The sequence below is a fragment of the Haemorhous mexicanus genome, chromosome 1 (genome assembly GCF_027477595.1).
Source record: "Haemorhous mexicanus isolate bHaeMex1 chromosome 1, bHaeMex1.pri, whole genome shotgun sequence".
Lineage (NCBI taxonomy): Eukaryota > Metazoa > Chordata > Aves > Passeriformes > Fringillidae > Haemorhous > Haemorhous mexicanus.
Window position 1 is genome coordinate 32,821,415 of NC_082341.1, and position 144,179 is coordinate 32,965,593.

At 40.8% G+C, this 144,179-nt stretch overlaps 3 protein-coding genes across 4 annotated transcripts; all 3 read right to left on the bottom strand.

The window, feature by feature from the left end:
• Nucleotides 1-691: 691 nt before the first annotated feature.
• Nucleotides 692-2,343, bottom strand: LOC132326645 (cytochrome c). Of its 2 annotated transcripts, none has more exons than XM_059845159.1 (3): nucleotides 2,189-2,343; nucleotides 1,234-1,410; nucleotides 692-1,080 (listed from the first exon to the last, which is right to left on the bottom strand). In XM_059845159.1, exons 2-3 carry the CDS (start codon nucleotides 1,400-1,402, stop codon nucleotides 932-934), a joined length of 318 nt encoding a protein of 105 aa, XP_059701142.1. In that variant the 5' UTR covers nucleotides 1,403-1,410; nucleotides 2,189-2,343; the 3' UTR covers nucleotides 692-931. The 2 variants fall into 2 exon arrangements, with proteins under 2 accessions (XP_059701142.1, XP_059701133.1); XM_059845150.1 differs by having other exon boundaries at nucleotides 2,185-2,324.
• Nucleotides 2,344-11,951: 9,608 nt separating this feature from the next.
• SPMIP4 (sperm microtubule inner protein 4) lies at nucleotides 11,952-30,227 on the bottom strand. The gene is given in 13 exon segments (XM_059838267.1): nucleotides 11,952-12,029; nucleotides 12,391-12,441; nucleotides 12,444-12,867; nucleotides 13,065-13,175; nucleotides 15,477-15,558; nucleotides 15,561-15,636; nucleotides 17,879-17,943; nucleotides 18,159-18,343; nucleotides 24,501-24,581; nucleotides 27,725-27,786; nucleotides 27,789-27,903; nucleotides 28,135-28,187; nucleotides 30,081-30,227. Coding segments are annotated over 13 exon segments (1,530 nt in total).
• Nucleotides 30,228-42,483: 12,256 nt separating this feature from the next.
• NPVF (neuropeptide VF precursor) lies at nucleotides 42,484-46,068 on the bottom strand. The gene is made up of 3 exons (XM_059850442.1): nucleotides 45,892-46,068; nucleotides 43,701-44,073; nucleotides 42,484-42,845 (listed from the first exon to the last, which is right to left on the bottom strand). Exons 1-3 carry the CDS (start codon nucleotides 46,030-46,032, stop codon nucleotides 42,838-42,840), a joined length of 522 nt encoding a protein of 173 aa, XP_059706425.1. The 5' UTR covers nucleotides 46,033-46,068; the 3' UTR covers nucleotides 42,484-42,837.
• Nucleotides 46,069-144,179: the final 98,111 nt, after the last annotated feature.

A 144,179-nucleotide genomic window follows, 5' to 3' on the forward strand; every position in this document is an offset into this window, starting at 1 on the left:
CCTTCAGAGTAATGATGGTGGCTACAGCCAGGCACAGAGGAAGATTGCTTGATTTTGTCTTTTAGTCTACCAGCACATTCATTCCTGCATCCCTTCATCTGAAACTTCCTGTAACAATGGATTCTAGGTGAATGTTTCTGCTGAATTAAGAAGATTAAGTAACTCTCAGCTTGGCCACTAGCACTCGTATTCCCAGAATAGGATGCTTTCTCTTACACTAAGAATGGCTGTTATCAGTAGATTTACTGAGCAAAGGGCACCAGTAACATGTCAGAACTGGAGATGTTTCTGAAGGGGAGTTATACTCTAGAGGTGCATGCAGCTGTCAAAGTCTCGATGAATTAGGTATCATGCTTCCCCTAGATAAAAGACAAGTGGCTGGGCACAACTGGCAGTTCACAAATGGTACTTAAATCAGATGAAATGTGTTTTTATCACAAGCTTTAGACAGATTAATACATATTGCAACACCTAGCACAGAATAAATTTAGAAAAATATTATACTAGGATTGGGGCTTTTTTAAGTAGCCTTTGTTTTGTTGTTAATGTAACAGAAGATGTATGGCAGAAGATGCCAAAAAGGACCCTGCTTTTTGATGTTAAAGAGCTGAGCTGTCAAAGCTATTATGCTGCTGATGATTACTCATTTATTTATTTACATATTTTTTCTAAACAATGAAGAGGCAGGAAATGTTTATTTATTTTTTTTAATTTTGATGATCAAGGATGACTGAACCCAATTACACCGTCTTTGTTAAGTTAATGGCTGCCAAACAAGCGTGTGCTCCAGTGACCCACCGTGAGCAAAGTTATCTGATGGGTGACTAAGGTTAGACACAGTACATGTAAAAATAGAAAGTTTAAAAACCAATCTCATCAGACATTTCCATTGCCATCTCCTTTGTAAAATAAATAAGGCAGCAGATAACTTTTACTTTGCAGTGGCAACTTTGAGGTATGCTATTAAGTCTGCTCTCTCGCCCTTCTTCTTAATACCCGCAAAAATCATTTTTGTTCCAGGAATATACTTCTTTGGATTTTCCAAATACTCCATCAGAGTATCCTCACCCCAGGTGATACCTAAAAGAAGGTAAAAGAAAAAAAACCCAACAGTTAACAAATTCAAAACAGCAAATACTTATACTCTTGTCCTCTGCTCAATTTTTGGCAGATTTTTAAAATTATCACCAAGAACTGAGTATTTTTGTCCCCAAAGGGCATCTTTAAGTTTACCTTTGTTCTTATTGGCATCCGTGTAAGAGAAACCTTCGGCCTGCCCAGTCTTGCGTCCGAACAGGCCATTCAAGTTGGGTCCAGTCTTATGCTTGCCTCCCTTTTCAACTGTGTGGCACTGGGAGCATTTCTGGACAAAGATCTTCTTGCCTTTCTCGACGTCTCCCATTGTCAGTACTAGACCAAGAACACACACAGAGGTCAGTATTGCAACCTCAAGGTCACTAACGGAGCTCAAACTTTAAAAAGCGTCCTGCGGGTTTACAAAACCACCATATGCAGCAGGTGAGTCTGGCAATGCTCCAGCACACTGTCTATCCTCAAGCCACAGCTCCTGGGCTTGAAGATTAGTATGGAACCACGAGACTACCTAGAAGATATCAAGGTGATAAACACGCTTGAAGGGCAGGAAAAACCTTGCCTCGGAGAGACTAACTACCCCACAGCATTTAATAGGTATTGCGACAATTTCTGAAGAACAAACTGAACATAACTTGTACAGCTGTAACAGGAGTTTCCTACTCCCAGTGAATGACCTCGTGTAAAACCACAGGACTTGGCAGGCTTTTGCTCTGGAATTGAAAAAGCGCACCAGCCACGCGCCCGGGGAGGCCCGGAGGGCACCCGGCGGTCACCGTGACCCGGGATGACCCCAGGGGTCCCGCCGGCAGCCACGCGTGAGGAAGCGGGAAGGCCCAAGGGCACCCGCACCGCCCGGCTCCGGCTCTACCCGCGCCCAGCCTGGCCCTGAGCTTCTCCTCAGGCCCCTGTCCGCGGCGCGGCCGCCGGGCCCCATGGTGACCTTCCGCCGCACCCCGGCCGCCGCCTCAGGCCGCGGCCCCGGCAGGCGGGAACGGCCCTCAGGGCGGCCGAGAGGAACGTCCACCCGCCCGCCCTACGTTCCTGCCAGCCGTCACCACCCCGCGGGGGCCGGCCGCAGCCCAACTGCACCTGCCTGCCCGGCTGGCCCGCTGCGCCCTCAGACCCGGCGACCGTGCTCCGGCACTTCTCTCTCCGTCTGCGCCCAAGGACACGCTGTACTCCACCCTATGTAACCCGGCACCAGCGCAACCAACCCCTGCCCGCGCCCGCCGCCCGCCTCCCCGCCGTGACAACCAATCAAGCGCCAGCCTCTGGAGTGCTGATTGGTTAGAATCAGTGACATCATGCCGCCGGCGGCTAGTGGGGTAGGTTGCGACCGGCGGGCCCCCGGACTTCCTTCCTTCCTGCCCCTCTTCCCTCCAATCGCGGCGGAGTGACGTCAGACGTCCCTCTGCTGCGGAGGGGGCAGCGCAGCAGCGGGGCGCGGGTGCTGCAGGCGCATGCGTACAGGGCAAGTGGAAGCAAGGGTCGCGCGGCGGTGGGCGCGGCCTGGGCAGTGACGCAGCGGGAGTCTCTGGTGGTGGGGGCGGTCGGCGGCGGTCGGGCCGTGAGGGCGGGAGTGGAGGGCAGAGTGACGCAATTGCAGCTTCCGTGAGGGCGGGAAACGCCTCTGTCGCTGAGTCAGTTCTATGGCATGGACACCACCGGTTCACTTACACCAGCGCACTAAGTGCCGTGTCCAGTCTTAAACACCTCCAAGGACAGCGAGTCCACACCCTCCCTCTGCTGCTCATTCCAATGTCTAATCACCCTTTCTGGGAAGTTCTTCCTGATGTCCAACCTGACCCTCCCGGTGCAGTTTTGAGACTGTATCCTCTCCAGTCGCTGGTTGCCAGGGAGAAGAGGCCGACCCTCGTGGCTACAGCCTCCTTTCTGGCATTTGTGCAGAGGATAAAGTGTCACTTGAGCCTCCTTTTTCCAGGGTAAACACCCACAGCTCCTTTAGCTTTTCCTCACAGGGCATGTGCTCCAGGCCCTGCACCAGCTTGTCCATGAGTTTTAAAAGCTTCTCCAGGGGAGCCAGGGGAGCAATGAAGTGTTGCAGTAGGCAAAGTGAGGCGAAATTGCCCTGGAGAGCCCGGCCAGGGCCGCCTGCCAGCATGGCCCCATGACGGGCTGGAGGGCAGTGGGCGTGCGGCTGCATCCTCCATCTGTGGGGGACACCAGAGCCACGCTGCTCTGACAAAGATGAGAGAGTCATGGAAGGAACTGCCACGTGAAAGGATGGAAGTGTCCCAGGCACCAGCCCAGCAGTGTGGCAGTGCTCAAAGAGGACATGTCAACATTCACGCATTGTGGCCTTCCAAGCAGAATTTGAATAGTGTACAAAGTGCTTATTATATGGCTCTACGCAGATATTTAGTATATGTATTTTGTTGTATTGATTAGTGGTGCTTTATTAACATTTTAATAATATGATAAATGTAGTCTTGTAGTTAAAAGGTAACTTTTTTACTTAAAATAACTATGTAAGTGGGATTTTTTTTTTTTAAGAAAGGAATGAGGTACTCGCACCGGATAGCAGCCACAAGACACCTCAATCTTCAGAGAAAAGGAATTTATTTTTCTCTTATCAGAAGAAACTGAATTCTTCCTGCCTAGCTAAAGATCGAAGGTGTCTTAGGATTAGGAGGAAGAAGCTGGCAATGATCAGACCGAATCCTTTGTTGGAATGGAATTTATGCATCATGTATGAGATGTATGAATAGTCAACAGGTTATTGCTTTTAAGGGTTAATCCTTTGTTAATGGGGGTCCTTTTTCGGGCTTGTGCTGCCCAGAAAAATCCAGTTACGGACATCCGTCACTCTTTGTTTCTGTTGTCTCATATTGTCCTAATTCAAATTGTGCAAATTATTATAACTCAAATTGTATCACTATTTTTATAACCATTTTATTACTATTAAACTTTTAAAATTTTAAAAAACAAGTGATTGGCGTTTTTCACAAATACTGAATTCCAAACATGACTGCCATCTCACTCTGCTTGGCAAGGAGGAGGAAGAGCTGTTGGAAGAGCCTAGTTTAATAATGTCCAGTATTCAAAAGAGTTGAATTGTTTGCTTTAACTATGGACATTAAAACTGTCAGAATTTTCCACTGCCTGACATTGGGAAAACATTTATTTTCTGTGGGTGCTTTTATGTTGTCCTGGAACTGGTATGGGTGTGCCCCTGTAACTGCCCATGGGGCAGGGCTCATGTGAAGTGTCAACGGGAAGCAGAAAGGAGTGAGGACTCCTTTTTGTAAAAATATAGAATTATTCCTTTATGTAGAAATACATCAAGGGTTCCTCTGATGGCAGAATTTTGTAGATAATTCACAAGACCATTCAGAAATCATCACTCCCTAGTTCAGACAATGCATTGCCTTCCAAAGCTCATGGTGTCTAGAGCACAAAACACAGGTTTTGTGCATATTTTAACACTTCATCTCAAGGTATATACAAAATATGCATTCTTATTAACAATTTATGCTCTAATCTTATTGACAGTTCACTGGCCACAGTAAAACTGTTTTGCTTATGATATACAGATAAATTCATGAAGAGTGAGGAAATGTGGGCAGTGAACCCACTTTAAATCAGAATCTTGAATTCTGCTGTTGTTGCCCAACTCAAATCTCAAATCATGTCAGACTCCCATAATTATGAGGTTGACTGGAAAAATATTATTTTAAAAACTAAAGGCATCTTCTGTTTGTTTTATTTGCTGTTTGGTTTTGAACCTTCATGGTGCTTTTCACTCTTGTGTTTAGACTTTTTATCATAATTGTAAGGACTGAGATTCATTTAGTAAGGCTTCTGTGTCTTAGATGATTCCAAGGGCCAGATGTAACTTAATATCACAAGACTTGTGATAAAACCATGTCTCTTCTATCTCTAAAGAAGGAGGGAGCTGAAAGCACCTTTTAAGCTGCTCTAAGAAATTGCACCAGTGTAAATTCTTAAGCCTCTTTAAGCACTTCTTGTGGACTGATCCATGCTGACATCTATTCAGAGGTTCTCCCTTTCTTCACAGAGCACAAACTTCCGGCATCTGTAGCTCTCTTAATTTCTGTTGCATTTTGCCTTTTAAATATGTATGCTCCATTCTGAGAATTGCACGTTGTGTTTCACAGTTAACCCTTCTGATGTGGAGGCACAATGTAGCAATATTTTTTTCAGTTTTTTTTCAAGAAGCTGCTCTTGAAAACTGAAGCTTAATTCAAGATAACTGGATGCACTCATGATGTAATACTCTTTCCTGAAGGTGTAAATGACACAAACAGAGTATTAGTGGGTTCCCATACTGTATTATTACTGGAAGCAGAGGTTCTGATATAACAAGTTAGTAGGTTAGGGAATGTGTTTTCACCAGTAAAAAGAGGTATCTCAATTAGGAGGATTTCTCATATCTGTTTGAGCCCATTTGGGCATTACTAAGGGTGGATCTGGAGGAACACTGTGGTAAGAACTGACCTGTAAGTAAAGTAGAAGGTGCAGGAAAGGGTGTTGTTTAAGGTGCCCAGTGTTTGCTTTTTGAAATGTTCTGTGATAGGACAGACTAAGAGTGAAATTTTTGCCTTCTCTGCTGAATGTGGCATCTGCAACATACACTGCAGATATGTGTGAAATATATGTGAAATCCTGCGTCTGACTTCCTGTGTAGGGCAGAGTATGCTGTGGGACTTCCAGAGGAAGCATTGAAGACAAAGGCAGGACTTTTCTGGCTTTGTGGGTTTGAATTGCTGGAGTAAACGAAAATGACTCGGGATGCAATTTCAGTACTCTATACTTTACACACATTAACATTCATTAGACTATTTGCCTTGGTGTGGTTTGCCTAGAAGGCTCATATTTTAGTCTCTCAGTTATTCGCTGTGGTTACACCGGGAATATTTCTTCCTAGTTCAGGCCATTACACACTGGAACTACAGTTGTTTTGCAATCAGAATTCTGTGTGTAACTCTATGTAATTCTGACCCAAAGGAAGGAAAAATAAACAAAATGTGTCAAGTCCAATAACAAACAAAACATGTCAAAAGAGGCATCCAGATCTCCTTAAGAGGGACACTGCAAATGAAAGAAAAAAGGTAGCCCTGCGTTATGGACCTAGACTGGAACTCAGGAGAATATGTGATTTTTTTTCTCAACTCTGTGCTAAACTTCTGGTTTGGTCTTTGACAAATAATTTAGAACCCGTTTCTTACGGAAATAATCACCTCACCCCTGAGCAGCTTGAGTACCTTGGCCTGTTTTCATCCCCTTACCATATGAAGTGGGTACAACCCTGAGCTGTTGCTGGTTATCAGCAAGCTGTGCCAGCACTGGGGAGAGTGTGATTTGTGCTGGAGTCATCGTGGTGTGAGCTGGTTTTAAGAGTTGGAGTTATGACCTGAGTTGTAATTCTTACCCCATCACAAAGCAGTAATGACTGATTTGCACTGTTATGATTTCTTATTGTACTGAAGCAGTTCAGAAAACCTGTGGGGTTTTTTGTTTCTTTTTTCTGATTTTATCTTTGCCTTTGGAATTGTTTGGGGAAAGGTATGTTTCTTCTTGGGTTTTTCAAAGCCCAGTTTTTAAAGATGAAAGAGTTATTCTGGGCTGGGCTTGAAAAGTTATTTATGCTAGCATCCTTCACAAAGGAATATTCCACAGTGGGTTTAGGTTACTTTCCAACACTTTCACGGTACAAGTCCTGTCACTTGGAATATACTGCTGGCCTAATGTTTATTATGTCTTTTACAGGCTATTCTGGGGGAAGACAGGAACCTGTTCACCCAAACAGGTAGGGAACAAAGTTGAAAAGCATTAGAGAATCAAAAGGAAATAAAAATGCCTGATGAATGGTGTGCTCTAATCTCTACTGCCTATTGTGTTTTATACAGTCTAAGACTGTAGAAAATACCAATTTTGCTACTGCTTTAAACTGTTTCAAGGGCAGTCTCTGAGGTGCTGCAGTTCCTAAAGGTGACTGTATTCCCTCTTAAGACAAAGCTTAATATTGGCCTAGCATCTACTTTTGTGTAATATTTTACCAAACAATTCTTGGTTCTATTTTAAGGACTGCTTTTAATATTTTCTTGTGGCAGTGTATTTGTTCTTTATGCAGTCATCTCTGGCACTATTGTGGTATTTTTTTTTTTTTAATGACAAGTGTTACATTGACTTGAGTATCTGGATTGCATTCAGTGCTTAATTGCCATTATTGAAAAGGAAAAAACTATTCCCACATTTAAAAGAACTGCTGATGTATTATCCCATTCCTATGTTATAAAGACCAGTTATTTGGGAGTGGGACATTAAAATATTTTCCACAGCCAATGTATAGAGTAGCAGTTGAAAGAATTGATCTTGACAGAGGAAGGCAGAACTTGGAATTCTTTCTGCTGTTCCTGTGTTTTTGAAGAATGAGTTTTGTGAAACTGTGAAAGCAACTACTTGGCACTTGGGGCATAAGAATGTCTCTTAAGTGCCCAGTAATGAGAATTGGCTGGCCAGGATGATGTTCCACTTAGGCACTGGGTGAGACAATGCTGCTCAGCATCACAGTGAGCTGTAAAAAAAATTACAGGAGGCACAGGGAGAGACAGCAACCAATCCAGCCAGAGTAGAAAGCAGAGTGGGAAGCTGGGAGATTGCCAATCTTTCCTAGCTGAATCAATTGCACAACCATTATAATGCCATGGCTTACTGAGTGATAAATTTACTGATGAGTTTAACAGGTGTGAAAATAGCAAAGTACTTTGACCACTCTATGATGCTGTGGTTCTAAGCCTCAGGCATGAAGATTTATTCAGCAGCCATTTATTGCATGATAAAGCGTCCCCAGGACTGGGGTAGGTGGAAGTCTCTGTCATTCATCTGGCCTGTGGGGAGCTGGGTAGATAAGGAGATCCAGGGTTCAGAGTCACTCTTTGTCAACTTAAAACAAACACAGCCCTCAAACTGAGAACATCGACTCAATACCTGCCTTCACTGTATGGAGATATGGGGTTACCCTTCTGAAGCACTTGTCCCAGTAGCTACCTGCAGACTGATAGATGCCTTCTTATCTGTGGGCTCACAGAAAAATAACCTTTGGCCTTAAAATAAGATGTGTGGGATACAACTTCTTTGTAATAAGATGATGGTTTGATTCAAGTGACACAACAGAGGTATCTTGTTTGAATGAGTACAGAGGAGTAGTGAGTATAAAACATAAGTGCATGAAGTTGGGGTATTTTGAAGCATGGAATAGCAAGGAAGAACTGAATGCAAGACTTGTCCTAGGATGGGATTGTATCAACTTCTGGTTTACTATCAGAAAAATCATTCTGAATTGTTATAATCCAGTTCCCATAGTGAAAGTAAGTTAAAAAGAGTGGTGATTCAGGGTAGTAATTTAGGGGAAAAAAAAAAAAAAAACAAACCCCAAAACCCAAAAACTCTTTTAGTTCAAGGACAAAATTAATTAAGTTAACCAAGAAGGACATTCACATTTGAAAGATTCAGGACCTAGCAATTTTCCAGAAGTTCAGCTTTTCTTAAAGACATAACTGTTTCTTTTGGAAAAGAACTTCAGAATTAACTTTAGGGCTTCAAGAACTGAAAGGCAAATGAAAGGATATTCCATTATGTTTTTAACTTTAATCTCATGCTATTGTGGAGCCTGCCACAGTTTACTGGAAAGCTTAAAACAGAGGCATAATAAATATCCTTGAACATTGTCTGATTGCATCTGACAAAAAACATGCTACAATAACAGTAATTTTTACTGGCCCCAATTTGAACTTTTGGATGGCAAGTAGTTGGTCAAAACTACCCCATTTTGCATATTTTTTTTTCTTTGTAATGAATCAAACAGGGAAAAAAATTTCTGGAATATCCTATTTGGAGGGGATGACAATTAGTTACACTGATAAAACACTTGCTTTGTGTATCTGTGGGAGCCAAGGATTACTGTCCTCTCACTTACATGATCATTTGGGATGTAGTCTTCTGAATAATCCAAGCTGTAGAGTGAGAAGTACCTCTGCAACAGCTTAAATTCAGCTATTCTGAGATTAGTCACCTGAGCATCAACTTAGCCCCAAGAAAAGCTTAAAATTAAGAGTCCTTTTGTAAGGAGATTTGTATGGTTTGGTTTGTTATGTAATGATGATGTGCTAATTTAATGTAACCTGCTAAAGCCTATGCAGTTCTTGTGTCTAAGGTATAGGCCAGACAGGAGAACCTTGCTTGAAATATGAGCATTAGTGTGGTCCCAAGAGTCACTTGGGAATCTGAAAAAGAAAAGCTTTTCTTACCTTAGAATTTTCAAAGGAGAAATCTTTTATAACATAAATAGAGATAAGGCCATAAACTGGTGAATTTCTCTCCACTCTCTGACAGAAATGGAGCTGGTGTGCTTTGGCAGGCTTAATTCTTGTAAGTGTAAACCCAGTTCTCTGCAGAGCTATGAGGCCTCGGTCTACAGCAGCAGGAGGAGCTGTTGAGTGTCAAGCCTGACCAAGTCCCAAGACAACACATTAATAGATTGTCTTCTTCCTAGAGAGGAAGTCACTCCTGCAGGTAGTGGAACACGTGGGGTGTTTCTGTCAGTGGAGAGGTGGATTTCCTCCCTGTAAGGGTCTTATGCTTGTTTTGCTGCCTGTTGTGTCAAGTTTTCATGAGTTTGGTCCCCAAGTAAACGCCTGGCTGGTAGTTTTAGAATCAGATTTTAATAGCCCAGCTTCATTGCTTCTTTTTACATCAGACTTCAGGTATGTGTCAAGTGTTCTATCAGACCAGATTAGGGGTTTAGTGCTGTTTCTGACAGTGATGAATGCTGGATGTTTTGCAGACACAAAAACTACCCAGGATGAATTTATAATCCTAAGGCATGGAGTTTCAGAGCTCTGAGAACACTTAATCCAAACTGCTAGTGTGGATGATATTTTTCTTATGCTGTTAGGACATGTCTCTAAGGCTTATAAAAAATTATGTCAATCTTTTTGCCTTCATCATATTCCCAGACTTTTTTTGCTTTTTTCTTACTTAGGAAGTGCGCTGAACAAAACTAAATGCAAGATATACAAATAATGCAATATTCTGTCTGTTCTGCTGTCCTGAATTGTACTAGAGGCAGAGCAAAAGGCAGGGGTCTGCATTTATTTTAAAAAAATTGCTCCAAGAGGTAACAATCATCTAAAAACCCATTTATGGCTGACTTGTCTTCAGCAGTTCTTTGCAGTAAGTTTCTTCATACTTCACTTTTAAATTTCAGCTGTTATTATGCTGCTTGGTTATTTTTATACTAAGTCCTCTAGATGCTCTCCTGTACTCTCCTTGTGTCCTAATAAATGCATAAATCATCTCTGTTTTAACAACTAAAAGCCTCATTGTTTCTGAAATGTGTGGAGGTGGGATAGAAAGTGAGTATCCTCTCCTAACAGACAGTAAGATCTCTAACTCCTGTCATGTCATTTTAGTTGTATCCTTTTGGTAGCCTTGGAGCCCTTTGTACTCTGAATACTTGCCCAGAAAATAGTGCACTGCTGGGGCACTGTGTCCTGGCTAACCTTCTGAAGACCTCACACATGAATAAAGTCATAAGTGATTTGTGCCATGATTCTTTGCTAGTATCTCTTTTTTGTAAGGGAAAGTTTAGTGGATAAGGACTGCTGGAAGCAAGGTTCTGTTTGAGCCTTGTATTCAGGGTATGATCCTGCCAGTCTCCTGAACTCTGGTGATTTGCTTGAAGGGAGAAGGAAATATATCTGATTCCTTGATGGGACAGCTTAGAAGAATGCATTGAAAAAATTCTCAATGAAAAGCACAGTGGTATTTTGCTCCCTCTTCAGGTTCTCTCTAGGAAACAACTGAATAATTCCTCATTTATTTAAGAGTTTAAAAACCCCCTAATGAATGTCTGTGTGCTGTTTCTGCTTCTCTAATCCCCACTTGGCTGTAGCTTCTTAAGATATGCATTGAACCAATATGAGCTGTTCCTGAAAAAGCTGCTCCAATATTATGTTCCTGAAATCTGTGTAGCAGCATCATAAATCTGTCAGCACACAGAAAATAGCAATTTAAGTGTATTCTTTTCATTCTGTTATGAGATAGCTTTCCACAAAAGTTTCCTTTGCAGCTTCCTTATTTTCAAAAATCTTTACAAAAAATGCTCAAGATATTTAAATATATTGTATTTGGGGACTGTTTTGTTTAGTTGATTTTTGTTCACACTCCTCAGGAATCTAGAACAGCTCTGTGACCACAACATGGCAGCAGGGCTGTTCTTTCCTTATCTCTTGGTATTAATTTTTTTTATAACCCCCAAGTTAATGCTCCTTATTAATCTCTGGCTACTATATTTATCACTTTCAGCCATTTAGGCCTGACTCCTAACAACAGATTACATGTTTTTGGTAGCTTTCCTGCTTCATCCTAAAGGTTCTTCAAATCCCTGGAGGGACAATTAAATCTCATTCTCCCCTACCAGACTTCCCTTCAGTTTAAATACAGTCTCTGTGGCCTTTCTAGTTCTCTGAAATATTCCTGTCTCACACAATGAGTGAAAAAGGAGAGAGAGAAGAGTCTGAAACAGAAGCCACAATAGTCTGACATAGGAATGTGTGTTTGGAGAGGCCAGTCAGCCTTAGAGCCTGGAGACTTTGGCAATGTGCTGTGCACAGAGACACCATGGCCCATAAGAATCATGTTTGTCCCCATGTGTGTGCAGCAGTGTTGTCTTTGTTGGCATTTGACCCCCTGCAGAGTAGCAGAGGATCCTTTTAACATGGGAGTTTGGTTTTTGGGAGGGCCTGCAAAGAGCCTTATTGGGGCAGTAACACTGGTCCCCAGCTGTTGTTGGCACTGTGTCATGGCTCCTTTCATAAATGGAAGCAGCCTCTATTCTGATCCTCTTCTTTCAGCCTCTTCTGATCCTCAGCTATTCCTGAAGCTCCTTGCTGTGAACATTAAAAATTGTCTTGTCATGCCCACCCTAAGTTTATTCCCAGTCAGACTGTAATGCTCATTTACTACTCCATTTGACCTTTAATGAACCAACTCTTTCCAAACCAGTATTTATCCCACTACTGTGTTTCTCTAGAATAGTCATGTTTTCACAGCCTCTAGCTCAAGCTCTTCTAGTGTTCTCAAATAGTCTGCACGTGTCCAGGGCTACTCGAATGGAACTTCTCTTTACTGTTTGAATTTATTATGGTTCCCTGGGAAAGGCCAGACAATTTGTGTTGGAGTTCTTTTTATTTGTTACTCCATTTTTTAAAAAATGTGTCAGTTAAAAAAATTTAAAAAAAATATTGAAACAATAGTTCTTGTGTCTCTTTCAGTAGTGTTATCTGTGAGGATTTTTTCCTCCCTCCTTTTACAGAATCATGTACATGTTTTTGTGCTGCTGTCATAGAGAAGGAATGTTGAAGCTCCATCTGCCCTGTCTGGAGCTGAGGAACTTCACCGCTGGCGATCCATTCAGGCAGTGTTATCTCTCTTGGCCCATCCTCTGGTCTCCATGCAGGCAGACATGTTTCTTGATGGCAAAGTCTGTGCAACAAAATTCCACTTTCTTCATGGTTTACATCCAGCGGTAAGCTTGGCTTACTTAGGCTGACTGGGTTTTTCAATGTTGTGTGTTGATCCAAATAGCTGGACTTGAAGTCTTTATAGGAAAGTGAACATGCAGATTTTGGAAGGGGTTCAAATTTGGGCCTTCCTGAAAGCTGCCACCTCTACAATGCTTCTTTTTTCAACACGTCAGTGATTTTCAGAAGGTTGTTTATTGTGGGGCTTGAATCAAGATAAGGAACTTTCTGGTAGCATGTCTGAGACAGAGTGTCCTGCTCTTGGCTGACATTCCATTTCTGGTCCGTGCTTTCTGTCACTTTGCACTGCTGACCTAGGCTGGCTGCTCTTTTTATCTCACTCAGCATTGTGCCTTAGTAACTGGTGACAGCAGTGGGAAGGCTGAGTACAGGGGAAGGCACCTGAAGGAGTACTGTTTTTGCAGAATTGATTCATGGGGATGGTCACCTTGAAGTAAGCATGCAGTGCACCCTTTAGGAGGTGTCACTTGTGACAGAGCAGCAGAAATGTTTCTGTATGAAGAAAGTAGCAGGATTTATGCTGCCATCTATGTCTCTTAGCAGGGACTGCTTATTTTAGCAGACCATTGACCCTGACTCCCTGAAAAGGCACAGTTAGAGGTCACTCAGTTAAGAGAAACAGCCCAGGCTTTCACTACTGTCCCATCATATAAGGAGCTCAGACTCACTCTTTATGCTTTGGAGAATTAAATATTCTGTTCCATTCTGGTGCATAAGATATAAATGGGTATAGATGTCTTGTGCTTTTTTCTTTCATGTATAAGCATCTGTCTTCTCATAAGAGTGATAGTGTAAATGGTGACTTGAATTAGTGTGTTTTTAACTTCTTTTAGGAACAGTTGCAGGTGGTTTTTAGGATGCTCACTTGCATGTGTCTTTTTAGCTTTCTCAACCACAGTTTGATCCACTGCTCACATACTGTTAACCTTTATCCATCTTTTACATTGTTGAGGCTTTAGATGCTGGTGCAGAGCCAAAGGAGCTGTTCAAACATAAAGTACATTTGAGTCCCATAGCCAAAGAATGAACTTCAGCAGTTACTGTGCTGAACAATCTCAGTGTTTGATAGTCAACATATGTATGCTTTAAGTGGACGAGTGTTGTTCAGATGAATCACCATGGCCCAGGATGAATCACCACTGGCCTCTGTCAATAACACTTTGGAAGCCAGAGGGCAATAAAACTGCTCAGTTTTTAATTAGGTAAGGCGCTGGTCTAGATTTTCATTTCCAGAGACAAACTGTTGAAAGTGTTCTTTGAAGTGTTCATTATCATAAAGCAAACAATTTTTTTTTCTTCATTACACAGTAGACAGCTTTTCCATTTCAGATACAGAGACTGAATTATCAGAAATTTGTAAATATATCAGAAAATGTAAAATGTAAATGAGAAGGGATTTCCTTACTTGGATTTGTTTTAATCCAATAGAAGAAAAGCAGGACAGTTTGGTGACTTCTTATCCAGGGCCATTTGGGACTACAACTAAGAAAATGACAGCCTCTTACTTAATTGCCCTGCTTCATGTAAGTCCATGCAGTTTGAATCTGGAAATGTGTTCTGGTTTAGTCACCCTAGGACAACGTGCTATAAAGCCAGCAGAGCAGGAATGTGTTCCTTCTGTTTCACCTGCAGAATTGCTTAGTCAGTTACAATTGCTTGGAGTTGCCATCAATCAGAGCTGTGTATATAAAGCCATCACAAGTAATGATGCATTAGCAAAACACAACTCTCAACTTGATTTGCTCTGCTTATATACCACATTATGCTCTGCTTGCATGAGTAGCATTTAATGCAGATAATACCTTTTCACTTTTATACAGGTCACAGAGAATATAAAAAGTGTTGAAGACAACAAACACAGAGTTTTTCAATATAGTTTTATACATCCTTAAGAGTAAATCTTGGCATTAAAACAGAATTTGCTAGAGTTATTGATGCACCCTGGAGGAAGAAAGGCAAATCACTCATGCAGATGGAGGAGTATAAGTCATAGAAACTGTGCCAAACTTAAACTGGTGTGGTTAGTAAGGAAGCAGTAGTCTGCAATGGTAATAAGTCACTTATCAAACCCATAGTGCAATAAGGACAGTAAATTGGTGAGTTCAGTCAGACTGTCTTGGTTGTCCCCATTCAGATGACATCTGCCAACTCATTTTATGGACACTGTTACACATACTGCTCAAGGCTAAAGGTCTTTTGAATTTCTGTTGTGTGTTGGTGCCACTTAAAATGGTAAGATAAAAAGTAAGCAGATAATCACAGTAACTTCCCCTTCTGCAAACCCCAAAGAAGCCATTAATCCATTCTGTCAACCTGCTGTGTCAGGACTGATTTAGTATTCTGAGCTTTTGCCTCTGCTTTAGAGTGAGCTTTGCCCTGTGCTTAAGTATTGTCAAAGAGAAGGCTTAATTCTGCCAGCTGATTCTGATAATACTCTTGGCAGTATTACTTGTGGTGGAAGCTTGAGATTCTTAGTAAATCCAGTATTTATTAGTTCTGTGTCTCCACCTAGTTGTCCAGTCAATCTGCAAACTGCTTTTATGTAAGGCAATACATTGGAACTCTTCCTAAATAGAGACATGTTTTATTGTCACACATTTTTATGGGTTAGGAAAATCAGGACTAATCTACAATCCCCCCTGAAAAGCCTCAGATGATTTACAGTTTATGTGTCCTTTGTTACTAAATGACAAAAAATCAGTGTCTTTGAGTAATTTAGGGGCTAACAATCTGTGGTCTCACATTGCTATCCCAACTAAATTAATTTAATAAAAATTGCTTACCTGTGAAGACCTGACTGTTGCGATCTCTAGAGCCCTTTCAGTGTTTTGTAGCATATTGGTTATTCTTGGAGAAAAGTTATATTTGAGCTCTTTAAAATAGGGTTGGGTGCCACTGTCTTTGGTGGATTTGAAAAATACATATGACCATTTTCTTCAACAAACTTGGAAAGCTTGTTGGATAAGAAAGGATAAGAAACAGGTAAGGTATAAAACAAATATGTGTGCTGAATGGGGAAGACTATTTTAAAGACTTGAAATAACATGTGGTTACCCTCCTCTCCCTCAGTTATCTGTTCAGCAAATACTAATAAAATTAAAATCTGGTGGGAAAATATATTTGCTGCTGTATTAGTACTCAAGTGGAAGTTTCAACAGGTATGTAGTTATGCTGAACTTGGGTCAAATAACTTTGATCAAGGTAGTCACATATGGTGGGCAGGGAAAGCTTTGCAAGCTTTCTTTTGTAGTAGTCACGCTTATAAACTGCCTTAAAATAAACTGCCTGTTATTGTTTCCATTGCCACATCTGTAGGCAGTGTGTGCATGGATCAGAATGACAGATGGATCTGCATTTTTTGCTGTAGATGAATGCTCACTATCAAGACAGCTGTGATGGTGGGAGAGGTGCTTTCTGTGAGCTGTTGCTACTGTCTCTTTTGCCTTTGGAGACTGGTCTGATGGATATGCAAACAGAACTTATCTTCACTCTTTTGGTACAAAATCAGCAGGATTAAACCAGATCAGCTATTTTATCAGCATCAGTTAACCCAGTGATGTCTGATGAAGTCTTAGTGGAGGTACTCTGCGTGGTCATCTGCACCAGTAGATCTGAAAATCTAACTGTCTCAGGCAAAGAGGTGGTGACAAGCAGCTGAGAGCTCGATCTTATACCAGAAAAAAGCTGCCTTTGCAGAAGGCTGTCTTCCCATTGCCAATTGCAGGAGCTCTGGGTTGATTCACACACCAGCAGGGAAGGTTCTTATTTCATTTTCTGTGCCCAGTTTTTGCAAACAGGAACAGCAGACTCTAAAGCTTAATGAATTGTGAAGCTCGTTCTGAACCCCTAATGTCACCATCAGGAATAACTAAGTTTTTCTAGATGTCTTTAAAAATGAAACTGCAGTGGAATTAGTTCCAACCCTGTTTCTGTCACCACTTTTTCTCTCTCCTGTCTTTCTGCCTCTTTTTCCTTATTTACCTTACAGTGATGCTGCCAGCATTAATTACATAATAGATATTATGATTTTTGTAAAGGAGAGATGTGGAAAAGACACAAAGCTTTTAAGAACAACTTTCTGTTGGTAAAAGTCACCGGGCTGTTGTCTGGATTATCTGTATTTAACCATGGATTTCTCCTTCAGCCATGAGAACTGGAGTGTCCCAGTCTCTGAGAAAGTCAAAACATATGGAGGAAACAGCAAATGAAATTAAAGTATTTCCTAAGGGCCCATGGTAACTGTCCTCTTAGCTGATAATTCTGAACCTGTTAAACGTTGCTGGAAATAGATTTTGGTCTCTGATGATCCTCCTGTTGTGCAAAAATAGGCTTTGTAAATCCACCTCCACACATGATTAGTGTTTCTTAAATTGACCAGTGATCAGTGAAAACTGACTAAAAATGACTACTCCTAGCATTACATATTCTGTGGAAGGTTTTTGGTTTTGGATGCACAAATACTTCACTAAAAATCACTCATGTATCTAATTATATAAATAACAGTACAGCATTGTACTGATGACTGGGAATGGCAGCTAATTAATGCAAATTGACCTCCCACTTAACATTATCAGCTTTTACTTTCCTGAAAAGCTTCTTATCCACACCATCATGTGCTTTTTCTGTTTCAAACAGTTACTGCCAAACCCTTCCTGACAAGGACTGCCATGGCACACAGAGGTGCTGGCTTTTTCCTGTCCCAAATTACCCTAACCCTGTGCAGTCAGGAGCTGCCAAGTGCTCCTCATCAGTTCACAAAAGTGACCTTTGAAGTCTTCTGGAACAAAGTGCCTGTCAGTAAAGAACAATATTTTCATGCACTTTTCCTCCAATATTTCATGTAAAACACTCTCAGGGTAAGATGCTGCTGGGGTTAAAAAGAAGCACCTCATGATGGCTTACAGAGGTGTTCTGCAAATAGTGAATGTCTAGGGTTTCAACTTAGGCTTCATAAGGGATAGGAAGAATTGTTTTTTGTCTCTTGATCTTGTTCTACTATTTGTGTAGTGATAAAATGGTTTAAATCATTCAGCTCTTATTCCATGGGTGTTTCTCCTGACCCCAATGCAGGTGGCAGGCACGACTGGCTCAAAAAATGCTACTTTTGGGTCCCACTGATTTTTTTTGTTTTCATTTTTCCTTCCCTATTTTGAACTGTGGAGGATTAGTTGTCTGGCAGAAGATATCAGACCCACTGAGTAATCCATCAAGCTTTTGTGGGGAATGGCAGCTGTGCTAATAGCTCTGTTGGCTTCTGAGGCTACAAGGGGGCCACAAATTGCTTTTATTCTCAGTGCTGAGACATCCTGCATGAGACTGCAACTATCAGCACATAGAGCTTTATTTCAAGCAATGGTGCTTACCTTGACCACTGATGTAGTCAGATTCTGTTAAACTTCAGCAGAAGAGTCTCAGCTGCCATCCTGGTTTTTTAGTTTCAAGAATAAAGGGTAAACCAGTGGAATTCTCTCTTACCTCTGGTTTTCCTCAGAACAACCATGTCAAAAGTCTTGCTAGAGATACTGGGATGGAAAGGTTGATGACTGCTTGAATTGATCCCAGTGTCTCAACCCTCAAGTGAGCTGAAGTTTGGGAACATGGTATACCTAGAAATGTGTGTAGGGTAGGGGCAAGAGGGGGAAAATGGCAGGCACAATGATCTTGGGTTGGTTTGAGTTGTCAGGAAGAAGGACAGAAAGAAAGAAAATTTCCTTATTTCACATGTCACTGAGCTTTGGATTAAATATAATGCTTTGCAAGAACGGGGAGAGATGTGAGAATCAAAAAGGTGGTATCTTAGTTTTTTAATCCCCTTTTTCTTGCACCCTGCAAGCAAGAATTCCCAATGATGCTGCCCTTGCAGCTTTTTTACATGATCAATCGTACTGATTCTCATTTACTTTTATGTGGCTTAAGGGAATTTAAGATTCTTGCACAGCTCCAATTAATAGTAACTGAGTTTCTGCTTGTGTAATCAAAATTTGTCTCTAAGATGACATTTATTTCTGTGAGAAAGGAAGATAAAGCTAAACTGGAGATTTTATGGGATACTGAGAGCTGGCATTTCATGGAGTGCCCGTGTTCCAGTGGCTGTTCCTTTCAGCTATAAATTTTTAATGATAGAGTAATTTAAGACTTAATAAAATCAGGAGTATCATGAAATCTGAGGAAAACTAACATGGCAGTTTATTCCAGTAAGAAAGACTAGCCTGTTAAATGAATTCCTGTTTGGATTCATTTAACTTTAGCACCACTGCATACAGCAATTTGTTGAGAGCAAACACTTCCCCCCAGCTGCTGTGTAAAGCAAAGTCATGGTCTTGTACAGGAGCCAGATTAATTTGGTTCCTGGAGCTGTGTGTCATGACATAACAAGGTCTTACCAAGCTGGACTTTTCTGAGGCTTCTCTCTTATAAATCTGCTTTATGAGAGAGAAGTTGTGCTTTATAGTTGCTCTCAGACACTTTAATTCACATTAGGTAAAGAGGCCATCAACAGCATAGCCAAGAAAACCCAATTAGCCCATAGGCAAGTCAGCAAGATTATTATTTGTTAGAAGAGTGTGTGTGCTAAGTAAACACTGCTAATCTTCTAAACCTAATCTTTGCATGCTTTGTTCAATAGAGAGGTTTTTGTGCCTCATAGTGTTGCTGCTGCCTATTACCAAGGAACCTGCACTGTGCAATTATGACTGTGAGAAGAACAACTTGCCCTTTTATTTCATTAAGGGAAGGTAAGATACAGGTGAAATGTACCTAGGCCTTGTGTGTGGTGGTTTGGGAAGCCTGTGTTAGGGAAGAAATGTAATAGCTTAGCTGAAGTGACCCACTCTCATTTGCATCTCCCACCCTTTATCTGAATCAGTGCAGTCAATATACATTAGGGACAAATCAATGTGTAAGCAGTGCAGGCAGTGTTCTTACTGTTACCACTCATTACATGAGGAATGTCTTGTGTTGCCAGGTGCCAAAGAATGAAAAGACATCAGGAACATGTGATGTGTGGAATGTCTTTTTAAAACAGAGTGAAGGAAAAGAAAATCTATCTCCTTAGACTTTTGTGTAATAAGCTCTATATTAGTTAACAATGGTATGTGCTATTAGTACAAAAAATAAATTTTTAAAAATTCCTTTTATCAGTAATGCAAAACAAAAAACATACCCTGTTTCTGCTTGCAGAGAAATTACCTCTTCATACCATGCTAAAACATTATTTATATTTTACCTTGGAGACTTATTTATTTCAAGGCAAGTAAAATAAAACACTGACTTTAAAGGGCAAGAATTTAATCACTAAGTCTAGCTAAGAGTCTCCTGGCAATTTTACCAAGTCAGAAAAATATCTAAGGTTGAAAAAGTAATTATTTGCTTAATGGTCCTTTTTGGTATAATAAAAAATAAAACAAATGCCTGAAGTATTACTGGGCTAATCTAAGTAGTTCACCTAGAGCTCCAAAATTTTGTGTTTGTCATAAGAAAGGCTTATCTACCAGGCCTTGCTTCAAAGGGTCTTTATTGTAAATGGGTAGGAGATGTTGTCAGATGAGAGCCCTTTTTTAAGCTTTATTATTTGTACATTGTTACACAATGTTTCTTCAAAAGCTGTATACCAGAATCTGCATACTGCTAAAACCCTTTGTTTTCCTCAATGAGAAGAGTGATGTCCCAGATTCATTTCCAAGCAGGAGATGATGGTAACTTCAGGGCTCCTCCCCTTCCTCAACTTGAGGTCATAGAACACTTGGGAATCCCTGCAGGGATTCCATCATTTCAGCCTTAGCAGTTCCTGCAGAAGCTCTATTCCTCCCATGGCTGGGGTTTGTTCAGTAGCCTGGTTAATGACATAGCTGTGGCTTGTTCAGTAGCCTGGTTAATGACATAGCTGTGGCATGGGAGCTGCACCCAAGCTCTTTCCAAGTCATCTGTGACTCAAGGTGCAGCTGGGCCACTCCATCATTGAATTGGTCTCTATAAAGACAGGTGTTGCAGAGTTACAAAGAGGAAATAAGTCCCTTCACAAAAAAGAGTTTAACTACAGTCATGTGCTTATTTCTTTCCATACTAACATGGTGTTTTAAAGATAAACTTCAACTGCCAGATCAATTTTATTCACACATTCTGATATGAGATACAGAAGTCATGCACTTCATTGTGAAATCTGTGCTGTGATGCTATGGGACTCACTGCAATCAACATGAGGTGTGATATCTCACAAATTGCTGTGCCAGCATAACTCATGCTTCAGCTGAGCTGAACAAAAGATCTACTTTTAATGTGTGATGCTACAGAGATAACAGGACTTAAAGTGTTGAATTCTGGCAACCATTTGTATAGTGTTGCATTTATAATAAACTGGGACTCTGATTCAAAGTTCACATCTGTCTTCATCATCTGTCTTCAAAACCTTTAGAAATGCCATACTTTATAGAAATGCCATGCAGACCAACAATCTCTGAAAGTTTATTCCATAGATAATTCTAGTTGATTTTCCATTTATTTCCCCCATTAGAACTGGTGTATATCTATCAGTGCTGTAGATATGTAGAATACTTCTTAGTATTTCTGTTCAATTCACATTCTGTTACAGCTGCATTATTGTAACAGAATGTGAATTGAAAAGAAATACTAAGAAGTGTTTTCAATTTCCGTTTTGTTTTGTTACAGTGTGACTTGCTACATTTTTCACTGCAGTAATTGGACATACTGCTGATACACATACACATAAATAAGGACAGACAATCTGCTTTGAGCTCTGGCATGGCAGAACTACTTAACTACCATTGTATATCACTTTTCATTTTAACATCTAAACTTAAGACAAAAATAAAATAAGGATGAATGTGCATTTGCATGACTGCCATGATTTAGAGAAGGTTTCTGAGCTCAGGTTGTAACAGCCAGCAAAGTTTTGCAATTTTAAGAGTAGATGGTTTATAGAATATTTGTTATATTTTTAAAACTCATACTGTTTAATCAAGCCTGAAGCCACTCAGAAAAGAAGGCAGAAGAGAAAGAAGAAAGTTGAGCTTTTTCTGGAAAGGAAGTAAGATATTAGCAATTTTTAAAAATTTGGCACTGTTTTCACTGGAGTTCTATTAGACTTTTGCTGGAGTCTGCCAGTATCACACAAGAAACAGTTGGTCAGTATTATATCATCTGCCCCTTTATGATCAGACCATAGAACATATGGAGTTTGTCTACTAAAAAGAAGTCAAGGCTCATGGTGGCAGGATTTATGTTTCCAGTTTGGAAAGGTCCAGAAAAAATCCAGGGAGTTGTGCAGATGAACGCCCATTTCCCTAGCAATGAGTGCACTTGGGCACTCTTCAAATACTTTTTGATAAAATAGGCATAAATCAAGTTTCACATGAGAGAGAATGTCCTTATGCACACTCTGGCTTCTGTGCAGTAGTTTTGCAGCTTCCCTCATGATGGCATAGCATCAAGTGGAGAGATACACTTGTTCAGTGATAGTAACAAGAGATGCATTGAAACCTGTGTGACCTTCATGAGGGTCTCCCACTTAGTGCCACTTTCCTACTCTCTGACACATGCTAGGGGCCTCTAAAGATCTGTTTCTTTTCTCAAGTGTGGTTTTGGCCTGGAAGGGATGCAGCATGGGCAGCCTCATGACCTTCACTTTCTTTTCTAGATCAGGCCAGAGAACATTTTGCTTCTCTTTCCTGTTACTTTCCCATGAATTCTGTAAATTATTAAGAGAATCAGATGTATCACTCCTGCCAATTTTAACAGAAAGGAAATTACAATTAGAGAATAAATTGTTTCAAATGTATAAATTTACTTTCTCTACAGCCTTTTGTTCTTGCAAAGGGAGGCAATCACTTATCTTGCCTAACCTTAAATCCTGCTTGGTCAGGAATCTGCAGGTCTGGGAACCAGAATGGGTCAAGGAGCTGGGAGACAGCCAGAGTAATATAAGTACTTTGTGGCATGATAAACAGCACAACCGTATTAAAATCCACAAGGCAAAAAAAAAAAACCAAAAAAACCCCACAAAAACCGAATCAAAAACCCACCAAAAAAACCACCAACCCCAAAAAACTTAATGAAACTATTTTCATTCATTGTATGCTGTCACTAAACTTACTGTAAACCTTGTTGGTGTGGCTTGTCCGTAGGAGGACAGGTGCCAATGCTCTAGCCTGATGTGTGTGTGTATAACTAAGGTTCTTGGCAGTGGCTGAAAGGTGTTTTTCAACACCTTTCCCAATTTTTGTGGCCTTGTGTGATGTGAACTTGAGGACCCATTACACCTATCGAAGTGAGGAGGCAACTACTTTTCTCCAGTACCTTTGACTGGGAGGGCATATGTGTGTGACCCACTGCCAGTGCACTCAGCAAAACACATCTGCAGCCAGTGCAGATTCCAGTGTGCAGAACTGCTCAAGGATAGATAGTGTTCATCTTTAAGGCAAGGGCATTGTTGGTCCATGAAAGTGTAAAGAGTTATTGCAAATACCTTGTAATTAATTTCCCGCAAAAGACAGTAATGGCTCAAAGGAGCCCTCACAGGTTATAAGGTAAATAAACTGAGTGTTGATAGCTCCCAGGTAGGTCTGCTTAGCACCACTCAGAGTACATTTTTCAGGAAAGGTTCCATGTGGCTGTCACCATTTAATAGTTCCCGATGTCAGGAAGAATATTTGCTCTGAAAGACCTTGGACTATGAACATTGAAGACTTTTTGTGTGTGTGTGTTTCACTTTTTGTTTAAAAGGATATATTCTTTCCTTCAATTTAAAGGTCTTTTGAAGACCAAGAAAATAGAATATTATAGGGAAATAAAATGCTTAAAATAGGACAAATGAAAAAATTTTTAGAGACCCAGCATATTTCAAGTTAAGATGTAAGTGCATAATAACAGAGAAAGCATTTTAATGATCTGCTGATCAAATATTCAGAGTCCAAGGTTATGTACTTTTCAGTGTGTACGGGGGCAGAATTTGACCTACTCCTGTAAAATCTCCTTCCTCCTTATATAGCTGACACAAGGGCACAGAGTCACAGCCGTCCCTGGCTGCTTCCTGTTAAGGAAGAAAATCTCTAGAAAGGTGCTGTGATCTCTTCCTCAGCCTGTGTACCTGGATGACCCATTCTGGTGAGCACTTGTCATGAGGAATGCACCTCACAGCCCTGTACAGTTAACTGTGAAATCATCACAGAATTATTCTCAGCTTTCTAATATACTTATCAATGCGGATATAAGAAGTTGTTTATTTTCTCTTTTTGAAGAATTTACATCTATGCTTCAAACTGCCTTAATCTAAAAATCCCCGTAGTTTGATCAAGTGTTTTGCTGGTGCCATCAAGTGGCAAAATGTTGGATTGCAAAAGTCCTCCAGCACCCAAATTGACACAAGTAGCTCTTGAACAGCACCAACGAGGAAAATAATCCCTGACAAGTCTCCTCCAAAAATACATATGTATAAATATGTATGATAAAAACGGACTGAAATACACATGGTGTCATGATTACTTCAGTGACTTCAGTTTGATCTGGCTTCTAACAAGTAGAAAGGCTAATATTTTTGAGTATTACTAGTTGATAAATATAGGCAACCTATAAAGCAAACTCAGAGATCTTTGTTGAAGAGCTACTTGAACTGAAGTGGCACAATGCTGTATTCTGAATTTCTGTGTTTGCTGTCCTCTGTTACTAGCTAATTCCTTTTTACAGAACATGGCCCTTTGAGTTCATATCATAGCTGCACTTCATATCATCAGAGTAGAATGAATACTCAGTTTGCTGCTGTATTCTCTAACTTCACAATCTGGTTAACTGAGAATTTAAACTTAAAGTTCATCATTCATACACACATTACTTTTTTTTTTTTTGGCCAGCTCAGTGACATCATAGTATTGTTCAGCAGGGAAGCCTCTGTGCAAAGGAAACACATAACTTTATAAAGCTTATGCTCTATTTCCTTGTAAAAATCCAAATAAATTGGTATGTTTTTGTCTTGATTTCTCAGGGGACTGCTAATATCAAAACTCATAGATGCTGCCAGTGTGAAAATTATCCTGTGTTTCAAAATGTACATCTTGCAGGGCTGGATTTTGAGAAGTGCTGAGCACCCATGCCTGACTTTAAAGTTCCTGAGAATGCCGAGAATTTCCCCCTGTGAAAACCTGGCTCTTATAGCTCCTTACCACACACACCTAACACTCAACAGGAGCTGTGGGAATGTCTCAAATAGGTACAGGCTCAAACTTTTTACCCTAAAATGAGTTATTTCTACACTCTGGGGATCACTTTCATCTCCTGCCAAGGGGCTCACAGAATCCAGCCAAAATGCATGGTGCTTTTCACTGACAAGAGTCTGAAAACAGCTCCACACCAAAAAACAAAACCAACAGCAGAGAGGAAATGAGAGTGTGAAAATGATGGAAATGCAGGTGGAAAGATCAGCCATAAAAATCAGTAAGATTTTCCTAGCATTAAAAAAAGCCTTACATTTTAATTAATTCTCACTGTGGATACTTCCTGAAGTTTTATTTACAAATTCTATTATAAGCATAAGTATATTTAGGCTTCTTATACTTTCTCCACTGAAATTTGTGCCAGTACTATCAGAGGCACAAACACTAAAATATTCCATTTGAATCTTGCCCGCTTCAGCTTTTTTACTCTGTAATTATTTGCACTAGATTAAGCTTTTAATTAGTATCTAGGCTGTATGTCTGGTATGTTTTGAGATCAGTGAAACTGATGCTATTGGGGTTATTGTAGCTTTGTTGCTTGCCAGTTTTCCATGTTTTACAGAAACATAATATGGAGGAAAGGCTACACTCGGCCCCTGAGTAGCACCTTCAGGATTTTGGGTACCTGTGTATGCTTTGAGCAACTCTCCTGCAGTAACATTTTACTGTGAGAGTTGTCCAGAAAACAGCAAATGAATGTCATTAACAGAGGTTTATGAAGCAGCTTGCTAAACTCTTCTCCCTTTCTGACTGCCACATTGGTTTTCTGAGATGGGACATGTAGCTGCTATGATTCATCAGGTGCTATGCCTGAGTTGGCCAAAATCTGTCCTGGCTTGCAGTGTGAGTGTAGGAATGTAGAGGCATAGACTACATGCAACTTAGGCAATTTCCACCTTGTGGAGTAGGAATGGTTTGTTTCTGGACCTCTTTTTTTCTCCAGAGTGGAATTCACTTGTGTTGGTTGGGGGCTCTACACTAGTGTGCCTGCACAACAAATAATCCAAGGGATTGCATATTCAGAGAAGACAAACACAAGAGCAATGAAAATTCTTGTTTCAAGCTCATTAGGCATCCTTGCACCTGTCCTATCACTGTGGCATCACAGCACCTTGCCATGGTTCTGGGATGGAAGTCCCATCAGCATCATTTAACAAATGCAAATGCTGGACTCTCCTTGGGATGGGGTAACCCTGGTTATTTGTACAGATTGGGTGATGAGAGGCTGGAGAGCAGCCCTGGGGAAAGAGATCTGGTGTTTGGGGTGATGGCAAGCTGAAGATGAGTCAACAGTGTTCCCTGGCAGCCAAAAGGGCCAGCTATACCCTGGGGGGCATCCAGCAGAGTGCAGTGAGCCAAGTGAGGGAAGTGACTGGGAAGTGACTGTCCTGCTCTGCTCTGCACTGGTGCAGCCTCACCTCGAGCACTCTGAGCTGGTTTGGGTGCCTTAGTGGAAGAAGCACATCAAACTGTTAGGCTGTGTCCAGAGGAGGGGACCAAGATGATGAAAGGTCTCAAGGGCAAGATGTACAAGGAGCGGCTGAGGTCACTTGGTTTGTTCAGCTGGGAGAAGAGAAGGCTGAGGGGTGGCCTCCACAAAGTCTACACCTTCCTCAAGGGAGGCAGTGGAGGGAGAGATGCTGATCTCCTCTCTCTGGTGACCAGAAATTATAGGATGTGAGAGAATGGCATGAAGGTCAATCAGGGAAAGTTCAGGATGGATATTTGGAGAAGGTTCTCCACTGTGTGGGTGACCAGTCACTGGAACAGACAGCCCAGGGGAGTGAGCATGGCACCAAGTCTGTCAGAGTTCAAGGAGCATCTGGACAGTGCTCTTGGTCATGGTTTAGTGTTAGATAGTTGTGTGAGGAGCAGGAAGTTGGTCTTGGTGATCCATATGGGTCCCTTCCAAACTGAGATATTCTATGGTCATTTTACGTAAAGGTTAGCTCATGATAAGAAAGAGGAGAACAGGGACAGGAAGGCAGGTTTCCAGACTGTGAGTCATGTTTTAACTCTTTGACATTCTAGTCTGCATCTTCCATTCCTGTTGTTCAGGAAAGGCTACAGGACTAAAGGCTATCCTTGGACTTAGTTCTGAGTCAGCCTTAAGCAGTGTGCTCTGCTTTCAAAGCTTTCCTCTAAGCCATAGTGGTGATCTGAATCCTACATGAGTGTCTGAACAACACAGATTTGGCACTATCATTTATCTATCTTTCCGTTAGTCAGACTTTTTTTTTTTTTATGCTGTCATGAAGAAAAAGTCTTGGAACTGATTTCAGTGGAAGTGGCACCAACCTCAGTATATTTTAAAGAACAAATTGGCTGTGGTTAGAGTCTAGGAAAAGGAGCCCTAATTCCAGAAGCATTTCCCAACAGCTCCTCAGCAGTTGTTCCTAGACATATCTCTTCTTTTACCATAGCTTTCTGAAAAAGCTGAGCACTGACTTTTCGTGTTTATGCCTATGGTACTTGGGGATGCTGTAAATTAGGCCAAAAGTGAAATCTTTAAATTCAGGAAGGGTGTTTGGGACAACAGCCAACAGTAAATAGTTATCAAATGATGGGCAAAAAATAAATACGGAAATTTGGAACTTCAAGTGTTTCAGCAAAATATTGCATAGAGATTTATGAGTACCAATATATTTTGAGATTAACATTTAGGGCATTGTGAAAAAAAAAAAAGCTTAAAGTGCCCATGCAGATATTTGTTCATCTCAGTCTAAATTGCTGTTCAAGCAGTTTAGCTGCCTGGTGCTTCTCTTGGTGAAAGCACTTCACTTAAATATTTAGACTGTGAGAAGTATATGTCTAGTCTACATTGGCTGAGGGTCTTTTCCACTACTATAAGGTGTACATCCATTAACAAATGTACATGGAGATCCTTTTCCCTTGCTCAGTTGTCTTCTGGCAGTACACATAGAGCAAGTCATCTGTGCTTCCTTTCTGCTCATCAGGGAAGCTTGCAGCAATGAAGGAATTTCCTGAACTCTTTATATCTGGGGAAAAAAAAAAAAAAAATGAAACCAAAATGTCTTTTGATAGCAGCACAGTGATGGTTACCTGAAGTCTTTTAAACAATGACAGCTTGGCTCTGTATTCATGACTGACTTAGCTTATTCTGGCTAATGGCAGCAGATCTTGGAAGGAGAGTTTCTTTTCATACTGGCATCTTAATTCATGACTCTACTTTTGACATGAATCTCCCACTTGTCTCTGTTTTGCAGTACCTTGGTCTTGGAGTACATGGACTGGGTTCCTTATGGATGTAATTATCTGAAAGCTGTGTTTCAGAAATGTAGAAGGGTACCACAGCCACAAACAGACCCTTAATCCAAAGTAAAGAGCATCTGAAATGTATTTTTTGGGCATCTCAGATCCTCAGCACCCACTGTTTCACTCCACATCTCCTCTAGTCCACAATACATGCCAAGTGACATAGTCACTGAGCAACATAGAGATATGGAATTAATTGAATTTTTTTTAGCGTGGGATGGTCTGGATTTGTTTTTATTAACTGCTTCCCAATAAACCTATAAATAACTATACACATAATCTTAGGATATCAACCCTGAATCTGACTATCTGGTGATAGGGTAAAATAACAGGATATGTTCTTTGTATGTATATATAACCTAGCATTATTCAAATATATGTGCATGCTTCTGGTTATTCAGGGGCACAGTCTAGCTATGCAAATATTGGTAGCAAATGCTCCAGTCTAAGAAAAATAATGTAATAAAATCAATGGATGAATTATTTTTAAATGCAGAGAACAACTGTTTTATTTACTTATTTATTTATTTATTTGTATTTATGTGACTAGGAAAAAATGTAACATTTTAAAACATATGATATTGTAAAACATGCAGCCATCTTCTTTTCAGGTGTGCATTGGTGAGTTCATGTGGTGTGTTCACAGTAGCAGAAAAATGTAGCTTATGACCTGTGTTACAATAGAGATTTTTGTGGTCACAGAGAAAAGAATGTTGCAACCTTGCTATGTGTATTTAATGTTTGTGTTTCAAAATTGGGTCTAACATAGTTGTCATCTGAAAGGTGCTTTGCTGTTGCATGGCTTAATTTTTTCCTTTTTCTTAGTGTCCTGTTTAGCTAACATGATTCTTTCCTGGGTATTCATTAAAATTTAAATCAGGTCTATAATTCAGTAAACTTCCAAGCCTATTAATAGTTAAAAGAGTGCAGATGGAAATTCACTGAATTCCTGCAATGCAAGGAATACCACAAAAACTTGCTTCAGGGCAGATATGTAAGTGGGAAGCATCAAGACACAGTTTGACAAGTGTTAGAATTCAATAATATCAAAGTATTCTGACTGAAATTCAGATGTTGGATAGGTGACATTACAAATAATGAAAGAATTTATCAATTGTAGTAAACCAGAAGCCTGCCAGAAAGATGGAATCTAGGACCTGATTTTGCTAACAGTAGAGATAAAATCACATGTGAAAGAACATTGGAGGACTTGGAGCTCGCTCTAGAATCCATTATGTATGGAAAAAATACAAATTTAGATGAAAAAAAAATGTCATGAGTGCCAAGCAGCATGGAAGTTCAGCTTTCCAGACCTTTAAAAATTGCAAGAATTCTGCCATATCCTGCCCTCCAGCTCTTAGTAGAATTGAGCCTGTAAAAGGCAGTCAAAACAAACTGATTCCTGAAACTTCCTGATTACATACTGATGATTACGAAAGCTAAATGCAAGCTTCCTTTAATTTCAAATTTTAATTTAAAAGTTTATTTCAGTAATTCTAGGTCAAACTGTAATCTAGGAAAAAAAGGTTTAAAACAGGAATAGATACAGTGATAAATGTTGGTGATTGATTTGTCAAATATGCTCATTTTTTTCAAATTAGAAATAAATGCAGTATATGTGTTCAGTTTATTATTTATGAAAATTATTTCAGGAGATTTTGAATGCTAAAACCACAGTATGATTTATTCTAGCAGTCCTCTTTTCAGCTGTAATGAACATATTTCCTGGGGGACTGACAGACTATTGCACAAAGTAGAAGATACTCTAGTTCATTAAAGCAAAAAGAAAAAAAATTGTCTTGCCAGAAAAACATAACCACGAGAAAATGCTTTCAGTAACAGTAAATTGGTATCAAATGCTTCTAATGGAATAGTTTTCCTTTACAAGTTCTGCTCTTACCTGTCTTTTGAGACAGCCAGACAAGCAGGGAATTTGAAATGGAGTTAGTGCTACATGCAAATTGAATGTTCTTGATAGGACTTCAGGTCCCTCATTTTCTTGATAGTGTTGGGGCAGGTTGTGCAGTAGCAGGTTATCATGTTTCATATTTGAACTTTTAGGGGAAGATGCAGGATGAAATACCAAATACCAGAGAAATTGTTACTGCATCTGAATACTAAGGAAAAAACAGATGAGTTCTGCCTAATTCTGGCAAGTGTCTACAGGAAACAATGGTTGCTTTTACTACTGCCACTGGTTATTTGTACCAGGTTACAGGATAAAACAAACATAAAAACAAAATGAAAAGAAGCAGCTTAAAGAAGTGTGATACTTTTGCTTTGTGTTACTGATGAACAGAAGCTGGAAATAAGCTTTTGGGTAAGAGCAGAAAGTTTGGACTCGCACCAAGTGCACAGAAAGTGTCACTTGGTGAATTCAGTTTCACTGTGAAGCTCCAGCCCCACTCTGAAAAGGACTTTAAATCCATGATACTTTTAATAGGAAATACCTTTTTCTTTAACTGCCATGGTTTCTGTCTCTACATCTGTGCTTAGGGGAAATGCTTCAGTCCTCCTTTCACTTGAACAAATTTGTATTTCAACACTGGTTGATCAGCTCTGGTTGTATTTCAACCTGTTTTTGAAGAGAGGAGCTGTTCTAGGTCAGTGTAAACCCCTGAGCTCTCCAGAACTTCATGCAGGCATTTACATTTAAACAAGGTGCCTCTGCTTTGAGCTGCTCTCTTGTGCAAGACAAAAGCACCAGGACTTTTACTTTCGATCAGATTAACCTTTTTTTCACAGTGACAAAGAGCCTTCTCAAAAAGCCACCATCAGCTTCTTAGACAAAGTTGACAAAGAAGCACTACTGCTTCCTTTCCCATCCACCAAGAGCCAGCAGAGCACTCTCTTGTATCTGTGCCTGCTTCTTCTGGGACAATCCTGGGGAAGCCCTCAGGAACCTGTTTGCTCCATGACAAGCACAGTGTGTGATAATGGCTAGGTAAGTTCACAAAGGGAAGCACTGAATTCACTCTTGCTTTCCACACACTGTGACAAGATTCTTTTTGAAAAAAAACAATGGCTCATCATGTGAAAAAGGCTGAGAGGCCTTTGTTTTACATCCTCACATTTTGAGTTGTACTTTTAAGACTTCTGTGTTGCTTTGCACTTAATGATCTGCTAGCTTTTGGATATGGACCTTATAATGGGAAGAAGAGTCTAAGAAGAGTCTCAAGGAGAAAGGAGCAATTTTATATTCATCTGTCTGGTAGGTTTGCTATCCTGACTTTGGCAAAGCTTTGACAGAAAGGATATTTTAAACAAGTCTTCTTCTTCTCTGGCATATGTTAGTGAAATGCAAAAGATTTTGCTTTTCCTTATTAAAATAGGGAACTAATTTGAAAATATTTGAAATATGTTATTCGTCCAGGATGAATGGGAGTTTCAGCCATATGTTTTTGAAGAAAATTAGTTGATATAGCATATTCAAGTGAAAAAACCTGAACTAATTCTATCATGCTGGCAGTTTATAGAGTATTGAGTAGGTCTGCTACGGTAGCTATATGAACACTCTGGGAATCTTACAATGATGACTCACATTCAAGTACAACTGGCTTGCAATGAGAAAAATGTTCTGAGTTGTTGACCCATAATCTGCAAGTGGGCAAGGAACAGAAATCAGACTTTCCTTCTAGCAGAACTGCTGTGGTTCTGCTAGAACTTGCAATGCTATGCACTTCTGAGTTCACATTGTTCTGACCCCAGTGGAATTTCCTTTCTCTCCAGCTTTATTAGCCTGTCTCAGAAGTTTATTTCTGGCTGCCAGAATTACAGATGGAGCCTGTGACTAGCAGATTTTTTGCCCCTGCCTGTTGCACATATAGGGAGATCCCACATTTCATGGGTTCTCTTTGCAACTCCATGACAGCAGCTGCCCACTGAGGCAGGGATCTATGCCATCAATTTTATTTCATCAGTCTCCTAGCATTCAGCCATCATCTGTAGCACCAGATCATGACTGACTGCACTCTACTTCAAATCCATGTTATGCATACAGACTTAAACCTATCTGCAGTCTCACCCAGCACACCAGCACCAGGACCACTGATCCACCACAGTCCACCCTACCATATCAAAAGGGTTCTGAACATATATGTCCTATGTCCCTGCAGCTGCACTTGTCCATAACCACCATTCAAATGCTAAAACTTGCCTTCAGCTCCAGAAAATTAGTTCCTTGCACAGCACTTCCATGTGGCTGGCTCGGGGACCTCAAGCTTGCAGTCACTGACACCTCCCTTTTAGGAGCAGGACCCAGACCAAGGGTCAGGACATCCCTAAGAACAGTGCTGTCTGGACACAGTCCAATGCATGCAGAGGAGCCCACACTGTCTGTCCAGCTCTGTTCCCTGGCAAACTGGCCCAATTCCTTGGCAGAAGAATCCAAGAGGATTTTAGCTCAGTGACCAAAGGCACAAGTACTTATTGATCTGGGGAAATCACCCACAAAGGAAATCAGAAGTTTCCAGGATGATATCTCTCCAAAGCAAGAGTCACCATCATACACATTTCAGCCCCAGAGCTTTCAGAAATCCATGATCAAGAGAACGAATTGTCTCACTGGGAGGCTTTGCTGAGAAAAAGCTCCCAATGGGAGGAAGAAGAAGGTATAGGAAAATGATACATTATTATTTTGAGAAAGGATACCTAAGTGAAAATTGATTTCTAAATGTAATAAATATTGTGCTTATAGAACCCTAAAGAAATATTATTCCAACACAGGAGACAATATTTGGAGATCAGCCCCTCTCTTCCAAAACATTATTGTCTGTCTCTTTGGAAGAAAAACATTTATAGGAAACTGTAGGGCTGAACTCTGAACTAAGCTTACCTTCTTATTCAGTGCACTGTGACTATGCTTTGGTCTGTATTCTGGTAGTATTTGACATCACAACAAGAGGGTCTTGGGGAGCAGCACCTAGGATGAGGCAGCTGGTGATGCCAGCAGGGGTTTCACTGTTGAATGGGATGGAAGGATGTTAGAGCACACCTGGGAGCTGGGATCCAGGACACATGTAGGTCATGTGCAGTTTTACCTCTCCTGAATAAAGCAATGAATACAGCCACAACCAAGACAGTTTGTTACAGAAAATTTGATTGGAAAGAATTTAATGAAGTCATGTGGAGGTTGGTTCAATTCTTGACAAACTGGCTGAGCCTAGTGGATTTCAAGTAAGGCAGGCAGCACAGCAGCAAGACTTCTATGAAGTGACAATTTTCTTTTATTCCTATTCTTGGAGATACCAATATTCTTTGTTAAGATCTTGTGTGGCATGTTCACACCATCCTTCAAAACAGTTGGAGCTGACCACCACTGGTGGGGTTTGGATTCTGGTTAAGTTTGCTTGCTGGATGTTTTTGCCTTCCTGTGTTTGACAGACCTGGTGATAGATTTTGATTTGTTTTACTTTCTTCTTCTGACCTTTTCTTTTCTCTCAATATGTCTTTTTGTTTGGCTTGAATTGGCAGCAAAATAAATGGATGTATTTGAAAAGAGAGGTTTTTTTCTGTTGGTTTTTTTCACCAGTGAGAGCAAAACTAGCTGGAGGTCCTACTTTTCTTGGAAAAGCAGTGTGAAAAAAGCTGGAAGCATGTCTTTTGGCAAGTGATAGTACATAAATAGCTTTTCTGAATACCTATTAAATGCACTATTGTGTTATTAATAACCAGTTGAGCCAGTAATTGGTTTATTATGACTTTGAACCACTGATTTTTTTCAATGTGGGTGGCTTGGCCATCATATTAAAGTGAACTAAGCTTTAATGCACGTGCCATGTGCAAGTGATACAGCTGTATCTGTGATTTCCAAAGTTCACAAGTATAATATATTCTAAAAAGAAAAAAAAATATTTCAGTTTGTCTTTTTCATGCTCTGTGTTACTCTAGAGCTGAATGTTTGGAAAGGCTCAGCAGAATATTTTCCTTCATTTCATTAATTACTCAGCTGTTGAAAAATGTCTGTTATTTCCTTCAAAAAATATACTATGGAAGAATTAGAATTGTGGTTTTAGGATACAATTGGAATGAGCTCCCTCAGCTGTTATTATAGAGGGTGTGCTGACTGGAGTAAAAAGGCTTAGGACATCAGCTCTACATTCTGATCTTCACACAAAAAGGTCATCCCCCACATGTAAATCTATCAGTACCTTAGTTGGGTCTTTTGCTGCCACCTGTATCTGCACATTACTGAATTTCTTTGGGAAAAAACTAATTGGGAGAATGAAGATCCTTGATACACCTCTGTGTAGCTCCCTTACCAGACTGCAGTGGATGTCCTGTGCTGATGGAGCAAGAGTGTCAGGGAAAGATGGATATTACAAAATCACAGAATGCTTGAGGTGGGAGGGGACTTCTGATGGTCACCTGGTGCAACCCCTGAGGCAAGGCCATCTAAATCAGGCTGCCTATGACCATGATTCCAAGGAGGTGTCACGCCTTCTCCGGGCTCAGTCACCCTCATAGGCTTAGTGCTTCCTTATGTTCAGATGGACCATCCCGAGTTGGTGCCCATCACCTCTGGTCCTCTCACTGGGCACAAATGAAAAGAACCTGGCTCCATCTTCTTCTGCAACCTCCCTGCAGGTGTTTGTACACATTGATGAGATCCTCCCTGAGCTTTTCTTCTCCAGGCTGCACAGTTCCTGCTCAGCCTTCCATCATATGAGAAATGTTCTAGACCCTTGGGTAGCTTAGTGGCCTTTCAGTGGACTTGCTCCAGTAGCTCCAGCTCCTTTGTTCTGGGAAGTTCTGAACTGCACACAGTACTCCAGATGTGGTCCCACCAGTGCTGAGTAGAGTGGAAGGACCACTTCCCTCAAACTGCTGCCCACTCCTCTTCATGCAATCCCAGAGACCATTTGTCTTCCTTCTAGTAAAGGCAGTTTGCTGGCTCCTGTCCAGCTTGGTGTCCACCAGACCTCCAGTCCTTCCTGCAAAGCTGCTTTCCAGCTGGTCAGCTGCAGCACGTGCTGGTCCTCCTCCCAGCATGGGGCTGTTCCTCCCTACATGACAGACTTTCCATTTTGTTGAACAGCATGAGTTGTTGAATTGCATGTCAGTCCATTTCTCCAGCCTGTTCAGATCCTTTTGGCTGGCATCATGACTCTCACAATTTTCTATCATCAGCTAACTTGCTGAGGATACACCCTGCCCCATCACCCAGACAATCCTGACAACATTGAGCAGGTCTGTCCCTGGTGTTTTTCCTGGGGTACATTGCTCATTACTGGCTTCCAATTAGACTTTGTAGCAACAATCATCACCCTCTGGGCCCATCAATTCAGCCAGTTTTCATTCTCATTCAGGCCATAATTCATCATCTCCTCTGTGTGTGGGTCTTATGGGGAGCAGTGTCAAAAGCATGACTTAAGTCAAGGTAGACAATGTCCATTGTCCTGACCATGTCTGTCCTTTCATCATGGAATACCATCAGGTTGATCAACCATTACTTTCCCTTGGTGAGTTCATGCTCCTGGTCATCTTCCATGTGCCTGGAACTGGTTTCCAGGATGAGTGGCTCTGTATCTTCCTAGGACTGGAAATTCCAGGCTCCTTCTTCCTCCCTTTTCAAAGATACAAATGGCACTTGCTTTCTTCCAGTCCTCAGACATGACTCCCAATTGCTGTGAGTGTTCATGGTTTAGAGTGCCTCAGGATATCAGCCAGCTCCTTCAGCACTCACCCCAGTGGGGTGAATTCAAGAATTCTTCCTAGGCTATTCAGGAAACCTAAGAAAAAGTAACTTCAACCCAGTCCTGAAAATTACAATTACAAGCCTGACAATTTTACTACTCCAGCTATCTACCTAAGCATTTTAAAAATGTCCTGCAATGAGTTCTTCTTGTAGTGCTTCCTTTTCTACCTCTCTGTGTTTTCCTTGAGAACTTGCCCACTGCTTTCCTCTCTTACACCACTGCCCTGCTGATTGCTGGCTCCTATAATCCCACACTCAAGGTCTGTCCAAGGTTGTTCCCATGCTCTTGCAGTTATGTGGAAAGTGGGATAAAGAAAGCTATCCCTTTTCCTGGGGCAAAGAGAGGGAGGAGCATTACAACAAGGAACTGAAAGCATAATCCACCTTCTTAAGCAAAATATTCTGCTCCCAGGGACTAAAAATCACTTTATGGCTCTCACAGACAGGTAAAATACTAACTTGTGTTTAGCTGTGGTACATATATGATCTCAGGGCAGGGATCTTAAAACTTTCCCCTTGACTAATAGAGAAAAGATGAAGACTTGCTGAGGTAACTTAATAGCCCCTCCATGCTGAAACTCAATATGCTTCAGATGGTGAAATGGGACAGAGCCAGTGAAAACCAATAATTTAAACAAAATTTCTAAGTGAAGAAATTACTACCCCCACAGTAGTGGGTCAAGAAAAGGTGAGGCCAGTTCAGCTAAATAGGGAGAAAAGTAATTTATCTAATTATTTTTGTTTCCCCCATAATTTTGGTGGAAAAAAATAGAGGCATGTGAGCATTTCAGTGAATAAGATAGAGACATCATTCTCTGGAGTTGTCACTGCTTTTGATAGCCACAATATTGTGAGGGCTAGAGATGCATTTGGATCCAAAAAGAGCCAAAGCAAGCTGTTTATTGAAGCGAGAAATTATAGATATTTTTGTCCTTAAGCTAAGTTAAAAGGCAAAAGTTAAAAAGCATTGATAGGCAGATTAATACACACTGCAACAAATCCTCTTTTCAGGCTTTTTGTCAAATGTTAGTGTAATTTTTTTTTTTTTAATTTATTTTTTCTAGGAATGGTTATTAAAAGTCAGAAAGTTGAGATAACCAGACTTGTTAAGGTTTAAAGTTCGTGAGATAGATCTTGTAAAGCTAATGCTGCAGTTTCCTGTTTTCTAACTCCTCCAGGAGTTTGCCGTGCTAATTTGCATCCCAGGTTCTGTAAGGGAAGACGCGATTCTCTTCCCAAAACCAAGCTTTACAAGGAATGTTATTTCTGCCCTCTCGTGGCCATTTTGCAGTTTTGCATGGACGAGAATTCCAGACTTGAATCTCATTTTGATAATTGCAAATTGGTTTTACTTTAGAGAACAAGACATATGTTTTGTATCTCCGAGTCAGTTTTCCTGTATAAAATGTATTTATGTATGTCTTTCATTTGAATATAATAGTTGGTTATTTAGATTATCAAACTAATTACGTCAAATTCTTCTAGTTTATGTCATAACCCAGAATATGAAGCTGTGACTTGCATATTACAAGAAACAGTCTGAACAAGAAATTTTGTAGCACGCAGGTAAGAGCATATAATGCAATAGTGATTTAAGAGAAAAGTATCATAAAAAGCAAGAATCGATTATTCACTGTCAAATAATACTAACAAATGAGAATATTTTTCTGTTACATGCTGGAAAATGGGGGAAAAAACCTCAGGACTTTATACATTACCTGCAAACTTTTTTCCTATGTGCTCCTTTTCAGTCAGCCCAAGTTACTGCATCCTCATCTTGGTGATTTCTGGGTTAACTAAGAAAATCACTGCTGCACATGTTGTGTCCGTGCAAAACTGTGCACCATCTGCACTTAGCAGCAGAGGGAAATAAGAACCAGAAAGAATTTATCACTAATTACACATTTGAGATGGGGGTGGGCTCTGAAATTCTCCAGCCCCCCCCCCCCCCCCGGATTCATAAAATCATGTGCAGTATAAATATGTGCAAGAACATATCTGGTGGGAAATGTCTTGAAATACAGAACTTCCAGAAACATGCAGTGAGGCTGAGCAGACACAGGAAGAACCTTCTGAAAACTGTCTGCCCTTTTCCCCTTCCCTGCTCTTTCTTCAGACTGACACATCAAGAGCAATTCAGAATTACCTGGGTTCACACTTCTTTCAAGAGTCCATAAGCCATAGGTGATCCCAGTATAACTGCACTATAGGATGCTCTGCAGTACCTCCACTGGTATTTGATTTCTTCACAGGAATCTAAATTAAACTTCTGACTTTTCTTTCATAGCTGCCAGAAGAAGTCAGCTGCAGAATTGGGCTGTACATTTTAGTTTGAAAAGTGTTATGAGCAACAGGCAAACCTGCACCTCTCAGAATTGATGAGGTCTCTAAAGGCAAGTAGGTACTTAGTCAAAATGGTAACTACACTCAAAGACAAGCTCAGCACCAAACATGTGCTTTTATGCTTTTTTTGAGCCACTCTCTTCAAAAGCAGAGTTCAAAGAAAGTTTGTCTCCATTCTTTTACAAATAAATTTCTCCATATTGGCCATAGAATAAATTCCAAACACTTTTATTGCCCCAAGATGTGGATGTATTTTGAATACCTGCGGAGTTAAGCAGCTAAGAGAAGCAGATGATTTTTAAAAGTCCCCCTCTGTTCTCCTTCACTAATTCATCCAAATGGGAAGTGCTCCAGGTTTTGGAGCAGAGATCCCCCTGTATCCTGCAGGTGAGGGGGGCTGTCCCCCTACACCCCATGGAGGACCCCATGCCAGAGCAGGAGGATGCCAGAAAGAGGCTGTGACCCACGTGGGAAGCCTGCACTGGAGCAGGTTTGCTGGCAGGACTTGTGACCCTGCAGGGACCCACACTGGACAGTCTGTTCCTGAAGGACAGCACCTCATGGCAGGGATTTACTGTGGCATTTGTGAAGATGTGCAGCCCATCAAAGGACTCATACTGGAGAAGCCCATGGAGGACTGTCTCCAGGAAGAGGGACTCCACATTGGAACAGAGGAACAATGTGAGGAGTCCTCCCCCTGAGAGGGAAGGAATGGCAGAAACATCGCTTGATTAACTGACTCCAGTCCCCAATCCCCATTCCTTGCACTACAGGGGTGGAGGAGGTGGAGACAGAGAATTTGGGAGTGATCTTCCTTGTCTTCACCCATGAGACTTTTGTTATATTTTTTCTTAACTGTCCAGCTGAAGATGAAAGTGATATGATGATTTTGGTATGCTCCTTTTCTCCACCCTGGATCAGCCCACCACAAGCATCTCCACAAATTGTAAATCTGTTTTCAACTGATAACTTTGATATAAAGCTTCTCAGAGATTTATGACGTACTCAGTGCTGCAAACTGATTTAATGTTTTCTTTCATGTAGGTGGGATGGCTTTAAGAACTAAGGGTCAAAACCCAAGCAAAGTTTTGGGTTACACTATTCCTAATAGTTGCTTTTCATCTATTACTTGTTACCTGTATATGCCCAAATTTGCAAAGACAGCTCCATGGCTCTGTGTGCCCTACAACACCCATATTGCATTGCTGCATGTCTGTGCATTTGTGCTACAGTATGCAGCATGTGAAGTTTAGCTCCAGTTTCTATTATTTAAACGTTTCTTTCCGTGTGGCTGAGGTATCAAATACATGTGAGGAGAAAGGAGATCACGGGGTCCAGCCTCCTGTTGAAAGCATGGCCAACCTCCTGTTGAAAGCATGGCCTTAAAAGAAGCAATTATCTGCTGAGGTATTGCTGTGTGAGACAAAGCAGTAGTTGGGTGCCTCTGAAAATGTGGGATGTAGCAAAATGAATTGTCCTGTGCAGGGTTTTTCTGACCTATGTCAGTCTTAATCACCTGACTCCTTTTTAAGACCTGCAAACAGTGGAAATACCCTTCTGGTTTTCATTTCACTTTACGCACTATCAGCATGTTGGAGGATGGTAATAAAAGGATGGAATGAACTTGAATAGCATTTAATAAGTTCTGGGTTTACAAATCTGTCATAACCATATACTTTTTTTTCAGTATTTCAAGTACAATGGTAGCCTGCAGAGGTGTCTGAGTTTTCTGAAAATCAATCTAGAATATTTCTTCTGCCAGTTAACTCTAGGGATCTAAGTGGATAATTTGTATGACAACAAAGATACTGTAAGCCTCTCTTTTCTTTTCTAGTAGCACAAATTTTTCTCATCCAGACTCTGGGCTACAAAAGATCTGAGTGGCACTAGCTGAGGCCCTTCTACAAAATGTCATCAGGAGAGTAGCACAAATGCAAATCAGACATCTGACATTGCTGTCAATGTATCTGTGCCAGATGTACTTTTGTGGGTGACACTAATGAAAGCATTTCCAATTCCTGCTAACAGGTGATCTTAAACTTGGGGAAAATTTTTAAAATGTCTTGCTTAAAGTTTGGAAATTTCTAGTGGTCTGTCATTACTAAGGATAGCCCAGTTTTCATATTTTAATGGAAATGTCAAAGGCAGTTGCAAAAGCAATTGGAAGGAATCTAAGACTGACAGATTTCAAACACGATTCCCAAGTCTGGCTCCTTCTGAGGGTAAACCAAAAGTGTCACTTTACACTCCACTAAATCTGTCTAAATAATATATTGAAATCAACCCCATGATGACCCTTTGGACTTATAAATTAATCAGTACATTGTCAGCTGTCTTCTCTATAAGCTTAAGTCAGAACCTTAAATAAGCCTGGTGTTTTTTGCATGGAGACTTTAATAACAGACATAAATATTATTTGTATGGCAAGGAAGGCTGGGAGCTCCTGAACCCTACAGGAATTCATGCCAGGAAGTCCCAATAGTCTGTCAATGGATTTACTTGTGTCCTTTCCTTGCTTTTTCCCAATTCATGAATAATATCTGTGTGTGGATAATAAATAATCCAGTGAGTGATAGCTAGAGCAATGTATGTTGCCTGTGGTGCCCCTTCTCCTCCTGTTGCACTATCCAGTGATTGTTTTCTTGGCTCATGTGCTCTCAAGCCAAAAAGAAATTTAGCACAGCATATCATAATTCCTGCTCTATGTACTCTTCAGCTAGCTGTTCCTCTGCTAAAGGAAAATAAATCAATAGCCACCTCCTGTATCCATGCTATGAAGCTTGTCATAAGAGAACAACTTAATTGTACCTGCTGCTGGGCCAGTGTTTGGGCTTTTGCCTTCCTCCCACAGCAGCTATCATTAATGCCAATAGATGTGTAGCCTTTCCCTGTTGCTAGGTGATATGTGCCTGAAAAAGGCAGCTTCTATTGCTGCTCAGGGATTCTCACAAATCTTGTTTCCTTTTGGTTCACATGATGTGCAGTGAGGTTTGCAGGACCAGAAGCACAACTCAAAGCTCAGAGCATTTCCTTCTGCTGTCCATTTGACTGTAAATCACTTAAAGATCCTGGTTCTCCTGACTGAGGAATAAATGGCACTTATTCTGGTGGTAGGCAATGGCAAGACTTCTACTTCATAGCCTGGATCTTTGACTTTCCTCACACACAATTTGTTGACCAGTGTCCTCCAGCATGGACTTGGCTGCTGTACCAAAGTGTTATACTGCAAAATAGGTCTTTCAACAGCACTTGTTAGGTACAGTGTTTTCTGAGGCTCAGAGAAAAACCCAAAGATTGGTTTGGGACTCTTACATTTAGAAAGTGTAACCTCACTGGTTTTTATCTGTTTAGAATTTCCTATTTCTTTGTTATTTCAGCTATGAGTGAGTAGAGAGAATGGATATTCTCAGGACTATAGTCTGATTCCTTTGGATTGAATTAGATTCACCAGGCACAGGTTGAATAGTGTTGTGTTTCCTGTAACCTCATTAACTTTGTGGAGGAATGGCAACTCAGCCTCTGTCCCATCTATGAGCTGATCTGATCAATTTGATAGGGTTCTTTTCCAGGTTCTTGTAAAGATACGTGGAATGTAAGGACACCTGGTTGCTGGTTTTTCAGCATAAAGACTAAGACAAGGACAGGAGAAGTAATAAATTCTGAGAGTCCCAAACCTTGAGGAAGAGGAGGCAACAGGACAATAGCAAAAAGCAGAATTCCCACAGCACTTCTTGATGAGACCTGAACAGAACCACTCAATGCCTTGAGGAGGTTCAGCCAGACTGAATGGGCACTGTGCATGGGCACTGTGAACATGGGTGGGTGTGATGTGATAGCACATCTCAAGCCAGGCTAGCTGGACAGCAGAGTGAGTGGTCTGATTGCCAGCAACTGAGGAGCCAATGGATCTGCAGGTCTGAGGGCTAGGAGCTGGAGAGAGACAGACTGTCTGGTTCCAAGCTATTGAACAGACTGAGCATCAAAGGGCTGCTGCTGAAGGCACCCATTTGTGTGTGTGATTCTAATGTCAGTTTAAAGCTGGACTAGCTGGTGAGCTGAAGAAGAGGTGTAGAAGCCAGCTGCCAGAGAGACAAGTTGTCTTTCAGGTTTATATCCAAGATGACCCAAAAAAAGCAGGAAAAATGTTTTCTCAACACTTGATTTTCTTTAGCTGCTCATGATACAAAGACTATCAGCAGTTTTGATCCTGCTTCTCATTGTTATTATTCACATCCTAGGCTTCTTTTTATTTGAACCATGCACCTTTATTATTTTTATGCTTTTTTAATTCTGCTTTAAATGCTGTAAATTACACAGCCATTGTTTTGAAATTCGGTTTTACAACCAATAGGACATAAGTAGCAGAGAAATAAATAGAATTTATACTAGACCACCACTGAAGCAAACTACCACAACAATCACTACAATTATCATTGCCTTATATGTCAAGGGTTTGTACAGAAAAAAAGACATTATGCATACATGAAGGCAGGTTTGCATTTCAATTCACACATTTCCTTTTGATGACCTTTAGTTTTGAAAACATATTGCAGCTTTTCGAAGTCTTTCAAATTCTGTCTTCATCATTTCATTCCAGTATTAACGTAACTGTTAGAATTCATATCCCTAAAAATACCAGACAAATAAAACAAAAGCTGTTATAATTAGGTGAGACAATGAGAAAGGAATGAAAGGAATCAAATTAAATGAGAGAGAACCTTGGCTTCTAATGTATCTGTTATCTTTTCTGGCCTGAACTTCTACTTTATTTGTGTGTCAGATGGAGGTCAGGGGTAGCCAGCTGAAATGGGCAGTTCCAGTAAGGCAGCAGTTATGATAAGAAGGACTGTTGTTGAAGAGCTGGTTTAAATTATCCTTACTAATAGCAGGAAATAGTTTTTCTGTGCTGAAAATAATTCTGAGATGTCATAAAAATTTTTCCATGATAACGTGGAATGAAAAATAAAAGTCTCAAACATTGTCTCAGTAAGAAAATATGAAAAAAATAGGATTGGATGAGAAAAAATATTTTTCAGAATGCTGTGGTTCGGCTTGGAATTTTGTCTTTTTTAACTCTAATTTGCATAAATTTAGAAAATGGAGGAGTAATTTGTAGGTAAGTTTGTAATTTTATAGTGCTGAAATGGGATATTTTAATGATTCTGAACCTTCTTCACAAAAGCTATGACTTTTCAAAATGAAACCTGATCTAAAAAGCATCAAATCTACTCCTGTCATATGAACATTTTCAGATTTGGCTATTTGGCACCTTCTCATTAAAAAAGATTATATAAAAAGGTTCTCTACTACTTTTGATGAGGCATTTTGATTTAATGAACTGCAATCTTTCTTTTGGCAAATTGAACTCGTATTGAAATGCTTAGGAATATTCCTAGAGGAATTCTAGCTGTATTTAATCATTGCTAACCTATGATTTAATATGCATTTTAATATTTGGCTTGAACACTTGTGTAGCATTACCTGGTACGAATTCCTGAACGTCTCGAGGCAGATTGACAGCCAGTGACTTCCCAAATCTCTGTGGCAAATTTAGAAGTGATTGACTGGAACCTTTAACAAGTGGAGATCTCTCAAGCCTGTGTGATACCTTCGGAGCATGATTAGGTATGTTCTCTTCAAAAGCTCTTCCAAATCTCAGGGGCAAATTAGAAAATGGTTTAATGCTTCTTTCTTCTGGATAATTTCTTCCAAATCTAAGAGGTAAATTAGCAACTGAATTTGGCATCTTGCTGGCTGTAAAAGGGTTCATTTTGATGATATCTTTTGATCCCCAGTCTTCCATTTCTTCAAAATTGAGACTCCTCTGCTTTTCTTCCAAAATATTATCTTTAATCTAAAGAAAAATATTTTTAAAAAGGATATGATAATTTTATAGGGCATTACTCCAACTACCAATGATACAAAGTATTCAATTTCATACCTCCTTAGAAAGCTGCTGGGCAATGCTCTTATTTTTTTGAATATGTAATGTTTTTTCAATCCATTTGCTAAACTCCATTGAATGGTGAGCTCCTTCGTATGGATTGCTTCATATGCTGACATTGTCCTGCTTACCTTTTCAGAGCTCTGACCACAAGTGCTTATTTCCATATCAGTGTCAGCAAATGGTCCAGCTCAAATGGTGTCAGCTGGAAATATTTTTGGACACAGGTGTCAGTGCCTGTGCAGTCAGTGAAGATGGGACTGAAGCTGCTGTCAGGTCCACATTTGCTAGTATCACCACCTGAAGTTCTCTGGAGTGGAAGAGGCTGAACATATTTTGTGACTTCACACAGACCCAGACTCGTACTCATCTGGTCTGGATGAACAGGAGAACGGACCAAGCTACCTGAAGGTATAGCTTATTTCTTCCTCAGCATTGGGTGGGTGCTTTGGACTCAATATCCATCCAGGCTATCAGGCAGGGAAGTGAATGAAAGCTTTTGGGTCAAGTTCTCATCATACCAGTTCTGGCCTTGCAGCATAGAAGTTGCCCTGAGCTTTAAAGGGCTTTGGTCCTTCACCAGCCCACAAGATACATTTGGAGCCCTGGGCTCCTAATATTTTGTGCAAACACAAAACACACTTGCTTTATCTTTGCTGTCATACAGTGAAGAACTGAGCCTAGTATATTACCTGTCTCATGATGCTGAGGGCAGCTGTTGCCTGAAAAAGAGCTTTATCAGTTTGGCCCTTCTTATAAAGCAGTATTCTTCCCTTGGCATACTGAAAATAACTTACTTTTGTGACAAAAATAAGTTTCCAGGACTTAACAGCAAATATGGATTTAAAGTATGGATTTAAATTTCAGTTAAAGACACAAATGCTACTAATTATAATTTCCTTCCTTATCCCTATTTGTCTTTCCTGTGAGCTTCTCCAGTTACTGGCAGAGAACAGGAATGAGCCATTCTAGTTCACACTTCTTCATGATTAAAAGTTTAAATAAACTGTCCCTCTGATTGCACCTACACACTGCTCCTGGAAGTACATAAAAGATAGTGAGCTAAAGTCCAGAGGGTTTGACTAGCATAATTGAATTTGTATTTTGTTTTGAAGGATGTTTATTATACCAATGATGATAAGTCAAAAGGAGAGGCTGGCTCCCATTTCTTAAGGAGTATTTGCAGGGAAGACATGAAAAATAATACAGATGAAGTGTGCAAATTTCATTTGGCACCTATTGAGACATAATAAATGTGCAACCCTGCAAAGAAATTTTTATAGGCAATTTCCAGAGTAAAATTTTAAGACCATTAAGTATATTAGATTTTAAATGTTCTCTGTTTATCATTATTCTTTGAGTATTACAAGCATGCCTTTATTAATTTTGGATTAACAATCTATCTGTTATATTACATGTATAAAACACCTGACAGGAATGTTAATTGAGGATTCACTGTGCAAGTAAGAAGCTTTTCAGAAAAAGTTGCAGCCTAATCACAAAGCTGTACTGCCAGAAAATTGGAGCATGAGTTGATTTACACAATCATCTCCTGTTTGAGCAAAGGAATTTCTCGAAAATTCTTTTGACAAGCTTTTTTCATACTGCTAGTACTGCAATGCTGAATGCTGTGCAATGAGTTTAGGACAGCCTGTGCCAAAACATCCAGTGTGCTCAGGATCTCACCCACAGTTCCCCCAAACCATGTCACAATAATACAGACCTTACCTCATAATATTTATCATCACTCTCTTCTCTGCTCTCCAGCCTGGACTTCATTGGTTCATTTAGGCACATGCTGTTTGATGTGAGAAAGACCTCTGTAGCTAAAGCAAAGAGAATAAACTCCTTGGTTGAAAAGGCTTTCATTTTTCTCAAGTTAAGCTTACTTAGAGAGCTCCGAATCGGTACAGAAAATAAAACTGCCATCTTTTTATATAATCAGAAAACAACACAAAATTTTTTCACTATGACATCAGTCTCTAAATCTCTAATTCCCAGTATTAATTAGGGAAGTAATTTGAATATCTTGGAAGAATGCTGGGAATTTCTTTTGTGAAGCTTCTTAGACAACATAACTCCTTGTTAGGGACACGCTGACTTTACAAATATTTTGTTCTGGTGAAGTATGTCTTAATTAGCTAATTTTGAGAGCCTCAACAGTAGAAATGTACAATAGCCACAATGCTCCATAGACAAAATCACCTTGTTTCTTTCTTTTGTATCGGTGTCCTCAGAAGAACTATGAAAGGAAGCTTTCCCCATGGAAGCATTCTTCTGCCTAAACAGTCCTTTTGGACCACAGAATGCTTGTTTATACTTATCTACACCTAGGAATGTTTGTCCCATTAAAATCAAGTGCTGTGTATTGGAGTTGTTGATCAGATCCTAAGAGATGTTTTGCATCAACATGACCTATTGACGTACATAATGCCTATGCTCTAAATTTGACATATTAATTTGCATTCAGAATGGGTGAGGTACATGCTTTAAAAACCCTGCCCATAAGGTAATTTTTTAGAAATTCCAAAGGTTATCTTGCATCCATATTTTTCAGGCCAAATTTCCAGCAGTGGTTTTTAATCTGCCCCTTAGCTGAACACAGTGAAAGCACTGGACTGCCCATGCATGTTCTGTCCCAGAAGGAGATTCAGAATGTAGACTAAACCTACCCTTAAAGCACACATTGAATTGGTTGTTAGATAGGCTGGTGAGTCAGGCTAATATTAGAAAAAAACCCCATATTGTGTTGTTCTTCCATTTGTTATTCCTAAATTCTTGAACTGATTTAAATTAGTACTTAAAATCAGCCCCATATGGAGGAAATTTGATTGCTCGCATTAAGTGCTCGCACTGCAAATTGGACTCCAGGCATGTTATTTTGCAATTCAACACCAGAGTTGTAAAATGTCCATTCCATCACAGCACTAGCAATGTTGTCCCAAGAGAACATGTTTTATGCTGTGGGCAGCATGGATTATACGGACTGTTTATCTGTTGACAGTATGCTACTGTCTTTGCTGCACAGTGAAGCTGAAGGATTTGCAGCTAACCTCATTTTTTAAGTTGGCTGTTTCAACAGGTGCATGCCCATAGTCATTTCTACCTTAGATTCTCTGAAACTGAGATCCTGAAAGTCATAAGCAGCCTTCAGAAGGAAATCCTACTGACAGAGCTGGAAGTGAAAAGGGGTAGTTTCTCTTAGAAGAGCTTCCCCTGGTGGAGAGGGTGTCAAAGATTCTGTTAATTTTTTATGTGGCAGAGATTGCTAAAATAGATGAGAATGGTATCAGTGAGATAATTAGGAGCTCCTGTGAGAAAAGAGTGTATTTTAATAATTTACTGGCTTTTGTATGTCACTTTCCTTTGCTGTTATACAGTTACATTTACACTTACATTTTTGTACTCCTTTTTTCTTTGCAGTGTGCAATCCTTCTGGCCCTGTCTGATAGCAGAAAAGGCTGGGTTCAAAGACCATAGAATCATAGATGATTTTGAGTTGGAAGGGACCTTAAAGATCATCTAGTTCCAACCCCCCATGCCATAGTTGGGGGTGCTTTCCCCTAGATCAGGTTGCTTTGAACCCCTTCCAAGCTGGCTATCCACTTCCAGGGATGGGACATCCACAGCTTTTCTTGGCAACCTGTTCCAGTGTCTCTCCACCCTCACAGTGAAGAATTTCTTCCCCATATCTAATCCAAATCCACTCTCTTTAAGTCTAAAGCTATTTCCCCTTGTCCTTTCACTACAGGCCCTTGTAAAAAGTCTCTCTCCAGCTTTCTTGAGGCTCCCTTTAGTACTGAAAGGTGGTTAAGGTCTCCCTGGAGCCTTCCCTTCTCCAGGATAAACAACCCCAACTCTCTCAGCCTGTCTTCATAGAGAAAGGGTCTCCAGCCTTCTGATCATCTTCATTGCTCTCCTCTGGACTCCCTCCAACAGACCCATGTCCTTATCATGTCAGTGGCCCAGAGCTGGATGCCATAATTCAGGTGGAATCTCATGAGAGTGGAGTAGAGGGGCTGAGTCACCACCCTCACCTTCTGGCCCCACTTCTTTTGGTTGAAGCCAACCAGGTTATGGTTGGCTTTCTGGGCTGCAAGATCCCTGTTCTGGCTCATGTGATGGGAGTAAGCACAGTTCTGTGTAGTCTCAAGGGGCAGTGGTTCCCCTTGCATTCTCTGAGACTGTTTTACAAGGTGCTTTAGAGTGGGATGTGGTAGATAGGGAGGGAAAAAATACCAGTAGTGATTCATGAACAGGCCTTGTATGAGCACACATAAACCGCGCATGCCAGAAGTAAGAATGCATGATGACGCATTTGTCCTCAAAGTGCCTTGGTGTGAGCCCTCTTCTCAGAGTAGGTGACTTGTCTTCTGTTTTTAAATAATATTCATGGCAGGGAAATGGAATTCTGGGTATACCAAAATTTTGGTATTTGCAAATCTGAGCCAAGTTCTTTGGAAAACAGAAGGAATAAAACGTCAGTGGAGAAGACACCTAGAAGGAGCCTATGTTCTCTTAGTGCTCTGGCAGGTCAGGGGCAGCAATTGCCTCTTTTCACCAAGGGCTGAATGTGGATTCCTGACTCTCTGGAGCCTCATGTCAGGGGCCTTCAATCTGTGGGAGAAGACAGATTTTCCAAGTTCTTTTACTTTGTGGTAAAGGCAATAAAGACATACAATAACAATAAAGAATGCAATTCATACTCTAATATCTATCTAATGTGGTCATTTACCACCAGGCCTTCCTTTTATCTAGCTGCTGCTTTATGAATCTCTCTTGATCAATGATCTTGCAATTAACTCTGTGAAAATATTTGCCTTCTAAATTAAATAGTATTTGCAAGATCCAAAAATTCTCTCTTACATTGTTTGGCATGAATATAAATTGTGCTTTCTCTGGACAGAAAAAGAAAATAAATTGCTGTTGTCCGTGCCAAATCAGGCTTTCTTGACATTCAGGTTGTCTCCTATGTATGTTGATTTTCTAATCAACATAAAGTGAAGTTTTCAGGAGTTTTGTAGGCCAGGCAGTCAGGGAGTTGGGTGTCTTTGTACTTTCTAATGAATTAATTTGCCTTTGATGGCTCTTCAGCAGGAACTCCTTGGAAATTTCAAGTCAAGAAATTACAGTGATTGTTCATTACCTTCCTGAGGAAGGACTTGTCAGACCCTACTGCTCAAGTACCAGAATGGATAACATGAGTGCTCTTCATCAATGTGATCATGACTTCAGCAGCAGCATTAGCTGGCCCAGTTGACTTCCAGCTGAGGCAGCTGAGGCATCCTGTCATGATCAATTAAAATTATTTATTGGCAGAGGGAAGACACATTTGTTGGTGACACATTGTGTTGTAGAGGTGGGCTGTTTATTCTTTAATTGCTTCTTCTTGATCCACAAAGGGATAAAGGCACATGGAGGGGAAACAGCTTTGGGTATTGTTAATAATAATTTTTGAGTTCTTAGCCTCTAGTCCTATGCTTGTTTTTTCTTGCCATCTTACATCCCTCGTCAGCCAAGCTATTCAGAGGACTTTAACATAACTGGACTTCTGTTTTTAAAATTCCCCAGTTCAATGGAATGAGCTGTGCCATCTACATGTGAAACAAACCTCACAGGCAGTGACAATTTAAGAGTTTTCCCACTGGTGCATACTAGAGACTAGGGCAAGGTAGTGTTTTCTTCTGGTTTTCCCTTCATTTAATGTAGGTAGGAACATTTTGGCACTTAGGTAGGAGCATTTTGGCTTAGTGGAATAAGAGTAACGTGGATCTGATCTGTGACAATTTGATGGATATACTTTAAAAATTTGACATTAATATATAATTAGTAGTAATGGCAAAAGTAGCTCAATTTCATAAGCAACTCCATGCACAGTGATTTGATTCCAGTGAAAGAACAAGTTTTAATATTGCTCTTTTTTCATATGAGAATATACTGATAAATTCTTATCCATTATTAACAACATATTGTGTGAAAATTGCATGTTATATGACTCATGACACCAATAAGCATCTGTGCATTTCCATAATGATAAATCATTCATAATATATTCATTTTACCATTATATATTATATGACCTATCCTATGGCTCATTTTGAAGTAAGAAGATTTAAAAATTTGCAACTCTTATCATTGGCAAGCAGTTCTATTAATTTCTCACCCGTTCCTATGGCATGCAGGGCATTGTGTTTGCTTTGCTGTGTTGTGCTTCAGCTCTGGTGCACAATGCAAGGAGTATTTGCCTGGAATATGTATGACCCCAAGCAGATAGAGATACCTCCACTTTACTCAGTACCCTGACTCTGTATGCAGATGGAGGCCTGGTGTCCCTCTCATACTGACAATAAATATTTCAGTGATCAGGGGAACCAGTGAAGCTTGCTTTCCCATAACTTATTGATTGAATATTAAATGACAGTGGGTAATCTCTGAGGACCAGGAAGGATTAACCTTACAGTAGGATGTCCCTGTGAACAGTGTCTCTATCCTCTCTTGCTATGCCTGTTATTTCAGAGAGGTTTTTCCCTGCCAAATTTGACTGAACTGGACTGCTAGACTTGAAAGTTATCAAGGGTGACTGACAGACACACACTTATGCACAGAGAAACAGACTTGCCACATTTCATTAGAAAACCAAAACCAAATCAGGAATGGCTCTGCTGAAATACCACAGGTATAAAGCCTCAACATCTGTAAATTTACAATGGACACAGTGGTAATTTTGATCTTTATTAATGAGGCATTAGCTCAGCTTCTGGCATTTTGCAGAACAGGATAACCTACTCTACTGTGAAAGAATAGAACTTACTCCACTGTGAAAGCCCCATTCTTTGTGTACTGTAGCTTGGTATGGAAAAATAACATTTATGAAACAGCCCTCTCTGATTTGCAGAATCAGACCTTTAGTTTTAAACCACATTTTCCCCTACCTGAACTTTCCTGTTAGTTGGGTGGTAGGAAACACAGGACAAATGCATACAAATATCAAGGTACAAGTAATCTCATTTTTAGGCTAACTCCTATGAATTACTCACCACTGTTAGAAGATATTTACCCCCTTGATTCCCTGAATACAGACTATAGATGTGTCATTTTACATTTTAATTTTTTTTTGCCTTGAGCTTTTGGAGCAGTAGGGCAGCATGAGAGACAATGAGAGGCTTGAGCTGTTATGGTAACAAGCTGAAAATGACTTTGTCTTCTTGGTAAATAAGGTGTGAACAATAATTCCAGATTAGACAGGTTCTTCAATTATGCATTTGGGTTAGTAATAAAATAAACATGTTTTCAATAACACTTGAGATATAAATATCTTCCTTTTTACTAACTATTCTGCAGAGTGTAATACCATACTTACCAATCTACTATAGCTTGTAGCACTCTTGCCTATTCTTGTCTATTAAAAATTTAACCCTTTTACCATACATTATTAAAAGTGCTTTGGTTGGCTGCAAATCAAGAAGGACTTCATAAAGTCTTACAAGAACAAGAAATCTGATTAAATATAGAGTCCACAGGCAGCAATGAAAGGTGCATGAGAAAAAATACAGCATTAAATTATGCCTTAAAATCTCCTTCAGGACTTTAAAAAATCATTAGTAGATTTTATTCAAGTTAGCAATTAACCAAGGGACTCCGAATAGATTCATTATTCCATGTTTTCCCTTCATTTTTTCAGTTTGGAACTTGTGCTAGTTATAGATACAAATACCTTCATTCCTTGTTCTCCCTTTTTTTAGATTTTTTTTTTTTCTCAGAAATATGATGCTCTTTTAATAGTTCCCCTGTGTCTTGTATATAAACATAGGAGTTTAAAGATTAAATTATATATTAGCTGAATTGAGGGTTGCAGGGACTGATTTTCACTCTAGGGAAAAATGTAAACAATTTAGGAGAGGAAAAATATTAAGAGAGAACACCTGTGTTTTGTGGGTAAGAAAAGGACTACAAGCACTTTACTGACAAAGCTGGAGAAGCAGGTCCAGCTTATTTGAGCAAGCCTCCTGCCAGGACCACCTCCCAGGAAGAGGGTCAGGGGCTTCTCAGCTGGTTGAAATAGAGCTGGGGAAGGGAGGTACCAACTTGATGGAAAAGAGGCAAGATTAACAGTGCTGACAGTGGCCCCATTATTGCCAATTTTGTGCAGCTTTCTTTGACATTTGTACAGGATATTGTTGGACAGTTTGGCTGCTTTAGCTCTGAGGTTCTTATGGTCTTGTGGGAAAAAAAAAAAGTCACTTTTCTCCCCTACTTTCTCTCTTAATTTTTTTTAAATGGAATTTTGATTCCCTCTTCATCTGAAATACAGAGGACAGATTCTTGTGAAGATCTGATCCCTATGGTGTGACTATGGGATCAGAAAGTTTCTAATGGGAAGGCTGGGAATGGTTAGGTGTACTGGTTGTTCTACCACTCATCTGTGATATCTCAGGGCAGTTGAATGAGGAAAGCCCTTGAAGAAATAAATAAGGTGGGAAAAAAGCACTGAGGACAAATCTAGAACCTGAATACAGGATGGGCCATGCCATTTTCAAATAAAAGGATTTTGAGGAAAACACCAGGATTACTCAGGTTTAATTGCTGTGCCAGTTTGGGGCTCATGTGTACTGAAACAGCTGTGTCCAAAGTCACTCTGTTTTGAAGGAGAACACTTTAAAACTGTTACACAGGGGTCCCTAATTTATTATATAATAATTTGTTATATAATCTGATGAATTAGAAGGGACCCATCAAGATCACTGAGTCCAACTCCTTGTCCTGTGGAGGACACACTAAGAGTAACACCATGTCCCTGAGAGCATTGTCTAAACCTTCATGAGTAAAAAAACATTTATTGGTCCTTCTAGGAGTTGTCAGTGGTGTTCAGCATTTCTGGGATGGGCTGACAATGGCCTGGAATTGTCACTCTTAAATTTTTGACATATCAGCTTGGGCATCAGGAACTTTTAACAGAATACTGTTCCTCAAAATGCCTCTCAAATGCCAAGTCAGTTCATTTGCTACTCAGTTCCCTGAACCTTGCGCTGACTTTCTAAAAAGACAAAACCAAGGAATTTTAGTCCTGAAAGCAAAGGAGTTCTGGTGGTGGCTGCTGCATTGTAAGGGAAGTGCTAGGAGCAATGAGAGCTGTGTGTGGTGCCAGGGCAGCAAAAGAATCAGAGGCATAAAGCATGGGAGGAGAAGAGCAAATCTGGACAGTCTGTGCAGGATGTCAACCCAAAGCTTAGTTCCTGGCTCTTGAGTATAAGAACTAAGTAAATTTTGAGTTATAGGGCTATAATTCCATTGCTGCATTGTGGTGACTGTATAAGGCCACTTGAGCTCTGCTCTTATAGTTTATGATTTCACCACAATCCCCTGGTGGAATTACAGCCCTGTAATTTTTTACAGTAGTGAGCTGCTTATTTTCCTGTTTATGACAGTACATCACTGGAGAAGTTGGTAATGGTCACCTAGTCCTACCATATAGTCCCTTATACTCTTGCATTTGTTTTTGAAGCAAAAATTAAAATTGTTCTTTAGGAGCAGGCTGACAGGCTAGGCACGGAGGAAGGAAAATAATTTTCTACCTCTTTATCTCTTTAAAGATTGTTTAATTTAACAACTATTTGCCTAGATTTTGCAGGAGAGCAAAATGACTACAAATTTCACATCTCTGTGTGACAAACAGCTGTAAGACTCCCACTTCCACATATTTTCCTTTCTCTTTCTTGCCCTCCTGCTGTATATTAATTTCTCAATTAAAGCTCATCCCACCAGCCCCTTGCACAGGATGTCACCATAATGGAGGGCTGAGGGGAGGTCAGTGTGGATCACCACAGGTGGATGCCAGGACTGAGGAAGAAACAGTTCTTGGGCTTGATCCCACCCTAGCACCATGCCATGGATTTTGGTCCAGAGCAGATGGACCTAACTGTTAATTTGATTAGCTGTGAGTGTGGAAGGGAGGCAGTCACAGCAAAAGGGGATGGGCACAGTAGGCAGGTAATTGAAGTGTCATATGCTTGTCTGCTGTAGCATCACAGCCATATTCTGCTCCACAGGTAATGGGGCCAATTACTTAGTGCACATAAATGAATAGAAGCATTTAACAATCAGCACAGTTGGCCAATCTAGCCATTGTACCCTGAGTACTGAGAGAGAAGGCATCACAAACTTGGCAACAGTTCTGGGGGGCTGCTTAGGAGAGTTAAGTGTTTGAATCAAGAGGTGGGGGATACCCAGCAGCTTTTGATTTTGATGGAAGTACTGACCTTGGCATTTAGAAAAACTCGGTGTCTCTATTAACATCTTTCAGTACAACTTTCAGTGATTCTCTGGTAGGTCAAAAAGCATGTCTGTGGCCAAAAGGAACCAGACCTGTCTCCACATGCAGACTAAGGGGTGTATAATAGACATGAATGCAGGACTGTAATTTCAGATGAAAACAAATTATTGAAAAGGTGTTTCATTACAAATACTGAATTACCACTAATTGTAATCCAGAAAATCAGCATTGTAGTGCCATAGGACCAGTTACATGTGGAGACTTCTTTGTTTCTTTTAATTGTAAACAACAAAGTGCTGGATGTGACACACAATAATCATTCTTTTTCTTGAGTCTGGGATGTGAAGAAGTATACTAAAAAATCTACTTTGATATCTGCTTTGACAAGATTCCTAAGATTGGACATTTGCTTTGAGAAAAAGCTCACACATCCACCTCCTTGACAATGAATCTACTGATTTAGAACATAAGCTGGTATTTTCAGGACATATTTTAATTAAACTATGGATTAAAAAAACCCTAAGATACCTAGACATTAAGAAGTGGGCTGTAGCTGGTGCCCTCCAAGCACTGGTCAATGCAATACCTGCTGTAATTTCAGGTGAGGCATTTTTAGTATGCTTTTAATGCAGTCTATCATAGGTTAGTCTATGGTAGTTCCTAAAACAGCTCAGTATTTTCTACATTTTGTTTATTTGTAGACGTTTGTTATCGGTATAATATCTAAATTAGGCTCTTACACAGTTTGGCCACCTTCTTCCATTGGGCACCCACTGCTGTGTGCAAATAATGGGAAAGAGAAAAGCCACGCCGAAGGATTTATTCAGTAGTGTTTCCATTTAACCACATGGGGGCATGAGATATTTATTTAAGAGAGCTTTTTAGGCATGTAATTGAGAAATATGAGGAAAGGAAGCCTTCCTGGTAAAGTGGAATCAAAATTGTCACTTGCTTTTTCAGATATTTTCTTGCAATCAAAATACTTGGTAAACTGTTATTGCAAATGACATTAACCTAAAATATAGTAGCAAACAAAAATATAGCATGGACAGGAAAGAATATCAAAACAGATTTTTTAAATATTCCCATTAGTCAAGCTGGCCTCTAAATATATTTTTAGGATGCTATTTTGGGGCCTCTGTGAGTAAAATCTGATCTCTTCCACGTAACACTGCATGTCTGACTTAAATAGCCTCAATATTTATATTAAATGAGAAGGAAGCTGCTCTGAAATATAGCCACCTACATCTGGAGTAAATCCATTTCATTAATTGCCTAGAGGACATTAATTTTTGCCATTCACTTGCAAGATGAGTACTATGCTCTATACATCACGGCCCAGATCCAGCAAAGCACATGAAATCATAGCTCATGATGTTGAGTGCTTGGATAGCTCTCCTTGAGCACATGCCTTAAGCTGAGTATGTATTGAAGTGCATTCCAGCACAGGAAAAGTAGCACAATCAAACCTTTAATTAGTTTTAAAATGGAATTCAAAATGCAATGCAATTCTTTGCACTTTACATTGAAAAAAAAATGCATGCTTTGAGACTCTCTTGGGACAGACATGACTAAACCTATTTATCCACTTTGGTTTCTGAAGGCAATGAATGCTTATTGTTTTCTGCTGCTTTTCTCCCCTAAATTTATAAATTTATTTTGCTCAGTCAACTGGTTTGTTTACAACAGAATATTTATATGACTAATTCCAAGACTGTGCTTAAATGGATTTTTTTATTTATAAGATAATTCACACATTTTATTGGTATTTAAAAGGCTGGAATATTTTTGCTTCTGCTCTTGTAGTTTTAAATCAAAGCAAAAATGAGCAGCAGTAACACTGTATAAGCAAGTGCTCACAGTATCTGAAAGCTTGTTTCTTTTCAAAACAAGTAGAAAATCAGGATTTTGTTCTGCACATTTTTGATGCAGATATTTAATTCTCACACAGGTCAAAGGAGCCATAAATCTAGGTCTTGTATTTTTGAGCCATTTTGTGCTTTCCATTCTGCAGTATTCAGCATGTGCCTTTGACATATTGATGTCTGTCTGAACAAGATTGCTGCACACAGGTGAATTCCAAGTCTGAGAGGGAATGCTGTCCTCCTGTTCCTCTCAGAGAGAAGAAACTGAGAAAAGGACCCCAAATTCAATTCATACTTCACCAAAACTTGGAGTACTTCTTTTCCTTAGCTTTGTAAAAACCCATCTTTGTGGTAAATATATTTCTACAGAAAATCTAAATTTGTCCAGAGTCAGAAGACAGAGGCAAAACTATTTCTGATGATAATGTGGGTTGTACAGCACAGCAGAATTTATTCTAGCAGACTACAGCTGTTGGGTACCTTTTCCTAAGCTATAAAACCTTCTTATGTCAATGCCTGGGCTTGGATCCATTCAGTTTGCTCCAGCAGTTTAATCTTGACATCTTGCATTTTTAAGTGCTCTGTAGAAGCTTGCCTGAAAATCCTTCCCAGAAAACGCTGAAATTACTTGAGCCTGCTGATCCACTTGTATATCAAAAGAGCTCACATGTCTCTCGGCTGTGTTCTCAGAGTTAAAACACAAGCATATGAGAGGAATTGTGACAAGCAGAGGATGAGTCCACATTGCACCCCTACCCTGGCAAAATGTGACACTGACTGACACTAACTGTGCACTTTCTGTCCCCAGAACAGTCCATAGTAGGTTTGACTGCATTGTTTTTATGTTCACTAAAATGTCTGCTCCTTGCTAGCAAGGCAGCACTTGTGTGTATCAATCTCTAAAGCTATCAGCTCATCTCTGCTCTCTCTAAAATGAATGAGGCAATGAACATGGTGTCAGATGCTGTTTTCCAGTAAGCTTTTCTGCTCCACTAATGCATCAAATATATTTGAATTTACTAGTCACATAACTTTTTATGGAACACTATTAAGCCAATTTGGTTGATAACCACTGTAACCCTTTTAGTAAGTTACAGCACAGTGAGGTCACTGTTCCTGGATGTGGTTTGCTGTATCATGCACTATGTGCTGATGCCATGATATCCATGCCATGTATGAAGCAGGAGAGCACAGTTAGTTGGTTTGGTTTGTGGGGTTTTTTTAAAATATTGCTTGTTTTTTTGTTTTTGCTTTTTTTTTAAATCAAGAACCGAATAGAGAGAATGATTTAATACTGCTTTTCCTCAAAAGCAACATCGTCTTGAGAAAGGATCAAACAGTCCCTCTAAGCTGGTTACCATTTTTCTGACTTCATGTTGTTTTTAAATGAAACATCTGACACATTTTCCAGCTGGGATGTTATTTTGTTCTTCTTGACAAAGCAATTCAAAATTCACTGAAAAACAAGCTGAATGGAAGAGGGATTTTTTTTCTTTTTTTCCCATAGACATCTGTAGCTTTCTTTCAAAGCTGATGTGATCTTTCATCTGGACAAGAAAGGCTTTGATCCAAACTCTAAGATCCCCGTATCTCCCAGTTAATTGGTGTTAGTGAGGTAGGTTTGACAGACTTTAACACAGTCTGTGGAATCCTTTACTGTGTTAAGACCTGTCTATTGTGGCTCAGTCAGCTCAAAGACGTCGGCTTTCTCTTGTTTGACTTCTGTCCCACTGGGGTTGGTTACAGGTTTTATGTGCTTTCATTATTTTCTCTTGTAAAAACCACTGAATGCCAACAAAGCAAGACACTTGTGAAACTGAACAAAAACAATGTCTTACAGACATTCCTCTAACCTTTGGTTTTCACACAAACTCACAGATAAGAGAAGAGGAGAGGGGGATCACATTAAAAATTGAGCTCTTCATTTCTAATAACCTGCTGGCTTTTGAGGGTCACCATGTCTGCAATATATTTGTTATTTTAACATCCTATAATATATTTATTGATTGAAACAGTAGAAGTAAGCATCATAGCTCCTACCATGTGTATATGAGTTAAGCACTGTGCATAATAAAGTATTATTCTCTAAAGAAAGATGCTCATTTTAAAATCCACATTTTAGTGTGATTAATTTAAACAAAATCTGTGCCCTTCCTTCACATTAGGACACAGCAGAATAAAGAAAATTTTATCTTCTCCATTGTGCAGCATTTGGCATTGAGGGTAATAACTTGGCAAAGAGCTCTTACTGTATGGGGCTTTTTTTCACAAGTGTTAATGTGGACTTCACACAGTCAATGGACACAGCCTCACAGCCACACTGTTAGTGGAATTAGAGAGGAGACAGGAAAGAAATGCTTAAAATTAATTTCCTTTTCTGGTTCAGGGGCATTACAAAAACCCCTGTCACTTCTCCCTCAGGGCACGCTGCAACTCCATGTTCCTATACTGAGACTTCAAGAAATATTACAACTAAAAAGAAGAGCAACACTAATGATTACAATAACAGACCATTAATATTATACCTAGAAAGCATTTAAAATCTCCTGGGTAGATAGTCCAGCTTTCTACAGTTGAAAAACTTTATGCTTCGTAATCCATCGTTTTTCCAATGGAGCTTTTCCTCTCAGACAGTCTAACAATTACAATTATCCAGTTAAACTTCATATTTGAAAAAATATATACCCAAAAATGTGTCGATTTTTTTCCCTACCACAACTATTAATCTCATAAATTATATTATGCTTTTGCTTCGACCCTACTCACTTCTTTACCTTTGCAACTATAACAAAGCTACAACTTCACCAGAAAATGCAGCTTTCTTCCCTTGTCTGTGAGATGGTGGGAGTGAACATCCCCTCATGAAAAATCACAGATGAAAAGTATTCTTAAGTAGGTGACTCAAAAAAATGCTATCAGAACATGCAGCTCTCATATTCCTCTGGGCAGTGACAATTTGCCAGCTATTCTCTAAGGTACAGCAAACAATGTAATAGAGAACAATTCCCATTTAAGTATCATGCTGAGCTGTTGCAGCATTGTTTTGGGTGCTGGCAGACAAACCAAAAGCTATTGACCACAGCAGTGCTGAAAAGTCTCTGACTCCAAATTACCTCAGCATTCCAGAAGTGCATTTTGGAAAGAGTGGAGGATCTTTGTGGAGTGTTTATTGTCTGCTAAACTAGGGGGTAAGCTTATTCAGGTCCTGATACCTGATCATGAGAGCATAATATGAATTTCAATATTGAAAATATTAAAGATGAAAGTAGAGATTCCTCATCCACCAGTCATAAAAAGCACAAAGCAAAAATCATTATTAGCTGATATGTTTGAGAAACTATGCAACAGCTATGACCTTGCAGCTGTTATTGATCTTGGCAGTTAGAGGTTTAATATTGATTAGAAACTGATATACCACTGACATGCACATATCCATTTCTTTCTGAATATATGTCTCATCTTTTTTCTTCAGGTTCATCTCTAGAGCAAAGATCTCAGAGTTCAATGAACTACTCAATAGTAGCTTCTGCATCCCGCAGTTATTTTTTTTTAGTGTGGACTATTTCTAAAAGTTGATAGGAGAGCAGTGCCTTTGAACTACAGTGAAGGTGGATATCTGCAGAGGATAAGGCTTGATCTTAAGTAGGAAGCTCAGGTTTGCAGGAAAAAATGGAAGAAAAAATAAATGAGGCTGTAAAAAAAGATTTTTACATTGATGAAAAAAATCCAACTCACCATTGTAAATAGGAAGAGAAGGTAGCATATAAATGGAGACACAGACTTTTGATTGGTTTTTCTAATCAGGGCCAAGGCAGAAAAGTGTTAAAAGAGCTAGTCCTGTGCTCAGTGAAGAAGAGATATTTCAGGATAAAAACTCTTCTCACGAGTAATGCTGACATGCCCACACTGTAACTATCTGTGACAGATGTGTCAGTGGTCAATGAGATTGTTCAGATGTGGGTGACTTGCAGGTTTTGAGGAGAAGGAGAGAGACAAATAGATCTGGTGGGTGGCTCCTTAGGTGAGCAGGTCACTTGGTCCATGCTGGGATCCATGACCCTGTGTGTGCTGTACCTCAAAGAGCTTGGCCTGCCATAGGCTGAGCTGTTGTCCACACCAGCAGCTCCTGCCTCCTGTGGGATGGAGCACCTGGTCTCTGTATGTGAGATTTGCAGCCCTCAAACAGCCATGCCCATGCTGCCCCAAGGGCTTCCTGGTTTTTTGAAACAGCCACAAGCTGCCATTTTTAGAAGTCATGGCTACAAATGAAGGACATGAGAATGATTGCTCCAGTCTTGAAGCTGTGAGAGGCTGCTCTAAAGTCTGAAGAAGAAAACATACATAACCAAGTGCATTAAGCAGCCACTGTAGGGGTTGCCACTCATTTTGGACTGGGGATTTTTGTTTGCTTGATTGTGTTTAAGGGGTGCAGTAATTTAGTTTTAGCACAGTAATGTGTAACTTTTCCATTGGATGACTTCTTTAGGAAAGTGTAACAAATGTAGTGATTATTCTCTGGCGTCCTGAGACAAGTGCCTGGCTGTTTCCATATCACTACTGAAATCTGAAACCAATGAGAGATTGGGGCCAGTTGTTAAGTTACATACATGAAATCTCCTACATGAGCTTAGGGTTTTTCACATGTTTAAGCGCCTAGGGTTGATTCAAAGGGACTGATGGAATAACCAGGCTTTATGCATTAGACATGAAAGGCATTTGAATAAATTCCAGTTCGGCATTCACGTCTGGCATTTTCAAGATTTACTCTTATCTCACTTCCTTTCAAGAAAATTGGGATTGTGTTTTACCCAGCTTTTCAAGCATTTCCAGATAAATACCTTCAGAGAAAAGAAATCTGGCTGAAGAATGTACTTGCTTTCTTTACTTATGCACAATTTCAGCAACAAACCCAGGCAGAATTTTATTTTTAACCTCTTCAGGGCTGAATGTGTCAGAAAGTTCAGTCACAGCCCAAGGAGTTCCACTTACTTCTTGTTAACATTTTGGATTGGCATAGATGTAATCTCATTAGGGTATCCTTGGAGAATGACACACGGAGGGAAGTAGCTTCTACTGTTTACTTGTACTATATGTTGGGATAATCTGTGAAGCCCTAGCGGAGCTGTAACTCTGAACATGCTGATCAGAAGCATTAAGGAAATTAACATAAAGCTCTATTAATGGCTTAAGGGAATCTGACTAAACAAACAAGGCCACACTGAGCAATAAATGTGAGTCTCAGACTGCATGACTTTCCTCGTAACTGCTCTAATTAATTGCTACAAAAGATTAATTTTATAATACAGCATGCATATCAAAGGGAATGGCTTTGTGATTTAAGTGTTACGTGTCTCCCTGGGAGATTCAGGTTCAGTTCTTCAAGCAGCTGTTGTCAGCCTTCCAAAATGTAATAGCTAAAATGAATTTCTTGGATTTTACTGCTGGAGTTTCTATGGAATGAAAACCTCAGACCTTCTTCCGCTCGAGTCAGTGGCAGGTTGCTATTAATTTCAGTGGAAGCAGAAGCAGGTACACAAATATTAAAACCAAATTCTGCTTTGAAACTGTGTTTGCACTTTTTCGTAAATTTAAAACCATGTTATCACACACAAAATATCCTTGCCAAAACCCTGCTTCCCAGTAGTGGTTCAGCTAAACGTGGTGACGTGAGCTCTGTACACCTCCTTCACAAGCTGGATGCATAATTAGCTGAAATTGATTGCATTGGTTTCTGGATCACAATGTGGCAGAATTGTGATTTAGAGTGTTTGGAAATGCAGCAGAGCTGGGCTATAAAATTTCTTGTGAAATATGTTAGAGGAGATGACTGTAATAGACTGCCTTTGCATGACCTCTTCTTCGGTCAGTAGTTAAATTCTGCCTTGTCCAGAAAAAAGCGAGGTGGAGTTCCTTGGAAGAGGTTGAACCCAGTATGTGCTTTCTTTTTGGTCTGAAGCAAAGGACATCCATGACACTTTTTTATATGCTGCTCTAATGCTGTATATTAACCTGTGTATAGAAGTCCGAACTGGAAATTTCAGGTTAGAAGACAGAGCAGTTGTCTAAGAGCTCAAGCACATAGGACACAACTCATACCAGATAAAACTATTTTCTTCCAGTCTAGTTATCTTTCTGAGGTGGTTGCCTTTATGATCCAGAGAGAAAAAGATGCACTTCTCAAGTGCAATTCCTCTGACTTCAAGACTTGCATTTTAAAAGGTGGATGGCACCCAGACTCTCTGACTAACTCTAATTTTGGCTCTATGAATCCCAGCTGCAACCAATCTGTTGCTTGAAATAGCTGCCGGTGTTGTCTTTCAGTGCCATGACAGAGCTTGTGGTGTCTATATGAATGGTTTAAGTGACAGCAAATGTAAGACAACATGGCTTTGATTAGCCCCAGTGAAGAGGGTGAAGCCAAGTCACAGAATTTTATATTTGCATGGCCATGCACACAGGATGTGTGCTGATAGCTCAGCTGATGTGTGATACCCCAACTGTACATCTGAGCTCAAAGGGTCATCAGCCAGGCTTGTTAATCACCTCAGTGTAGAGCTGTCAAGCAGAACAATGGCCCTCTACTTGTAGATCTTGGCTGAAGCTGTTATTTGATGGTTGGCCTGATCTTTCCTCTCCAAAAACTTGTGAATGGAATCCAATAATTATTCTTGGTTTATTTTGACAAGTGTTTCCACTGCTTCCCCCTCACTTAATATTTATCTGCATGAGCCAAGTTGGAGGCTTATGTTTTAAAGAAAATGAATGGTGAAATAAGACTCTGCATTCAGAATAAGCAGCCTAACTAGATGACCTGATTTTCAAAAATGCCAATTGCCCAGAAAAGACTTCCAGCCCTAGAGACCATTAAAAAAATCTTAGCTTTGTAACTGTTATTACAATTATTATTTATGGTATGTATTGCAGTAGTACTCTGGCAGCACACACAAAGACCCATTGTGTGAGGCACTGTACGACCACAGAGACCAAAGTTACACAGATTAAAATTCCAACTGCCTGTTCCATGGTGGAAACAAACTCAGAATGTGCACACCTCTCTCAGCCACCCCCTCCTTGGAAAATGTCTGTCAGCTATTCAAATGCTCTACTTTTTAATAGAATCAGTCAGCCAGAAGCCCTTGCAGGGCAGAAGAGGAGCCAGGAAGCTTTGTCCTGTGCACCCCATAATTTCTGAGACACCTCTGGACACTGCTTAAGGGTTCTCTCTGCTGCTCTCCGTCCCTGGGCATGTCACAGTCACTCAGTACGAGCCCAGCCAGTTTTCTCCATGCAGCACTAATGGCTTTGGCAAAATTGACAGGTCGCCTTATTTGTGGCTGTTTCTGTGCCTTTCACGCCCAATCAAAAATGTTTACAAAGGTGCAGTCAGGGAATGAAGGAGAGGGGAGCAGAAGAAAAGAAATCCAATTTTGTTTGGAAACACTTTCAGAGCTTAATTAGTAAAGAGGGGGGTGGGAAGGGGGGCTGAACAGGTGGTGTATTATTCTGCCAGGGATCTTCAAAAGCGAGGGAGTGCATATTGTTAGTTTTCTGCAGAATGAAAAATGAGAAGGTCGACAGTACCTGGGTACCTAAGAGCAGGTGAGCTGACGAAGTAAGGTCAGAGTTATGCACACATAGGCACTCAAAAATCTGCATAGAAAAAAAATTCTTTTTTACCCACGAGGGGACAGATCCCAGCTCTGCATCGGAGATTTACATGGATTCATATTCATTACATTAGCAGTAGCCACATTTAGCAGTGATTCCCAAAGGAGCAGGAAAATGATGGCCTCGAAGAAAGCTGCCACATTTCAAACTCTCCAGCTGTGCCTTGCCACCATTGCTGCATTCCACTGCCAAATGCAGTAATTTATGAATTTGTCTTTTTTATCTGAAAAAAATGTTAATTTACAGAATGAAGAGAAGAATGGGAAAGCACTAACATGCCTGGAAAAGAAATGTCTGTATTTTCCTTTAACTGCTTTATAACTATTTCTCTGACGCTGTAAATGTTATTTGTGTTCATAAGGTCATTATTATTTTGCATTAGATGCTTGAAAGAAAGCAGGGGTGCCAGCAGATAGAGCATTCCAGCTTACAAAAGAGTCATTCTGAAGACATGGTAGCCCAGCAAGACTACCACAGAGTTTGAAAACATAGAGAATGAATTATGAACAGTAATTATTTTTTGCTTTGTTTATTTAAGTACTGAGCATGGGCCATAAAAGTATAATAGATATTACAGTTGTTTCAAAAAAGCTATTTTATGTTGCATTGGATGGAACTACGTATATGTACATCTGTTCTGTGGGGCAGACCAGGACTTATACTTTTTTATTATTGAATTATTAGTAGAGTAAAGCAAAGTCTTTGTCATTTTTCTAACACCAAAAGGAAAAGAAGATGATTCCTAATTAAATATATGTCCCTCCCTTAGCACTGTTGCTGAAAGCATCAAGCAGAGCTATCTACAGGACCACTGAAAGAGTTTGCAGCCTGAAAAATATCTGCATAATAGTCTTAGTTGTGGGTTGATTCTATTTTGCAGTGTTTCAGTTTTCAGTCTAAGGGAATTAAATTGCACTGCATAAATTTTTTTGATTTTGTGGAGTATCCTAAGGCAGGAGGTCTAAAGTATGGTTTTCTGTAAAAGTTTTTGTACCTGGAGAGGCACCTTGGTAGGGGCGGAGCTTGGTAAGAGTCCAAGAGCAGCTCAGCTAAGGCTTTCTTATACTGCAGTTTAATAAGTTCAGCACTGTCACTGAGACCCAGGATAGAACCTTTGTAATTCAAAAAGTTTTGCTACTGTGGTGTTGAAAGGAATGAAGATCCTGTTCAAGTGACAGTAGTTCACATCCAGGGATATCTGCCAGCAGATCAGCAGGTAGGGCTGTATTAAAACCTTTATGTGCTCCTTTGTGAAACCAGGCATTTATAATGTTGACTAATTATGGTGTCTTCCCCCTGGTGCTCAATTATTCCCAGTTTTATGGGCTACTTAATGAAGCAAAATTCTCCATTAGTTTTTGAAATGTCTATACCATCTAATGCTAGGGGCTGCCTTCTCAAAATGATGTCTGCCTGGACCAAAGTCTCTCGCTCTGTTGATAAAATTGAGGCAAGGCACTGACAGAAGGAAATAATCAGCTCAAGACTCCAGGAAGGAAAGGTACATTTTTTTACCTGGCTGATGAAAAATAAACTGAATGGAGTAAAAAAAACCCCTCTTAATGACGACTCAGCCCATCTTGCTCTGCACCAATGAAATGCAAGATTAACAGTCCAAGAGAAGACAGGACCCCTCCAGTGGTCTCTATCCTGACACCGTGTAGGTGAGAAGAGCCAGCATGCTGTGCCTGCTGTGTGCTGCCTGTGGCACAGCAACCAGGTGGCAGCTATGAGCAAGGTCCTCAAGTGCCCCTGAGAGCAGGCAGGAGATGTTCTGCTGTGAGTCAAGAGGAAGGCTGGCACTGTGGCCCATCTCATGGGCTTAGTCAACACTGAATTCTCTAAATATCTCCAGATATCTCCTAGGTTCCCTGGCCAGTGAAGAAAGGAACAAAACAGAAGTGGTTTTGTCTCCTGCCTCAAAAAGTCATTCTAATACATCATCGATCTTTCTCATTGAAGGCGGTTCCCTTTATTTCACTTCAGGGTTTCACCTGTTCACTTTGTGCTATTCCTTTTCCTTGCTCCCATACTGAAAATAACAATCTCCTGGGCTTTCAAGTTTGTTTGCTGCTAGTGTTTAGGAGCTGTGAATCAAAGTCCTCTTTCACTTATAAGCCTTTCATAATGCCTCTGATTTTGGTCATGGTATGTAGGATTTACACCCGTGTAAATGAAATCAGTACATGACCCATGACAGGGGCTCCTTAGCAGTCTTTTTTTTAGGCTGTATAAATTAATTTTTCTTGAGTTTCCTCTCAGGATAGCATAAATTATGAGACAAAAACCTATAATTCACTGCTAAGCAAGTGGCAGTTACTCCCCCTTTACCACTTTCCTGCCAAAATTATGGGAGAATAGCTGGTGATCTCAGCTCATATTTGCATGGCATGAACAAGAGAGAAAAGAACTAGACAGAAAAATGCTTGCTCAGGTGTCAGGAAGACATGTACCCATTGTTGCCATTGCCTTGCTTCCAATGTGAGAAATTCATTGGAGAGCAGAGGCAACTGTCTTTGCCCTCTTGCTTCCTGGTTCCCCTTAATATGCAAAGGAGAGGATATTATTGTCCTATAGAATTTGTATTGATGAATGTACAAAATATTTTACTGGATGTTCCTGCTTGCTGAAATTGCATCATGAAGGTTTCTTTTTTTCTTTCCTCTTCTTTGATTCAAGAGCTCACTGTGTAAATATTAACTATAGCTATCAGGAGGCAGAGGAGAGTTTCAAGAGACCTGGCAATTTGATGTCAGCCCTTTAAATTATGATAATATTTCTTCTTGCACTGCGTCCTAAAGGTTATGCCCTGCACTTGGCCCACACAGAGACTGCAGCCTGATGGAAGCCCTAAGAAATGCAAGGCTCATCCTTTTGCTCTGAGGGCTACATCAGCAGATATTGAGGCTGGCTGTGACTGCCTCTGACTGCTCACCAGCTATGCATCAGCCACCCCTCAGGAGAGCTGGAGGGGCTCAGGTGTCAAAGGGCAGAGTATGAGAGACAAGAAATCCTGCAAGACCCCCATTTCACAGAAGCAATGTCCCTGCATAGGCTGCTGAATCAGGTGGTGAAGGTGAAGAAGCAGATGACTGTGTTGGCTGGCACACTGCCTGTTGTACTGAAGTCAGACAAACCTAGCTCGCTGGAGATGCTCCTGGCTTCTAGCACAAATCCAGTAATTCCTTACATTATGCAGGTGGGGATTACAGCAGTTTGGATTTTTCAGTGGTGTTGGTGATTGCTCAGCTTCATTTCTATTTGCTAATGTATCATCATGCTTCTGAAATAAGCTTAACCTTCTTTATTGACTTCCCAATGTAAAAGTATTATTATATGCCCACTCATATTTAGCAACAACTGAAGTTTTTCATCTTGAGATTCATCCCTTACTCTCTGCTGAACTGTGAGAGTGAGTTACTACCTTGTAAGTGACTCACAGGTATTTATTATTCTGTGTATAAAGGTCAGGTTTTAATGTTCTGAGTGATATATGGACATGGCTCAAGATCAGGCAGTCTTGAATGATAGGTCTTAAATTATGATCCTGTGGAAGAGGAAAGAAAAAAGAAATCACAACTTTTGTTAAACAAGCCTGAAAAAACACTTGCACATATTTGAGCTGGTGGTGGAAACCTGCCAATTTCAGAGGCTGGTTTGCTAAGCCATAGTATTGTGGCTCATGGAGCCCAGCTCAGAGAACTGAGAGGAAATTTTTAAAGGCCAGATTCATGTCTATCTATGCTTGCTTTCTGCTGTCTCTCAAAGTGGAAATATTCAGAATTAATAGATAACAGAGCTGATGGCAGACTGTAGAAGGATAATCCCCAAATGCCTTTCTGAGTGTGTCTTGACACTCTCACATCTGCTGGGGACCTCTAGGTGACCTTGCCTACACTTGTGCAACAGAGCTATCCTCAAGCACCTTGCTTCCCTATGCATGTGCATGGCCTTGAGGCATTCTTCTGTTGAGTGGATCAAAAACCAAGGTACCTTTGTGGGTCCTGCTGCAAATGCACATACCCTGTGATACAATTTTCAAGAATTCAGATCTTGGGCTCCAGTTCAGAAGAGCGTGTAGGTCACAGAAGGGCAGCAGTGTCACTTCTCTGCTTTCTGCCTTCTTGCAGGGAGGCAGAGCAGTGGTTACAAGAGGTGCATTAGAAGTTGCAAACTGGTTCAAAGATGCCTTCTTATCTCTCTTCATGAGCTCTTCTAAGACATGGTTTCTTGTAGTGGAAGATTTAGCCACGAGCCTTATATTTTTAAAATGTTTTACACATATAGCTGTTGTGGGTTTGGCTATCTGAAGGAAAATATGGAATTAAAGGAGAATGTAAGCCATGAACTCTTTTAACCTGCAGGTCTCTGTATCTTCATGCCTTTTACTACCTGAGAACAGGAGTTTTATGTAGTTATTTATACCAAGGCTGTGATAAACGAAGTGCAGAAATGCATAATGAAACTAAGATTGGTCAAAATCCTATTGAATTTGGGAGCTGGGACTTAAATGGAAAACTGAGTGACAATGATTTTAGTGACTTCCAACTCTTTATGTAGATTTCTGCTACTGCACTTTCTCTGTCCTGTCAGTAGCAATGGGGTTATTCTGGGTTCACACAGCCATGAGGGAGAATAGAATTTCAAGCAACTCTGACTACTTTTGGGAAAGTATGCTCCTTAGAAAAATAATAATAGTATAATTAAATGTGGGATCACAGTTTGACTAGAATAGTCCAGGACCTGTTATTCTTATTAATAGAAAAAAATTCTACTTACTCTGTCATGCATATGGAAATATGACTTCCTTTTAAAGGGGGTAAGGAAATTACTGTAATGAGTTTGGTTATTTAGACAAGGAAATGTTAGCTGCTAGTAGAAAACGGGGGCTGCCTGCCCCTTTCATTTTGGATTTGTTCTACAGATGTGGCCCTTGTTGTTTCTAGTCTCAAGTATAATTATTTAGGTTTGATTTACGGTTATGATACTTCTGAGATGGTAAAGAAATCAGAAGTGAAAATTCTTAAAAAGTAATTTTTTACTAGTTCTTAAGCAAAAGAAAAAAATTTTTATGAAAAACCCGGTAATTAGGTACACCATAGGAATTATTTTTTTCAGTTTTGCCTAAGTTTTCTTTCTATATCTATGACTGCTGTATTCATGAGTTCCAAATCAGTGTCTTAATCTAAATAGTAATTTCTTATATCTCATCACTATCTAGCTGACTTAGGTTATATTCTTCATTTCAACTAAGTGAATAATTTATTTTGTTGTGCACCCAGTTTACAAAAACTGCTATTTTCCCCAAATCAGTCTGAGAATTCAAAATAAGAAAGTATTTAAAATAGCCACCAAGTATCAAAATCAGACCATATTTGATGAAAACAAAACTATGAGCACTCCTGTGTCCCAACATTTTGATTTTGCCATTAAATCAGATTGCATCTGTTTTTTTTCTTTCTGTTTCTTTTGCATGGCATCCTGCAAATCTTACTCAGCTTTTCATCAGGGCCGTGGTGTAGAGTTCTGTGAGTGAGGTCAGACCTGTCATTACATACTGGGGGCACATGAATCCTTTGATGCCCATCAGAAGGTAGAAGGGTTACCCAGGAAAAACAATTCAGCAAAGGTAACCAGCCTTCACAGAGGAGAAAGAACATGGAAAACTCAAATGAGAACTCTGATCTAGCACTGTAGCAATCATCTGAGCCCTCATTAATCTCACAGAATCATAGAATGGTCTGGGTTGGAAGGCACCTTAAAAATCACCTCATTCCAGCCTCCCTGCCGTAGGCAGAGACACCTTCCACTAGACCAGGTTGCTCAGGCCTCCATCCAACTTGTCCTGGAACACCTCCAGGGATGGGACATTCACACTTTCTCTGTGAACCTGGCAACCTGTGCCAGACCCTCACCACCCTCGCAGTAAGGAATTTTTTCCCAATACTTAAGTCTAAACCTACTGTCTTTCAGCTTGAATCCATTCCTCCTTGTCCTGTCACTATGTGCTATTGTAAATAGTCTCTGTCCATTTTTCTTGTAGGCACCCTTCAGATACTGGAAGGCCACAATTAGGGCACCCTGAAGCCTTCTCTTTTAAACTGATCCAAAATATTTTCTTTTGATTTGAAAAAACCCCCAAACCTGACATCATTCCATGCAAACTGCCTTTGCCAAACTATGCACGTTGCTTGCATTTTTTTCTATCAAAATGTTGTTGAAATACTAAAATACGTTTGGGCATAATTGTTATGTTTCTTCTCCCAGATTTCTCATGAACAGATAAAACTCTAATTAACTTCTAATAAAAATGTTATGGCTCTGATCTGAAGATCCTGGTTTAAAAAAAAATTGTAATCCTTTTATCTACACTGGCAGCTGTATTTAATGCACAAAACTTAGTGAACATGTGCACTCTGCCTGGATTTGTTGGAGGTCAGATAGGCCTGAGTAGCTGAGATTTCTGTGCTTGTGAGTGGTGTCATGCTGCAGCAGACTTTGCCAGGGCTGGCCTGGCTGGTGGCTCCACGGTCTTGGGCCAACTTTGCACTTCACCCAACCTGAGCAGATCTCACACCAGAGAAGGTCTTCACAGGCACAGGGCACCGAGGGCTGGGAAATGTCCTTCTGCCTCCCCTGGCAGCCCTAGCCCAGTTGCAGAACCTGACTCATTGTTTATTCATTGGCATCAAGACTGGTCTCTGCAGTGTGACATGCATAATGGAGACAGCCTTGAAAGTAAATAGCTTTCTGCACTTGCTGGTATACCTAGGCAACATCATTAGGTCATGTTTATAGAATTTATTCATTGCAATCTACTATGCAAAACACAGAAATGTTTGGGTCAAATGGATATAAAGGGGTTTGTAATCATCAGAAACATATTCTCTCATCAGCACTATTTACAGAAACAGATAATTATTTAAAAATCCCAAGATCCCGCTTTCAAAATAAATTCCAATTTTTTTTTCTATATTACCAAGCTTCCAAAAGCCTTTTTTTAGTTCCATAGATCTCAGGTTTTAAGGACTTTGGAAATAAAATCTCAAACTTCAGCTGTGCTCTCATTTTATTAGAGTGATATAGTGATAATCTCACAAGGATCCTAATAAGTACACGAGAAAAAAAGAATCAGCTAAATGGGAGATGTGAAAGTGTTCTAACCCAGTGCTATTACATAGGTCTTATGCTTTTTTTTCTGCCTGCTCCATAATAGGATATTTGCAAATTCTTCTCTCAGCAGGTTTTGAACATGAACTTGCATTATTGTTCTTACGAAATAATAAACAGCTCTGGGCTATAAAATCTCTCAAATTGTTTTCCACAGAAGGGATTTGCATGCTGACTCATTCCTACTATATTTATCACCTATCGCCAAACCACTGCAACTGCAGGATTTCTAATAAAGCTATGGAAATTACATGCATTGCAATGGGACCTGAATACATTTACATTTGTAGTATTTTACCATTTCAAAATTTATGGCAGATTACCTTGTTTGTGCATGTCTGGACTTTAATGGTTATTTTTTATAGCAGAAAATAGTAGTTTATGGTGGTATTCCCACTAGAAGGTTTTTATGAATCTACCATATGGAGTATTACATAAAACTAAACTTGTATCAGCAGTGATTTTATGTAGAGTAAGACACTGAAGATTATCAAGAATTAGAAATTACAGAAAATGTCTGAAAACTTGAAATGTTATGAATGTGGGGTTGTTTGGTTTTTGGTTGTTTAGATTTTTTCTTTTTTTTTTTTTTTAATATATTTTAACTTCTATTAATAGCAGTCCAAATCCCTGCTTCTTCATGCAGAAGAAATATTAATTGTCTGCAGCAAATCCTGGGCAACTCAAAGCAACCAATATTTACTGTTGCTGACCATATTTCCCTGCTCCCTCCCTTTAAGGTGCCCTTCATGGAGTTTGGCTCATGAGGGATGTGGTGATTTATGTAGAAGAAGACTACAGAAATCTGTAAAGTCTTCCCATTTTTCCAAACACCTCTGTCAGTTCATATATTTCAACCACAGCTACTTTCTTCAGCGTTGATGGTAGAAAATAGGTTTTTTCGTGTGACTTCCTAAAGGAAGGAAAAACTCCAGGAAGAAAAAACTTCTGCTAGCAAAAGCTGCATCCAGGAAAAGTATCACAATTCCATAGGAGAACATAGAGATTAGCAGGGCTATTCTCATGGAAATATGTGTTTGCATAAGTATTGACATCAGGAGATGCTACACAGCTTTGTCAAAGAGGACCTCGTGGATTTGGGAGCCATTTGGCCAGGAAAAAGAAATGTACCATGAAAAGTAGACAACCAGTCACACCGAGAGAGCAGCAGATGGCGCATCCGTGAGGCAATTGTCACTGCCAAGAGCCTGGCATGCTCTGCAGGCTGGAATGTATCTGCCTCATTAATGGAGCAAGCACTTGGGCAGGGAATGTCTATGGTAATCCATATATGGTTGCAAGTACAAGCTGTGAGGTTTGTATCTGAGATGTAAAGAAAGAGAATGGGAAGGGGAGACAGCTGTAGGTATCCAATCCTGCTTCTTTTACTGGTCCCAGTCCTGGCAGAAACTCCTGGGCAGCACACAGCAGGTTTTGATTCCAAGGCACAGTGCATTAGGGATGGTGACCCAGGTAACTACTGCTTTTCTACACTTTCCCAACCCCTGTATGGCAACTTCCTCACTACATCAAATTTGTTTAGGAATGAGAGCGTAAGGCCAGCTTTGCTCATTGTGGGAACATAAAGGCAACTGTGCATTTTCTAGCAGCAAAAAAGGGCTAAACCTTAAAGGATGGTCCAGCCCTTAGGACTTGATAACCATATCTGTAGAATAGCACCATATGGGTCTGCTGTATAGCTTTGGGGTAATCTGTGTAATCTGTGCACAATTTTCTATTCTTCGTCATTTTCATGCAGAAATCCTTCTTGCTTGAGACCGTCTTGAAATCAGAGAGGCTGATGCATATCTATCAACATATCCTGGGTAGCTGTCCAGGGTACATCTGAAACATTTCAAGGTCACATAGGTCCATTTTATAACCTTTTTAAAGCCTGGTGCCTTTGTGGCTCAGAAATCTTGCTGTTTATGCCCATGGAAAGGATGTGGCACAAAAGAGTTCACTCAGCCCTTTCTTTACTCTGGGAGAAATCCTCAACTGGGTTATAGGCTCAGGGACCCAGGAGAGTGTGCTACTATCCCTGCTCCCAGCAGCTAGGAAGCTGCCTCTTGGCCTCTCTACTGATTTGAATCACACCCTCTCTGCTTTTTCATTAGCTGATGTATCATGGTCTTACAGCTGTCTTCTCTCGATCTAAATTGCACACTAATACTGTACATTATTGATTAAATGAGTCCACAAATGCCTTTTTAATACTGTATGGGTTGATCAGTCTTCTCAGCTAATGTGCAGCACCTCCAGTGGGCTTTAAAACCTGGTGAAGCAGCTTTTAACCAGATCTTACTGGGAAAGAAAAAACTGCCTGGGATGCTGTGCTCACACGCAGGCTGAAGGATGTGTTTTGGCAGTGGGGAATTAGTAATGATTTCACTTGCTATGCTAAAAAGCTCCCTGTGTTCACAGAGTCTTATTTTGATAATCACAACTGCTGATCTTAGTCTTTGCAACTAAAACAATTCACAGGAGACTGTTATTATACACACCAGTGGCACGGCTGCACTGTAACAGTTGAGATAGTTTAGCAACTTATTCGACTTTTTGTGTGACATTTTTGAAGGAAAGGTTTCAAATTTTTTTTAGCCTTTTTTCAGCCTTTCAAAAATTTTATATACACAGGACTGTAATAACTACATTGCCCATGTTTGACATTTGATAGTAAAAATAGTAGTATTCTGTCTGTTTCAAGTGATTGCATTACATAAGCAGAATTCAGGAATGATTCTATTTCCTATCTCCACTAGTTTAATATTGTAATTTTCCTTTTCCTTTTCCTTTCATTTCTTGAATTTAAATTCCTCTTTATCACCCTTCACAATCCAATCTACAGGCAAGTATTGCTCCTTTTATTACATAGTAGGAGAAGCATGTTTGTGGTTTTTTGTAGGTGTCATGTATATCTGGTTTCATAATATTATAGAAAATTGGGCTGGAAGAGCCTGGAGAGATCACCTAAATCCACACCATTCTATTTTAAACAGGGAGACAAAAATGAGGTTTTCTGTGCACTTATTTGCTGAAATACTAACTTTACCTGTGCTCTTAATGGAGGAGGTCTTGTGGGGGTATTTGTCCTTTCTGTGTATACTTCTCATGAGGGGCTTTCCCATATGGATGCAGTCAAAATCAACCCAAAATCAACCCAATCAACCCTCCTCTGTCATTATTAAGATGGACATCTGCATTACTACCAAAAAACCCCCAAACCTCTATGCAAATTGGTCAGTGTGGGTGCATTTAGTCTGTACAAGGTTTTTGAAAGGCAGATAAGTGGTTTCAATTCTTAAATGGTAACTGTGCTGGGAAGTGGCAGCTGTCCAGTGAATGGGGGCTGAGCCTCTTGGCATCCTTCTTTGGGATGCTGGACACAGCTTTGTGGTGTTCAGAAAAACAATGGAGAAGTAAACAGTGAGAAAAAGAATCCTCAAGACAGAGCAGCAGATCCAGATTAAATGCAGCTAGATAGCATAGGTATTAAAGATAGCAGCTAGACTGAAGAGACTGGGGAATGCCCAGCAGCAGGAATAATACTGAGAAGGTGGCTGGTTCCTGCCCTGACTCCTGGGTGATGGGAATCTCCAGAATCCATGCAAGTCTTAAAAGATGGAAAATTTTACTTACACCTCAGTAAAGTAGCTTCTCCCAGGGAATCAAACATTTAGCTCCTTGTCAGTTCCTTTGAGCCATACATTAGCAATGAAAGAGTGATATTGCCACTATCGCCCTGATGATTCAGCAAGGAGCAAAACATGATAGCCTTTCTAACAAGGCTGTTATTCAGATATATCACTCAGCCTCCCCACTCCAACTGCTTAGTGGTTCAGAGTGTTAATGCTCTGCATATTGTGCTTAATAGAATTTTAAATTATTTTGATTAAAGTGTCAAGGGATGAGGATTTAAGATTGATCAGAGCTACTTGCTTGTGCTGTGGCAGTTGTTAAGCAGCCACTTTCAGAACATTATTGCACGGGCTTGAGTGATGTAACATTCAGACATGAGAAATATGAGGAAGTACTTCTCCTAAGTTCATACTGGGGAACAAGAGGGCAAGGAGTATATATATTTCAGAAACACTGACTGACTTGGGGTCCCAGTCCTTCATTAATGGAAGATGATAGGACCTTTACCACTGCCTTCAATTTAATGTAATTCAACCATGGGTTCACGATAGCAAAAATCCAGTATGGAAAGCCTTCACTTCTTTGAGCAGACATTGTAAGCTTTAAAATGTGATTTGATAATGAAGAAAATAAACAATGGAGGCTTGTCTGGCTCTGAGGTCAGGTTTCTGGAAGTAGAGTCAGTCAGAAAAAAGTTCTTGCTTTGAAGCTCACCTAGTTGGGGGCAGAGGTCTTAAGTGATGGTTGCTTAGTTATGACAACAAAGAAAGATTAGGATATTCCCATCACATACAGATTTCAGCTAAAACAAAGTACTACAGCATGTGTATAACCACTAGTATGCAAATAAATCCACTGAAGCTAATGTAAGGAGAACATCTTGCAATTCTTAAATGTGTACATGTGCCTGGGACATCCTCTGAGTGGAGCCTTAGAGTACATGGTTCCCAAATCATTGTCTCAGCTTGTGTGTTTGTAAATATTTTGACCTGAATCAGAGTGCAGTGGCCTAGCTGTGCCATGAAACCATCATCTATTGCAGTCCTCTTCAAGGTGATGCAGCGTTCTTCTCTGCTTATAAAATAAAGAATAACACGCTATCCAGCTCTTGCTTAGCATTTCACTAAAACATAATTGCTTAAAAATCTCAGTGGACTTTGCATCCACATCTGTAAATGACCATATGGTGCTTTATGGAAGAGTATCCTGAGCCAGATGGGTTGGTATTGCCCCTGTCCCTTCAATAATGCAAAGCAGTCATAAACCCACCGTAAGTGGCTGCTTAAGTCAGGTTTACAGCCACTGAGTGACTGTGCTGCTGAAGCCACCTCTTGCACTACATGTAGGTTCTTCAGACAAGCACTTTATTGAAATGACAAGCTTGATGTGAAATATGTTGTCTTCTACCTGGTGAAATCTAAAGAATAATAATACGTGAAGCTGCTGCTGATTAGAATTATTCTGATAGAAGCAAATGTTTTGATTTCTGTCCTGTTCAGCAGTTAAGTGTGAACTATAATAACAGTCACAACCATTTACCTAAAATGGTTTAGTGGTGGAGTCAGCAGCACTAGGCTAAAGGTGGGACTTGATCTTAAAGGTCTCTTCCTATGTAAATATTTCTATGATTTTAGATTCTGTGGAAATTGGATTAATTTAGCTCAAAGATAAGCAGACTATTTGCTGTTTGCAAAATTTCAGAGTAAATCTCAAAGTAAAATGAGAGAAATACCTGATGCCATGAAAATAGTTTAATAGTTTAAGCTAAAAAAATGTAGAAGATCCCGAAGCTGAAAATAAAAACGTATGGTAAAAGTCCATCTTGACAGCCCTTGATTTGTATGAGCGGGCACATCTGTGCTCTGTTGCACAATACAGAGAGACCAGGAAAAGAGCATTCAAAGTACAGTTGTGTTTTCCTATAGTCCCTTTCATAGCAGTTGCTCAAAGCATTCTTTCAGAGAAGCAACAGATGCAAGTATTTTGTATCTATCCACAAAAAAATACCTACCTATTGTTGCATAGTGCAAAATCTCTGCTTATGCACCCCCCTCTCCAGCCATTAAACAGAGTCTGGTGGGCTGAAGGCATCTGATGAATGAGTTTCATCCTGTTTCCAGTGGGGACGTCCAGAACTGCAGCCATTTAACAGACAAATGAATATACAGAGCCATTAAAACATATTAAATACTCCTGCATGTGTTTAACTGCAAGTATATGACTAATCTTTTTGACTCCAGAGGCAGCAAGGCATACATCTTAAGCAGGTACTTAAGAATTTTGTAGAATGGAGCTCACAGAACATTAGTTCCTATGCTGGAGTGTTTGCTGGTGTAATTGCCAAGGATTATGCTGCAGGGGGCAGGAGAGCAGGGCTGCAGTCACAGGGTCCCTCCTTGTGCACCAAACCGCATTCACCACCTAGCAGTGCGTCCTCCAAGGACTGTTTGGACCACGCACAGGCACCTGTAGGACAGACCCTAGAGAAAATATAGGATGACTCCTGTCACTTGTCAAAATTGACCTTACACTGGCAATGAGAAGAGCTGGACAAAATGGAAATCAGGGAGAAAAAAATGAGAATTCAGATTTGGGGGACTCTGGAGGTAGAAGTGACACTGAAGTTATTGTTAAGGAGCAACTTCCACTCCTGGGCAAAAGTCAGGGTGCAGCGAGCACCAGGTCAGGGCTAAGCTGGCACTGTTGCTACTGCCAGATCAATACACACCTCGTGGCTGCTTCTATTGATTGGATTCAAACACCTTGTAGAACAAGGCAGATCTGCAAGAATCGGGTTGAGTCAGTGAAGGCATTGCCCATCATTCATGGACCTTGCCTAACTATCCTGGCCTAACCAGGGAGCTAATGATGAAAAGGCAGAGCAAAGTTAGTTTTCTGGAGAAAAGTTACGCCCTAATTTACAGAGTAACCTTTACTTAGTGAGAAAAAGGAATTTTTCATACAAAAGGCAAGGACTTGGATCTCATTGGGAAACTTTCCATTCCTTTTACCTCTGTCTCCATTTAAATGAAATAGGGAGGCCCATTTGCAGCCAACAAAATTAGCTAAAAGCTGCTCACATAAAGACAGAGATTACATTGAAATCAAATCCATATATTATCTCACAGGAACAGTTGTCCAGAGTTAATTTCCAGGTTAATAGGCTATTATTGCCATTTTCACATAAAGCAATTAAAAGTAATATTCTTATATTACTGATAAGGAGGTTCACACTGCATTGGATTGTCAGCTTATTTTGTTCAATGTTCTTCATCAAAAAGTATCTAGTAGAAATTACTCTAGGCCAAAGTGGAGCAAGACTGCCTAGAGGAAAAAAAAAAACCGCTCAGAAGTAAAAGGTAGATTTTTTAAAATTAAATTTTGAAGCAATGAACTCAATTCCTTAACTTGTGAGATGTGTAGAAAATATTTTCTGCCTAAATGTTATTTTATCAGTTTTTCTGAACTGAAAAGCAGAGGTAAAACAAGACTATAATTATATATCAGATATGTTTTCATGTGGATGTTGAATGCTTTCCATGGAGCATGTGTAATATGTTAAACCATAATCTCTTCCAAAAAAGCATTTTGTGGAAACTCCCAGAATATTCCCAGTTTTTTTTCTGCAGGAAGATCTGTACCATATAGGCAAAAATCTGCTCAAGGAGAAGAAATATAATTTCTCATGAGGAATTATCATACATGTGAATGAGAAAACATTACTTTCCCCTTCTAAAATGGCATGACTGTAAGGTATGACCTGGTCCAATTAGAAACTGTCTTTTTTGGATTATCATCATGTCAGCCTGCACTTGTGAAACCAATTTTGATGGATCTGGGGCATATTTAGAATCAAAGGAGAGAGCTAACCTTAGAATTTAAAAGGAGAAATTAATTTTTCACAGAGGGCATTTTTTGTCTGTTTGAAGAAGACAAAGTGCTAAGCAAAGCCCCCGTATTCATGCTGCTTTGGTGGATAAATGCCTGGGTGTTTTGCAATGGTAAAACAACCCCATCCAGCTACTTTGAGGGTTTTACAGGACTAGAGCAATGCAAAGTTTCTGCCTCGACATTCCTTCTGTCTGCTGAAGCCTCCAAGTTTGCTGTCTCTCTAGGATGACTGGTCTAGCATAAGAGCTTATAGTTGTCACTGTCCTGGGAAAGTTTTACTGAACAGGGTGAGTTGATTTCAACTGCAGTTGGTCATCAGTCATGGGCAGGGAATCCTGACCTGGGAATGCACCTCGTAGTGATGAGAACCTGATGTTTCTGTGTCTTCATGGATCTACAGCGCAGATTTGGAGTACAGCAAGAGGGAGTCAGTTCCTGACATTCCTCTTCACAGGCCTCCAGACAGCCTTTGGATTTATGGGACATATTGCTTCAACATCCCCCATGTCAGTAAACCTTTTCATCCCTGAGAAAACACCTGTGGTTTATGTTTAATCCTTAAGACCTGTGAAAGTTTTGACACGTGCCTAAATAATGCTTCACTTTGAAAGGCTTAAAAAATGACCTTGCAGTGCAGCCTTCCCAGTCACTGGCATGTATTCACCAAGTGGGGCAACATAAATAAGAAAGTGGCAAAGGTCTCTGTTGATTTCAGTCATTCTAGGATATGAAATTCTTGATAAAATGAATCCTCTGGGATCTGATTCAAAGACTCAGATGTGAAATGCACCTGTCTTTTGAGAATTCTGAGTCCAGCCCATGCCAAACAAAATTAATTGGAAAGCCAGACTAAGCGCTGCTGATTTAAAGCACATGCTGTGTTGCTCAGTGGTTTGGGGGATGGACATAAGAGAGGAAACTTCCTAGTCCCAGGGAAGTTGTGTTTGAAGGGCACAGGATACTTTGGGTTTGTACTGTTCACAAGTAGTGACATTCCTTTGTCCCCAAAGGCCAGCTCAAGGCCTGTGCTCTCCTCAGCTCTCACATCAGATTTGCTTTCACAGTGGAAATTGTAGGTTTGCCTACAATTTATAATACAGGGCTTTCCCAGAGGGACAGGATGGTGCTGGGAAGGATGCAAGCTGTCTTCTGCTCCACACAGAGCTTCAAGAGCACGTGAGAAACACAAAGTAATGCTTCTCACTGTCAGCAAATGACACTTTGCCTTTCAGATTGAAGTTTTTAATTAAAATGGGAATTTCTGGACTGAATATTGGCAGCCACAGGGCTGCTGAAATGTGACATCATTTATGACTCCAGCAGTGAGGAGTTCACTGTCCATGATCATAAAGCAGATTCCAGTCTTGATTTGATATCGATTTAACAGTCAGCATAAGTTTGCCCTTTAATATTAAACAAAATATGTCAGATCAAAGCATTAACAATATTCTTCCTCAGGGTTTCTCCATGGATATTACCTCCATCTCTTCCAAGCAGAGATGTCTGGCAGAGAGCAAGCTTCAGACCTCTGTCCTGTAACACCACTTTTCTGGAGCAGTAGTTCCTGCTATCCTGCACTGCCCCTGCACAGTGTCAGTCCCTCACCACTCTTTTTCTCCCCAACACAGACTAAGGCCATTTCTGCTACAAATCTTCTGTAACAGTAATTGCCAAAGACTGGCAAATCCAGTCTTCATTTCTTTCTGCAAACACTCTGCAGCTCTGTGCTCAGCCCTTCCTTCCCAGCCATCCCTGTTCTAATGGCTTCAGTCCATTCTTGCAAGTCTCATTTATTTTCTGGCTTCTTTTTGACACGAGTGATACAATATGTGACCTCTGTCATGTGTCCTGATTTGTCTGTCTCCTGCCCCCGTGTTTCTGATATTCATTAAGGTGATATTCACTTTTCCAGCTCTGCTTTGCCCCTTAGTGAGGTACACTCAGAGACTCACATCAATGTCGTTTTAAATGGAATTTTCTTCTTGCCATATCTGAATTTAATCTCCAGTATATTCCTTCTTGGCTTTAGCTGTAATTCTTCTACCATCTTTTTTCCCTTTGTTTAAAAAAGTAACCAAAATAATGCAGTAATTTTTGAGTTCTGAGATATCAGGAGGAACCTGGTCTATTTGGAAAAAAAAGTCAGTCCCATGAGAACTCCAGAATTACAATTCAAACAGCTGTCCTGACATCAAGTGACATCAGTTTTGACAACTTACTGCCATTGTGAGCTAAAATATCCTGATAGCAGTATGTAAGTTTTTCTCTCAATACACCCTCCAAGCTGAAATCCTTATTTAGCTTTAAAGATAGAGGCAACACTGATCTGAGCTTGAAGAGCCCCTTCCTGTACTGTTCTCTGAGAGACTGTTTGGGGAGAGCTGAGGAGTAAAGGGTCATTTCTTTTCATTGTAAAGATGTGGCAGTTGGGAAAATTTGTATTCATCCTGTATTGTGCAGCTGTTGGGCTGGGGAGACTCATGGGGTATGTGATATACTTTGAATGTTTTTTATGTTAGTTTTTCATTAAATCTCAGGGCTGCTGAAAATACAAGATAATATTATGGTAGATCTATAATATAAATGGAAGTAAACAGATGCATTAGCAACCTGCTTGTGTACTTAAACATATCTTGCCCTTGCATATGTCTGTCCTTGCTACCATTTCCTTCTGTGTACCACAGTGAACTGGGATTAATTTAATCTGAAATTTTAAATCTGGGCTTGGTCAGTAATGCTGGATTTCTGAACACAAAAAGTAGTTTTCTCTGTATCAGCATGCAGAAGCTTATGGATGATAGATGTGTAAACTCTGTTTTGGTCCTCTGCTTATTCTCCTTATGAAGTCATAGGTGGAAGCAGCTGTTTTGTGATATTTTCCTGCCACTTATATAGCAGATATTGAAAGTGAAGCTGAGGTTAAATAATAACTCTGTGAAAATTTGATTGATTTTCACTGCTCATAGAGGAAATCGTGGAAGTGGAAAAGACACAATATGACCAGAGACAGACAGGAACTACTAATGTGTAAAATTATTTCTACATTAATTCTGCTGCTGTTAAGACTACAGAAAAATCCTTTGGTGATTGTACTACAGGGATTTCAACCCTTGAAGCCAGAGTGTTTGCTGCCTGTGGCTTAAGACCTTTGCCTCCTCACCATTTTGGTGGCATTTCCTCATGCACTTGTTCATGTCACTTGCTCATGTCCAGTCCACAGTCACTGCTGTCGAGCCTGGATGCCAAAAAAGGCAAATTCATTCACACATTTCCACCCAGACAAAGTTTAAATCCAGTTAGATGAACCAGGCTTCTCATTTTAGACCCTGATGCTCTGAAGTGATACCTAACCCACACTCACTGCAAGAAAATCAGGCACCATTTGATTGTTCCACATCAACTATGTATTCCCCAACTGGTGAAGAAGTTTAATTTTACCCTTTGATTACCCAAAAGTAATCTGCCCAAAAGCACTGATATTTCCATCGTCATGGACTGATGACAGCCTGTGATTTACATCCAGCAATGTGGTTCTGAATGGTCTCAGAACCATCTGAATATAAAGGTTTAATGACTGGATTATATATTCTGTCTCCATGATAGAAAATAAGACAACTGACTTGGCTTTCAGGCAGATTACATAAGCCCAAGTTAAGTGGTAGAATAAAAATGACTGATATTCCTTCTTGACTTAAATACAGCACTAAGCAGTATGCCCTTGAATTCTGCATAAAGCAATTTCCTCCTCCTTGGTAACAGCTAGGGGGCATTCCAAATGCAAATAGAGTCAGCTTTGCATTTTTAATATTTCTTATATACATAATTCACTGCCTCAGTTTAGAAACGTTATTGCTACCTCTTCTGTGCATTTCAATTATTTTGCACCTCTGAACTTTCATATTAACTTTAATGTCAGCTCTTAAAGTGTATTTTGTACAGGCGAGCTTGTGCTCATGTCTCTTGAAATTCACAGATTGCACAAATGCTCATCCAGGCACAAACACACTGCACAGTTTAACCTGTGTCATTTCACTGGGGTGTGTGGGGGTTCACTGACTGCACACAGGGTTTTACCAGAGCCCTGAAAATCAATAGGTAGAAATGGGAGCAAAGCAAGAGCAATCAGCATTAGAATATCACATTTGCATACATAACCCACAGGGATAATGAGGATTCCAGCTGATCAATAGGAAACATTTTTTTAAGGTAGCTTTCAAAATAATAGAAATTCTGGATGGAAGATTATGACCACAATGGAAGGAAATTCTTCCCCTTGCTTATGTGAAATTAATAATGCATTCCATAAAACCAGAGACTGTGAGACGATTCTGAGCAAGATTTACTTCATTTCATTTTTCAGAAGAGAGAGGCAGTTGTGGCCATCTCCTGTGACCATGAACCTTTCCGAGGATATTTTCACTTGGAGGAATGGAGGTGAAGATTCACAGCATCTTGTTTGACTCTTCAAACTCCTTCAGTCACTGGCTGACATTGTCAACTGCTTGCAACCACAGATCTCAGGGAGGTGACTGGTTGATGGCTTTGTTCATCTCTGCTGATAACGTCTGTGGGGCTAGATCTGTCTCTTACTCACTCCATCCAGGAAATGGTGCCAGAAACATCCTTTCTATTGGTCCCACTCCTCTTGCAGCCCATCAGAGCAGGAAGGCAGGGATCCAGCTGTGCTCCTTCCTTTGAAGAAATACCTTTCCTTTATGACAGTCTGAGAAGGAAAGTGAATGGGGTCATCTCATCTAGTGCTCCACCCCATCCTACCAGACCAATGTGGTTGCACAGCAGAATACATGGCAATGTGTATCAAGTGTTTCCCTGGGAGCCTCTCTTAAGGGTGACAAAACTGAAGCTGGACTGAATCAATTACAGTGTTTTGAGTGCTGACACCTGCACAGTCAGCATGGATCATAAACTGTGCTTCCTATCTAAAAAAGACTATAAACAAAAGATATGGCCAAAATCTCTCTTTGTTTGACTCTACTGACTATTTCTCAAAATAACTGAAAATCAAGCCTGCTGCCTCCTGCATTGCAATTGAAATAGATGCCCTGCCTCTAATTTCCCATCAATTTACAACCATGTAAGCCCAATGGTATGGTGGAAAATCCACCCCCAGTGTGCACAGATTTTGTGTACTTTACAAGGCTGCTGTAGCTCTGCAAAGCCAATGCAGAGGCTATGCCAGGGCTGTCAGTCACAGGCATGCTGGCAAAAGCCTGAAAGTGTTTCCTGGCTGCAGATGAGTGCCATGTTCCAAAGATGATGACTGCTCTTACTGAAAAGGAGATTGCCTCTGGGCTGAATGTGCCCTGGCAGTCATCAGCTTAGATCCCACTCCTGGAACTTCTTCCACTAAATAGGTGGTGGGGTCGGTCTTCCATTTGATTTCTCTCCTCTCGTTTGAAATAGTTACTGATGAAGAAATAGTGGGAAACAAAATGAGTTCAGGGTTTATGCTAATGTTGCTGTGGCACTGTGAGTGAGGAAAAACTGACTTGCAGACTGGACGGCCGTGAGGAATCAAATGATGAAAGATGATGATGAAATCAATGCTCTGGGAAGCTGATCTAGCAGACAGCAGAAGTTGGGACATAAATGAAAATGCATTGTGTGTCATCAGTGCACATGGCTCCAGGCAGTGCTCACTGCAGCTAATGGGGAACTGCAGCTGGAGAATGCAAACAGCTCAGGGTGCAGGTGGGGATCCACCTGAGAAGCAGCCAAGGTTGTCCATATTCCCATCCTTCCACAGTGAATTACTGCCCTTGAAGTGGGCTGTTGTCACTGGCCCTGAACCACCCTGGGTCCATCTCCAGGTAAGTGAAACACGTTCATTTTGATCACTCCAAGGACCCCTGTCATCTGAGTGTGCCTGCAGCTATCCACCCTGTTTGATGCAATAGGCAGGGCAGCTAGCTTGGTAATTGCAGCAGCTACTTCTAACAAATACCTGACTTGAGCCTAATGTTTTGGTTTGCTGGACAAACCAAATGAAGAATTCAATTTGGATTGAATCAGTGGTCACTGTTATTACTTTAAATGGCAAAATAAATATCCTACTTCAACCTCTGCCCTAATATAATAGATTCATTTAATACAAAATGGACAACCTTAGATGCAAAAAGAACAACTTAACAAAATTGAAGTCATTTGTTTTGTGGCCCTTGTAAGAGGAAGACTTGGGCTCTATTCATGCTGACTACCCAGCATCCTAGTGATTAGAACATATCTAAAATGGGGAATTTGGATTCAGATCTGCTTCTCTCCCTGAAGGCAGTCCCAGTACTGTGCTCAAGGAAAGCTTCACCACCTGCAGAGCTAAGGCATGGAGATGAAAGTCTGTCTGCACCTGGGGGTACAGGGAGTTTGTGATGGGTGTCTTTAGCTGATGCTGCTCTCTTTGAATAAATTGTTGAAAACAGAATCCTTGTCTTTCACCTTTAGGTGAATATGTTACCTGTAAACCCAGGGAGTTGTTTGCTAATATATTTGAAGGGGCATCTTTCAATATATGCACTCTATAAGAAAAAAATTTCTCAGCTAAAGATTAATGTAAAGATTAACATGGACAAATTTCTCATCTTCCTTATTGGAATTGGTTAAAATACTTCATTTCTCTTTGCAAGACTTTTGAGGTTAAGTACTCAGTGTAAACTTTGGTGAGAGTACCAGTGCAATTTTACTATTTAGTGAGTTCTTTGGTAAAGTGGCTTGTAACACAGCATGTGTCTTACTGTACCGGTGGCCACTGCACTGAGCCACAGAAAAGTCTGTATTTGGGCAGCTTTTAAGCTGTGAATTTGGGCACCTCTTCCCATATTTCCTCATTTTCCTTTGCTCTAGGAAAAGTTGGGATTCTTCAAAAAAGTGACCTCCTCAGGCGCCACCTCTCCTCTTATTTATTTCTTGATTCAGCTGTCATTCATTACATTAAAGGTTATTTTTTAATGAAACACTGTGGGTACGGAGAATTAACTTTTACCTTCTGTTCTAATTGATGAATGATGTGTTAACTAATCAGAAAGCTTTTCTATAGGCACCATTAAAGCAACAGATGTATGTGGCTCAGGAGAGATTTGTTGAACAGCTTCAACCTCTAAGTGCAGAGGATAAATGAGTGGTGACATCATTATACCTTGACAAATAGAAATTATATCATTCTCTTTTTTTCATTACTGATGCTTGATTTATTTCTATGGTTTTCATTTTGATGAGATCCATTCATTGTCTCTACGGTTAAAACCTTTGAAAATTGCAATATGCAACTAAAGTGGTTATAATAATTTGCACATGATCTTCAGCATGTTAACTTTTGAGGTTTTCTCAAAAGTTACTTCTAATAGAACAATAGTATGATGTGGAATATGATAGGACAAAAAAGAAACATTTAAAATTGATCCTTGGGTTCGTTTTTGAGCTAGCCACAGAAACAGCACATAGGGAGTCAGAGCACATTTGATGTGGTTATAAAGCACCTACATTGGTTGCTGGAGGATTTTATTTTTGCAGTGAACTCGAAGCCTTAGAAGATAGACAGTTGTTCTGCACAGCAATTCTGTGCCATAATAAACAAGCAAATGTTCCCCTCTCACTCACCTCTCCCCAGTATATTTGGAGCTCTTACCTTGTTTGATTGCATTTCTCATACAGTCACTGAGATGGATCAGAATCTCTCTGAAAATTTTGGTTATTACTGAAGATTGCATTTTTTCCACTTTTACTGCAGCTTACAAATCAGAAACTAAAAATAAAGTGTGCATCTGTTTGGATAATCTATTTCTCCAGAACAGATTAAAATGACAGAATAAATCTTGGATGTACTTGGAAGAGCTTTGAATGAATTACAACAAGAGATTAAAACAAGGTGAGTTTTGCTTGGCTAGAACCTCAATGAAGGAATTAAACTGATGCTGTGTCAGGGCAAAGTTTGCAAGATAAAATAGGGGTCCTTAGTGTCTACTACAGAAGTATAAACAGCAGATTAAACCTGACATTTCTGCCAGAAGACCTTTATGTACACTGGGGGAAAAAGAGATCAAGGTTAGTTAGAAAAGAAAGTCAGGAAGACAAAATTCATATATGGAAGCTCTCATGGGTGTGAGTGGGGTTTCCCTGTCCATGGCCACAGCTTGGAAAGCAAGGACTGAATAAGTGCCTGTTCCTGTACCCTGGAGTAGGGATAGGCAGCACAAGGATAAGATGTGCTGGTAAGTTCTCTGCTTCTTCAGATTCCAGGCAGGAGTTCTGAGGCTGAAACTTTCCTGTATGAGAAAACCTAAAAAAATACAATAAAATAAAAAAGAAAGAAAGAAAAAAAAGAGACTCTGAATGTGTTGGTTGATCCTCAGAAAAGCTGATGAGCTAATCCCAGCATGCAATCCATTTTGAGGGGATTCATGGTCCAGAGCATGGAAAGAGCTCGTGGCTGCCTCTGCTAATGATGCTACTGGCATCACTGCTGTTCTGACCAGGAGTGGTAACAGGAAAGTAACAGTGCAGTGCTCCTGTTCTGGGCTTGCTTTACCGAAATTTAATGTAAAAAAGTGTCTATTTATGGTTTTAGGAGTCAAATCTTAGTGTTCTGCTTGCTGTCAGCCAGTTGCCTTTAAAATGGTAAATTATCCTAAGAGCGAGAAAGGAATGAAGATGCAATTTAATGTAAATATAGAAAGTTTAAGTTTTGTCACTAAACTACAGCTAAATCCATTTTGGAAAAAGCTGTGCTTAGCTTCACAGGAAGGAATGTATTTGCTTCAGTAACAGCAATGAAAAAAATAGTGTTTTTACAAGAGAAATGGGAACAGATGATCTTTCAAGTCCCTTCTGGCCTTAAATCTGTGAATCTAGGAAATGATGCCTCATTTCACACTCTAAGTCATTAAAAATGCACTTTAATTATTGAAGCAATCACATTTCTTGGCATTGTGGCTACTACCTGCTAAGATGATATACCAAATGATCAGTGTTTTACTGAAATTATTGAAAAGAACTGTGTTCTTTACCAGAAGTCTTCTTTTTTATTGTTTTCACAAGCTCACAGGAACTCTAAAATATAGAAAACCATTCAGTGTTATATATTATTAAAAGATAAACTTTGCAAAGTAGGTCTGTGTGACTCCCCTTCCCCATAAGAACTAGGAATGTATGAAGCTGTCACAAACAGGGAGAGATAACTCATGAGAATAAGTCATACACAAAGAATGTTGGGGGCTGGGACAGGGGCAAAAGAGGTGTTTAGCATTAGCTTGTACTTTTAAATAATCTTAGACACATTTCAAAGTACTTCTCAATTGTTTTTTCAGTACTGGAATCATTCCCATCATACAACTTTCTAATTGGAGTTCACATCCTTGCCCTCCACCCAATGAGGAGACCTTGGGGCACAGCTGGATTTTAAACAAGGCTGTTTCCTAACCTTAAGGCACTCTACTGGGTCAGCTCTTTTCTATTACATCCTTTTATGGTTTTCTGGGGAACACAGAAAGATGCTCTAAAAACCTCAGTAACATCTTACAAAGTTACTGCTCAATCCCTATGTGCCATAAATGTGTCTTTGCAACAGAAAACACAGGCAGATACTGTCTTCAGGTTCGTTTCTTTCACTACCAATCCAAGGGAGAGGGACCAATTTAACTTGAATTTCTTGGTGGTGCTGTAAAACATGACCAATTAAACACATCCAGTGAGCCTCCCTGTGAGCTCCAGTGCTGGTACTGCAAACTAGCATTTACCTTCCTTTTCTTGGGGGCTGTACTGGCACAAAGCTCCATTTCACATGGGCATTTCTAGGTAAATAATAAGCTCAACCAGAGAGGATGAATAAAGGAAGAAAGCAATTTTTCATACTGAATGAGTACAAGGTAGGACTGAAGTAAATGAAACAATTTGCTTGAGAAAGTGAGTGCAGTAAAAACTTCTGGTTTTGATGAACTGTCTCTCCAAAGAACTGGATATACTTTAACAGTATCATTTCTGATTTATCTGCTGTTGCCAGATAAATTTTCTTCTGGGGGAAGAGCAGAATTCTCTTTATTTAATGTACCATGTCTGGAATGTGGACTAGATTCAGCTACATGTCGCTTATAATTATTTATGTAACTTATTAATCACTGGGCTGTCACTCAGCTGTTTATAAAACACAAAAGAACACTTGGAGCCTGAAAAATTACATTTTTCCTCCCCTCCACCTCCCCAAAGGCCTCTTTGCACTTCTGAGAAGACCTCCATTTAAATAAAAATCTCTTGTCCAGTCTAAGAAGGATCTCTGTAATGGCAATTTAAAGAACAGGCTTCTACTTTATGCTTGGGAACTGAAAGATTCACTTTAAAGTGCTGTAAAACTTTCTTTTCAACTTTTCTGACCAATGTCCTTGGGTCTTTGTTTAGTTTATTTTCTCAAACAAGTCATGGAAAGGCTCCCCTTCTTGCTTGCTCAACAACCTGTTTTCCTTATACTCAGCATTTGGAAAAGAGCAGCATCTCTCAGACTGCTGTGTCTGTATCATGCCTGCCTGAAACTGGGCAACGCATAGAAAAGCTGAGGTGCTCAAACACAGCCATGCTCACACCTACTCCCAGCCCTGTTTCACACATCTCATTTCACTCTGTGAAGAGTGAGTCTGTGTGGCTCTGTGCAGCTCCCTTCTGAGCTCCTGTGCAGGGAAGCTCACAGCCTGTCTTTCAGGGGAAGGTACCGTGCCAGTTCAGAGACCAGCATCCGGCCTCGTAAATGATGCACAGAAGAGCAATGATTCCATTCAGCTGAATTACATTTAAAATTTGATTATGAATGGCATCTTTGAGGCAGGCTATTCATCATTCCATGTCCTATGTGGGTCTCAATGTCTTGAAGCTTCATAAAGGCAATTCATTAAATAGCTTTTGCCAGACCAAGAGGTGACTCAGCGGGCTGGTGAAAAACAGTGGCTGACCCACCACTGCTGGCCATGGCATTCCTGCATTATTTTCCAGGGCTGCAGTATGTTGGCAGGGTGCTTGTCCTTTTGGTGCCTCAGTTCACCCAGTGGTGTAATAGCCACACCAGGATTTACCTGCCTTCTCACCCATTTGCTGGGCTGACTAGCAACATGTTTTCAATTTTTGCATGAAAGGCTCCACATTAATCCATGCCACAATTTGCTTTGTTTGCTTTCACCACTAAAATTACTTGTTTCCCCCAAAGATCTGCCATCTGTCACTATTCACCTTTTACATTTTTATGCTCCACAGTTGAGCAAACACCAACGCCTGAATAACTCTATTTCCCATTATCAGTCCTTGGAAGTGCCCCGAGGTCAAGGCAGTTGTGATGTCTTGCCCCTGGCTGGATTCCCTGAGACCTCAGGGCTCACCCTGTAGCCTTGCCATCTCTGCAGCCACTAAAAATACTCCATGTCTTTTTCTTAGCAGGGGTTTCCCAGTCTTTTAAAACCAAAAAGAAATCAGTCCTCTCTGGACTAATGGTAGTCCTGCCATAATCTGTCAGAGGTAACATAGAATTGTAGGAGGGAGAGGCAGAGAGATGAGACATTGTCTGGGTGGATGTGGGCAGCTGATGGGGAACTGCTCTCTGCTCTCTACATGGGTAATGATATCGTGATATCGTTGGGTATCTTTGCCTGCACTTGACAAAGGAAAGGGGCAGACCCTGGGTGACAGCTGGGAAGTGCAGCTGTGAGCCACAAGCCAGTGTCTGAGTAGCCAGTTGCAAAAGATTTTTGTGTTTTCATAATCCTTATGAGTAATATCCTGTCAAAGTCTTCATCAAAAGTTATTAGTCCCTCCATAAACTGGTACTTCAATATGTAAACTTGCCTTGTAATTAATTTTATGAGCTATGCCCCTGGCACCATAGAGCTCTTATTTCATTTTAGGAGCATAATTGATTAGGCTTCCTGTTGCTGTGATGTAGACCAAGGATGTTGCCACCAAGAGGGGAGTAATTTGTGACAGCTCATTTATGAGGAGATATCTACTGTTTGCCAGCACTGAGCATACACGCAAGGCAAAGCAAAATATTTTGTATTGCTACTGCTGTGCACTGCTCGAAGTTAAAAAAGCAAAAGGAAAAACAAAGAGACTAATTATGCAGCCAAATTAATATGGGTAATTATTATATATTAGTACAGCATCTTTTATTCTTCACTGCAAAGGTTTTTGTTCTCTGCTGTATTCCTTTGAAGATATTTGTCTCAATAGATGACAATCCTGTCTGGGCAACTAGATTTTGCATTGCTAAAATTTCCTTTTGTTTCAATTGTATCAGATACTTTTCTCTACTTCCAACAACTGTTATGGCAAAATAAAGTCTCTCACTCTGATACAACTTTTAACAATTTCAGAGTCAATCTTGATGCCAATGGTTTGCATTTTCCTTTCTTTTCTCTCCCTGTTTAATATTTGAGTGAATGTTATCTGAGAGAAATATGTTGGACACGCAGGCTGTGTTAGCCTAATTTATGGCTAGCATAAAAGAAGCAATATTTCCCGTGGGTAAGGTCAAAAGGGCTTTGTTTTCTATTAATTAAAAATAGGCTCATAGAAGACAATGCATGTAAGTAATAAAGACATAATGCTTATTTGTGTGGCCATAAAGGAGTAGGTTACTCATGACCACCAGTCATAGCTGCTGTCTCTCCCTGACCCTGACAACTGACCAAAAAAAGGAAAATATATCATTTTATCCTTTCCATGCCTTGCTTATACGAGCTAGAGAAGTGAGCTGAATGTCTGAGAGGCAAGTCCTAGGTTGCTGCAGCCCCTTAAAGTGTGTAAGCACAAGGTTGAAACTAAAAGTGTTTGGTGCTTGCTGCATCTCCCAGGGAAATTATGTGTGACTAAATTCAACCGGAGCTCTGTCTGAAATAAAAAAAAAAAGACACAAAATCTCAGAAACCGGATGTTTAAAAAATGAAACTAAGAGAATTTCAGAGAGAGAGTCAGAAGAAATGAGAAATGCTACCCTCCAGAACTGAAACAGAATGATAAATTACTTTTGCCTTTCTGAAGCCAAGCTAGAAAACCTCTGCTCACCTCTATTATCTACTTCTGGTCTCTGAAGATGCATTACCATATTAATTCATTGCGTTATACAATTTGAGCGACTAAATGAGTTTACCTCATGCCCTCTTAATAGAATTTTCTTCTAATGCTAACTTTAAGTGATACATTTTAAGGGATACTTGAATTAGAATGCATCACAGAAATTTATTTAGACTCAATTTTGTTTACAAATTATGACTTAACCCTTCTTGATAAACCAAGTGCAGAAAATCCCCAGCCTCTCTGTGGACAAAATATCTCTCAGCATTGGAAGTCCTACCATCTCCTAAGTAATGTGAGGTTTTACTCAGCCTCAGGAGAGGCAGAAGGACTGTTTGTGCAAAAAGACTACCACCACATCACAAAGAAAATGGCATGGATGGTGAACTGGGATAGGTACACATGCAGGCCATCAGAATGGGCGGAGAGGTGCTGTGACCTACGTGTGGTCAATTGGCTGCTTCATGAGGGGGCTCACCAGCCTGCAGTGCAAAACATCAGGAACTGTTTTCCAAGCATTGAGAGTGTGGAAAAGAGGCTCAAAAATGGGCCAACTCAATTTTGACAACATGGTTCCTGTCAGGACAGGAATTTTATGTCCTGTGGCCGTGGTACAACAGGAATCCTCCATCCAGACACAGGCTACATTTTTTTTCTACATGCAAATGTATTTCTGTGTACACATAAATGCACACAAAAAATGTGATCTGTGGCCTCGTTACTTTCTTTGTTCCTTTCCATTACCCAAGAGACCAAGGAACTCGTATTTCATGGAATTGCCCCAGGATTTATGACAAGCCTACCAACTGCAAACATGTCCCTACATCACACACACAAAGGTTTCAAGGAGTAGGAAGCCTCATTGGATGCTCTTCATACAGCTGGAACCCAGTTCTGCTTGCTCTCATTCCTGGGGTTCCTGTTGGTCAGTGCCTTCAGCTGCTCAGGAACATTTCTGTGCATATTGAAAGATTCTTGTATATTCCAGTTTTAGCAGAGGTGAATGTTTTTCAAAATTACCATTGTGCAGCTCCCCTCTATTCACTGGGGTTTCATTCAGCAATGCCTTTAGTAGCTGAAGTATATACACACTTTTCTATTTTCCTGAAACACAGAGAATGGATGTAATTCCATGGAGTAAGTTACCATTTCAGTCATCCATGGGAAGAACACAGACAGTACTGAACAATTTAGGTATCTAAATTTTAAACACAAATATTTTGCAAATAACCTGAAAATCACTCATTCAGTGTAATGACTATCAAGAAACTCTGACTATTAGAAATAAAAAACCAGTTTCACTTTGTGGGCACAAGAGAACTACAAGTTTAAATTCAGCAGAACTACTCTCAAGTGTAAAGTTTTTAGGCCTGATGAATACATCTGGAATTATGCTTTTTTCCATGAACTATGGAAATTCCAATATTATGGACAGAATTATCACCTTGTTTCAAAAACACAGTAAAAGATGCTGCTAATTAAATTGTTGTGCTTCAGATTCTTAAACTAGAACAGCAAGATCAACCTAGAATCTTTGGTTGGCTTTCGTGGTTGTTTACCCCTCTTGGAGCTTTGGTTTTCTTAATTTTAAAAATCAAGTATTAGCTATTTGCAGTGACTGATTGAAATAACATGAACTTAGTGCCAACTGGAAATCAATTCCTAGTTGACCTTCTGATATGTATTAACCACCTTTACACTTTAAGAGAATTTCATCCCACCTTTGTAGCATTGACATAAATTAGTAAATAGAAAGTGTCTTCATTTGATATTTTCCACTGTAAGTATATGATCAACAGTCTTATGTTCAGTGTTTTTAATTTAATGGGTTTATCCCTGTGCTAGATATGGTTTTCATTAAACTGACCTTGCTTTATTTGAATTATTGCTCAGATTTGCACAAGTACAAATGACCTAATCTTCCCAAATACATTTTCTGATCAACATAAGCAAACAGTCTGAAGAAGCAATTATGTAAAAGAAATGCTTTTAGGCAACAAATGGGTCTATAAATAAACAAGTACTTCCTAATCACAAGCTAAACTTCTGTCATTTTTCCATTTTTAATAAAAAAATAGTTGAACTCAATGAATTTTAATGTTCCTGGAAGTCAGGGACCAAGATTTTTTTCTCAAAAATGAGTACTGCAAAATTAAAACCTGCACCACCTTTTTACTAAAGTTCAGCCAGCATAGCTGCATCTGACCACTACCACCTTTGACTTCCCAGGTCAACTCAGCAGGAAATCATATGGAAAAAAAAATCCATTTTTATATTTGCAGTGTGTAGGAGGACATGGGATGTTTTTACAAGTCAGACTTTTTTTCCCCCCCAAAGTGAAAGGCAGGGCAAAAATACACCACCCTACACAACTTTGTGTCTTTTCTATGTTTTTCCATTGCCAGTGCCCTGGGATCTCACTACTTATTTGGATCTATGCAGCCTAAATAAAGGAAGCATATTGGGAAATATTTGTTGAAAAAAGTTTCTGAAGGGGAACTTTCATCTAGTCTCGATATTTGGGAAAAAAGTGATAATGGTTGGAAAGGTATTATTAGGACATGTACTATAGTTGTGTCAATGAGCATGAGAAGAAAAGTGATAGCTGAAGCTTAGTGCTGGAGGGATCAGTGTAGACAAATGATTTTCTCACAGTGAATAAATGAAGAGTTCTCAACTGAAGATGATGGATAGTTACACAGATATACATTGGTACAAGCAGAGGCTCAAGTCTAGGAAAAATAAGGTGGATGAAAAGGCAGAAGTCACTTGACATAAGGAGAAATTATACTGCCAAAGCAAGAGAGGAAGAGCAGCACAATAGATATGAAAGCTGGTTAGAGATATCTATCTGTGGAAAGAAGACAAAGAGAGGAATTATGGGGACTGTGTGATGTCAGACAGATGACAGGGAAAGAAAAAATCTTTTAAAAACCCCAAAGAAATTCAGGAAGACCGAAACTCAGAAATGCTAAAGCTGAGCATGAACCCAAACTCCACATACCAACACCATCCAAAGCCTGTGCCTGCTTTTCTCTAGCTTATCTGCAGAAACATGGGTTAGGCTGCATCTCAGGCAGGCAAGGGGCCCCCAGCTGTGAGGGAAAAGCACTTGAAACCTGTGGAAAAACAGTTTTGCTAGGGTAGAGAGGTGTCTGTGTGTCCATGTGTGAGGTTTAAGATAAGTTCTTGTAGTCCCAAGGAGAAATAATAAATGGCTAAAAAAAAAAGAAAGAAATCAGATATTGTCCCTGTGCTGCTCAGAAGAAGGGTGCAGGAGTGAAACAAGTTCATATTCACTTTTTAGTGTTAAGGTCACTTCTTTGGCTGAAGAGAAATCAAAACTAAAAAGGTGAAGTTCTGCAAAAATCAGTCTTGCTCTCCATGGTACTGGTGAATACCAGGAGCTGCTCCACTGAAGGAAAGTGACTCTCACCAAAATAAACCAACTAGAATAGAAAATCTCAAGTTTGGATCTGAAGTCATCCAGGTAAGATGTTGTTTTTGATGCACAGCATATACACACACCTCTGCTGTTTCCATAGGGAAGAATAGGCAAAGGCATTTGAGCTGACGACCCCTTAGGTCTCAAATCACCCTTTTCTTTTAATTTTCATTTTAAAGCTGGTTTCCAGCTTTCTGTTTATACCTGTGCTCCCTTGGCAGCTCAGACCTTACACCTCCATCGCCTTCTGGAGCAGTACTATAGGTAGAAATGCAAATGCTGTTTGCAGTCAGCCTGCTGGTTTGCTGCTCAGTGTCCTGAGCTGCACTGTCTCTTTTACCAGGGAACCCAAATTCTTCCAAATTAAATGTTGAAGATGTCTCTTACATGCACATTTTGTGAAGGTCATGATCCTTGGGTGTGATGTTGAGTTCCTGTACATGGCACATAGGCTAGCTGGTAAATAACAAGCTGCCTTGTCTAGGCATACTCATAAATGTAAATGTTTTCTTTCCTCGTTTCCTTTGTCTCAGGAGGTAGTATGGATTATAAGGAGGATACATCTTCCCAAGTTGTAGCTGTTTAGAGTCCTAGAAACAAGAATGTCTTTTCACATGCACCTTGAAGTTCTTCCAGTGACTGCAGGTTGCCACAACCCTTATCATAAAAGACTCCAGGAGGATAGATTATTTTCACCTTAATTTTGCAGCAGTTGCTATAGGGGAGTTATGAAAGGAAGTATCCAGTCCTACGTAAGTCATATATTGTGCAAATGAAAGGCACATCTCTGTGGGACTCAGGGGGCCAGCATGGTGCCACCTCAGCAGGCATCTGTCCCCGAGCAGGCACGGTGGTCAGACTCTTGTCACTGGCACCAGAGTCCCCCAGGAAAGAGGAGACATGTTTTTCACATCTCCAGCTGACTGCCTACACACTGTGGGCAGAAGACAAGTTTTTTTGATGTAAATACACCATTTATGTTGCTCGTGGCAGTGTCTTTCTAACTTTGATGCATAATATGAGAAGAAGAAATGCAGTGTCCCTGGAGAAACAAGTGCTTTTTAGATTTACAAAAAAGGAGTTATTTACACATCCCTCTCTGGCAAGGAAGAGGGAGAAACATGGCACAGTAGGGGCAGGGTGTTAAGAAAATGTTTAAGCTTCATATCCAAGATACATACTGCTCTCTTCTAAAATGCGTGTGCTTGTACCTTAGAGAGAAAAACAAAAAATTAGCAAAGTGAAAAGAGACACTACAAAAAGTTTTAGGTTAGATACTTGCTCATTTCCTCAGATTTCTGAGTTCCTCAAATACCTCTCCTTTGCATAGTTTGGACCATGGAAGATGTTTCCATGGTGACAAATAGATGTTATGTTTATTTACTGGGCAGCAGGGAATGACAATGTCAGCGAAAGACATTTCTATTCCTTTTTTATTTTTCCAAGGGAGATGTGTTTTAGCTAATGAAACTAGCAGCAGCAGCAGCCACAGTTTTTCAGATACTGTTCCCAGCCCCATTGTGAATTTGTGTGTGAGACAAAAGTAGGCAGCAGTTACTGTGGCTGCATCACTCTCTGATCAAACCTTTGAAGCCTTTTGCTCTGTTTGGAATGCACATAGTTTCTTGTGAACAGCATTGCCTGAGAGGCATCAGGGAGATTTCAGGCTTTACTCATGGGAAAGAACCTAAATATTTCTTGCATTAGATGCCTGGCCTTTTCTGCAATCCTCCCACACACACACCTGTTCTTGTTGACAGCTCTACTACATTGTCCATAAAAAATAATCTGATAACTAAACCTCAGCTTTGTGCTCTGGTAAAAATAAATAAATAAATAAATAATCTTAATATTTGCAGCAGGCTGTGTAAAGTAGGAAAGAGATTTTCAGGACTCTTCTGAGATAAGAGACCGGGGTCTGAAAAATAAACAGTTTTTGCAGGTTGATTAGTTCAGAGGTTTTATACCTGTTCAAATAGTTTTCAACCTGAAACCTTCTGTAGCCCCAAAGGATTTCCCATCAGGTCTGCTGGGGGATGTACAGCTCAGTGGGAAAGTGGAAGGTGGTAGGTCCATTAATTGTACCTTCTTGTATGTGTCTCTGTAGAAAAATACAGTAGTGTGAGACTTTCCTCTCCTAGCCCTGGAAAGGGACAGTGCTGGTACCTGGCTTCGCCTTGAAACCCTCTTCCTTTGGTGGGCAGTGAAGCACAGGGATTCAGGAGGGTTGTAAAATTACTGCTAGGAGTGTAAGTCTTTTGTGTTTGGTCCTTTCCTCCCTCCTACCTTATGTGCTTGAACCAGAGCTGGCTGGTATCTGTCAAGCAGCAAGACAAGCAGCTTCATGCAATATTAACAAGCTGGAGGTAGGAGCTGATGATAATAGTGCCAGACTGGAAAAAAGTTTAAACAGTTGACTTAAACTTTCAAGAGCAGTGGTCAGGTAAACTCCCACTGTTTTGTTCTTCTCACACATAACATTTCCTCAGTTTTCTATTACTGGATGACTACAGACTCATGAGGATCAAGGGGAAGAGTTTCACAAAAGCAAAACGAATGTATGGCTGAAGGAAAAATCTCAGTAAAAAACAGTTATGCCCCTCCAAAAAAATAAAAAATCCAACCCAAACAAACAAACTCTATTCACTCAGGAGCCATGGTGTGCTGGTTTTGGATGGGATACAGGTAATTTTCTGCGCAGTAGCTTGTCTGGCACTATGATTTATGTTTATAATTTTAAAAAAAGTGTTGACAACACTGGGGTGTTTTACAGAATCACACAATCACCAAATAAGGTGAGTTGGAAGGGACCCACAAGGATCATTAAGTCCAGCTCCTGGCCCCACACAGCACCGTTCCCAAGAGTCACACCATGTGCCTGAGAGCATTGTTCAAACATTTCTTGAACTCTGTCAGGCTTAGTGCTGAGACCACTTCCATGTGGGAGCCCATTCCTCTGGGTGAAGAACTTTTTCCTGATATCCAACCTAAACCTCTCCTGACACAACTTTAGGCCATTCCCTCGAGTCCTGTCACGGGTCATCACAGAGAAGAGATCAGCGCTGCCCCTCCTCTTCCCATCACAAGGAAGTCCTAGACTGCAAAGAGATCTTCCCTCAGTCTCCTCCAGGCTGAACAGACAGAGTGATCTCAGCTGCTCCTCATACAGCTTCCCATTGAGGCCCTTCATCATCTTCAGAGCTGTCCTTTGGATGCTCTCCAATAGTTTTCTTATATTGTGGTACCACAAACTGGACCCAGTATTCAAGGTGAGCCCAGCCCAGTGCAGAGCAGAGCGGGACAAGCTCTACCCTTGCCTGGCTGGCCATGCTGCCTGACTCTCCCCAGGACAGGGTTGGCCCTCCTGGCTGCCAGGGCACTGCTGAGTCATCTTCAGTTTGCCATCAACCAGGACCCTCAGGTCCCTTTCCACAGCACTGCTCTCCATCTTCCCCTTTCCAGCATCCAGGACTGCCCCATCCCAGGTGCAGAATCTAGCACTTCCCTTGTTGCACTTCATGTTGTTGGTGATTGCCCAGGCCTCTCATTTGTTGAGGTGGCTCTGACTTGGAGGGAGTGAACAGCTCCTCCCTGTTTTGTATCCTCTGTGAACTTGCTGAGTATCCCTTTTTGTCCTGTGTCCAAGTCACTTAGCTGCTGCTGCTGAGCAGTGCATGCACAGCATCAAGACCCTTGCTGCTTCTCACAGCACCCCACCAGAGTGGGCTGGGGGCACAAGGAGCTGGGAGGGGACACAGCTGGGACAACAGACCCAAGTAACCAAAGGGATATTCTGTACCCTATGATGTTGTGCTTGGCAAAAGAATCTTGGAGAAAGGGATCTAACAAAGACATGCTGAAATGGTACCCATGTGTTTCACAGCAGTGGAATCCAGTCTCTAGTTGAAAGATGCACAGTCTGCCCAAGGTGAAACAGAATCAACACTTTCCTACAGCTTCTTATAGTCTGACATCTATATATGTGTGTGTATATATACATATATAAACACAATTGCAGAGAGAGGCAGAAATTGGTCTCTCTATAGCTGATTACAAAATCAGTACTTCTTCTGAGCTTGGAGGTGGTTGTTCTTGTGACTTCTTTATAATTCCCCCCCAATATTCTGTGTTATGGACCTCTCTTCACATTTCTTCATCCATCCATCTTCCTGCTTGATCTTTGGATCTTGAACCCTGGACCAGGACTTGCTGTTTCCTCTCAAATTTGAGGGAGCCTAACTGAGAAAATGTTAAATATAAACAGAGTTTGTTCATAGGCCATAGGAGGCACACAAGAGAATACATTCTCTCCTTTAAGACACGGTAGCCCTGTTTATGCCCTGTTTCCAACTGTCAGTTAATTTAATTATGGAGATTTGATCCTTACCTCTTGAAAATAAATTAGATGCACTTTTTTTCCCCTCTTTTTGACTGTTAGGTCAGGCCCACCTAAAGCTGGCACATCTCTACAGTCCCAGGAATGTAAAACAAAACTCTCACTAATGCATGAGATTAAAATCTGTGAAGTTCTATTCACATCAGCTCCTCTAAAACCATGTTTGTGTGCTTTAGCAAGCAAGTCTTCTGACTAATGTCAGACAGATCCCTGGGATGGCTATTACATTCCTTCTGTCAGGAATCAGAAGAGTCTGTGTTGTTGCCTTTGGCCTTGAGACAAAGAACTTTGTGGCATGGTATCAAAGAAAGGAGGAGAGAATAACAAGGAGAACGAAGAAATTACTTGGCCAAGCCAGAAAATGTGAAGTTAGAGCTAAGCCAAAGCCAGCCTTGAGACACAGTTTCAACTGTGAAAAGCCCTGGGGCACTTGGCCTGTTTTTTGTTGTGGGTCAGCAGGTGTGCAGCAGTGCTGGACCAGGGAAGCTTGCACCCTCCTCTGGATCAGGGCAGGGATGCCAGACATCAGTCCCAAACCAGACTAGAAACCAAAATGGGAAGAGAAAACCATGCAGAATTTATGGAGTTTTTGGACTGAACTTGAATGATTCTGACAAGTGCCAGGGCCTTTGGTGCATTTGAAGAAAAGGGTAGGAATTTGATTTTGGGATGTAGGGAACTTCTCTGCTCTTGAAAAAGTCTCTGAGGAGACTGTGCTTGGCACAGGACCTGGTAAAGTGAAGCTCTGGTTTCCACCCTGCTGTCTGTGAAAGATGATTGAGATGATATCTAAACATCCCATGCAGGGAAGCTTTAGATAACATCACTGCTCATCATAACACTCTCCAAATTTTCCCTCCCACAAAAAAACCCATGCCTTTCAGAGACTGGGGATTTATTGGGAAATTATGTATTCCCATGCCTAGTGTTCTCTAAGGTCTAAAGCCCTTGGAAGCCTTTCAGTTGACTGCAATGGTCAGTGGCTCCAGCTCACAGTGTCTTCTATTTGGCTTTTACCAAGAACTTCATAATGATGTTGTGACACCTCATACCATCCCTCTGAGGCTGGACTTCACAAGGAAAGCACTTCCCCAGCTCGTTTGTGTTGGTGACTAGCTCACATGGTTTTTCATGCTGAAAAGGGAGGAAATCATCTGCCAGTCCAGGTCCTGTGGGCTTTGTATAAAGCTAGGGAAAAAAAAAACAGATTTGAAAAACTGGTCTCCTTATTCTTCCTATAACAAACCTACCAATATCATTCTTCTGCCAGTGTTTGAACACCCCTGATGGATCACATGCAGGCAAGGACAGCCTCAGCTTTAAAAGACAAAGTAGAGAAATGAGACAGGGGTGTGACAACAAAAGGAGGAGTGGAAGGTGCTTTGAGGATGGGCTGGCACCAGAAGGACCAGCAGAGGACCATGAAATGGACCTCACCATTTGACAGTGGCATGTTCTGATAGGAGTTGGAATGGTACAAAAGCAAATGTTGGACAGAATAACCAGACCAGACATCTGAAAACATACCCATTTCCATCAGAGTGACAACCTCAGTAATCATAAGTTTTGTGGCATAAGATCTTACTGTCTGGCAGAATTGACATGAAGGAACTCCAAGTAAAGCCACTTGCCCTCAGTAACTGTCTAAGGCTTATGGAGTCTGAGGAATCACCATCAGCCTTTTTGTGTGTTTGAGAAATTTTAGTTCTTGCTCAATAGAGTTTATTTTTTCAAGTCCTGGCCATTTATTTAGTCCTAAAAACAGGCAAGGAAGCACTAAGATGATATGTGAGTGTTCTATATAAATTTTCTCACAAGGGCAAATGAGAACAAAAGTATCTTTCTTTAGTATAGAGGCTCTCTTTCACCTCTGCCTGGTTTCCTGCTGGCAAATCATAAGTCTTCCATGTGACTCTGATATTTCCCTTTTGTTGTTTATTCCCAGATTCTCATTTGTCCAAAGTGAAGTTTAGGAAGAGAAAACCTTTAGCAGTGCTTTGTCTAGCATAAGCTGCAAAGACAATCCAACTGGAGGTTACCATTCATTCTAGAAAATAAGAAGACTTTCCCAAAACAGGTGGTTCTGTCATCATCCAAAAGAAAAAAGGTTTTTTCTTAACCTAAGTTATTAGATGTGGTAAAGTCCTTGTCAAGATGATGATTAAAGTTGATAGGATTGGGCAAAATGCTAATCTCTCATAGCCTTTAGTTCAATCTGCCATTTTGGACAGGAAACTACAAATGTCTGGTTCCATTTAAAGATGGTTTTTATTCTGTGCAGACATCTAAAAGATGGCCATCTGTCCCTTTTCTCACATCCTCACTCCCCGATCCTTACGCCACTTTTTTTTTTCCCACTGGGAAAAGAATAGGAATTTCAAGGTGCAAGACCCAAATGCAGCTGAAGTTTCTATGCTGATAGGATTTATAATTTCCACTGGGCTGATGAGAATGATCCTTTAAAAACTGTCTATGTGAACAGAAAAATCTATGTGATTTTATATGCTTTCCTTTTATCAGAAAGGCTAATGCTGAGAGACCTGGAGGATTTCATGGTTTGCTTGTCTGAGTATAATAGATTTTTAGTAAGTGTGCACTTTTGGCAGACGTAGGCTGCAAGTCAACGTGATCTGCATGATGCACAACTATCACTCATTATTGGAAAGGATCTTGATATGCTGGTAGCCCTGTGACCCCTCTGAAACCCTTCACAGCAGCTACTGGCATAGATAGATAACAGGAAGGGTTGCAATGAGCAGCATTTGAGTTACACATGATTTTGGTATTTAAAACAGGAGTTTGATGGTAAATCCTGAAAAGATAACATGCGTGTGCCTGAGTAGGATCCTTAAAGGAATGTGAAACACCAAGGGATGTGTCACATGACTTTAAAATCATAAGCTTTTTCCAAAAACACTTCCAAGAACCGTGTCCAGTCTCCAGTGTGGAGCATGCTGCTGCAGCAATCATTTAAAATTCTGCTAAATCATTCTGCGACTCTCTAACCAGCACTAATAGCTCTTAGGCTGGCGGGCAATCTCACTCCAAGAGGAAGCCTTGCATGGACTTCCAGACCATTTATGTGTGTGGTAGAGAGAGGGAGAGCACTGCAGATTTAATTTAGTGCCCTTGGTGGCTTTCAGTAGAATATATATATATAAATCACTTATGACTTCTGGTTTGGGGGTGGGAGTTCATCTGGAGTACAGGAAAATCAAATGAAACTCATAAAGATGAAAGTTGTCTTGATTTCATTTGCTGATTTTGAACAGCAAATTGTTTCTTACTCATCCTTGCATGATAATTGGTAAATGTACTGAAATGGGTTATTTGAGTTTCAATGGACTCTCTGGGCAATCACACCATAACTGGAGTTCAGAATGTGCCCTATAGGTACAATTGCTAATGGCATTGCTCAGATAATTTCTGTCTGGGAGTAACACATATTTTGAAGCTGGCATCTTGCAACAGGGAGACAGGGCCATATTTAGCTGTGTCTGGTAAGGGGTCCCCAAGCAGATGAGAGGCTGCAGCACAGCCCTGAATATGTGAGCCATTGACTCAGCTGCAGGGAGCAAGAAATGGGAGCAAATTGTGTGAGATGAATGAGACTCAGTAGGTCTGTAGGAAACATTACTCTGCAGATGAGAGTCACTCCATCAGACATTAGGCTGTGAATATTGCACTTTAATTTGGTTGAGTAGTGTCTCTCTGTTGCCCTCAGAGGGCAATTTATCCTATCTGATGCTAAGGGCTTGCATTTCCGGAATATGAGCTGTCCCCTTATCGGTGGATAATTCACCTTCTGCAGGTGTCTTTGAGAATGGATGGAGCCTGGTTGAGACTTGCACACTGAACTCCTTAGGTGATCACAACTAGGATCAGAGGTGTCACACCAGAGGCAGGGCTTGATCGAGGAATCTCCAGGGCAGAATGGTTTGGTTATAAGGAACTAAATCAGGGTTCTGTGCTGGTGCAGCTGAGAGCATGCTGTGCCTGTAATCTGCTGGTTACAGCTGTGGGGGCACTTCAGTGATTCTTTTTATCTCACATCTACAGAAAGCAAGGAGGAATTTAGTTACATGAGTGAAAATAGTGAAGGGGAGGTCAGGGTCTAATAGGGACTGGGATTGCCCTGTGCTCAGAGTGGTGTACAGGTACCTGCAGTCTGTGGGAAGAGCTGCTGGGGTGGCACTGCTGGCAGAGGAGCATCTGCCCTTTTGTCCTTCAAACCTAGCCACACAGTACTGAGCAGTTCTGCTGAAAATAAGGAAAAAACAATCACCCAGCCACAGCTGGTGCCTGTCTCCTCCTCTACCACATAGCTGCTGTTGCCATGGCAGCAGTCATTGCCGTTGGAGGATGCTCTGGGGGGGCCTCCTCCTCCTCACCTGCTGTTCTCACTGCCCTAGGAGCATCAGGCTGCTCCCACGGATGAATCAGTGACAGATTCCTTCACTGCCTCCCCCGCAGAGTGCTTGGCCTCCCCTCTCCTGAGAGTGTCTGCAGCAGCATGGCCATTTTATTGATCATGGGCAGCACCACACAACAGCGACACAATCGTCTGCTCTTACAGCACCAGGTGCAGAGGTACTTCCCAGCCTCTTGGTCCAGTCCAGTGTGTGTCATTGCCAAACAGGTTATTGTTCTTAGCATGTATAAGAGCATATGTCAGGGTCATGACATTTCTCTGAGCCTTTAAGGTGCAGAGAGCAAGTTTTCTATTCCTCTCAGCGTGACAATGTGAAAATCCGCCTGCAGTTGCCCATTTTTGTGCCTTCATCAGGCAGTGGGACTCAGTAAGGGTTGTGCACTTAATTCTGCCAGCTCTCCCTCAAGATTGCCTTGTTTTCTGTTTAAATTGCTAAGCTGTACTTGATAACTCTCAAACACCAATAGGCATATAAAGGAAAAGTTCTGAGAGGTGCTGTTTGCAGAATTCAAAGTACGTGGATAGATGGATCTTGTGAACCAGCCACCAAAGTATGTTCAGGTTATTTCTGCAATTCCAAATTTCCTCACTTCCTTTCACTTCTTTTCTAACTAGCTGAAGGTCTGGTCAGATCTAAGTATAAATTTAAAGCAGGGTTGTGGTTGCAGATACCCAGGACTTCAAGGGGTTGTTGTGGCAGGCAGACATTCTGATGTAGGTTTTGTCTCGCTCCCTTATCCTAAGGGTGGTTCTTATGCATAGGGGATTGAGAAAAGGATGACCTAAAAGTCCAGATGGCAGCCACCAAAGATTTCTCCATACAGGAGAAATTATCATAGCTCTTGTCTTCATATTCAATTGTATTTGTTCTCTCCCTGCCCCCATGGAAAAATTAGGCTGTGGTTGAAAGAGAATTATTACAGGGTTGACATTCTAAACATTAACTAAGTTTAAGATAAAAAATAAAAATAAAAATAAAAATGAAAATACTTTGAAAAATATTTTCCTGTTTGAATCCAGACTAAAGCTAGACTGTCCATTCTCTGGGAAATTCAGACCAAAAAAAAACCCTCAAAAAACATATTAAATTCCCTCAGCAGGGATTTTCTTAAAGGAAGCAATTATAAAGCTATCAAAAACATCTCACTTCAAGGCTTTCAGAAGGCAGCATCACTGGGGGAGTTCAAGCTCTGATATCCACAAGGCACCTCTTCCCCTGCTTCCTACTGTGGGACCCAGATCTGCACTCCATGAATCCTGGTTGATGACCTGCAGCCAGAAGTGTTTTTGAGCTCATGGTCCCCGTCTGGGAAACTGAAATTTTTTCAACCTGGATTTTGATGACTGCTAAGTTTATCAGAGAGAGGAGGGGAGGGGGTGAGCTGACAGGAAAGCAAACGGTGCTCCACTGGAACCCCTGCAGGGTGAGTGAAAATCACCATCCCTTCTCCTGAACAAGCAATTTTCAATGGAAAATGGGTTTCGTCAGAATTTTTCCACTCAGCTCTTCCCTGTGGCTTTTAATGCCAGTTCTCCGTGCCCCCACCCTTCTCTGCAGGCCTGGCAACCTTCCCAGCCAGAGTCCCAGGGACACCAAGGTCTCCTGTCTGGTGGACCCACTGCATTGCAGAAGAGCAGGAAGTTGATCTTTCAGGTTGAAATGGAGCAACCAACTGCGAGCTTTCTAAGGGGAAATGGAAGCCTGGGGTTACGGGATATTTATCCTGCAGCACTTGGGATTCACTGCACCAGCATTTCCAGATAAAATAATTTGGGGTACTGAACAGAGGTGTTGCTCATGGGTTCCATTTTTGTGAAAGACAAAAACTTGTCAGCTCAGAAGAGATTCTTGGGTAGGTTGTTTTTTTTCAAAATTCATAATTTTTTAAGGCAAGGGAGGTATTTTTCATTACTATTTTCATGAAGCTGGGATGCCAACTGTCAAAAGAAAAACTAAACTTTTTCTACTAAAATTGGCTTAAAAAGATCATGTGGAGGTGGACTGGATATAGCTTTTATAAAACAGAGAGTGAATCTTTAAAGGAAACCCCTGTGTTTGCCACAGCCAAGGTTGTATGTCAATAATATTGTCTCACATTGAGGCTTAATAAGATTTATATGTTATCTGTACCAGGATTTCTGAAATAAACTGAAATAAACTGTACTGGTGCAAGCCATACCTAGCATTAACATTCTTTTTTTTTTTTTTTTTTTTTTATTGTGCACTCCAGTGATTGCTGCTGCATCAATTTATTAAAAGGCATACTGCAAGCAAGCCATCATTGATTTAATAGAAAACCCAGAAATATGCAGAGATGGCTTAAGACAGATATGTTTATTGCTGCTGCTGACAGTGTCATCTTTAAAAGGGAAGAGAGATCACATAATTAAATGCCTGTGATCTCTTAGTGTTGTGCCACAGTTCTCATGGAAGGGTTTGAATTCTTCTGTTTTCCAGAAAATCTGGCAGTTCCAGTCTATGGTGTTCTGCATGTCGTTATGCATGTCACACTGCTAGGGAGTGGTGTTACCCCAGAAATTAGGAGGATGAAGGTGTTCCAAATGGTGCTGGTATATCCCATGCCTCTCTCACACAGGAGCACTTTCTTGATTCTTGAAGGAATTACTCTGAATATTTTTAATGTACTCCATGCTCTGCGTAGGGACAGAGTTGGAAAACTAATAAGTCCTAAAGCACATGTTCTCTCCTATCAACACAACGCCAATATTATTGTGGTGCACTTGAGAAAAATCAACAAATTAAAAATATGCTGATGCTGGGAGCTGCTAATGTATATGGCACACTAGATATAAATTAAAACCATTAATCGTACAAATTAGCCATTTTATGCATAATATTAAAATGAACAAGATACTACCCAAGTTTAAGAATAGCCCAATTCAAGTGATTTTTATCATTTTGAAGTAGATGAGCTGGTGACATTATAATTATTATTAGAATAGTTCCTGCATTACTTCTGTTCTGGAAGGGAAAAAGGAGGGGAAGCAGTCCAGCATTTTAAAGATAGCTAAGGCATTTCCTGATTCTTTATTAGCCATTTTGAACAGCAAATTTAGGTATATCTGGGCAAAAAGACTGGAATAGGTCTCATCAGCTGGGAATCATTAAAGGAAAAGACTTCTAGTAGCCCAGCAAAAATAAAATCATCACCTCAAAGAAAAGAAACTTGGAAAGCCACAGCTAAAGCAGGAGTGCTCATGGAAAAGTGTGGAAGCAGAGGATATCACGGAAGACTTACCAAAGGGGAAAAGAAAGAAGCATATGAGAAATTTATGTTAGGCATTCTCTTCTGTATTGCTCTTTCAAGCAGTTACATTTAAAAATAAAAGCTGAAAAAACATGGGTCATAAAAATTAGCTCACAGTGTAAAGTGTAACTGATTTGCTTTGTTTGCCAAAATTTATTGTTTTTATTAAATAGTTGCTAATAATCTGCTAAGGAAAATAACAAGCTACTTGGTGAGAATAAAATATATTTTCAGACCTGGAAATCATTAGGCAGCATTTAGTCACCAAGATCAACCCAGGCAGATCATGCTGGAGCACTGAACACTGAGGTGATTGAGACCAAAGCCTGGGCTGCAATAATAACTTTATTTTTCATAATACGTAAACCTTTTGAACAAATCCAGTCAGATATCTTGGAAGGAGCAATGGTGATATAGAGTGGGAGATCAGGGAGGGAAGGGAAAAATGGGAGTTAGTACAAATGTTTAGCTTCTCACCTGAAATGTCTCACTCTGATGATGCTGAACAACACTGGACAGTGAAAAAGTTCTGTTCCGTGCCCCTGGACTGTGATTTAGATTTTAGACATTACCATTAATTATTGAAACTCAGAAGGCTGCAAAAACATCTTGATTCATTGGCAAACTGACAAACATATGGTGTGTTTTGCAAACCTCTAGGTTTTTGTTCAGAGGAGGAGAACATTAATTGCATGCAAATTCTACTGGGATTTCTGAAACCAGCCGTCGTTAACATCGTTAGACATCGTATCTGGGAAGCTCAGTGCATTTTAAAATCCAAGTTAAAATTCAGAGCTTCTGCAAAACTTCTGAGAAGGAAAGTGCTGCAGTGTAATGAAACTCAAAGAGGCGCATAAAAGTATCTGATGCTCTTTGGTATCTGATGATGGTCTACCAACAGCTTTGCTTGTTGATTGATACTCTGGATGGTAGGTTAATATTTGCCTTGGTAGGTTAATATTTGCCTTGTTAACATAGCTTGGAAACTGGCATCAGTTGTAGCATCAACTGTGTTGCCTGTGGCCTCCTACCATTTCTGTTTTGGCTATTGGATTGCCAGTTTGAAATCTGAAATCCTTTGAATGTCAGAACTTCAGACCTAGATTCACTGAATCCGGAGTTTAATCAACATTGGCAGCAGTCCCCAGATGAAGGACACTGTGCTGTGATTATTGGCACAACCCCGGAAGCCTCACCCGAGAATGCCACAACAACACGTCACGTTGAAAATAAATTGCCACCTTTTTCTAGGCTGTTTTTGCGACAGCTGTTCTTCTGCTGAAAAAGAAGCGTGCTGTCCAACCACCTCTCTGGTTGAGGAAGGGACACAGACATGGAGGGACAGGACCAAAGGGCTGTTTTGACCAAGGGCTGTAGGATCACCCTGCCAGGTGACCCAACAGGTTTGCTCCACTTGCATGGAAGAAGTTGGTAGAGCACTCACCACAGTCTGTGACTTGCAGGACAGTAATTCTGTCACAGCATGGCTTCAGAGTCTGGAGTGATGGGAGCTGGGATGCCCCTGACTTCCAGTAAGGTCCAGCTGACCAGCCCATGGACTTGTCCTGTAGCCCCAGCTTGCACAGCAGAGGCCAGCTCTGTGTAAAGTCTCTCTGGGACACAACACAGAGAAATCCTAGGTTGTGCTGTGGCTGACAGGATGAGAGATGACAGATGGCCTTAAGTTGCCTCAGAGGAGGTTTAGATTAGATATTAGGAAAACTTTTTTCACAGAAAGGAGCACTGAAACAGGCTGTCCAGTGAAGTGTTTGAATCAACATCCCCAAAGGTTCAAAAATGTGTGGCTATGGCTCTGGAGGACATGGTTTAGGGGTGAACATGGTAGTGGCACTCATTGCACAGCTGGATCTTGCTGGTCCAGACTTAGTGATTCTGTTTGTATGACTCTAAAGGACCTGTCCCATCCACCAGGTCATTCCCACCCATCAGTTCCTATTCTTACTTTCTCACTTCTACATGCCTTCCATGACTCCTTTCTTTCAGAAGCATTATATTCCTCCTTGTTTAGCAATTTATACATAGTCCTAATGATTTCCCTGTTAAGGGCTGTCTCGTCTTAAGCCTCAGTTTATTTCAGTTCCAGTGGTCAAACTCCAGAAGCAAAGCACACCTCATTGTACTTCAGTGCCCAGCCTTAAGAACACCCTTCTGCAGCAGTCTCTGCAGCTGTGACTGCTGGGTGGATTTTCTTGCTTTCATCTTCCATCTCGCTTTCTTTATGCATGTGAAACAGCTTAAAGCTGAGCCCCTGTGTGCTTATAAAATGCCAGGTCATTGACAATAGTGGTACTCATTTGCTGTGGTTAATTTAGTATTAATAAGCTGAAACTGTTCTGCAGGGATTCTTCTACATGGAACATAAACTCTTTTTCCCTCAGTTAAGAACACTTTCCTATGAAATTATTGGAGCCTAATAGTTTTCCTCCTCATTTTAGTAACCAGTCTCAGTCTATATTAGTGCTATTTTCCCCAGCAGCTTTCCCTTTAATCTCTATTTCAAGGCACTGAATCAATGATTACATGGCATGCACTCCACTGAGCTGTCCATCCTGGGAACCCAGCATGTAATACAGCCCCTAATATCCTAGTGCCACAATAAAAGTAGAATTTGCTGCAATAGGCTAAATTCAGTGCTCTGACTCTTTTGATTTTTAGTTTTCTTCCTTTATATCCAGAGATCCTATAGAAGGTGGGACATCTTCTCTGGTGCCTCTCAGAAATGCTGAGTCTGCACGTGGGTTTCCTGACCCATTGTTATTGCAAATGCAATAACAGCAGTGAAAAGGAGGTTACACACCCTCCTAAAGTCATTATTCACTCAGCTCTGAAGATTGCAATTGCACATGTTAATAATCCTGGTCACTGCATCTCTTTTCCTTTTAACTTGTCCTGTCCCTACACCCAGCTGATTTCCCAAATTTATTCTCCTTTGCTCTTCTCTCCTTTTGCTTTTCCTGTGGTTCTGATGCTTTACTGGTAGTAATATTTTTTCCATCCACATTACTCTGAATGTCTTTCAAAAATTACCTTTATGCTTAATTCCTACTCTGATTTGCTGAAATTTTTACTAAAATAATCTAAACAGAACTGTAAACAAACCCCAACATGAATAAATGAATTTAATTCATACCCTGCCTTCTTCTGATGTCCTGTTTGTACAAGGCATTTCTTATTTTCTGTACCATGTATCTGCTCCAACTTTATGTATAGTGTTAATATATGTATTTTCACCAACTGCAGATCAGATCTCCCTGATAATATATTGTGTATATGTGAAGCCACAGCTCAATGGGGCTAGAATGTCTGGTTTAGTGGAATTATTGTTAATAATCCAGTGTAAAGCTTTCCAGCAATGTAGTTACCTTGTCTGATCTCTCTTTTACAGTGTGTGATCTCTTGTCTACTTATGGTCCAGGAGGAGAACTATATAATTCCGTGATAAAATGACTCTTGTAATTTTATTCCCAATAAATTGACTGTGTGACATCATTAACTTCCAGCACATTCTGTGTGGCCATAAATAACTACCACTTCCACATGGAAAATGGAGAAAGCTATCTTTCTGGCAGGTTATGCATTGCTATGAAGACTTATTAAAAAGAGTTATTAATTTTATATTAATTAAACCAGTATTTTAACAATAACATCTTTGTCCTTATGTTTTTCTCAGCAATAATTAGATTCCTTCATTGTGATAAAGTGCCCGACCTTCAGCCTCATGGCTTACTCACTTGGGAATTGAATTATTGCTTCATAAAACAGAGGGTTGATTATATAATCACTTAATTAAATGTTGTACTCAGTCATTGCCAAGCTATTCCTGAAATGCATTTGGCATCTGTACTCACTAGTCCAATTTAAACGTTGGAAGAGGTTTTTTTTTTCAGATGTGCTTCTTTAAAGGTTATTATTTCCAGTGTTCCTTTGTTTGTGGTCTGGTTGTTTCCATGTGTCAGGCTCGCTCTTAATCACAAAGGAGATGAAATGCTCTTTGTGTTCCTATCTGGCTTGCAGATTGCAGTCAGATTCCTGCTGTTATCATTTTGGAAATGTATTTCTTGCTCCTGTTTGCAGAAGCGCTCAGAGGTAAAGAAGCTGCAGCCACTTATTGGAAACTCAGTTCTGAGCTAATATTCGGGATCTCACCAGTGACCACCAGAACTGAGCTGTGCATGAGCCCATGGAAAAAGCCACCACCCCAGGGGAGTCCCCTGCAGACAAGAGCAGAGCAGTGCCAGGGGACTGCACCCTTCTGCTCTGCTGCACTCAGCCAACACCCGTGCAGCTCTAGGTCCCAGGGCCACAGGGGACATCAGATATCCCCTTGCCAGATCCTGCAGTCTGGCCCAGAGCTTCACCTTGTCAAGGCTGTGTGGTTTCACCCTTCAGGGACTCCATGACAGGGGAGGATAAGTAAACTGGCCATGAGATTACACTGCTAAATGACATAAACATGCATAGTCTAAGAAGGGAGAGGCAGATTTATGGGAACACAAAGTCCTTTAAAATATTTTTATATGAAACTTCTCAGTTTCCTTGCTTTTCCTCAATATTTCTTCAAGCCTTAGATCATAGGTGCAGTGCAGAATTCACCAACAGTCTCTGCTTCAGTATTTGCATCTTTATGTCTGTTCCTGTCTCCACCACTACCAAGAGTTGCCCCTTAGATTAAACATGGTTTCATCCCAGGCTCATGTGACCACATGTCCTGGACATATGGCACAGATGCATAACTCTTCCAGAGCAGGAAAAGGGATGAGCCATTGGCAACCAATACTTCTTGCAAGGAAGTCTCACAATCTTCCCAGAATCAGTTCAATTTTTCCTTTTCCATAGGGTCTATCACTAAACACAGCTGTCAATTATTTCTTTCCTACCAGGAGAAGGAAAATGCTCAACTTGTGAAAGGTCACAAGATTTCAGCTCTGTTCCTTTCCAGTTTGGGTTTTGCCCTCTGTTGGCTATAGAGAGAAGCACAAATAAGGCAATCTTAACCTCTTCTCTTCATCACTGTTCCACTTCTCTGTATACAACTCCAGGGTATGGCTCAGTCTCCTGCCAATTTTAATAGTACTGTTCCTACTGGAGCAAAGAAATAGGGCAGAAAGCACAGCTGACTTCATCTTCATGGGTTTTTTACTGGTATAAAAAAAGGAAATGCAAGAGCTTTTCCTCTCTCTGTTTCCATTTCTCTCAGAAACAGGGATGTCTAGGACAGGAAGGCAGTTGTATTTATTCTGAAACAAAATCAGAATTTCCTTGTCTGTGCTCCCTTTACTCAACAATAGGCAGTTGCAGCCAGTGGAATAGCATGATCTCATTGCTGATTTAGACTCAGCATCCCTCTCTCTATTTCCTAATTAAAAGAATTTTTCTAGATTTCTGGATTCTGTGACCAAGAGGAAAAGCTCCCTTTTCACTAAGCACTGCATATTCAGAAATACATTTTCCCTTTATCTTGTTTAATTATTTCCACAGGATTAACTACTTTCTATTGTGTGTCACTTTCCTCTGCAGGAAGCTCTGTGCTGGGTAGTGTGTCTTCTCTTATTATGCATTTGCTTGGAATATAAATTGCTTTTCAATCAGATCTTTGAATTTCTAACAACATCTTCTGTATTGCAGCAGGTGCTTTCCCTAGTGGTTACTTATATGGACTCTAATGGCATGTCATCTGTCTGTGCAGGCACTTTGCTGCCAAATATGTAATAGAGGAATTTTCTAGTAGCAGAAGCTTCTGGTAATTTTGGTTGTTTAAAGGCTGAGACTTTTTAATTTATTTTTACATAGCTCATTTCACTGGGCTTAAATAAACTAAATTGGGAAGGTTTAAAGAGTCCTTCTGGAAGCCTGATCTCATCTCAAATCAAGCTGCTTGCTTTTCTTCAACTTGATTTCATAGGAGCAGTAAGAACTGGTTGGTTGGGGTTTTTTTCCTGTCCTGTTTTTAAAGCACCAATAGGATGAAAGATTAAAACAAAATATAATAACTACATTTTCGCACAACAAATAGTTAAACCACGAAACAACTCTGGGCTGTTGTGGCGGCCAGGACCACAGACAGGTTTGAAACAGAGCTAAATGGGTGTCTGAAGAAGAGATCTGATGGTGGCTCTTTTACAGGTGATGTAGGTGCAGCCTCAGATGGGGTAAGTTCACAGTGCCCCGGTGGCTGACAGCCTGGGGTCAGGGAAGCATGGGCTGGGATTGCTGCCTTTGGGACTTGGGTTCTGTGAGCTACAGCAGCCTCTGCTCTAGGACACGGTCTGGGGCTGGATGCTGGATGCATGAGTATAACCCTGGATCCTTGAGGATGCTGACTCAATATAAACTAGAGTCTGAGAGCACTTATGACCAGAAAAATGCTTAGGGAAGAATACAGAGCTGACAAAGTAGGTGCTCCCTAGAGTCCATGCTTCTGTTCTGCCAAAAAGAAAGCTGCTCACTTGGAGCAAGTGTGACTCTTGAATGAAGACAGGGATCTGGTCTCCTCCATCCAAACCAGGCGCAGTACAGGGGGCGTTGCTATCCAAGAGGAGTGAATGGTGTCTGCTCTTGGACTGCTTCTTTCCCTCATTGACTGGAGTTTCATTGATTTCAGGACCTCAGCTTACTGGTCCTTCAGTCAATCACAGCAGTGAGATGATCACTGCAGCAGTGCTGAGGTCACGGACTCTGCAACACCTTATTCCTATGACTGCAGGCAATGAGACGCTTACAGTCTGCAGTGAAAAACCCATTTCCTCACCAGAAAACAAAGGTCTCCAAGTCCTCAAAACTCCAAAGTGGTCTAATTGAGAATATTGTTGCTTTTTGTACAATTTCTATAAATGAAGATATTGGTTTTATTTCCTATTGGGATTGCTTTCTTCTCATCTTGAAGAGTGCCAAAACCACAACAACAAAAGAAGAAAGCAGACACGTGAGAAGAGCCGGGGGAGGAACAGACATAACAAAATAACAGAAATGTCAGGGCCTCTATGCCTCTACAACATCTCCTATATAAGAAAGGATTGGAAGAGTTTGTTTGTGACATGATATCAGCAAGGACTATTGACTTCTTTCATCACTGCTCTGATGCCAAATCTCCTGCTAAGCCCAGGAAAACACTTATAAAACAGGTTTGGGCACTATATAGGATTTTAGCTACTGCTGGTGGGTTTATAAAAAAGAAAAGCAAACACCAGCTCTCTGTAGTACTAACTAAGCTCTTTTAAAGCCACGTGTGATAGAGGAATAAACATTTTCTATGTCCAATGGGACTTAAAACTGGAACTGCTGTGAAAAAAAAAATTAAACTCTCCATTCAGGGCACCACCATCTCTCTCCCTCTTTCCCTGTACAGGCCCCCAGAGGTCTGAGGCTGTTCATACACATTTCATCCTTCTGTCAGTGGCTGCTTGTGACCTTTTGTACTTCAGGCCCTGTAAAGAAGTGCCCACATTGACTGAAGGGCAGGCTGGACTGAGAAAAGCTGCTTAACCCTAAACTGTGCAAGGGCTGATAGCAGGACTGTGGGGAGATGGCAGAGGGGATGCCATGGCTCCCTGGACCTTCCTCGCTCAGTTCTCTGCCACAGCCTTGGGCAGTGCAGCAGTGGCAAAGAGGACAGGGAAAACAGCTCCAGCAGGAGCCTTTGGAACTCTCAACCAGCTCTGAGAAGCTCATGTCTTCACTCAGTTTTCTCTGATTGGAAAATGTGAAAAAAATAAAGACTTGGGGGGCATAATATAAGCCCCAACTACACTAATGTGGGAGAGACTGGAAAAAGTCACACAGTGGGCAAGGTTTGAGTTTGATTATACTCTTCTGCTGCCAGGCTGATTTCAGCTGAATTTCCTTCTGCTTGAAATTTACACGTATATACTGGATTTTTACGCGAATCCAGAATGTTAGGAGCTCAGGCCAAGGTTCTTAACAAGAAAAACAACTGTTAGCTACAAAGGCAGTGACTTTATTAATTCTATCACCAAAGCCTTTCAATTTTCTGCTTGGATCTGCCTTGTATTTCAGGAATAAATCAACTTGGTCTTAATGGAAGTAAACAATAACATATGTCTCAGAAATATATTTTTAGAATAAATCCTTTCTTCCACTTCACTGATATCTCTTGAGAGAGTGACTTCTAAAGATTTTAGTGGCTGTAAAAACATGGTGGGACACTTTTAAAACAAAGATTTTTAAAACCTTTTTTTGAAATCAGTTCAGAGACAGAAGCTTATGCTGGATGGACCACAAGGACCAGCTGGATGTTGTCACACAAATTTACACTTTCATCTTATAATTAATTTTCTTAACAATATGTGGCCTTACCTGTCAAAAAGAAACAAACAAAATTATTGAAACAAAACAAAAAATCCGTATACAATCCAGTGAAAGAGGAAGAAAGGCAATGCTAAAAAAACCCAGATGGTGGAGCTACTTCATTGCCAGTGACAGCACTGTACTGTGCAGGGTTTGCTTCACAAGCTCTGCAGAAAGGAATCAGCCACAGCATAGGAAAAGTGCCTCTGCCATCACATCCTGGATCTTGTGTTTCCTGACTGCAAAGCTTAAGTCAGTGTGCACAGCTCTCTGCAAACCTTTCACAGGAAAAAGTCTTGACTCTGCAATGTGTGTCCTCTCTTCTTTCCAGAAAAAAAAAAATACTATTTACCTCTTCTTTGGCCAGCAACTCTTTAATGAATTACATGCAGGACACAGTGGAAAGTAATTTCTTATACCTTTTGTAATGACAACATTTATACTGAACCAGAACTTTCCCCAGCAGCACTCTTAAAAATTTTGGTGCAAGAAGGATGATATAATTTGGTTTTCTCTTTTTTTTATATGAAAGTGTTAAGACCCCTGGAAATATATAATGTATTATGGTTTAAAATGCACCATATTATGATGATTTTGAAGGGAAATCTTTCCTCAAAATAATTTTATTTCTGACTAATTCTAGGAAACAACAGTAAGAAAAAGGCAAGCTGGCTACTCTCACTGTGAATTCCCTCAGTTTTAGTCTGAAAAAGCTCAGCTACTGGTTTGTGCTTGGAAACATGCAGCAGATACACCATCATGTGGAGTTAATGCAGACCTTGCTAGTGAACCAAAAAGAGATTAAGTCTTTAGGAAACATGGGTCAAGGTTCAAATGTCCTGCTTAGCTGGGTGCAGGTTTTTACTAGGTGCTGTGTTTTAAACACTTATGAAACAAACAGAGGAGCAAGAGTGACTTTTATTAGAGCTGAGCAGTAAGGAGCTGGGTGTGAGTGAGCAAACACCTGGAAGCATACAGCTCTCCTGGGGCACCAGGAGACCTGAAACACTGGTGTCCTGCCATCAAGGGCCATACCAGCCACCCACTGCGACTGGCAGCCACTTTCCTGGGAAAATGGGCCCATTTTCCTTCCCTCAGTGACTTGTCAGAAAGGTCCTCTCCTGCTCATCAGGAGCAGAGGGTAGGGAGCCATCCATCCAGCCACCATTCTTCTGCCATGCTCCTATTGGCATGTCCTCTGTAGTTGGATAGGGTGGGGGCAAACATTGTATCATGGGATTTTCCAGAGGACCAGCTGAGGTATTGCATCCCTGTGGCTGCTCCCTGGGGTCAGCAGGAAAGCCTGTGGGACCTGCTGGCATTGTCCATAGCTGTTATTAGAATTTATACAGTCATTTGGGGAACGGGCCCATCTGGCTCTGGGGATCGGATATGGGATGTGAGCTTTCCATCTCCAGGTCACGTCACAGCTGTTGGGTGTGCCTGTAGTGTGTGTGACATGAGTGATGGTCTGGGGAGGACACAGGGGTCTGCATTACACGCACACATACCCATAAATGCCGTGCAATTAGCGCGATTTGGCTCTCCCCTTGGAAACCGCTGCCGAGCAGCCGGGGACTGAGCAGCCACATTGGCAAACCCAAACTGGTGCACATCTCTCGTCATAAAACTTGGGTATTTGGCTTGAAAAATCCATTTTGGAGCTCTTGGACTGAAAAGGTTAAGCCTGCCCTGGAGCTAATTTCATGTCTTCTTTTAGTATCAACATTTGGAGAATTAAATAATTGGGCAAAGGAGAAGCAAGTAATTTCCAGTGAGTTTATAGGACAGATGATCTGAAAGACGTCTGCCTGCCCCTCAGGCTCTCTGCCATGTGTAAAAAAATGAACAGATATTAGTGCCAATTAAAAAAACCCAACATCCTCCTCTCCCAAAAATCTCCAAAACCTCAAAGAAACTAGGAAAAAAAAAAAATCCAAGGAAGCTATCATTGTCTTGTGGCAGATATCTAAGGACACAGGATGAATTGTACATGAACTTCAGAAATGTCATCCCTTAAAGTGGCTGCTTTATGCTTATTTCTAGACTTTATTTTTCCACAGCATGATGAAAGAGTCGCAGCCACCAGGTTGTTTACTTTCCATCACAAACCCCATTGTGTCTGAGTTCCATAATTCCTCTCTGCTCAAGTTCCCAGGGCTTCCCTGGTCCCTTCATTCCAGAAAGATGCCCTTCATTTCAAAGGCACCATAGCAATTTAAAAATATTTTGCCATCACTGATGTCCAGGAGTCCAGGTTTTGCAATCTTCTGCTTGACACAACAAGCATTCTGTCTGCCCTGCTCTCTCTACATTGCAGCAAGTGCAATTTTTTGGGTGTTACCTTACTGACCAAATGTACCTGGTGCTCACCTGGAGCTGGAGCAAATCCCACTGCTGTTCCCATGACTCCCCCCTGGCTCCAGCGAGCCTTGACCCTGACTTCCCTTGGAGAGAGGAAAATGGGTCTCACACGTGGAGCTGCAGTGGGGTGGCTGTTGTGGTGCTAGGGCTCAAACCCTCCCTGTTCTGTGTGGGTGTACTGCGTCCCTGGACAAGAAGGACTGCATGGAATGCAGGCTGAAGCAGCATCATTCTTGGTTAAGTCACCCACTGGGGACTCCCAAGTCCTGTGTTCTATCTTCTGCTCATCTCTGGCACCTAACAGCATGCCTTCATTTCATGTCACCACTAATCCCTCTCCTGTTTCCTACCAACATCATGTAGCAGCACAAAGCCTTTTGCTGCATGTAGGGTGATCCTAAAGAGTCTGACACAACTGCTACCAATATCAGGGATCTTTCTGACTACTACATTTACATATACATACTTTTTCATCTTTATTATTATTGCATTTGATATAATTTCAGTTTCCATTATGTTGCTTTTCAAAGAAAATTGAAATATATTTGAAATTAATACCATTAGCAGCAGCAGCTAGCAATCCTATACAATGTTGCATATGGATGCAGTTATGAAATTTCTTTAGTTCATGTAAGGTGAAGGTTAATTTTAGAATGGAGTAAGAGTATCAGAGCCATTAAAATAGTATGGAAAAATGTTACCAGATGAGAAATTGCTCAAAATAAATTAAACCCATGATTTCAATCATGTCTTTCTGAACCACTTTGATACTAGCCTGTTTTTTTTTCTTGCCTGTATCCTGCCAGAGATTTTCATAGCTATCATGTTCATTTCCAAGGAAATAATTCTTTTTTAGGTTAACAATAAGGACTCTTTCTCAAGGTATGTGAAGGTACTTTGCAAAAGCAAAATATGTCTGATCCTCTGAAAAAAACCCAACCCTTCAGTTTTACTTTTCTTTTGTGCTGGTGTAAGTACTGATAATCCCCTATATTATAACATTAGTGCAAACACAGTATGTTACATTATTTTGACACTTCTGGATGTGTTTCTTCATTCCCTTCTGAGCTTTATTATGCCACTGTCAAAACAGCTACTGGTAAGAAATTTTATGACTTGTGTGGCAAAGGATGTGGTGCCAGAGAGATGAACAAAGAATGGGTCAGCTACAAGATCATCCATCTTTCCCCCTCTGGACTGCACTCCCCCTTCCTCTTCTCCTTGGACGACTTCAAGGCTCTGCCGCAGAGCAGAGCATTGCTGTGAGACTCAGGGTTGCATTAATGCTGTGCTGGATACCTTCCCATTCCTTCATCCTTGTGAGGATAGTCCTGATGCAACTGTCATTTGCCAGCTCTGATTTAGAACAGTAGTGTGTAGGAGATTGTGAAAAATAAAGCTAGCTTTATGCTCCACCTTTGTTTTTTCAAGAATGCTCCCACTGATTAAAAAAGGGTGGTAGATGCTTTTCAAAACCAGAGTCCAGGCTCATCTGCATATATGTCCTTGTTTCTGAGATGAAGAAAGGTTATATTTTATCACCTCTATAGAAAATATTATCATCCTATGTTTTTCTACCACATTAAGCATGTCTGTTAAACAGTACTTACTGCAAAACCTTGTCTCGGAAAACAGTTTCATTCTCACACAGAGCCCAAGCACTTTGCTTGGGCAAGGCAGATTTTCACCTCCAAAAGGCTTCTTTTGCCTCCCCTGATTGTGCCTTTCCTTAAATCCCCTCCTGAGCTTAGTTTGGTGGAGCAGCCAGCTCTCCCAGCTGTTTTAGGCTCCCACAGAGGGTAGGGCATGTTTTGAAAGGTAAGACAAAAAACTCCCATAAGCTGATGGTGTAACTGAGAGGTAAGACACAGGATAATGTCATAAGATGTAAGGTGGGATACTCAATGTGATGATTTTTAATGTGTTTGTCTTTTTGTGTGAAAAGTAATTAAATACAGAGAGATAGAAAAGCCTCATCACACACTGGCCAAGGTCATTCATGAAAAATTTCAGCTTGTAGGAAATGCTTCTAACTAGTCAGCATAAAGTACCTGTGCCCTGGAATAGTTTCCTCCATCCCTATAATTAATGTGTATCAACAAGCAGCCCGTGTGGGGAAACCAAGCAAGTATATCCATGCAATTACTGTGGTCCCATTAACCATTACCTGTGAATGTGCACAAATGTGAGCAGCTGAGACCTGTCCTTCAGTGTTCACTGAGCGCTGCCAGCATGGCAGTGTTTGACATCCTACACGGGACAGTTCAGCAAAGCAGAAATCCTTTCCCTCTCCTCCACTTTCCAAAAGCAGACAGGTTTTGACCATGGAATTAACTAGTTCATTTTCTCTATTTTCTCCTCACTGTGCTGTGCTGAAATGCAATTAGACAAAGACACAGCACACAGAGTCTGTTCCCTGCCAGAGGGCACTTCTGAGGAGACAGGCAGCGTATGTTGAAGTTGCTCCAGGAGTTAAGACCCAAATGGTGATTTAAAGGGAAGCATGTTGCATTAAGAAATGTTATGTGCTGCTTTGAATCCATCATTTTGTATTTGCTCAGTTATTCCCTGTGTGGCTAGGGCTTTGGCTGTTATTGCATGCATTATTTTATCCAACTAAATTTGATCGGGGAGGAAGGTGAGGACAGCAGTATAACAAGATTACACGTCCTTGTTCTCCCCTTTTACTCTCCCACAGCTTTTTGGCTGTGATGCCATCATTCCCCACTCAAGCAAAACCCATCTTGCTGCCTTTGCCTGAGGCCCTGGTGCTGCAGCAGCTCAAGAGAGGGTGGGTGGGAGCAGCACAGGCAGGATATCCTGCAGGATAGGATGGCTGCAGGATAGGTGGTGGGGATTTGGTCACTCCTGCCCTCAGGCACTGCAGGTAACCCTCCTGGTGACGGATGATGGAAAACCAAGATCTGCCAGGAGGTGAACAGGATGTGGCTTATTCTAAACAGCATTATGAAGTTCCTGTGGTTTGCAGTAACAGCAACTTCAATAGGCCACTGAGTCCTGAATAAAACTTCAGGAAGATTGAAAACTAAGTTTCATCTCAAAAGATACAGAGAATTTGCTGAGCACATGAAACTCACATTTATTTTATTTCTGCAGAGTGCCAAATAAGCCCTCACAGGCTCAAGCTTTAAGCTGGCCGCAGTAACAATATTTGGGAAATAAAAAATCAGGGTAGACAAATTGCAAACATTAAAAAAAAATCACGTGTTAGAATTAACCATTCAATTCTTCATGTGTGCTATTGATTCTGTATACAGAAAGGATGGAAAATCCAATGTACAGCCAGGTCCCAAGGACATCTGACACAGACCAGCAGGGGTTATGGAGATCAGCTCTGTGCAAACCAGATCTTGCTCTGATGTGGAAGAGAGGATACAGATGGTGTTTTCTATAACAAAATATCATTTATCAGTGCAAATTATATTCACTTTGACTTGCACTGTCTTGAAAAAGTATGTTAGCTGAAATACAGAACTTCTCAGTTAAGCAATATTGAAGTGGGAGTTAAAGGACTTAAAAGGATTTTCTTCAGAGGCAGGTGAGGAAGAGCAAGGCAGACTTCTATAGAGAAAACTGGATCAAGAACCACCTTGTTTTCCTCTTTGTATTGCAGGTTTCTAGTATGCATATGCATTAATGTAAACATAAATAATTTGCATATCCTTATAGCACAGAAACAATCACATATAAAATTAATTTTGAACATGAAAATTTTAAAGTGAGAATACAATTTGCACTTTTACCAAAGAAAATCTGAACTAACACTTCAGAAGTACTAAAGGAAATCCAAAATTGCTATATCTAACTTATTGAGCATTATAATGTCCCATGACCTTATGCAGAAGCTTAACAATTTTTATTATTAAATGTTTACACAAACAGAAAAAAGGATGCAATTTCTCTATCAAGGCTATAAATTAATGATAAAGAAAAAAAACCTTAATTTTCAGCATACAAATAAATTGACGGCTTCCTGTATTCAGGCAGAAATACATTATTGTCCATAGTTCTGTGAAGAACTTAAAAGAATTGTGAAGATTTTGAAAAGAATGAAACTCAGTGCTCTAATGCAGTTTATCTTATCTTAAGTGACCTGCTTATAAAACCTACAGAATGTAACAGGGAATAATCTCTATAACTTTACTGTATCCACAACTGCATGGTCAGATTGTAATTCACAATTAAATTTCATTCACTTGCTCAAAGGCCTTTTGATTAAGTTTAGATTTTATTGAATTAGGTTAGATTTTATTTCATTCCACAGGATTTAGATGTAAGAGAAAATGGAATTGGATAGCACACAGTCTAGTACTCCAGTCCAGTACTCCTTTATCTATTGGAATCACCTTTTCATTGCTGGTGGCATCTTCAGTCTCCCGACTCCTGAACATATTTAGCACTTTATTTTCTTCCATTCCAAGCTCTGTTTCTAATAACATGTTGAACAGTATCTGTGCCTATGGGTTAGACAGGCAGAATTTCTCTACTTTAACACCCAATCCAACATCTATCAGAGAAAGCAGAGGGATGCCCACTGATTTTATGGGGCGCTAAATCAGTTGCAAATCAGAATAAAAGTGGTGCAAGTGGGAAAGAGTTTTGCAGCCTCAGAGTATAAAAGTACTTGGAGCTGCAGGAATTGTGTGAGATCTTTTCTAAATAGGCATTTTAGACCCAGGTCCTCAGTAATGTTTAAACCCACAAAGAATTTTGAGTATCTGGGACCTTTCTGAAAGCGAATAAGATGTCCACAGGAAAAAGTGGCACGCACCATCACAGATCCAGTTATCTCCCTGCCTATCCTGTAGTCATAAGCAAGGTACCAGATCCTTTCCAAGTGAAGATTTAACTACTATCTAGAAAATGTAAATCCTAGCTGTTCCTTCTTCTCTTCAGGATGGCCCCGCCCAAGTTGACTTCTTGAGGAAAGTAAGTGTAAGTACACCATGACACAATCTCTTAGGTCACCTGCACAATGACCCGATGCCAACATTTTCACATCTTTCTAAAATTAAATGGAGGCTGTTTCTTTTGTATTTTAATATTCCTTGAAAAAACACATGCCTGGAAAATCAGTGTGGGTACAGCTTTGCTTCTGTCCTAATAGTGGGACAGTCTAATGGTTACAAATAATTACACTAGAACAGGGGAATAAGAAATGCATAAAACAAAAATCAAAGCAGATGGAAAATATGACTCAGCTCCTCTCTGCTCCACTCCCACCACATCTCTGAATTACTGTTTTCCCCTAGAACTGCGTTTGATCTGAAGTGCATTTGCAAGACAGGACAAAAGTTTTGATTAATACTCGTTCCCCTGTGAGCAGAGGTCTCTAAGCAAACCTTTCCTGAGTGATGTCATGGGAAGAATCAATTGTGGATCAGAGCATGGGAGATTTTTTTACAGATGTCGTTGCACATGGCTTCCTCATGATTGTCCCATATCTGTATTTTGCTCTCAGCCCGTTCAGTAGAGTTCTACAGATCTGATTTGGGAACCACAACAATATCTAAGATTTAGTTCTCTAAATCAGAACTGGTTAAGGTCCATGTACACTCCATTCCAATCTCTCTTTGCACTGCACAAAAAGATGGATCATATTCTGGCCCCAGTGTTGGTGGTTCACCAGTTTCTACCTCCAAAGACAGTGGTACCAGTGAGGACAAAAGCAGGGCTTATATTTTGTTACAGGCTTTGAGTTTGGCTACAGCCTTGGCATTTCTTCAGAGCTGCACAAGGACTGGACCCATCTCTACAGCTGGCAGCAAAGCATTCCTGCCCTGCCCTGCTAGCTGCCTCTCTGCCCTGAAACTGGAAAGGAGCTCCTGCTTGAGCTGCTGTTGCTTCTGGTACCAAAGAAATATCAGTAGACGAGACTGGCCCTTAGCTTCGTGGTGTTGGTCATTGCAGCACCCCGACACCCTCATCTGTTTAATGCAAGTTTGGGACTGTTCACAAACTATCAGGGACCAGATCTGGTGCTCCTGTCCCTCAGTGCAAAGCAAAATGCACAATCCCATGAAACGCAAGTGATAAGTCTGGTTTTTCCGAGTCCACTTTCCTAAAGCCAGCAATATTTCCCTGGTCACACTGTCTCAACCCAGGACAGAAGGGCTGTTTCCATCACATAACAGATCCATACCTTGTTTTTCATTCTGCTCTGTGCCCATCCTGTTTATCTCTTCTGAACTGCGTATTGTTTCCACTTTAACAGCTCCTGCCAGCTGTTTTCTTTTGGTACCTTTTATTGCAGATAGAATTTCAAGGGCTTCCAGGGGGAAGCTGCTGAAAGCACTGCAGCTCTCAGACTCACTTCAAAGCAACTTTCATCATTTTTCACGCGCTCTTTTTAGGACTCTTCTTCTGTTCTTTCCCCAAAACAGATTCTCTCAAAGATCACACTGGGAGATAGCACTATTTATGGCACTTCACCAGGAGTCATCGTGTTTTTTGTCTGATTTGGACACATCCACTGTCCTGTAAAGGTTAAAACCAGTGAGGTCTCCTCCCCATCTCACTTGTAGTTTGTTGTTGGTAGGATTTTTTTCCAGAGGAAGGGGTGGGAGGAAAGGTTATTGTTGGAATTTAGCTGCCAGAAGCCTGAGGGTCAACTTTAATTTAGTTGAACCTCCCATCATTAAAGGGATTGTAGCTTCTGCGCTGGACCAGGCAGACTCATCTGTGGGAGGCCCTGGCTTCACACCAACAGTAATTGTGGCTGAATTGTGCTTACAAGCTGTGAGGCTTTGTTGCTGAACTTAGAGGAGAGATAGCCCATCAGTTTCACAACTATCTTAGGGTAGAGAACAGGAGGGGAAAGAAAATTCCTGCCTATCCCATGCCCTTGATGAGCAGCCTGCCATCCTCCCCAGGAACAGGGCAGGGCTGCTATCCTGAAGAACTGAAGGCTGTGACCTGAAAAGTGGAGGGGGAAAAAAGGGCAGTAAGTCTTGAAAGCAGAGGATTGAATGCCTGAAGGAGAGGGATGGGAATGCCCAAATCCAGCGATGATATAAAGGGCTGTGACCTTGAGAATCAGTGCAGACACACTGCTCCAACTCAGATGCTTTCAGGTAGTCCAAATACGAGTGAGGAAGTGGTTGGAGGGGCAGCTTGTGGCACCACATACTGTTGTATGAATCTTCTTGAGTTTGAGCCAATCAAGAAATAAAGAACAAGGCACTACCTAGAGATTTGTCTATTTAAATTCTGGTTCTTCCATGACTAATTTCAAAACTCACCTGGACAACACCCCATCTAACCTGTGCTGTCAATCTGATGCTGCTTTGAAGAGGAGGTTGAACTTGGTGGTCTTCAACAGCCCCTTTCACTCCAAACTTATCTGGGATCCCATGAGGAAATCCATTTCCAAGAAACGGTATTTAAACCAATAAAATTCTTGGTGAGGAATAGAGAATGTTAAAAAGGATGAAGACTCATTTCCCATTATATCTGTAGACAGGAATATATTGTAAATCTGCCTTCACCCTACTCTGAAAAGCACCTGTAACACCACTGAAGAGAGAGGGAGACTGAGGCCACCTTGCCCTGCTCATGAGGGCTCACACTCCATAACCACTGGCACAGTACCGAAGGTAGCAACAGCAGTGAACAGTCAAAATGCTTAAACCTCCTCTCCCATTGTGCATCCAGAATTTAACAAGGCACCAGTAGCTGAGAGCACAATCCCAAATCCCTCTCTTCAACAAGCGTTTGTCCTCAAAATATCACTAGAAATGCACCCTTCTGCTGCCTGCAAAACCAAGGAGAGATTTCTGTGTTTTGTGATGCAAAACTCTGCAAGGGACATGGCATCCAGTCAGGATCTGGAGCCAGGACCAAGGTGCAGTGTCCTGGTGGTTGTTAGTGCTCGCCAGTTGTCAGAAGGTGGTTCATGGCTGCTACCTCTCTGCTCTGAGTTAGTGGCTGCAGAAATGGATAGCTGGATGGTGGCATCTGGAGGTGCAAATTGGTCTTGGATTTGCTTTGCCCCAAACCTCTGCTCTTGAAACCATAATTACTGAATGGCCCATCTTTCGGTCATTGCGTCTTAATTCTTAAATAAATAAATAAATAAGTGAAAAGCAACCTGTATTTGTCCCTTCTAACCCATTATTCAAACAAATTAGTTTAACAATTACAGAACATCTTGTATCTATAGCTACCAAATGTTTCTGAGTGATATTGCCCACACACTCAAGTGGAAGACTGCCAAACATATCAGGGATATTTTTTCTCTTAAGCATCGAAGGCTGAAGGGCATACTGAAGTTAGTTGCTGGATTTGTGCCTTTGGAGCACTTTCTTTGGGTCATTTGAAAATCAAAGGCAAATCTTTTGCTGAATTATAGCTGCAAAGTGTTGGGTAGAAAACTCAGCTGAACTTGAAATATTTAGGATGGTCTCCTGGCTGTCTGCTGGCCTGAGAAGGTGCTGTGATATGACAGAGCAGATGAATTTTAGAGGAAGTGCATCTCGCTTCATGGGTATGGAAGGGGTGTATTTGAATACTTTCTGGGCTGTATTTGAAGACTTCTACTGAGTTCCTTGTAACCTCAGTTACTCTATCTCTGAGACAGATATTCCATTGAGAACACTGTCTTCCAATCTGTTTAGTAAAGCTTTGAAAAGTTTCCACCTCCAAATCTCAGACATCAAAGAATTTTTATCATTGATAAAATCCTTATAACAGCATCATTTTTAGATTCATTTTTTTTTTTTTTTGGTTATATGTAAAAATTCTCCTATGAACAAAAAACTGTAGGTCCACAGTGAACTCAAATTTTACCAGCCTGAAACAATCTTCTTCAGGAACTATGACCTTTCAGTGAAAATGCTATTCTTGCTGTATAATCCCTGCCTACATAGGACGTCGATTACTGCAACTGTTTTCTTGCATAAATGAACAGCTGTGGGCAAAATATTGCACAAAAATTGATGAAACTCACAGAAGCTATAAGCACACATTACAGCTAATGGAGGCTTTTCCCAAGGAAAGGCAGCAGAAATATCATACTGGCAAATCTATCACATCATTGGACTATGAAAATGGTAAGAAATATTCTAGGATATACTAGTATATTAAAAGAGGAAGCCTGTGGCAGTTGTAGAGACTACAAGAGCTCATAGCCTAAGGCTTACTCTGATTGCAGGGAAAAATGATCTTGTCTTCAATTTCTCAAGATACAAACCAAATGCCTTGCAAATTGGTCACATTCCATTTAACTCATATTAATCTACATCAGGTTGCCTGGGGGTCAAACCCATGTTTTTGTTGTATTTTTCTTTTTTCCCCCTCAAGACTACATCTCTTTTTGGCTGTAAAATGTGCTGAAAGCTGTACAAGAGACATTCACAAATATGCTTCTCATTACCAGCATGGTCTGTACAGTGATGCCTACACAATCATGCTAATGTGCTTTGCTTCAAGTTCATGTAAATCAAGCTGGTGGGTCAGCCCATTTTAGCTGTGTTAGCACTGCGAGAGGTTTTGGTCAAGGAAAGGAATTCTATTAGACATAATTTGCTTTTTCTGACTCCAAAGATACAGAGATCCCTCAAATGCAACAACAAGCTCATTAACTGCTGTGTATAGAGTCAGTTTATCAGGTATTTCCAAGACTCTTAGACCATGCACAGTGCCCTAATTCAGCCTCCAAGGATTAGCCTTTAGAACTGGAAGGTAACTGCTTTTCCTCTAACTAGCTTCCCTGTCAAGGAAGTGAAGCTGAAAGCTGAATTAAATGTTTCAGGCTATTAAGAAAAGCGTTAAGCCATTTTCAGATAAACTGGGCGTACTTTCTATGCTTAGAGAAAAAACCTTGCCCTCTTTCATGCCAGTGAAAATAGAGAATCTCTTCAACTTGTGGTTTGGCCTATAAATATCAGATACAAGGAGGTCAGCCATGCCCTTACTAAGGAAAATGTTGCTTTTTGCTATATCAGCTGGGATTTCTCTCCAGAGAAATCTGATCAGAGCAGCCTGACCAGAACTTGCCTTTACAATGAAAATTTGAGCATGGAGCAGAGACACATGCAGATACTCTCAGCTCACTAGTCCAGGCTTTTCCCAGAAATGCACAGCTTAACCCTGTGTGGAATGGCTCATCTCAGATTTGGTGTCCAGATGTTTTCAGGTTCCCCATCTGTCATGTCCAGCTCCCAGAAGATCCAGACATGTTTCAAACATGTATATTTTACCTTTTAACTTTTTTCTTTTTTATAAGTTACTATTATATGTTTTAGTGCCTTAGCTTTGACTGTTGTGCCTGAGACCCTCCTCCTCATGCCAAAGCTCAATCCTGGTGTTCTCCTTCCTTGGCTACCCTTTCTAAGCCTCTGCAACCTGGCAATATTAGGTTACTGTTCTCTATTGCAGGAAGAAGGATTTCCATGGAAGTGGAGTGCAGCTGGGGGTCACCCCCATGAGAACAACTCAGCTGATGTGCAAACATCCTTTTTTGGGGCTCCAGGGGACAAAAGAGTGGCTTCCCTGGAGGACTGTGAAACCCATTCACCTGGATAACCTCCCCTGCACACAAAGTGGATAGTTCATGGACAGCCTCTGGCGTGGCCTTTCAGAGAGACATGCTGAGATGCTTCCATGCTTTGCATGCCACAACAATCCCAGGAGTAAGCCTCCCCTGACACAGAGCCTGGGCTCTGCATGGAGGTGTGTGCCCATGAGGTTGACTGGAGAAAGTGCTGCATGTTCAGCTGAAGCACAGTGGTCTGTAAAGGACACAGTAGTCCTGGGATAGCCTGCTGCATGTAAGTGTACCTTCAAAATTTTCACAGGCATTAGTACGATTTTTTTTTTTTTTTACAGTACATCCCAAGACAAAAAAAAAAAAAAAAAAAAAAAGAAAAAATTACCCAAGGACCTCTCAAAAGGAATCTGAAATCACATATGGATTCAACTCACCTTCACTCTCTCTTAAAAACCACCAGACTAGGTCCCCAGCCTGACTGAGCCCCCAGCTGTCTCCCTGCACACTGGTCTGGGGGCGGGGGGGAAGAACCACGCTTGTCATCTGCACTCTCAAGTCCCCTGGTGTGACAAGCTGTATTTGCCTTTAACCCAGGCACAGGGTTCACCTTCTCCCGCACTGCTTCTTCTTGATAAAAGAATCAGTGCATGAAACCATCGCCATGGATATGAACAGATGCAGAGAGGAGAATGGGAACAACACAAACATTATGTTCCTCCCAGAGCAGCGCTCCTGTCGCTGCCCGTGCCACATCTGTGTTTTTGAAGGGAAATGTCATAACATTGCTAATCAATAAGAAGAGTGACAGGACCATTTGTCATGAACGAGCCGGCACTGCAGCTGTTGCAGTCATCCTCTCCCAGGGCTTTGCGACAAGAAGCCGAGGGAAGGAAGGAAGGACCTGATTGCTGGCCGGCGGCAGCCCCCGCACGGCTGCGGCAGCCCCGCGGCCAGGGCAGCTCCGGCCGGCCTGCGAAGGTGTCGCCAGCCTCGCAGCACTCGGGCTGAGCAAGCGGGCAGAGAGCCTGGCAGGAAGTCTAGAGTTTCGAACAAAGGACACCAGACACCCTGCAAGGGAGGGACGGGCCTGGCTGCCGGAGGAGCCTGCTGACCTTTAATCTGGAGCCCGCTGTTGCATATGCATCGCGTTCGAGCTGCAGATGTTCCTCGCTGCTCCGCCGGTCAGGGCGACAAGCGGCTGATCTTAGAGGAGGAGGCAGGGCTCGGCGAGAACTTAATGAAGACTTTAAGCTGTGGGTTGCAATTAAAATGGCCCGGCGGTGTAAGCGTGGGAGGGGGTCACTAAGCTCCTGCAGCTGCTCTGCCGGCAGTAATGTCCCTGCTGATGGGCACAGCTCTCCTCCACAATGAGAGAAGTCGTGCATGTCGGGGGTGCTGGCCGAGGTGACAAAACTGAGCTGCCCTTTCCCACCCCATTAAAATAATTCTTAAATTAGGAGATTTATCTTGATCGGATGGTCTATCTGTGTGTGGCACTGCCACGTATAACGCTCCATCTCTTTTCCCTAGGCAGGTCGGGCCAGTAAATAGAAAAGGATTAGATATCAATACATTGAAAAGAATATAGGGAAATATAGGGCAACAGCGCTTCTTTTTTAAATCGTGACCTGCTTTTTCATAGGCAGAATTTGACCCTCAACATGGTCTCCACATGGAAAGAAAGCTGCCTCCTGCAAAAAAAGAGATCTGCTTCTCTGCTACTGAGGGCCAATCAAAACAAAATCCACCTATCACTTATGGTGTCTGTACCCAAATGACAGGATGTCTACAGGCTGAAAAGGATACAGGCTCCAGCTTGGATTGCACTTCTACGCAATATCCACCGAGGTGCACATATCATTTTGATCCCACATGGGATTTCTGAGTTCAACAGTAAATGCAGTTTAACTAACAGCAATGACCAGGATCTTCCCCCAGTGTCACCTTAGCAGCAACTAATGCCACCTGAGGGTTGTCTCCTGACACTCAGGTTCAGACTATGATGCTGGAGCTCAGCGCAGCACAGCCAAACCATTTATTTTACAACCAAAGTTTCTTCTAATGGAAAAGTGCCATTTTTTTCTCTTATGCACTGCTTTGAAAAAAAAATGTCAGTTTTGGCAGTGTTTTGTTTCCAGAACTCCTTGTCCCAAAACAAAGCATTCCCTTAAGGTTGAAGTGGCCCATGTGAACATTTCTGGAATGGAATCTTTTCAATTTTAATTTGGAAATGATTTTTTCCCACATGCAATTCACTGTTATTATTTTCACACAGAAACACATCGACAAGCTTTCAAAGGGAAAACTTGGACCAAAGTGCTTTGATTTCATAACAGTGGAAAATTTTGATTGACCCAAAGTAACATTTTATCAGACGTCTATTGCACATGGAATTTCACTTGCATATATATTTTTGCTTTTTTTCTTTCTTTTGGAACCAGGAAAAATATTTCCGTACATGAAAAGGTCTGATTAACCTTGATCTTATGAATCCTCCCAGGAGTTCATTTTCCCTCCCTGCTGGTCCTCCTGCTCAGGCTAAAAGCAGGCAAGGTTTGGCTACTGCCTGGTGTAACAGCTATCACTGGATTTCACCCCATTGCAAAATCACTTCTATTGCCCTCACAGCCTCCTCCAAGGGCGAATTCATTACAGCTGGGAGGTCTGATCAGAATGCATGAAGTGCTACAGCAATGGCCAGGCTTGAGAGATAATTCGTCAAAGTATTTGTCATTTCTCATATTTTTAAACATGCTGCAAAATCTTCAGGCACCTGTACCAGCAGTCCAAGAAGTGGTCACATAGAGAGATGAAATTTTGAAGAAAAGGGGTAGGTCAAGGAGGTTGAATTCATTCTAAGGAATGATATAGCTTTCCCAGCAATATATCTACTGCCTGTAATTTATAGCCCGGGCTGCCATAATGATGCTGTATCCCTTTTTCTTTCTGCGGTTCCAGTTCACTGAAGAATTTCAGCATACACTTTGATTGACAGGGCAGATGGTAACATTGTTTGCCGTTAATGTTAATCTATTATTTAATATATGTGTTAGTTTTATTATTTTTTAACAGGATACTGGTGACTATAAAGTTTAATTGACCTTTTTTGCCAATAAATAAATCATCGCTGGTTTCATCAAGGATTGTACTTTTATCTGCCAATAAAAAGCTGAAGGAAACCTCTTAACTACACTCCTTTCTCTTTCCTTTTTCTTTCATCTCCTTAAGACCCTTCTTATGAACAGTACCCTGGAAAAAAAATTATCCAGTGACGGAATGAGCAGCTCTATATATGGATAAGTCAGGGTTTACATCAGAGAAAGAAATGGGGTTTAAATTGGCTGCACGGTAAATTCTGTCTCTCGAAGTCCTGACATCATTGGAACTGAAATTTTATCCCAGGAGAGCACAGGCATGGTTTCCATCTTGGTTGCATCGGACTTTGCAACTTAAGGGCCTTTGATGTCACACTTTTACTTTGAGCAAGGGGAAGGGGCAGCAGAATCAGGCTGTATTTAAAAAATGGGAAACCTAAGTAAGAAAAACTGATCACAAATAAGTTTAGAATAAGCTTGCCCTACTTTATTCACTGTTGGGTGGTACAGAAGAATATGCTATGCAGTTCTAAGCTTTATACCAGGAGTACATGATTAATGCAGACACTAGAGCCCAGGAGAGGCTCAGTGGGTTCTGAGGGGATGGCCAGCTGCACTTCACCAGGACAAGCTGCTGTGGATCCTGCATGCTTTTTAAGGGCTCCTTCCTCTTGGTTTTCTCCTCTCCCTGATTTAAGACTATCACCTGACAGATTTTATTTTCCCTGTAAGCACTACAAGCCAAAGTCATTAGAAAGCAGAAAAAGAAAACCCAGTTTGGTTATCTGAAGCTTTTTGCTTAGGTGACTCTGGAGAAAAGTGCATCCAACCACAGAGAGAGAAAATTCTCATTTTTCAAAACTGTGAATTCATTAAGAGAACTCATATGCATAAAAAGCAGTGAAGCTGAACAAAATGTAAATTTTTTCTGGCTGAGAGAGATTTTCTTATGTTGTTATAAGCATCTACAGCTAAGACACTGGATTTACATTTTGGTTGGGATGTTTAGCATCTGACTTCTTAACTATGTGCCTCAGGTTTTCTGAGGGCTAGGGTTTGGGCAAAGAAACTTGCAGCTGGGTAGGTGGGACAAGTAATGAAAACCCTATGAACAGGCATACACAGCATGTGCTGTGCCATCATAAAATTAGTATGATCCTCTGATCCATACAGTAATAAGAACAACACATCTTTAGTGTACTCAGAATTGCTATATCTGGTGAGATCAGAGGGGCTGCTTCTAAACCAGTGTTTTGGGGAGCTTGGATGGAGTTGCTATTACACCAAACTCTGGTCACACCAGGGACTGCTCCTTTAGAAACCCCCTGGCTTTCCACCAGACAGCTGGAGAATATTCCTTGACATTCTGATCCCAAAGAGAGCAGGCTCTGACATGCTAATATGCAAACCCCTTTTGGAGGTGAGAACAGAATTATTACTTTTCATACTGCAGTTACAATGCCATTTCTGGTGACAGCATCAGGCAAACAGGCTGCAGCTATGTTGGTGGAAACCTGACTGTGGTGGGCATCAGGGACACAGAGAGGATGGACAAGTAACCCACTTAGACCTGCACACAGTGACTCCAGTCCCAGGGCAGACTTCATGCTGTATTTTGCCATCCATTTAATGGTGCAGTGAAAAGCAAACATGGGCAGTAATGGGCTGACAGCCTTTGGATGGGTCAGACTTTCTTTTCTGTGCTGTTTGTTGAAAATTCTTTTGGGTGTTGTTGGAATATTTTTCTCCGTCTTTCCTGTGGGTTGTGAACGATTAATCCTAAAAATTGCTATAACATAAGGAAGCAGCTTTGACTAAGAATGGGAACCCATTTCCTATGTGCAGCATTGCAGACTAAATCCCTCATCTTAGTCTATTTGTGGAAAATCTTTTTTGCCTTGCCTACAAACTTAAGTGACACAAGTCTTGTTTCTTTTCTGTCCAGGCCCTCTGGACCTGGAGAGCCTCTTGCCCTTGTAGATCAAAAATAAGAAATTTAATTCTCTGCCAGGAATGACTCTTTGCCTAATGTGCCTTAACACACAGGCACTATCTTCTTTTGCCACTAGAGTCTGGGTGGAGGGAGTTGTGTCTCTCCTCAGATCAGGACTGTCTGCTCTCATCATATTAGCTTTATTGCTTTGAGGTATTCCTAGGACAACTCATCTCTTCTTTAACATCACATTATCCATGAAAGAAGCCTCTGCTAAGCAGAGATGACAACCTATGAGAGCTTTTTCTTATGCCAAGGGAACTGAATTAGAGGAGAAAACTTCTTCAAGATGGTTTAGGAAAGTGTGGAGCTCACTGGCCTCCATCCATTAAGGCAGGAAAACATTATTTTAACTTCAAACACACAAATATTTGATTTCAGTGGGACTGTGTGAGTCTGTAACATATATGTGTATGTGGAGACTCTGATTCTCAGAAATTCCAAGAGCAACAAAACTTCCTCAATGATTTCCTTTTCTTTCAGGTCACCTACCAGTATCTCAGATTATTCACCATTCTGGCAAGCTACACAACATACAGCTTCAGTCCCAGAGTCATGAATCTGAATTGAAAGAAATTTTTATTTCCTTGCTCAGTTCCATTATACCTCCAGAGATCCATTCTTTTTGTTTGCCCCTTTCTTTTTCTGTGCTCTGAGGCTTGCAGAAACAATGCACTAATAAATGCACTAAAGCAATGGACTTCCTGCAAAATTCAGGTTTTCTACTTTGCTACAGCATGGGATTTTCCAATTTAGACTACAAGAATGTATATGAAGTCTTTTTATTTTTGTTCACAGTGAAGAGGAGAAGGAAGAAAGAAGACATTAGAAGACCAAGCAGCTCCAAGGAGCAGCTTTTTCTAACAACTTAGCTGGTTTAAAAGTAATGGGACCAGCAATCCATGCCATTTATTGAGTGTGCCTGAGTCTACCACTGTGACTCACTAATGCTGCACTTAAATGCATGAGACATTTTACCATCCTCATACCTGTCTTTCACAGATGAGAAGAACTCTCTTACGTGACTGAGGGGCAGTTCAGAATCTTGCTGCCATGTCACTCTGGACAGATATAAATTGTCAGAGGACAATTGTGATAATTTTCATTTGTTCCTTTGATGAATCTGGGCAGTCCTAAAGGATAACACTGAATTCAGTTCTGTGTTCAGAATGTTATTTTGTGAAGTTTCTTGTGTCAGCCAGAATGATTTGAAAATGGCACATCAGCGTTACCAGTTTGCTCTGAATAGCAGCAGCAGCCCCTCTCCATAGAGCAGTTGCAGCTTTGGGCCTGTCTCATGAGTGCTTCTACACCAGGCCAACATTAAGAAAGCTACAGGTCTGCTTTTGAGAGGTTTGTGTCACTGAGAGCTTTCATGGGATGATAATGTGATAAATAACTAATTCTAAGATTATTGAAATAACTACAATTAAAATTGAGCACATATGAAAATGTGGACCACTGTATTTTCAGTCATGTTACTGAGAGAATAAAGACTAGTATCTGAGAACTGAAGGGATTTGCAAGTGCCAGTGTAGGACACTTCCGGGGGATGGATGGGAACTCTGGTTTTGAAGGTCATTGCTGCTCACCTTCTGCTTAATCTGTGCCAGCTGAAAGAGGGAAAGCTCTAGGGACAGAAATGGTGAACACATTAGCACCTGGCACCTGTGATTCTTCCTCTACTATCCTGCATGGCAGGGAAGCTCTTTCCCATTGTGCAGTGAGCCCTGCAGTGAGCTCATTTCTACCTCTTGCAGTCTTGGAAAGATCCTAACTCTGTGTCTTCAAGAGGCACAAGGAAAAGAGTCTAGACTGAAGGACATAGCAAGTAAATATTCACAAATAATAAAAACACCAAGGTACTTCTTAGACATTGCAGAAACTGTTTTCCCTGTCATGACATAGTCTAACAGCTGAAATCAGGCTCAGAACTGACCAACTTCATCAGTTCTTTAACAAGCATTTTTCTTATTTTCCCTGTCTATGAGGTCTTTCAGACAAGTCAGCTTAAGTTAACAAGTCAGCTCTCAGTTAACATGTGAGCAGCTTATTCAACCAATCTCTAATCTCCCAAGAGCACTATACTACTGCTACAAAGCTCAGAAAAATATTCCCCAAGGTTTCTGAGATGGGTTTCAGGATAAATCATTTGCTCAAACTGTCTGCCCCTTTTTCTGGCAGTCTCAGCTCAAACCTGAGTCCAAACAGAGATATTAGTCTAATCACCAGCTCCTGGGAGCCAAAACCTTCTCCCTCTTCCAAATACACCAATCCCTATTTGCCTACCAGCCTGCTTTTTCTCTGACACAGGAATCTCAGCTGGAAATAATTGGCAGCCTGCACAATTTCTGCTTGCTGTAGCTTTTAACCCTGAACCTTCCTGATCAGACCTTGGAAGCATTCATCTCATCACCAATCCAAGTACTATTTAAAATCAGCAAATGCATATTTAAATTCAAGAGAAAGACAAGGGTTTGTGTTCTAAATAATGATTTTTCTATTGAAGGACCTCTTACAAGTTCAGAGTAATGTAATTCCAGCATGACTTGTGTATGGGATTCTTTAGGAGAGGTATTAGATGCTCAGGGCTCCAAGAGGGCTTGATCAATTTGTGTCCCAAAGTACTAATCCATTTAGGCACCACAGTACAGAGAAAACACAGGAATAAGTACTGTCAGCAAACAGGACAGAGATAACACAAAATCCATTCTGATAGCAGAAATATTGCCAACGGTGCTGACAGACAAGAAAATACAGACTAACACTGAGCACTGTATTTCTCATGCTTTAGGCAGTAACTGAGTCACTGAGTCATCTCTTCCCTACCAGAAATAGATGTTGAAAGGGGTGAGGAGGGGAGAATCTATTGAAAAGACTTGAATGTAGTGTGCCTGTCCTCTGCATGAGAGGTCTGCAGGTCTGCTCTCCTCAGACTCAGCCTGTGCTCCCATATGCCTCAGACTAACAGCTGTGGATGTAGGCCCCTTGTTGATTATCCTGTTCTTCACACAAGCTTGTCTAGTCTGGAGAAGCAGATTCAATTATTCCTCCCCACCTTACTGTCTCAGACTAAGTTTTCATCTACTGAAGTGTTTCTTCTTTGAATGTGAATTCCCTGTGATGGTGCTTTATTTGGCTTGTGAATGATCACAAAAAGTACAAATTCATAGAGTAATAACAGTAAGTGTTTTGTTTTCTGTCTTGGTACTTCTGCTTTTACTGGCACATCAGCATGTGTGTGATCCAATGGGTCACACTGGATTGCTGAGGTGGGAATCATGCTAGGATACACTTGACTTTGCTTGACTAACTAGGTGCCTCTTAGAGCTGGATCAAGCAGGAATGACTGTCAAGACCAGTCTGAGGGAAAGCTCAGATGGATATGACTGCACCTATCTCTGCCACCATATCCCCAGGGAGAAAGAGAGAAGAATTTGCTCTTTGGAGGAACAATCATGCATAAATCACCCATCCCAAATGTTGTGACTCTCCTACCTCTGGGAATGCCCAGATCTCTGCTGTAACCATTAGGTGTCAGAGTTCCCTGTGCAGCAGCTGTTTCCATAGGATGGCTCTGGAATGAAGTTCTCTACAGATATGCAGCAAACCAATACATAATAGCAGGGTATATACTGGCATACACTGGTGTGGAGGGGCAGGCAGGTGGTTCCTGCCCTTGCACCAGGAGAGGGGCTCAGGGTGTCCACGGCTTTAGGGAGGCACACCTGGGAGACAGGTCCCTCCAAGAGCTCTGCAAACATGATTGCCTCTTGGAGAGCCAGGAGCTCTGCCTCCCAGTGCAGCCCTGTACCCCCGTGCAGCCCTGCCTGCACTCTGCCTGGGAACCATGGGCTGCTGGTGTGCACACGGGGATAGGAGCATCCCCTCCTGCCATCCAGGCTTGCTCTGAACCCACTCATGAAACCTGGGACAATGCAAGGACCTTGTCAGGCAGTTCCTTGAGATCAGGTTTGATTTCAGCAGTATATGGAGCAGCAGCCAGAAGACAGTAATTTCCTATTGAATTCATTGGAAATGAAATTAGTCATATTTTGTACTGTCCTGCTAATTAAAAGATGACATTTTGCCTTTTTATTTGTATTTTCAGAAATTTTCATCGGGGAGACCTATTATATTTAGTTTACCTCATCTTATCTTTATCATCACTCTTATTATTCTTATAGCTGGGAGTTGCTAAGGGAAACAGCCCTTTGCCCTGTAGTCTCACACCTGAGTTGTCAAGGGAAGGAAAGCCTGATGTTGGAAAATAGGCTGTGCCCTTCTGGCATGTAGTGATACAAATGATCCAAGAGTGAAAAAAAAAATGCAGTGGTAAAAATGATAGTCAGTCAAAAAGTCTTTTCTTAGGAAAGAATTCCTTGGGTTCAATTAAAAAAAAAAAAAAAAAGTTTCACGCTTTTACAGATGTATCTCACAAAGTGTGATTTTATTCCTGAAGTTTCTGGATAGTGTTTGAGTTCACAGCTCTGATGAACTGTCCTTTTGTTCCCAAAGGCAGAATTTCTTTTTCCTTTGGGGGAAATGAAAAGTCAAGAGAAGACACTATTGAACCGTTTGATTAGTGCCCAGATCTGGCTAGACTTTGAAAAAGGAAAGTATGCAGCAATACTAACCTTTAAAGACCCTTGTTTAAAAAAAAAAAAATCAGATATAATAGGATAAAGTTAAAGGTAATAGCCTGAAAAGATTTCAATACAGAGAAAAGAATCAAATGTCTGAGAGCAAAATGCTAGTTAAAAATAATCATGGGAAGATGATTAAGTAACTGCAAAAAAAATGATACACACCAATTTGAAAAGGAAAAGCAATTCTTACCCTATTAAATTGGGATTTTATAACATTTCACTGCTTCTAGATTTGCAGAAATATTTCTGTACAGTTCAAATGCCCTGCTATTCATTGTCTTCTCTGCTTTATGAAAATTGAAAAGACCATATAAACCTGTGGATAGGGATGTTTGTATGTATTTCCTATTTCCCATTTCACTCTATATTGGTGAATTGTATAATCAGGATATTTCATCTGATTATTTTTTTTCACAGTCAGTACAACAAGTACATTTCAAATCAAGTTTGGTATGCACTTCCTGATTTTCTTTTGGAGGTCATTCAAAGACAATACCAACACTGTCATCTCATTTCATTCTTTTAGGAGAATCCATGTTGTTTGAGCCAACAGAGATCTCCCACTAAGGTACAATAGAGAACATTGTCCTACTGTGATTAAAGCTGTGTTCAGGGCAGCAGGTCCATTTGGCAAAGGATTTTGAGACTTTGACCTTTATCTTCTGCTCAAATTACAATTGCCTCCTCCTTCACCCCCAAACATTTGTCCTAGAAATAAGAGAAATGCAAAACAAAACAATACTTGCAGGTATGTTAATAATTTTAATTCCTTTTTTTCAGCACTAGGTGAGAGTTTAATGGTGATGCCCAGGCTTGTTAAAGCAAGCTATGTCCCAAACAGGTGCCACTGAGAGAGCACACTCCATTGTGGGCTGTGTTTGCCTGTTTTGTGTGTGGCTTGTTGTCATGGCTGACGGGACACTGAGATTTCCCATTTCCCTAGCTTGGTGTTACTCTTTAAGCTGACTCCAGTCAGCAAATTGCAGAGTTCCTGTGCTCTGCAGCTTCTTTCAACCCAGGACAGGAGCCCTTGGGGTACTCATCCCTTTTTAGAAACACCAGGAACCCTCCTTCAGGCCTGCACTGAGTATCTGGACGCTGTTGAATTGCTGGTTTATACTAGAGCTATCAGGACTCCCAGGGTCTGTGTCTGAAAGAGTTTTCTCCAGTCAGAGGTGAGAGGGCACCAGGAATCAGCCAAGCCCTCAATGCTGGGTGACTGAGTTGGCTGCATGAAGGACATATTGTCTCAGGCTCTCTGAATATATGTAGCAAAATGATGAAGTTATACCGAGAGGAAACGCTGCCTAATTTTCTATAGTAAATTGGATGACTGGATCTGTCACGCTGAAAGAGATTCTCTTCTTACCCCAAAGTGGCTGTATTTATCATGAAATCAGCATCCTGTCTTTTGAAGAGCAATATTTATAACTTAGCGCCCACATCTTTAATTTTTTTTTTTAAATTGAGACATCATAAAAATTATTTAAAATATTGAAAACATAGGGAACAAATATTTACCATTTCTCCTCCAAAACCTTATTTTGGCCAAATTAGGTCAGTTTTGTGAAATTGTTTTTATTTGATGAAACTGCACATTCTGAGGGAATGACAGCCTGCCAGAGTTTTGGGGTCCGGCTCTAACCACAGCTCTGACAGCCACAGAAGGACTGAGCTGGGCAAAAAGCCATCAGTGGAAAATCCCGTAAATTTCTATTTCTTCTATGGGATACATCTGGATGGTGTGAGGAAAATGGAGCTCACTTTGTATCCAAGTCTCGGGGTTTGATTTACCTCTGCAGAACTCTTGCAAATGTCTTTGGAGCCATGTGGGTTTAGGTCAGTCCAGCAGGACATGGATAGTTCTGGCCCCTGCCCAGGAAAGCGGCTGAGCACATGCTTAACTGAAACCATGCCATTAGTCCCCTCCAGGGCTGCACAGCCCAGGCTGAGCAAGGCTTTTGCACAGGGTCTGGTCCTGGGGAGCACATCTGGGGAACACATTGAGCTGCTTGAACTGTTACACTCGGTGCAGGTAGGGCTGCAGTGCTCTCCTAGTCGGGGCTGTCTCCAATGATGTACGCAGATACCATCCAGATCATGGGGCCACGGCCTGCCCTGATAACTGCACATGCTCATGCAGGGCCTGGGTAAGAAGGATGTTGTTTGTGTTGTGCTGTGACACACACAAGATTAACTTGAGCCATAACCTGGCTGAAGTTACTTAATCCACTGCCAGAGGGCAGAGGAGGTGTAGTGTGATGGGGCAATTTTTGCTTAGCCAGGGAAAATGAGGCTCCAGTGCTGGGAGTCAGTCTGCCTCAAGGAAGCTGAGAAAGGCTTTTCTTTGCCCTTTTTTCATAAGCAACTAAGAACATTAAGGCACAGAATTATGCCACAGTTTGTCCAGGAGAATGTCAGATAAGGAAATGCATATCATAATGTACAATGTTTGCTGTACCCTTTGCAGGCAGTACCACTCATACTCACAGGCTTTTTCAAACTCAGATTACTTGACAGGCATAGAATGCAGCTGGCAATGTCTTTTTCTCTCTGATTATGGTCTTCTAATTAAAAACTGCATTGTTACTTTTCTCCCAGCTGCAGCAACACAGATAAAATCAAAGGTCAAGTCACAGGGATCTGTTCCGATCTAAAAGTAATGACCAACAAATTCACAGCTTGTTCTTAATCCAAAGGCTTTCTGAAGTTAAAAGGGTTGTTTACTGTCATAATGACATCCTTTGTGTCCTTGGAGTACTAAGAACTCAGTTACAGAACTGTGGGTCACTGAGGCCCTCCTGGTTCCTGATTGTCACATGGAGCAATGAATGGCACATGCTTTTTGAGAGAGCTTGTTTGGAAAAGGAGTAATTGGCTGGTTGGAGCTGATGCCAGGATCTGACTGGAAGCAAGTGGTAACTCGTAGAGACCACTCCAAGGTATGGTTGTGACCTGCTTAGGTAGAAGAGTCATCTTTAAGTCGTTATGAAGCCTTCATTATGCTGGTTATCATTCAGAGATGTTCCCACTGCTTGCAAACACATGCAGCCCAACCCTACAATGCTCCCTGTTATATATATCCTCTTGTTTAGTGAGAAGAGACAATCTGAAATGTCAATAAACCAGAATGAGGTGCCTTTTGCCTCGTTACAAGGGCTTTGCAAATGCAATAAATAAGGGCTACGAAAAAAAGTTTTCAGAAGATTTAGAGACCTGCTCTGGCAGGTCCTACTGTGGCATACCTGGACTCAGCAACTGAGATTGTCAAGCCATGACTCTGAAGCCCCATGCCAGTAAAACTGGCATCTAGACAATGAGATGAAAGTATTAAAGACTCAGTATTTTTTCATAGTTTGGCTTCAAGAGGAGAGAGAGTGCCCCCTTGCTTTCCAGGGATCCATCCCATTTTTTTTTAATATTCAGTAGATGGCATGTGGGGTTTGGGTTGTCATCTTGGCTGTTACAACAAAATGTCAGCGGATTCTGTGAGGAATGCCCCACTGAGTCCCAGACCCAGCTGCTTGGAACTGGCTGGAGACACTTTAAGCTTTTGCAATAAATAATTTGAAAATGATGCTGTCCCTGCTCTGTCTTCAAAAGTAAAAGAAACTGTTCAAAACAGCAGTTGCTACACCAAAGAAGGTCTCATTAAGTGGTATTGCAATGCACAAGCACAGGTACTGGTGTCACAGATGCTATTTTACAACTACTTAACTGCAGAAATAATGACATAGCAGAAGGTGGGAGTGAACATTAGCAGTGATCTTTATTCTGCTTCATGTTCTCAGGTTATACCAAATTTTCTCTTTGTTGTACAACTGCTGCAATGTGCTACATTAAAACTCAAGAGCAAAAATTAAGAGCAGCTACTGTCACATGCATGAAATTCAAAATAGATTTATTTTTGACAAGGACAAGTTTCTAAAAGGAATATCATGTCATGCCTACAAAAATGTAGTCAGCTCTCAAACCAGATTCAAGCCAATCTATTCAGTAAAGCCCTGGTTAAGAGGAAGGCTTGACGTTGCCAGGTTTTATTCTTAATTGCCTTAAATTAGGAGGTAGTGTTGAAAAGAGCATTTCACATGTAACTCCTCCTTCTTTGTGCAGATACAGTAACTCCTTGCCAGTGTAGTGCATTACAGACATCATTTTATAATGAGATGTGAAGCAAAGGGAAAGCCATTCACAGAGGTTATGGGAAGAAGACCTGGATGGTTCACATGGAATTTCAGATCCACATCAAACACTGCGAGCAATAGAAAGTTCTCTATGCATATTTCACAACCAGCCAGTAGCTCCAGCTTTCCAGTGCCCTGGGTTACGTTTTAATCCAAAGGCATAACACTCTCACTGTTTCAATAGATGATCAATCAGAAAGGCCATTCTTGGGTTCACTTACACTCCACATAGCCATGGTCAACCATTCAGTACCTTTGACCTGACCTTTGAACAGAAAAATGCAAAGACAGCAACAGCCGGCTTTAGAAAGAAAAGCACCTAACAAAAAGGCAGGGAAACATTTTCATAACAATAGGAACGGTTTCATAAAATGCTGACTACAAGCTCGATATAGAAATTTGCCCGTTACAGAATGAAACTATTCAAAGGCTTAGTCAAATCGAGGAAGGTTTTAATATGCAGCAGCTGCTGAAAGCAAAAGCTTGCAGGGGTTAACCTACAGCCATGAAAAAATTATTAGGTTAATGACTCTGGCATGTAACAGAGACTGTCTTTCTGCTGTGACCATGCTAGGATATTGCCTTTGCCATTTTTAAAGGCGATGTTCTTGATCTAAAATTGAGAATACTACGCGCATGAAGCACAGAAATATGGAGGTAATTCAGCCAGTCACATACTGGCCAGATTTCCTTAAATCAGCACTTTGAAATGAATGTGTCTTTCAGATCTGACATGTGTTTGTTATTTGTGTGGTTTTCTAGAGGTATTTTGATTAAAATACCTGTTTGCCAATTGCCTCATTTGTCTTGGTTTATCAGATTACAAGATTAAATTACAGTCTTCCAACCTTTAAGGCAGTTTGGATGAAATTTACTTCTCTCTTCCTCTCTCTCACTAAGATTACAATTATTTCTAATTCTATGAATAAGCTTTCCATTTAGTTCATGGAAAAACTGCAGTTCACAAATGAAATACCCAGGAAATTACAGAGTAGATATTTTAAGTCTTATGTGTCCTTATACGGACTTGGAAACTACTACATCTCTTTGTACATTTTATGTTTTTGCACTTACTAATTTTACAAACATTTGAACTATCAGCTTTTAGAAAATTGGGGTGCAAAAATCACATCTATTCTGTAAGAAGGGAATTCGGCAAAAAGTTAAGTAGAGCACATTTCTTGCAATGCTAAGCAATTAATTTGTGCCTCAGCCCAGTTTCTGGGAAGCATATGATGATACACTCTTGATTAGATGTAAGATTTTTACAGCTGGAATCTCAAAAATTGAATTAAAAAAAAAAGGAAATGGAGTAAACCCCCAAGAATTTTGCAATGCACATAGTAATTTAAGATTTAATGCTATGGCTCTCAAAGAGACTGATGAGGAAAAAAAAAAGCAGCTTAGGATAAATCTTCTAAAAGTCATCTTCAATGAGCACTCAACTTCATGTTTGACATCAATACATGTTGTTGAATTTTGGAAAGGATTATTTACATCTTGCAACATATGGACTCTTATCTCTTACAGAGTTGTTATAGACATGAATATCTATGCTTTACGCGATATATTTCACAGACTAATCTACAAATTCTTCGCTTTTCACCCATAACGAGACATCAGAGTCGCCTCACCACCAGCTTCCCTGGGGCGAGTCCATTCATAAATACTGCTTGGTGCAAAGGTGTACGTGCCTTGTGACAGGGCAAACACCTTTACCAGCCACTTCTGAATATTCATTCCCTTCCCTTGAGCAAACAAATAAATCAGCATTATGGGCACAACACATTTTTAT

Bases quoted from the DNA above. Each gene is read 5' to 3' on its own strand.
- LOC132326645 (XM_059845159.1), bottom strand. From the start codon at position 1,402: ATGGGAGACGTCGAGAAAGGCAAGAAGATCTTTGTCCAGAAATGCTCC. The intron at 1,081-1,233 runs GTAAACTTAAAG...ACCTTCTTTTAG, and splicing joins GGATGCCAATAAGAACAAAG to GTATCACCTGGGGTGAGGAT.
- NPVF (XM_059850442.1), bottom strand. From the start codon at position 46,032: ATGAAAGCCTTTTCAACCAAGGAGTTTATTCTCTTTGCTTTAGCTACA. The intron at 44,074-45,891 runs GTAAGGTCTGTA...ATTTTTCTTTAG, and splicing joins GTGATGATAAATATTATGAG to ATTAAAGATAATATTTTGGA.